This window comes from Pan troglodytes, chromosome 17 (genome assembly GCF_028858775.2).
Source record: "Pan troglodytes isolate AG18354 chromosome 17, NHGRI_mPanTro3-v2.0_pri, whole genome shotgun sequence".
In the NCBI taxonomy this organism is placed as follows: Eukaryota; Metazoa; Chordata; class Mammalia; order Primates; family Hominidae; genus Pan; species Pan troglodytes.
The window spans coordinates 45,189,534-45,333,712 of NC_072415.2; the positions used below are offsets into that span (position 1 = coordinate 45,189,534).

The 144,179-nt window shown below is 42.0% G+C and overlaps 1 protein-coding gene and 1 long non-coding RNA gene across 12 annotated transcripts; both read right to left on the reverse strand.

Moving 5' to 3' along the window:
- Nucleotides 1-41,942: 41,942 nt before the first annotated feature.
- Nucleotides 41,943-66,115, reverse strand: LOC129137833 (uncharacterized). Of its 2 annotated transcripts, none has more exons than XR_008540640.1 (4): nt 64,775-66,115; nt 44,925-45,005; nt 43,591-43,965; nt 41,943-42,057 (listed from the first exon to the last, which is right to left on the reverse strand). It is a non-coding gene; the product is annotated as an uncharacterized LOC129137833 (long non-coding RNA). The 2 variants fall into 2 exon arrangements; XR_010151891.1 differs by lacking the exon at nt 64,775-66,115 and adding an exon at nt 45,535-45,894.
- Nucleotides 66,116-66,484: 369 nt separating this feature from the next.
- INO80C (INO80 complex subunit C) lies at nt 66,485-96,836 on the reverse strand. Of its 10 annotated transcripts, XM_001135636.5 has the most exons (7): nt 95,868-96,124; nt 87,509-87,562; nt 85,561-85,614; nt 78,636-78,746; nt 77,485-77,596; nt 76,461-76,528; nt 66,485-66,895 (listed from the first exon to the last, which is right to left on the reverse strand). In XM_001135636.5, the coding sequence occupies exons 1-7, from the start codon at nt 96,021-96,023 to the stop codon at nt 66,764-66,766; spliced, it is 687 nt and encodes a 228-aa protein (XP_001135636.1). In that variant the 5' UTR covers nt 96,024-96,124; the 3' UTR covers nt 66,485-66,763. The 10 variants fall into 10 exon arrangements, with proteins under 10 accessions (XP_001135636.1, XP_054527770.1, XP_063651681.1 ...); XM_054671795.2 differs by lacking the exon at nt 87,509-87,562 and having other exon boundaries at nt 95,868-96,123; XM_063795611.1 differs by lacking the exons at nt 85,561-85,614; nt 87,509-87,562; nt 95,868-96,124 and adding exons at nt 94,932-95,039; nt 95,673-95,780.
- Between the last annotated feature and the right edge of the window lie 47,343 nt (nt 96,837-144,179).

The following is a 144,179-nucleotide window of genomic DNA, read 5'->3' on the forward strand; positions in this document are numbered from 1 at the left end:
CATTTTTATTGTAATACAATACATAATGTATATGTGTATGTAATACAATACATAATGTAATGTGTATGTAATACAATACATACAATAAAAATGATAACAAAGCTATAGTTCTTTCAAAGACATCCAATCAATAAACCACTGGTGAGACCCTTCAAGAAAAAAAGAGAAGACACAATTAATAAGAGTGACTGTAATTTATGTCTACACCAGGGCATGTTTACACTGAGAAAGGCCACTGAATGTAATTATATACTTTTTTGAAACCTTTACTAATTAACAAATTAATTTTATTATACCAGTGAACCTATAAAATACTTTTATTCAAAACCTATTCTCAAAAATTCTTTTTTAAAAAATAAAAAGAGTATGTATAGCAAAGCAGTCACTGAATTTTTTTGACAGGTGCATTTTTTTTCAACATGATCATATTATTTTTAGCACCTATATAAAATTGCCTGCAATCCTTTTTTAAAGCTGGAAGAAGCTTTGAAGGAGCTTCAAAGCTTCCTCAGCTATGATCAATTTATAGTTGGATTGGGTTGGGTTCTTTCGGAAACAGATTCTGAGATGAAGTTGACCGAGCAGTCTGTTTGAGGAATGTCTTTGGGATCAGTGTGTGCGGGAGGAAAAGGAAGGAAAGGTGAGAGAGCAAAGGGCCACATGGGCTGTGATACAACCCAATGGCAGCCTTAATCAACCCCACAGGGAACTCTGCTATTAAAATGACCTGTCAGAGTTGTCCTGTTTGTGCCACAATGTCCAGATCTTTACCCCCCCACCAGTTGTTGAATATGGACCACTGGAGGAAGGACAGGACCTTAGGCAAGGCAGCCCTCCAGCTGAGAGAGGCCCTGAAAGCATTGTATCTGTCACCAGCCCTGTGGCCAAAAGTTGTGATGGAAGCTGCTCAGTGCACATGTGTCTTATACGCTACTGGGCCACATCATGGCTGAAGCCTGAATGAATTCCAAAGTGAAGATTGACCAAAACCATTATGGCTTATTTAAATTCAACTATTGATGATAGTTAAATTTTGTTTCTCTAGGGAAAAATGCTAAACTGAATAGGATGCCAGGAAAATAGATATAAACTGGGACTGTCCCATACACATCAGGTCCATTTCAGGCAAATCAAGATGTATGATAGCCCTACAAATAACTGGCATTAGAAATGAGAATGGAGACATGGCTACAGATTGGCAGAGATTAAAAGAATAACAATTTGAAATTTAGAAATATTCATTTGAAATTCCTTGAAAATACAATTTTCCAATTTACTGATAGAAGTAGAAATAGGAAACATTAAATGCCCAATACTGCTAAGGAAATTGAATTTATAATTTTAAATCATCCCCCCACCCCACAAAAACTACAAGCCTAGATAGTTTCACTAATGAAATCTTCCCGAACATTTAAAGAGGAAATAGTGCCAACCTCAAAAATTCTTACAGATGTTAGAAAAATAGAAAATATTCTCATTCTTATTTTATAAGGCCAGGATAACCCTGAAATGCCAAAAGCTAATAAAAACATTACAAAAAAAAAGAAAAAAATGGCAAGGTAATTTCACTAATGAATACAGTTACAAAAATCTAAATAAAATATTAGCAAAATCCCTCAACAATACATACAACGTGATGAAATGGGTTCATTCCAGGAATGCAAGGTTTACTTAATACTATTGGAAAATTATTAAATGCAATCCACTATATTAACAAAACAAAGAAGAAAAATCATATGATTTAATAGATACAGAAAAGGCATTTAATAAAATCAAATCTCTATCTATGTTGAAAAGAAAAAAACAACCTCTTAGCAAACTAGAAATAGAAGGAAAAATCCTTAATACAATAAAGAGTATTCACAAAAGACCCACAGCAAACATTACCTTTAATAATGAGATGATCAAGCTTTCTTCTAGACATGGGAACCAAGACAAGGATCTGAGAAACAAGACAAGGATTCCACTGTTACTACCTATACTCAACATTGTCTTAGAGATCCTGGCAGAGACAAAGGCAAGGAAAAAATTTAAAAGCTAAGGATTAGAAAGGAGGATTTTTGGCTGGGTGTGGAGGCTCATGCCTATAATCCCTGCACTTTGGGAGGCAGGTGGATCACCTGAGGTCAGGAGTTCGAGACTAGCCTGGCCAACATGGTGAAACCCAGTCTCTACTAAAAATACAAAAAATTAGCCAGATGTGGTGGCGGGTGCCTGTAGTCCCAGCTACTCAAGAGGCTGAGGCATGAGAATTGCTTGAACCTAGGAGGCAAAGGTTGCAGTGAACTGAGATCATGCCACTGCACTCCAGCCTGGGCAACTAGAGCAAAACTCTCTCTCTCTCAAAAAAATGATTTTTTAATAAGACATGGTAATATTTGTAGATAACCTATAGATAAATTAAGAGCATTAACAAGTTCAATACACAACAAGCAACTGCATTTTTACATTTCAGCAACAGGTTGGGAAGTAAAAAAAATTTCCTTTAAATAGTCATTAGAAATTAAACACCTAAAGCATATAACAAAAGATAGGCATGACTTCTTTCTTTATTTATTTTATTATACTTTAAGTTCTAGGGTACATGTGCACAATGTGCAGGTTTGTTATATATACATGTGCCATGTTGTTGTGTTGCACCAATTAACTCGTCATTTACATTACGTATATCTCCTAATGCTATCCCTCCCCACTCCCTCCACCCCATGACAGGCCCTGGTGTGTGATGTTCCCCTTCCTGTGTCCATGTGTTCTCATTGTTCAATTCCCACCTATGAGTGAGAACATGCAGTGTTTGGTTTTTTGTCCTTGCGATAGTTTGCTCAGAATGATGGTTTCCAGCTTCATCCATGTCCCTACAAAGGACATGAACTCATCCTTTTTTATGGCTGCATAGTATTCCATGGTCCATATGTGCCATATTTTCTTAATCCAGTCTATCATTGATGGACATTTGGGTTGGTTCCAAGTCTTTGCTATTGTGAATAGTGCTGCAATAAACATACGTGTGCATGTGTCTTTATAGCAGCATGATTTATAATGCTTTGGGTATATACCCAGTAACGGGATGGCTGGGTCAAATGGTATTTCTATTTCTAGATCCTTGAGGAATTGCCACACTGTCTTCCACAATGGTTGAACTAGTTTACAGTCCCACCAACAGTGTAAAAGTGTTCCTATTTCTCCACATTCTCTCCAGCACCTGTTGTTTCCTGATTTTTGAATGATCGCCATTCTAACTGGTGTGAGATGGTATCTCATTGTGGTTTTGATTTGCATTTCTCTGATGGCCAGTGATGATGAGCATTTTTTCATGTGTCTGTTGGCTGCATAAATGTCTTCTTTTGAGTAGTGTCTGTTCATATCCTTCGCCCACTTGTTGATGGGGTTTTTTGTTTTTTTCTTGTAAATTTGTTTGAGTTCTTTGTAGATTCTGGATATTAGCCCTTTGTCAGATGAGTAGATTGCAAAAATTTTCTCCCATTCTGTAGGTTGAAATATAGGCATGACTTCTAAGCAAAAAGTTTTGAAATATAATTGAGGGAATCTGAAGCACTCCCAAATAATGAGAACAATCTTGAAACAGAACAAATTTGGAGGTCTCATATTTCCTAAATTCAAAACTTATTCCAAAAATACGGCAATCAAAACAGTATGATACTGGTGTAAAGACAGACCTACAGACCAAAGGAATAGAATAGAGAGCTCAGAAACAAACTACCCCACACATAGTCAAATGCTTTTTAACAAGGATGCTGAGACCATCCAGTGGGGAAACAGTCTTTTCAACAAATAGTGCTGGGAAGATTGGATATCCATATGCAAAAGAATAAAGTCGGACCCTTACACATCATACAAAAATTAACTCAAAATTAATTAAAGACCTAAATGCAATAGCTAAAGCTATAAAACTCTCAGAATAAAACATAGGGGAAAATATTCAAGACATTGGATTTGGCAATGATTTATTTAATATGAAACCAAAAGCACAGGCAACAAAGCCAAAATAGATAAACTGGACTACATCAAACTTTAAAACTCCTGTGCATCAAAGGATACAATCAACAGAGTGAGAAGGCAACCTATAGAACGTGAGAAAATATTTGCAAATCATTTCAGACAGGGTTTAATATCCAGAATATATAAAGAACTGCAATGCAGCAACAACAAACAACCAATTAAAATATGGGCAAAGGTCTTGAGTAGATATTTCTCCAAGGAAGATATACAAATGGTCTAACAAACACCTGAAAAAATGCTAAACACTATTAATTAGGGAAATGAAAATCAAAACCACAAGATACCACCTCACATGCATTAGGATGGCTACTAGCAAAAAACCAAAGCAAACAACTGGAAAATAACAAGCGTTGGCAAAAATGTGGAGAAACTGGAACTCTTGTGCATTATTGATAGAAAAGTAAAATGGTGCAACTGCTATGGAAAACAGTGGTTCCTCAAAAAACTAAAAATAAAATTACCGTATGATCCAGCAATTCCATTTCTGGGTATATACCCAAAAGAATTGAAAGCAGGATCTTGAAGAAATATCTGGACACCCATGTTAGTAGCAGCATTATTCACAATAGCCAGCATTATTCACAATAGCCAAAAGGAGGAAGCAACACACATGTCTATCAATGGATGAGTAGATAAACAACCTGTGGTATTTAGTATAATGGACTATTATTCAACCTTCAAAAGGAAGAAAATTCTGACACATGGTACACCATGGGTGATCCTGAGGACATGATGCCAAGTGAAAAAAAGCCAATCACAAAAAATACAAACACTGAATTATTCTTCTTATATGAGGTACCTAGAGTAGTCAAATTCATAGAGACAGAAAGTAGAATGGTGATTGCCAGGGACTGGGTGGAGGGGGAGGTGGCAATGGGTAGTTGTTTAATGGGTATAAGGTTTCAGTTTTGCAGAATTACAGGAGTACTGGAGATTGCGCAATGTGAATGTAGTTGACACTACTAAACTGTGCACTTAAAAATGGTTAAGATGGTAAATTTTATGTCATGTATATTTTAATACAATTTAAAAAAATGAACAGAGTCTATAAAACAATATTTATGGAGAAAATTATTGAGAAACCAGTAAAAAAAAATTTACTGAAACACATTAAAGAAGACCTAAATAAATGGAGTGAATTCCATATTCATGGACTGATTATAACTTAATTGTAACCTATCGTAACCTAATATTGTAAAAATGGCAATTTTTCCCAAATTAACTTGTAGACTTAATGTAATCCCAATAAAAATTGAGACACTTTTTATGGAAATTGAAAAATGAATACTAACATTTATATGGAAATACAGAGTTAAGAAGAGCAAAGACACTCTTGAAAGGAGAATGTAGGTGATAAGACTTGCTCTACTGGTTATCAAGATTCATTAAAAGGGCCAGGCGTGGTGACTCACGCTTGCAATCCTAGTACTTTGGAAGGCTGAGGCAGGAGGATTGCTTGAGCCCAGGAGTTTTAAACAGGTGTGGGCAACAAAGAGAGACCCTGTCTCTAAAAAAAGTTTTTAAAAATTAGCCAGACATGGTGGTGTGCACCTGTGGTCCCAGCTACGTGGGAGGTTGAGGCCGGAGGACTGCTTAAGCCCAGGAGGTTGAGCCATATTTGTGCCACTGCACTCCAGCTTGGGCAACAGAGTGAGACCCTGTTATCTCAAAAAAAAAAAAAAAAAGAAGATTCATTGATTCATTAAAAGGTTGTAATAACTAAAAAAGTATGGTGTTAATGTAAGACAAATAAACATACCAATGGAAGAAATTAAAGGTACCAGGAAAAGATTCATACATACATGGGTGGCTTGACATGTGACACAAAGATCTTTGCAGAAGAGTGGGAGAAAGTTTTCTTTTTCAATAAATGATGCTGAATCAATTATCTAAATGGAAAATGTAAAATAAAATTGACCCCTACTTCATACCACACACAAAATCATTTTCAAGTTAATTATAAACCTAATTGTAAAAAGCAAAATATTAAAGATGATGGAATATAATATAAAAAACATTTTCAAGACATTGGGATAGGGAGAGATTTTAGAAATATGACACTAAAACTCTAATCTCAAAGGGAAAGAAAAAATGATAAATTCAACTTATTAAAAATTGGGATTTTTATTTATCAAAAGACATGCAAATGTGGAATTCCAGGATGTTAGCTGTGCAACAAATGAAAAAGTAGTCTCAATTTGAGCAGTAGCACTGAGAATAACTCCAGTAATTTTTCAGAAGGAGAATTATTGGAGAATTCAGACTTGTTTAACAATATTGAGAGGACCATACAGCTTCAGTAGAGATTTTAAGCATTAATTTTGATAAGTACCTAGAAAACTAAGCAAAAAAATAAAGCAAGGTTATGATTTTTCAGGAGCAAAAACACAGAAGGATGTTTCCAGACAAGGAAAAATAATTATACAATACAATACTACCTGGTTCATTTGTGAAAAAATTTGCAAAATCATACTATGATGAAGACATATCATTACATTGTATTGCAACTGTATGTTAGAGGAAGAGGATGAACTAAATTCCCGTTTTCTGAGGTAGTATTATAGTATTCTTTGCCTTCTCCACAAGAGGGCGCAAGGTGAATGAACTTTTCCTTTTGTGGCCTTGTCTTCATACTCTGCCGTTGGCATTTCAATCTAATACCACAAGTATTTTCAAAGCAATGGCTCTTTTCAACTTGAAAAGTGGAAAAGTGGTCTGTAATGGTCTGTAACCACCTTTCGACCCTAAGCCTGGGTCTAGGATAGCATTTCCGATTGAGCTTGTCTGCTATGCAATGCACTGGCGTAATGGAAATCATGCCAGACCAGCGGTCATCTAGCATGGACCGTCCTGCTGAGGCTGTCCCCTCCTGGCCAGCGCATCTGAGGCAAGTGAGTTGGCCTCTTGGAGTCTCAGTTTCCTCATCTGTAACATAAAGGCAATTAGAGTAATCACCTCATAGGATTGTCCTGGGAAGTAAATGAGGTAGAGTTCCCTAAGTGTCTAAGAAATATTTTATATGTAAATTTTTACATATAAAATTACACATATTTTATATGTAAAAAAGTAACTATTATTATTTTTACTATTAATTCCTTATCTGTGAAACTCCAGAGGGATTGCCAAGGGGGGACTGAGTGACCTCCAAGAGTCTCCTCCAAGATCTTTTTTCTGAGTTTGTCAATGACTTACCAGGCATGCTGGTCATTTTCTATAATCTATCTGTAAAGCTTCAGAAAAGAAGAGGAGACCTCTGAAGAGGAGCGACACGCTGTTCCCAGGAATCTGCTCCAGCAGATTTTCTGTCCTGCTGGGCCCTGTACCCGCCCTCCATGCCTGCTGTGTGCTGTGGGGCTGGAAGTGTATGGCCAACACATCCCACACTTTTGGTCCTGGTCTCAGCTTGGTCCTGCCAGCAGTGGAGAACAGAGGCGGCTTTGGTTTAGTGCTGTCCATGCTGGCCACAGCAGCAGCCTCTGGCTCCCAGGGCAATGGGTAGCTGGTGTAGGCTTGGGGCCAGCCGGGTCGGTAATGACTTCTTCATCTCTAGTTAACCCTCCTCTATTTTCCTCCTCTGGCACCCCTCCAGCCACACCCACCAGCCATTGCAATACCTTGGTAAATAGTTCTTTGCCCTAAATCCTTCTCTGCTTGAAAGAACAAGTGGTTTCTGTTCTCAGACTGCACCTTGATTGATGGGTGCAGGGGCTTCACCATCTGGAAAGCTCTCCCCAGGCAAGTGGGGTGCACAGACCAGCCAAACCACAGTCATCATCACCACCTCTTCTCACATGCAGGTTTCTAGACATTAATATGAGCCAGGGGGCACCATACGGGTGTTATTTGTATACACCTGGTGTATACAAATATATTCATTTCTATTGTGGTGCAAAATCCCATACAGCCTGCAATGGGGCAGCCTTTCTGGGCCTGAGGAGTGGGTCGAACCTTTGCTAATGTTAAATTATCAGGTTGTGTATTCCCCTTTAGGATGAGTGTTTCCTTGCTTTCTGCTGCCTTCCTGCTTTAGAAGCACAGCAGCCATGAAGCACTAAACTTCATCGCGCACACAACCAGGCACTGCAGGATTTTGAAAGGGTGCTGAAGGATAGATACGGGCTGATTCCCAAGTCATGCTCGAGACTCCCTTATGAAGGAGGCTGCCAAAGACTGGTTTTGTGACCCTAGCTGGCCTCCTATCTTTGACCTAGAAAGAGGTTTCAAAGGCTGAGAAAAGGCTAGTGATGAGAAGGTTTTTGAGAGGGTTGCTGGGAGGGGCCTGCATGATACCTTGAGGGGCAAAGGGAATGTGGGAGTGTTTCCCAAGGACCTGATTTGGGCGGCTCCACTGAGAAAGCTGGCTGGGGTCATTTGATATCCCACCCAAGAGAGCTGCCTGAAGAGCAAAACTCCACAGCACAGTAAGTCTGAGGCTCCTTCATCACATAAAGGCTCAGGAAGATGTCTTGAGTGACCAGCTGGAAAGAGAGCCCCAGAGACTAAGGAGTCTCTGAAAAAAACCTACGAAGTTCCTTACAGGGAGGAAAGAACTTGCTTCAGAGAGGGCTGATTCCAGATCATCACAAAGTTCCAAGTTATATGAGAATCCTGCTGCCCCACCCTCCTTAGCTCCACCCTGGGTGCGGCCAAAACCCACAGCAAAGGGTGGAGCTGAAGAAACAAAAGAGCTTGGAGAAGAAAAGAGAGAAATGTATCAGGACGCGTCTCCCTGCAGGTGGCTGGTCTGCAGTGGGTGCCTGCCATGCAGAGGAGGGAAAAGGGAAGAACTAACCCCACTGTAGGGGAAATGAATGATGCTTTCTCATCACTTTCCATGAAGCCCCTTGGCTCCACATAAAGGCCAGGCTGGCAACACATGCTGAGGTTTAGAGTTCATGGGGTGGCTAGGAGGGGTGGCAATGGCTTTGGGCTTTATTGTGGTTCAAGATCCTGAGCCCAAGAGGGTTCCAGCACCACCCCTAGGAGTGAGGGACTTTGCTTCTACCTTTCTCCAGGAACAGTGGGTCTCTGCAGAGCTTGAGGTGGGTGGGAGAGAGGATTTGAGAAAGGGGAGGGTGGAAGTAGACCATTTAGGGGAGGAGTGTGAACTTGTCCAGGGATTGTGGTGAGCCTGCAGGGTAGGGCTGCTGCTCATCTGACATTTCGGAAGGGTCTTCCTGGCTGTGACGTTGCTGTCCCTCAGCACCTGCTCCTCAGGTCTGATGGGGTTGATGGTTCTGGTTAACCAGTGCTGACGTTTCGCCCCAGTGAAGACAAAGGATGCAAAGTAGGTAAGGGCATTGGAAAGCAAGTGGGGCTAGCCCAATGAGGAAGAAAGTGAGACGCTGGCCCTACAGACCACGCCCAGTGAATGGAGGAGTTGGAGCCAGGATTCTATAGTGAGCAAGAACCATGGGGGATTATGATGACCGAGCTTCAGGCTCCCAAGAAAGCTGTTGAAGGTGGTGCATTTACTTGTGAAGTTAGGCTGTGGGTGTCAGTAGCTGAGGTGTTGAGGAGGGAGAGGATGGTTGTCAACATGATAGAGGATTGGGAACCAGAGTGTGTGGTGCATCTACGGTGCTGAAGTGACAGAAGGTGGAGAGGAGCAGGTTGGTCAGGTGCGAGTCACCATACAATGAGGAGGAGGAGATGGAAGGGAGTAGAGTCACCAAGTGGAGGGTCATGCGCAGTGAGGTTTTCAGAAAGCTCAACTGGGAGGGAGGAGAAATGGATCAGAAAGGGATTTGGATGGTTGGAATGACCGGAATTATCTGATTACTAAGCGCGTGTGCTCTCATTCTCTCTCTCTCTCTCTCTCTCACACACACACACACACACACACACACACACACACACACAGCCTGAGCTGACCAGGGCCTGGACCATTACTCAGCCCAGACAGACTGACCCTCCTAATGCTCCAGGTCACAAATGCCCTCCAAGGGCTCTTGAGCTGGGAAGTGCTGCAGAAGTAGACAGGGAGGGCCTGAAGTATTCTCCCTTAGCCGTCCCTCCTTTATTTAAAGTACAGAATTATTTGCTTGGTGCAGGGGCTAGGAAGGTGCCATACCAGGAATCTCTAGTGGCATTTTGTGGCTCATGGGTGGCTTAGGCTGGGGTGAGCCTCGGCAATGGCACCCCTCTGCAGTAATCCTCACCCTCCTGCAGGAACTTCAGACAAACTTCAGTTCACAAATACTCATCGAGTGCTCGTGGTCGGGGAGGTGCTTTGCTGGATGCCTTGAGGGATCAGCCCTGCCTCCGAGAAGCTTCCAGACCTACAGAAGACAGAAGGCTTGTCTAAGAGTCACCTGAGTCACACAGTGTGAAGTGTGAATGTTCACACATAAGGGATGCACAGGGGATGGTGGAAGACTTCCTGGAAAAGGCAGCTTCAAGCTGAGCTGGGAAGGAGGGTAAAGTCTTGACAGAAAGGGAGAAGATTTCCAGGCTGAGACTGGCAATTGGACAAAATTGTAGTTAATAGGTTCTGGTGATTAAACCCGCTATAGGAGGGTAGTGTCTTCTGCTGCTTGTCTGTATCACACACGTGTATAAGCAAATTGGAACCAACACATCTGCATGGTTCTTTTCCCACAGTGGAGGAGAGTTTCAATATGTTAATGTCATATTCCTCTTAGCAATGTTGAGACAGTGAAATCTTATTCAGCATTCTGGTTTGACATATTGCTCTGTGCTTGCATGGAATATCAGATGTGATCATAATTTGTAGACAAGAATCTTGCCTATTTTACATTTTCTGTATTCTGTGCCACACCTAGAAGCAGTAGGCATGTCCTTAGTGTCCCCATTCTCTTCTAGCTGACTTCATTCTCTTCCCTCCTGTTTTGTTGAAGGTCCTGGGGGCTCTGTCCTCACTCCTTTTTCTTCTTTCAGGAGAACCTTTGACTCCCATGGCTTTGATGACTCCTCTCCTGATGGAGGATTGGGAGTGAAGAAGGAGAAGGCTCCGTAAATCAGGGGAGTGTGTCAGGCCTTGAGTTAGACACTAAAGGTTTGTTGAGGACGGAGAGAGTGAAAGAGTGGCAGAGAAGCAAAAAACAAAGGTGGGGTCTGCTGCAGCAGATGCAGCTGGTGCAAGCAGGAGGAGGCCTGAAGGTGATTGCAGGGGCCAATGAGAGACGCTGTGAAAGGCTGGGGGTAGGGAGTAAAAGCCAGATTGCAGCTGGGCCAGGTGTGAGAACAAGGAGGAAGCAAGTTTTTTTTTCAAGAAATCTGGACAAGAAAGGGCAGGAAGAGATGGGGCAATAACTGCAGAGGGAGTGTTCTTATGATGAGTGAGGCTTGAGCATGACAGGAAGCCTGCTTTTTCTTTAAATGCTCCTTGGTTGTAGTGTGTTAAAGCCAAGGTAATAATCTAGTCAGACTGCATGGAGGGACTTGCTCAGGTTTCTCCCTCTGACACAATGGTAGCAGGCACCTAAGCACATGCATACCACAGTGCTAGTGGTTCTTTGACAAACCTCTGCCCCAAGAGAGTCTAGGCTGGGCAGCAGAGAGTGCCTGGATTATTTAGAAGCACTACAGGCTGATGACAGAGAGAGAGGAGAGAGAGAGAGAGAGAGAGAAGAAAATAACTCAACTTAGAAATATCTTTATGTAAATGAAGATTGTTTTTAGAAATCTACAAACACCTAAAAGTTAATTATGCTGGATTTAAAAACAAATATCAAAAACTCCCTGAGCTCTAACAGGCTTGCATAGAGCCCAAGGGTTCTATGGACAACTGGAGTGGGGGGCAGTGGTTGTGATGATCTCAGTTTAGGAGAGAGTCCAGCTACAGAGTGCATCTGATCTGATGACTAGGGACATCTTCAGCAGTTCATAAACACGTGCTGTTCTCACCACTTGCTGGGGAAAAGAGGCTCTGGCAGCTGCCATTTGTTGGTTACAGGCAAAGGAGGTTAACTTGAAAGAAATGGGCATGTTTTATATAATACAAGCTACCAGGGAGGATTTCAGAATGGTCTTTGTCTTGGTTAAAACGTGATCAAACACCACCATACCTTAAAAAACAGCTACAATGAAAATTGAATTAATTAATTAAAATTAAATTTGAACAGAAAATTTAACTACTAAACTAAAGCACATAAATTATGTTTTTAAAGGTCAGATTTCTGCTCCTATTCAAGGTAAACTAACTGATACATATTTAACCTCCCACCTGAAACAACAATAACAAAAAAGGGAAAAACACACAAAATATATGAAATAATTGTTTGAAGACACTGGACATCAGGCAACAAAAGACAGTGATCCTTGAGAAAAGGAAAACAAATGATTGCCCCAGCTTATTGGTTTGAGATTTTTAGGCAACAGTACAGGGAAGGAGACCCAAGCAAAGCAAGACACAACTACATGTTGCCTATAAGAAACCCATTTTAAATATAAAGACAGAAACAAAGACAGAATGCAAATTGGTAATTGCCAAGGGCTATAAGGAGGAGGAAATGAATAGTGACTGATTAATGGATTTTCTTTTAGGGGGATGAAAATATTTTGGAACTAAATAGAGCTAGTGGTTGTACAACATTGTAAATATATTAAATGTCACTGAATTGTGCACTTTAAAATAATTACTTTTATGTTATGTGGATTTCACTTAAAAAAAAAAAAGAAAGAAAACTAGGCCAGGTACGATGACTCACATCTGTAATCCCAGCATTTTGTGAGGCCGAGGCAGATGGATCACTTGAGGTCAGGAGTTCAAGACCAGCCTGGCCAACATGGTGAAACCCAGTCTCTACGAAAAAAAAATACAAAAATTAACTGGGCATGGTCATGGGTACCTGTAATCCCAGCTACTCAGGAGGCTGAGGCAGGAGGATTGAACCTGGGAGGTTGCAGTGAGCCAAGATCATGCCACTGCAGCCTGGGTGAGAGAATGAGGCTCCATCTCAAAAAAACAAAACAAGACAAAACATTAAAACTCAACAAATTAAAAAAAGAAAGAAAGAAAACTAACAAGACATGCAAGCGTACAAAACCATATAAATAACCAGCTACCCACAGGAGAGCTAGAAAATAAAGTTAAAAGACTTAGTCTTTAAAATAATTATGCTTGTTGTGTTCATTGAGAGATGAAAGATTGAGGATTTTGACAGAGACATATAAAGTATATAAAAAAGAAAATTCTAGAACTGTAAATACAACTATCAAAATTAGTAACTCAGTGGATGGAGTTAGGTGGAGAATAGATAGCTGAAGAGAGAATTCATGAACTTTCAATGGATCAGAAGACAATATCCAGAGTACAATATTGGGAGATGAAAGATAGAAAAAGCAGAAGCTGGGGTAAGAGACATAGAAGTTAGACAAAGGAGTCCCAGAAGGAGAAGAGTAGGGAAGTGCAGTAGAAGCAGTATTTGAAGAGTTAATAATTGAGAATCTTAAAAAGTTGATTAAAGGTATTAAGCCATAAATTAAGCTGACTTCAAAGCAGAAACAGTGGAATCTGGACACAATGGAATGATGCCTTAAATGCTAAAAACAAAACAAAACAAAACAAAAAAAAACTATTAGCCAATGAATAGTTTAGGCAACAAGTGCTCCACAGTTCATAAGTGGGAACATTCACTTAGGACAGGAGAGATGTGAAAGGGTCACGGGAGATGGGTAAGGTTTGAGAAGGTCACTAAAGAGGCATTAGCAAGTGATGTTTTCCAGCCAAGTGGTCAGGAAATCTCAGGGTCTGTTGCTGGAACACTAATTCAGTCTGTTTGGGTAAAACTGAGCTCCTATTACTAGGGGTAGAATGGAAATTGAGGCTAGAAAGGGTCAGTAAGAGCAAGATGGTGAATGATCTCATTTTACAGGTGATAGGAAGTATTGGAGGTGTATCTGTGGCATCTCTACCTTGTTTCTTGGGAGGACACCACTAGTAAAACCTTTCTGACATTTTCCTGGTGTAGGTATAAATCACACTGTCTCTTGCCACTTTACTATGAGTAAAATGAAATTTAGATAAGTGCCAGGTTCAGCCTGCTCTGTACTTTCACTCCCTTGTGAGAACATATTATTGAATTGCCATTTTTAAAGAATCCAGTTGCAATGAATCTTATTTCCTCTTTCATTTGTTCCTCTGGAGCCAGAGTGAGACAGTAGATTAGGAAGGGAAGAGAAAATATAGAAGTTCCCTTTCAAAGTTGCTTTCACATGGCTGACCTTTCGGTTTATTTTCTCTCTAAGCACCACACTTATTTTAGTCATAACCTTTCCCTTTTTGTCTCCGTAAGGGCAGACGCTCCTTATAAACCCACATGGTCTTCATCAGCCCACATGAATTCCGTCTTGCTTAACTGTGTTTTTCTCATCTCTGAGTGTCACTCCTATTTGGCTCCCTCCTCCAGAGTCCTACTCTGACACCTCTGGTGCACATCCTTGCATAATTCATAAATCTTAAAAAAAAAATCTGTGGTGCTCTTTATTATGTGTTTTAAATCACATTAATGGCAGTGTGCTTTTAGAATCCTGTAATTTGACCTACTGAACCGAAAGTCTAACTTTCCAATCTTTTATCTTTTATTTGCATTTCTTGGGGTTTTTGGTTTTGGTATTATTCACTTCCTTTAAGATTTCTCAACTTTAACTTTTGCTGATTTAAAATTTATGCCATAAATTTGATATAGTACTCCACTTCTAATTGTTGTATGCAATGTGCAGCTTTTCAGACAGGGTATACATAAAGGGGTTTCGGTGCGCAGATGTATGTACGCATTTAATTGCACTAGTGTCAGGTTGCTGTCCAGAATGGCTGCATCAGTGTTCACTTCCACCATCGAAGCATGAAGTTTTTTATTTATTTTGTTTGTTTGTTTGCTTTTGAGATACAGTCTCCCTCTGTCACCCAGGCTGGACTGCAATGGCATAATCACAGCTCACTGTAGCCTTGACTGCCTAGGCGCAAGTGATTTTCCATTTGCCTGCTCCTGTGCCAATATCCACTGTTTTAATATTGTGTCTACAGTATGTCTTCACAATTAATTAGTAAGACAATTTGTCCTTCTTTGCTTTTTATTATCAAATTGACTTATCAGGCTGGGCACAGTGGCTCATGCCTGTAATCCCAGCACTTTGGGAGGCTGTGGTGGGAGGGTTCGCTTAAGCCCAGGAGTTTGAGACCAGCCTGGGCAACATAGTGAGACCTCATTTCTACAAAAGACAAAAATAAAAATTTAGCCTGGCATGGTGGCGTGTGCCTGTGGTTCCAGCTACTCAGGAGGCTGAGGTGGGAGTATCACTTCAGCCTGGGAGTTTGAGGCTGCAGTGAGCCATGATCATGCCACTGCATGCCAGCCTGGAGAGTAGAGTGAGACCATGTCTCAAAAAAAAATTGACTAATCTATTTGAGAATCTTTAGTATTCTACTACATTTTAGAATAAGTTTGCCAAATCTTAAAAAAAAATCTTGCTGCAACTTTAGTAAGGATTACATTTAATTTACAGATTAGTTTGGAAGAAACAACTTTGTAAAGTGTTCTCATTACATCCTTGTACATTTATGTAAATATTATTTTATTTCATAATTAAAAGCTTTATAGAAATAAAATTGTCATACAAACCATGCATATGTTTAAAACACACAAATTGGTAAGTTTTGACTTACGGATTAACCCATGAAACCATCACAAATATCAAGATAGTGAACAAATCCATAATCCCCTCAGACTTCCTTGTGTCCTTTTGTAATTCCTTTCTCCCATCTCTCTCCACATCCCTGTCTTTGTGTAACCTGTGATGCCCTCTCATCACTATAGATTAGTTTGCATTTTCTAAAGTTTTTAGTTAATGGAATCATACAGGAGGTACTTTTTTGTCTGGCTTCTTTCATTTGGCATGATAATTTTGAGATTCATCCATCTTGTAGCATGAATCAACAGTTCCTTCCTGTTTATTGCTGAGTAGTATTCCACTGTATGGATATACCACAATTTATTTACCCATTCACTGGTCAGTGGACAATTGAGTTGTTTTCAGTTGTTGGCTATTACAAATAAAGCTTCTATGAACATTTGCATAAAATTGTTTGCAGGAACATATGCTTTCTTTTCTTTTGGGTAAGTACATGGGAAGGAAATGATTGGGTTAGAGGGTAGGTTTATGTTTAACTTCTTAAGAAATTGCCAGACTGTTTTTCAAAGTGTTGGTATAATTTTACATTCCCACAAGCAGTGTAAGAGTTCTAGTTCCTTCAAATCCTTACCAGCAGGTTGTATGATTAGTCTTTTTAATTTTAGCCATTCTAGCAGGAGTGCAGAGGTATCTTATTGTGGTTTTAATTTTCATTTTCCTAATTACAAAGATGTTGGGCATATTTTGCTTATTTGCCATTCATGTATCCTAAGTGAAATGAGTGTTTAAGCCTTTTGCCTACTTTTAAAATTGGTTTGTCTGTTTTTCTTTTATTGTGCTTTGAGAAGTCTACATATATTCCAGATAGAAGTTCTTTATTATATATGTAATTTACAAATATTTTCTCCTAGTCTCTGGCTTGTATGTTCATTCTCATAACAGTCTCTTGAAGAGCAACTGTTTTATAGATGAGGTCTACTTTATCAAATTGTTCTTTTATGAAACGCATCTGTATGTAAAGGAATTGTGTATATAAGAAGTGTGGTGTGTAAGTGTTGTATATAAGTCTTTGCTTAACTCAAGTTTATGATGAACATTTCATGTTTTCTTCTAGAGGTTTTGTGGTTTTAGGTTTTAAATTAAGGCCTATTTACTACTTTTCTACTGCAGCATAACAAATTACCAGAAATGTAGCAGCTTAAAACAATGCAAATTGATTATCTTACTGTTTCTATAGGTTAGAAATCCAGCATGGCATGACTGTATTCTTTGGGCTAAAATCAAGTTATTGGCTAAAGCTGCAGTTCCGTGTCTTTGGGTCCTCTTCCAAGCAAACTAAGGTCTTTGGCCAATTTCAGTTACTTGTGTAATTACTTCAATAAGTAATTACATTCATTTGGCTTGATAATTTTGAAATTCATCCATCTTGTAGCATGAATCAACAGTTCCTTATTACTTCAAGAAGTAATTACACAAGTAATTGAAGTTGGCCAAAGTAATTACTTATTGAAGTAATTCAATTACTTATGGTCATACGACTGAGATCTCTGTTCCTTGCTGGCTATTAGCCAAGGGCCTTTCTCTCAGCAATTTAAGGCTGTCCGTATTTCTTCTCACATGGCCCAGCTCCATCTTCAAACAAGCAATGGTACACTGACTCTTCATGCTTTGACTCGCTCTAACTTCCATTTCTGTCTTTTTCTTCTGCTTTTAAGGACACATGTGGATTACATTGGAACCACATGGAAATCCAGGGTAGCCTCCCTGTTCTAAGTCAGCTGATTAGTAACCTTAATTACCTCTGCAAAGTCATTTTTGCTATGTAACATATTCAGTCTTGGGGATCAGGGTATAGAAACTTTTTGGTGGACATAATTCTTCTTACCACAGTCAATGACCCTGATATGGTTTGGCTGTGTGTCCTCACCCAAATCTCATCTCGAATTTTAATCCCCATGTGTTGAGAGAGGGAAGTGACTGGATTATGAGGGCCATTTCCCCCATGCTGTTCTCGTAATAGTGAGTGAATTCTCATGACATCTGATTGTTTTATAAATGGCTATAAATGGTAGTTTTTCCTGCACTCTCACACACTCTCTCTCTCTTGCCTGCAACCATGTAGGACATGCCTGCTTCCCTTTCCACCATGATTGTAAGTTTCCTGAGGCCCAAGCCATATGGAACTGTGAGTCAATTAAACCTCTTTTCTTTATAAATTACCCAGGCCAGGGCAGTTCTTTATAGCAGTGTAAGAATGGACTAATATAGATCCATTTTGTGTTAATATTTATATATAGTGTGAAGTATGAATAGTTCATTTGTTTTCATGTGGATATGCAATTGTTCCAGCATCATTTGTTAAAAAGGCTATCTGCAATGATCTGGATGTATCCTCCCAAAATTCAGATGTTGAAATTTAATCACAAATGTGACAGTATTGAGAGGTGGGACTTTTAGGAAGTGATTAAGTCATGAGGCAGAGACGCCATGAATGGGATTACTGCCCTTATAAAAAAGGTTGAAGGGAACAGCCTTGACCTGCCATGTGAGGATGCAGTAACAAGGTGCCACCTTGGAAAAAGAGATCATTCCCTCACCAGACACTAAATCTGATAGTGCATTGATCTTGGACTTCCCAGCCTCCAGAACTGTGAGCAATACATTTCTATTATGTATAAATTACTCAGTCTAAGGTATTTTTGTTATAGCAGCCTGAATGAACTAAGATACTTTTTCTCTACTGGATTTCCCTGTACCTTTGTCAAAAATCCTTTGTCAATGTATGTTTGGGTCTATATCTGGACTCTGTATTCTGTTCCATTTATCTGATTGTTTATTGCTATGCCAATACAACACTGTTTTGACTATCACAGCATTACAGTGTCTTGAAGTCTGGTAGAGTTAACCGCAATTTTTCTCTTATTTTTCAAAGTTGTTTGAATATTTCAGGTTTTTGCATTTCTATGTGAATTTTAGAATCAAAATATAAATTTCTATATGAATAATACTGGATTTTGAGATTGCATTGAATGTATAGATTAATTTAGGGAGAATTGACATCACAACTATATGTTGTGTTTTCTTACCACCGAACAAAATATAATCTCCTTTTATTTAGATTTTCTTTTATTTATCTCAGCATTGTTTTATATTTTTCAGTGTAGAGCTCTTTCACATCTTTTGTCAGATGTATCCCAAGCTTTTCATTTTTTGGAAACGTCATTGTATTTTAATATCAATATATGATTGTTCATTCCTAGTATATAAAAAAGGAATTTATTTTTGTTTCTGTTTCTTATTTTTCTTTCTTATTGCACTGGCCATAATCTCCTGTGCAATATTAAATGTTGTCCTTGTCCTGTTCCTAATATTAGGGGAAAGGCTTCAGTCTTTCACCATTAAGTATAATGTTAGCTCTAAGTCTTTCATAGATGGCCTTTATCAGGTTGAAGAATTTCCCTCATATTCCTAGTTTGCTAAGATTTGGATTTTTTTTCACAAAAAAACAAACAAAAAAGCCCACAAGAATTAGCTGGGCACAGTAGCTCACACCTGCAATCTCAGCACTGGGAGGCTCAGGTGGGCAGATAGCTTGAGTTCAGAAGTTTGAGACCAGCCTGAGCAACATGAAAAAACCCTGTTTTTACCAAAAATACAAAAATTAGCCAGGCAAGGTGGCATGTGCCTGTGGTCCCAGCTACCTAGAAGACTGAGGTGGGAGGCCCACCTGAGCCTAGGAGGTGGAGATTGTGCCAAGACCCAAGATCACACCACTGCACTCAAGCCTGGGCAACAAAGTGTAAACCCATCTCAAAAAAAAAAAAAAACCCACAAAAATTGATGTTGGATTTTTGTCTAATGCTTTTTCTGTGCTATTGAGATGATTATATGGTTTTTGTTCATTCTGCTGATATGATGTGTCACATTTATTGATTTGAACCATCTTTGTATCCCTGGGATAAATCCCCCTTGATCATGGTGAATAATCTTTTTAATGTGCTGCTGGATTCAGTTTGCTAGTATTTCATCTGAGATTTTTGCATACTAGTCCATCAGAGACATTGGCATATAGTTTTCTTTTTTTGTTGTATTTTTGGTTTTGGTATCAGCGGAATGTTGACCTCATAGAATGAGTTTGGAAGTAGTTCCTCCTCTTTACTTTTAATTTTCCTTTTTACCAGGAAGAATGAGCTTGAATCTTCTTTACTTTTTGGGAATAGCTTGAGAAATATTGTTATTGGCTCTTTAAATGTTTGGGCGAATAACTCAGTGAAGCCATTGGGGCCTCAGCTTTTCTTTGATGGGAGGCTTTTTATTACAGATTTAAGCTCATAACTCATAAGGGGTCTGTTCAGGTTTTCTGTTTCTTATTATTTCTATCTTGATAGGTTGTATATGTCCAGGAATTTATCTATTTCCATTCAGTTTGCTGATTTGTTGGCATATAGTTTTTGTAATGTAATAGACAAATAATTCTTTGTATTTCTGTGATATTAGTTGCAATACCTCGTTTTCATTTCTGTTTTATTTATTTAGATCTTCTTTTTTCTTGGTCAGTCTACGTAATGGTTTGCTGATTTTGTTTATCTTTTAAAAAAGCCAACTTCTTATTTCATTGATATTTTATATCTTTTTATGTCTCAATTTTATTTATTTATGCTCTGATCTTTATTATTTCTTACCTTCCACAAATTTTGAGTTTGGTTTGCTTTTGTTTTTCTAGTTCCTTGAGATGCATTGTGATATAGTTTCAATTTGTGTCCCTGCCCAAATCTCATGTTGAATTGTAATCCCCAGTATTGGAGGAGGAGCCTGGTGGGAGGTGATTGGATCATGAGAGTGGACTTCATCCTTGCTGTTCTCATGATAGTGAGTGAGTTCTCATGAGATCTGGGGGTCCTTATATTCTCATTTTCCACACAATGGGGGGATATAGCCAAGGAAATCTCTTGGTGTCAGGTCTGATACAGCCTACAAGCAGCTGCAATGACACTGGGTTCCAGGTGCAGGTGCTTGCAGTAGTTGTGAGGCTGGAGTCCTAGGCTTAGTGTCTTGTGAACCTATTTTGGCACCTGGGTGTTGGGGTACTGGTTTGCTCTCTGTGGTGGGGTTGGTTGTAGGTTGCTCACAGAGATAGAATCTGTCACCTTGAGGTAACTTCTAGCAGCTCAGGCCCAGAGGGCTGGGTTGCAGCTATGATTATATACCTGGGGTCAGAGCACAGCATTGGCCCAACTCCAGGGAGTAAGGGATGCTCTGGAGGTTTGGGCCTGGGGAGAAGGGTATGGCTGCAATTCAGGAACCTGAGCCAATAGGGCTCAGTAACAACTTGAGTGCCATGAGTGCCATGAGATAAGGCACCATGTAGTAGTGACTATAGACCTTGGGATGGTGGGGCTTGGCAGTGTCCCAGACTGTGAGCGCAGGTGCATTGACAGCAAGTACCCCAGAATGGTGAAGCACAGCTGTCGTTTTGCCCTGGGGAGGGCAGAGCACAGCACAGTGATCATTTGACTCTCCAGGGCTCAGAATCTAGAGGGCTAGTCCAGCTTCAGGGAAGCAGGATACTAGATTTGTTTGGCCTGTAAGGTAGGGTGTCTCACCTCAGCCACTGCTCTATTTCCCTGGGATGCAGGGTACAAAGTTAGCTCAGCCTTGGGATACACAGTTGCTCAGCATGGCCAGGCCACCAATTCACCAGGTGGCAATGTGCCACTTCAGTTCAGGACTGGGGTGAGGTGGTTTAGTGGTGGTTTTTAGGGATGAAAGGGAGCTATGGCTACTCACACCCAGAGTAAGACACTTCAGCTGTAGTTCCAATTCCAAGATGGCATAGTGTAGTAGCCACGTGAGCTACAGTGGGCAGGGCACAATGTCAGCTCCTTCTCTCGGAGAAGCACAGGTATTTGGACTGTGCTCCCTCACCTGAGCTCAGTGCCTGTGAGGACTGCAGGGGACCTGGTAATGAGGTCTACAGATGTCCAACGTATTGATGGGGGTTGCTGGGATCTTCTTTCTTACCTCCTTGCCTTAAGGAGAAGTTCTTGCTGGTTCCCAGCTGATCCCAGTTGAGGGGTGGGGTTGTAGAGGCCCAGTGTTTCCTTCTGTGGCTATCCCAAGTTTCTGTGCTCACTGGGGTTTCTGTTACTCCTCTGATGCACCCTGGTGCTCTTTCTCAGTTAATCTCATTAAAATGTAGTTGTTTATTCATTGTTCTGGCTGTCTTTGTGAGAGGAATGAGTGCTAGGGGCTTCTAGTTGGCCATCGTGCTTCAGTGTGGGAACTTGAGCAGTGTATTCTACATATGTCATGCTGCTTGAAGTTGTTCCACAGTTTAATGAAGCTCGCTATTTTTTTTCCTTTTCTTCTGTCGAGTCTAATCTGCCATTAATTCTTCCAGGGCATATTTTTATTGCAAACAGTGTAGCTTTTCATTTCTAGAAATTTGGTTTAGGTCTTTTTTAAAAAATCTCACATGTTTTTATATAACTTTTTGAAAAATACAGAATACAGGTTTAATGATTGCCTTAATGTCTTCGTCTGCTTACTCTAACACCTGTGTCAGTTCTAGGTCAGTTTTGTTTGATCCATTATTCTCATTGTGAATTATACTCTCCTACTTCTTTTCATTGCCTGATGACCATGTTTTGATGCCAGATATTGTGAATTTTACATTGTTGGGCGCTGGATACTTTTTTTTTTTTTTTTTTTGAGATGGAGTCTTGCTCCGTCACCCAGGCTGGAGTGCAGTGGCACGATCTTGGCTCACTGCAACCTCCTCCTCCTGGGTTCAAGCAATTCTCTGCCTCAGCCTCCCGAGTAGCTGGGATTACAGGCACCTGCCATCATACCTGGCTAATTTTTGTATTTTTAGTAGAGATGGGGTTTCACCATCTTGGCCAGGCTGGTCTTGAACTCCTGATCTCGTGATCCACCTGCCTCGGCCTCCCAAAGTGCTGCGATTACAGGCATGAGTGACTGTGCCTGGCCGATAGTTTTTATTCTGTGAATATTTTTGTGGTCTGTTCTGGGATGCAGTTAAGTTTCTTAGAAATAGTCTCATCCTTTCAGGTCTTACTTTTATGATTCTAATGGGGCCAGAGTAGTGCTCTGTGTACTGCTAATTATTTCCCACTACTAAAGCAAGACCTTCTTGGGTATCCTATCCAATAGTCTGTGAATTAAGTTTTTCCAGTCTGGCTGGTGAGAATAAGCACTATTCCCAGCTCAGTGTTAATGCCAGGCACTGTTCTCTAATCCTTTCAGCTAGCTTCCTCCCACCCCCCACCCCCAGTCTTGGGCAGGTTCCTCTCACTCCTGTGCTGGTCACTCCTCCACTGAATCTGCAGGGTGACCATCTACAAATATCTGTGTTTCTCTCTTTGTCTTAAGAACTTCAGCCACTTTTATCTACCTGGGACTCTCAGTTCTGACTGTGACTCACGGAGACTGCTAGGCTGTGCCTGGGTTTCCTCTTCCAATGCTGTAGCCTGGGAACTCTCTCAAGGCAGTAAGTTGGTACAACCATAGGACTCACCTCATCTGTTTCCTGTCTTTCAGGATTAATCTTTTTGTTGCCTGATGTCCAATATCTTAAAACCCATTGTTTCATATATTTGGTCTTGATTTGTTTGCTTGTTTGTTTGAGGCGGGAGTGTAAATGTGGTTCCTGTTACCCCATCCCGGGTAGAAGCAAATGTTTCTTCCTTTATTTTCTTAATTTGAGATTTTGTCTCCATAAATATCTTATATATTCTTGAATTATTTCCTTGATAGTTCTTTTCTCTCTGTTTTTTCTCTCTCTCTCTCTCATTCTACTTTATTGGAGACTTTCTCAACTTTATCTTTTAAATATTCTGTTGAATTTTTAGTTTCTACTATTATATTCCTAATTTCCAGGAGATCTCTCTTGTTTTTTGAATGCTTCTTTTTTTATAGCCTCCTCTTCTTATTTAATGGATGAACTATCACGTCTATCTAGAATATTAATTCAATTTTAACACATTTTCTTCTACTCATTGCATTTCTTAGTTTCCAAATTCCCTTTTTCTAGTTGTTTATTTGATTTATATATTTTATATTATATATTTTATGTTAAAGGCTTTCTTCCATTATAAGGTGATCTCTGGTTTCTCATTCACATATATATATGAATGAGAAAAATATATATATATATATATATATATTTTGGAAACAGAGTTTCACTCTTGTTGCCCAGGCGGGAGTGCAATGGCACGAACTTGGCTCTTTGCAACCTCCTCCTCCTCCCAGGTTCAAGTGATTCTCCTGCCTCAGCTTCTGGAATAGCTGGGGTTACAGGCATGCACCACCACGCCCGGCTAATTTTTTGTATTTTTAGTAGAGACGAGATTTCACCATTGTTAGTCAGGCTGGTTTTGAACTCCTCACCTCAGGTGATCCACCTACCTCAGCCTCCCAAAGTGCTGGGATTACAGGCATAAGCGACTGCTCCTGGCCCTCTTATTCATATTTAAGAGTAGTCACTTACAAGCAAATTGGAAGCTCTTGCTTACTTACACAACAGTAAATTTAATATTTATAAACAGTAAATGTTACCAAATTATACACTCATCCTTATGTCCCTTATTCCAAGGTGCCTTCCTATATTTACTACTTCCCTTCTTGCTAGAATTCTTCCTCTAAGAGTGTTATCAAAAAGGGTTTTGTTTGTTTGTTTGTGTGGTTTTTTTTTTGTATAGTAAAACTCTATGAGGCTCAGTGTATCTGGGGATATCTTTATTTTATCCTCACCCTAAATGGTAATATACCTGAATATAAAGTTCTAGTTCATATTGCGTATTCTCACCTATAAGTGAAAGCTAAACATTGAGTACATATATGGTCACAAAGAAGGGAACAACATATGCTGAGGCCTACTTGAGGGTGGAGGGAGGGAGGAGGATGAGCATCAAAAAACTACCTATCGGCTGGGTGTGGTGGCTCACACCTGTAATCCCAGCACTTTGGGAGGCCAAGGCAGGTGGATCACCTGAGGTCAGGAGTTTGAGACCAGCCTGATCAACATGGAGAAACCCTGTCTCTACTAAAAATACAAAAATTAGGCAGGAGAATCAGTGGAACCCTGGAAGCGGAGGTTGTAGTGAGCTGAGATTGCGGCATTGTATTCCAGCCTGGGCAACAAGACTGAAACTCCATCTCAAAAAACAAACAAACAAACAACCTATCAAGTACTATGCTTATTACCTGGATGGCAAAATATCCTGTATACCAACCCCCTGTGACACACAATTTACATATATAACAAACAAGCACATGTACCCCTGAACCTAAAATAGAAGTTAAAAATAAAAATAAAAATAAAATTTTAGCTCAATTCTTTTTCTGAAACACTTTCAAAATCATTACTCCATGATCCTCTTACACTAACAGTTGCTGTTGACAAGTCAGATGTCTGTCTTGTTCAGAGGTGTCTGCAGGTTCTCTGGAGTGGTATCTTTTTTTCTTTTTCAAATATCCATAATGAAGCCATGATACCAGATCTCTTTTTAGAGAAGAGTTTGATAATGCCATGTAATTAAACCCTGCCTAAAGCCAGGGTTGTAATTCCCACCACAAGGTTTGTGAGGCCAGTCACTGAGCACCCTGCATACTAGATTCTGCAGCTGAAGGAAACATCCAACCACAGAATCATCAAAATTTTTCATCAGTTTTCTCTTGGAGAGCTTATTATGAGGTATTAAATTTTAAGAGTCAAAGACAATGGGAGATTGGCATGCATCCCTGCCCACAAAGGGTTCCAGGTCACCTGGGTTCCATCTAGTTGGAACGGAGATGGCTGCCTTTGTGTCGTCCCACCCCAGGGCTTCCACTCAAGCCTGTTCACAGGAATGTTTGGCTTGGTAAAGGAGGAGCCCAGGCGCATCTGGGTCTCAGAAGTGACATAATGTGCTTGCAATGTCTATGAAACACAGTGATGCTGCAGGAGATGGGTCTTTGGGAAAGAAGTGATGGAAGAACACCATGCTGGACAGTGTACAAGTGTGAGTGTGTCAACACAAGCTTGCTGTTCAGATGAAAACATATGGGTTAATCCAAAGTTTCTCTCTTTCCCTGAAGTAAACGAGGATTTTTACTCACTCTCACCAATCTCAGAAAAGTACGGTGAGACCTACAGGACTTCCATTTTCCATGAGGTCTCTCAGGAAATTCATCATTCCCTGACCTGCCCCATACACCTAAGTGCTCATGTGTCCACCTAGACAAAGTCTGCTCAGAAGATGGAGCAGACATATGGCTTTAGTTCAGCTTTCCCCATCTATGGGGATGTATGTAGAGGACCCTTTGGGAGGCAGAATAGTGGCCACCTCAAAGATGCCTATTCCTGAATCCCTGGAACCTGTGGATATGTCATGTTACATGGCAAAAGGGACTTTGCAGTTGTGATTAATGTAAGGAGCTTGAGACACTGAAGTTATTCTGGATAATCTGGGTGGGCCAATTTAATTACATAATTCTTTTAAAGCAGAAATCCTTTTCTAGTTAGGTCAGAGAGATGAGATGAAAGAAAAAGGAGACAGAGGATGACAGCTTCAAGCCACAAAATTTGACAGCCTATAGAAACTGGCAACAGCCCTCAGTTTACAACCAGCAAGAAAAGGGGGACCTCAGGCCTACCACCCAAGGGACTGAATTCTGCCAACAATGCAAATGAGCAGTAAATGAATTCTCTCCTAGAACCTCCAAAAAGGAATGCAGCCTGCTGACACCTTGATTTTAGCTCAGTAAGACCCATACAGGACTTCTGACTTCCAGAGCTATAAGATAATATATTTGTGTGGTTTTAAGCCATGGGGTTTATAGTAACTTATTATATCAGCAATATAAACTATCATGGAGCCTTATATAAATGTAAAAAAAAAAGTCAACAAATGAGATGACTATAAATTGAGGTGCTCCTGATATATACAATCCTGGGCACTATCATGCGCCCAGATACAGATCACAAGAAGCAGGAACATATACCGTCTCTCACCCAGTCACAGACACCACAGATTATAAGATGCATCCCTACTTTATAGATATTAAAATATGAATTTTAAAATTGATGAACTTCTGGCTAGGCATGGTGGTTCACACTTGAAATCCCAGCATTTTGGGAGGCTGAGGCAGGAGGATCACTTGAGACCAGTTTAAGACCAGCCTGAGCAACATAGCAAGACCCCATCTCTATAAAATAATAATAATAATTTTTTAAAAATTATCCAGGCATGGCGGCATGCACCTGTAGTCCTAGCTACTCGGGACGCTGAAGTGGGAGGATTGCTTGAGCCCAGGAGTTTGAGGTTGCATTGAGCTATGATTGTGCCATCGTACTCCAGCATGGGTGACAGAGAGAAGCCCCATGCCTAAAAGTTTTTTTCAAAAGATGAATTTCTGTTTAAGCTTCGGGACCAAGTCAAGCCCTAAAGAAGGGAGGTGGGAGGGCACTAAGAAGACTGATTGGTGCTAGGCCCTGAGGATGTCCTGCTCACCTGCCTCCAGCATGACCTTGCTCCTGTTCTCCCTCCTCCAACTGTCAGAACCCCCAGCATGGTTTCAGCCAGCAGAGGAAGACAGTAGCGCTGCACCTATTATGTGCTTTAGGTTTAATATCTTTCTCCCAACATCTCAGGAAGATGGTAAAAATCAAGAGCCAGGGTCATGGCCAGCCTCTCTAGCACAGATGAGGTTAATAATAAAAGAGTCTCATGAACTAAGCTGTATGTAAAAACAATTGAAAAACCCCTTTGCTTAGATAAAATAAAATAGCTGTCTATAAAGGTGGTATATTAGTCCGTTTTCACACTGCTATAAAGACATACCCGAGACTGGGTAATTTATAAAGGAAAGAGGTTTAATTGAATCACAGTTCCACATGGCTGGGGAGGCCACAGGAAACTTATAATCATGGCAGAAGGGGAAGCAGGCACCTTCTTCACAAGGTGGCAGAAGAGAGAAGAGCAGGGGGAACTGCCATTTATAAAACCATCAGATCTCATGAGAACTCACTGTCATGAGAACAGCATGGGGGAAACCATCCCCATGATCCACTCACCTCCCACCAGATTCCTCCCTTGACACCCTGGGGGTTACAATTCAAGATGAGATTTGGGTAGGGACACAGAGCCAAACCATGTTAGGTGGACATTTTAGATTTTTTTCAACTTTGTTTTATGGAAATATTCAAACACACACAGGAAGTAGAGAGAATAACATAACAATCTCTCATGTGCCCATCATCTAGCTTCAACAATTATCAACAATAATCTGATTTCATTTCTCCCCACAAGTTGGTTTTACCATGGGTATATTTTAAAGCAAATTCCAGACACCATGTCATTTCACCTATAAACACTTGAGTGTGGATTTCTATCAGATAAGGATATTATTTTAAAAATATTTTTCCTATGACATTATCAAACCTAACAAAATTAGTGATTTGAGGTGGACCATTAGGCATGGTGGTATCAAAGAAGAGAGGCTAGCAGTGAAGTGTTCAATCTTGTATTCATATTCTATTGCTGCTGTAACAAATTACAGCTAATTTAGTGGTTTAAAATAATACACATTTATTTTCTTACAGTTCTGGAGGTTAGAAGTCCAAATCAGTCTTTTTTTTCTTTTTCTTTTTTTTGAGATGGAGTCTCGCTCTGCCACCCAGGCTGGAGTGCAGCGGTGCCATCTCAGCTCACTGCAACCTCCACCCCCCAGGTTCAAGCAATTCTCCTGCCTCAGCCTCCCAAGTAGCTGGGACTACAGGTGTGTGCCACACATCAGTTAATTTTTGTATTTTTAATAGAGACGGGGTTTTACTATGTTGGCTAGGATGTCTCAAACTCCTGACCTCAGGTGATCCACCTGCCTCGGCCTCCCAGAGTGCTGGGATTAGAGGCGTGAGCCACCACGCCTGGCCCAAATCAGTCTTAGTGAGCTAAAATTAAAGTGACAGCAGGCCTGCTTCCTTTCTGGAGGCTCTAGGGGAGAATGTGTTTCCTTGCTTTTTCCAGTTGCTAGAAGCCACCACATTCCTTAGCTCATGGCCCCTTCCTTCATCTTCAAAGCCAGCAATGGTACATGTCTCTGGCCATTTGTTTTGGGATTTACATTTTCCTTTCTGACTGTCTCTTCCACTTTTAAGGACCCTTAACATTATATTGGGCCCACTTGAATAATCTAGATTTTTCTCTCTGTTTTAACATCAGCTCACTAGCAACCATAATTTCATCCACAACTTTAATTCTGCTTTGCCATGTAATCTAACACAGTCACAGGTACCAGGGATTAGGACATGAACATTTTTGAGGGGGTGTCTGCCACAGTCCCCTCCTCAATTACTTATCCATAGGTTTTAGGCATATGGTTAGGGGTAGGAGCCAGGAGATGCCAATAATAACAGGACTGGAAAAACCATGAGAGAAGGGATTCAAGTTCTGCATAAGAAACTTCAAGGAAAGTTTTCCAGTGTCACTATCATAAAGAAAAGAGATATGAAATCTTCACAAAAAGGTGCAAGGCAAACTGAGAAATTCCTTTGCATGACTTACCAGTCTTGGCTGCATTCAGAGTTTGTTTGGAGAAGGAAAAGGCCCTTCCTTTTTCTCTCTAAACAGAGATTCAGTAGTGCCAAATGGGCCCTCGTTGATGGGAAAAATCACTATGTAACTTTAAAAAAATTATAGAAATGTAAATCAGTGATGACAACAAGTCCTTGGCCCATCTGATAAGGTGGCTGGTGCCCACTGCTGGTGGCCTTTGCTGGGGCTCAAATAGAGAAGAGCCACCAGGATGAGGGTAGGGTCCCCAGCATCCCCTCTCTGTGAGTCAGCTTACAAAAGGCCATGTTGACTTGGATGTGAATCATGCCTATCTATTCCAAACAAGATTAAAAACCCAAGAAAATTATTGTTGAGCAAGGTGTTTTATGACTTCAGCTTACTTCCTTTTTTGAAACATTAGGAAATGTCAAAGTTAGTTTGTTCAGATTTATTAGAGAATGTGTGGAAAAGGGAAAACCTAAAAAACAAAACAAGAACAAAACCGCTTGTGGTTGGTTGATGCACAACTGTCTCTTGGGCATCATTTCTAGGCAAAGATTGTCATTTTGTAAACAAGGGTTTATCTCCCAGACTTCCTTGTTTTTGGATAGCTGATTGCCAGACATTGCTGGCACATGCATACTCACACAGTTATCTATACTTGTTCCTTGCTGCTTATTGCTCATGCTAAAATCTCTTGAATGTAAGGTTTTCAAACAGTAACATTTCCAAATACTAACACTTTGGCATTCTCACGTATATACTTTGTGTATTCGGAAGTTGTATTATTAACGTGGTGCAAACCTTGTGTTTAGTTTAATTAAACAGCAATGCTTTGCTATGTTTATTTCTTGGAGGGTGTGTGTGTGTGTGTGTGCGTGTTCCATGCATGCCTCACATTTCTATTTGCATATGTGCATAAAGCCAGAAAGCAACCAAATAAACAAACGCTGTTCTACTTCCCTACTAAAGTGACTTTTAAAGATGTATTGTATTATATTTTAGTGAATTTGAGTAAAGCATTTAAGTGCAGGGCAAATTAGAGCAAGCAAAACATTCGAGCATACATAACCATTTTATCTTGGCTCATGGCCCCTTCTTCATCTTCAAAGCCAACAATGGTGCATGTCTCTGGCCATTTGTTTTTGGGATTTAAATTTACATTAAAACAAATTTAAATTAAAATTTGTTTTAAATTTTAATTTAAAACAAAATTGTGGCCACAGCATGGATTGTGCTTCTATATTTATTTGCTCAGCTTCAAAAGTAAGACTAGTCCAGCCTTTATCCTGGGCAGGCTGTGGTCAACAAGCCACCAATCTCATCAGTGGGGCCAATATCAGAGGACTGGCATGGGGACCTCAGATATCCATCAGGTTCCTCTCTCAGGAACATGGGAGCAGTGATCTTTTGGGGGGCCACATGGACACTGCATCACCTGCCTTGGGCACTGGATGGTATTATCTTGCTGGAATTCCCTTCCAACTCTGCCAAGAATGTCTTTGAGACAGAGAGACTGATGGGAAGAAAGTGAGGAGGACCAGCTCTAATGAGGATAAACTGCAGAGGTTTCAGTGTTGGTTGTGCTGTTTGACTTCACTGGGACCCCATCCTCCAGTTTCAAGCACTTCTCAGAACTCATGATTATTCCTCAGTCTGAAACTTTAGAGAGGTTGGGGGACCACTTCAGACACCTAAGGGCAACAGAAAGGAAGCGCCGTGTGCCAGCACTCTACTGTCATTCGTGGTGAAAAGCTTCCTTCTCTTTCCTATTTTTTGTGGTTGGCAAAATATAAAAGGTCTTTCTACTTATTTCAAAAGGAAAAATAGAATGAGGGAGGGAGGGGGAGGTAAAGGGAGAAAGAGAGAGATCAGTTCATTTTTGTTTGGGGAAAACTTTTAGTCTATAACAGCAGCAAACATGTATTGTGGCAGTGGCCTCAGCCCTGCTGAAGGAAATCCAGGCCACATTAAAATCTGGGGAATTTGAAACGGCAGTGTTTGTAGTGGCCTGCAGATTTCCATTGGCAATTTCTTTAAAGCCAAAGAGTTATAATTAAAATAGAAATGGATCCAATTATTTCTGCCTCCTGTCTGAAAGGATGTAGCTGGTAATGAGAATCACATGTCTAAATTTCAGCTCCTTCTATTTCCAAGCAAGTTGCCCCATGAGAGAAATTCTTTCTTTTCAGCAAATCTCAGTAAACCACATTTCTCCCTCCTCCTTAGCTACTGTGGTTTTGCACTGATTTTTACAAGTCCCAGCGATGGAACTCAGTCATAGTAAATGTTCTTATTTTTCTCTCCTGTCTACTCTTTATAAGACATGTCAGGGTGATAAGACTTATTTTTTTGTTTCAAAGAGACAGAGATTAGAAGAGTGGGAGGGTTTAGTCTTAACCAGAAAAGATTTACCTTATCAGGAACAACAGGCTAGGTGGCTTGGCCATTGCCACTTGGGGTATTCTTAGGCTAAGGGAGGGAGGTGAGGAGGTGACTAGGTGATGGGGGTAGAAGGGGTGTGTAAGGTGGTATAGGTGTACAGGGAGGCCAGTCTTGGGAAGAATTTTACCCACTGGGTGAGTGAGGCTCAGATAACATGGTGGTCAACAATGTGCCTTAGAAATGGCAAAGCCTATACTGGGACAGAATGCCATGGTCACCATGAATAAACATATAATACTGTTGTTCTTATCAGCATTACTGACTATTCATGATAGATTTGGTCTGTGCAGTGCAGATCTATTCAAGTTCCAAAGGACATTCCAAGCCTCCATTCCTTCCACTTGCAGAGCCAGCCCCCAGTGCCAAGATGCTATATACATTCACATACAAGCCTTTGTGTAGACACGTGTTTTCATGTGCTTATTAGTCATTAGAATATCTTTTTTTTGGTGAAATAGCTACTCAAATCTTTCACCCATTTTAAAATTAAGTTGCTTGACCTTCTATTATTGAATCATAAAAGTTTGTTATGTATTCTAGATACAAACCCTTTATCAGACATGGATCTGCAAATATTTTCTCATTGTCTGTGATTCATCTTTTTTTAAATGGTCTCTTTTGTAGGGCAAATGTTTTTAATTTTGATGAAGCCAATTAATTCCTTATTTTGGTAACATATTGTCTTTTTCATGCCATACTTAAGAACTCTTTACCTAATCCAAGGCCACAAAGATTGTCTACAATGTTTTCTCCTAGAAATTTTAGTTTTTACTCTTACTTTTAAGCCTGTGATTCATTTTGGGTTAATTTTTGTACATGTTGTGAGGTAAGGATCTAAATTGATTTTTCTGCATATGGATATCAAAATGTCCTAGCAATATTTGTTGAAGACTATTCTTTCTTAACTGAACTACCTTAGCACCTTTGTGAAAAATCTATTGGCCATAAATGTAAGGACGTATTTATGAACTCTTAATTCTGTCCCATTGCTTTATACGTCTACCTTTAGGCGAACAGCACATTGTCTTGATTACTGTGGCTTTGTAGTAAGTTTTGAGGTCAAGTAGTTTGAGTCCTCCAACATTGTTCATCTTTTCAAAAATTGTTTTGGCTAATCTAGGTCCTTTGCATTTCATATACATTTAGGATTGGATTGCAAATTTCTATAAGAAATCCCACTGAGATTTTGATAGGGATTCTGTTGAATCTATAGGTCAATTTGGGGAGAGCTGCCATATTAATAATAGTGTGTCTTTCAATTCATAAAAATGGAATATGTCACCATTTATATAGATTTTTAATTTCTCTTATAATCTTTGTACTTTTAATGTACAAGTCTTGTAGTTCTTAGTTAAGTTTATTCCTAGATATTTTATTATTTTGTATACTATTGTGGACAAAATTTTTTAAATTTCATTTTTGGATTGTTCATTGTGCATATGTAGGAAATATGTAGGAAAGATTGATATTTTATATATTGATCTTTTATCCTGAAACATTTCCAGACCTAGTACCACTATGTATATGTATATATGCTATATATATGTAAAAAGGTTTTCTACATACTGGATCATACTGTCTGTGAATAAAAACAAAGTTTTACCTCTTCTTTTCCAGTCTGTATACAATACACTGGATTGCTCTTTCTTGTTTTCTTTTATTGACCAGAACTTCCAGTACTACACTGAATAAGAGTGGTCAGAGCAGATCTCCTTCGGTTTTCAGCCTACACGTGTCTTTGAATTGAAAATGTATGTCGTATAGACAAAATATTTAAAGAAATAATAGAAGAAAAAATGTATACTCATTAAGTCTTTTATAATTACCCATATGTTAACCATTTTCAGTATTTTTCATTTCTTCTTGTGGATTCAAGTTATCAACTGGAGTAATTTTCATTCCCATCTTGAAGGATTTTGTTTAGTATTTTTTGTAAGGCAGGTCATTAGCGATATATTTTGTTTATCTGAAAATGTCTTTATTTCACTTTCCTTTTCGAAGGATAATCTTGCTGAATATAAAATTATTGGCTGACAAATGTTTCAGTGTTTTGAATATGTCTTTCTACTGCTTTCCGGCCTCCACTGTTACTAATGAGGATTTAACCATGATTTGTACTATTGTTCTCTTATAGATGATTAGTTTTCCTCTTGCTGCCTTCAGGATTTTCTCTTTGCTTTTTGATTTCAACAGTTTGATGTGACTAAGTGAAGATCTCTGTGATTTTCCTACTTGGGGTACAGTGGGGTTCCTAGATCTATAGTTAATGTTTTTCCTCAAATTTGGGAGGATTTGAGTACTATTTGTTCAATTTTATTTTCCTGCCCTTTTCCTCTTCTCTCATTTTGAAACTCCTCTTCCACAGTTGTTATGCTTGATGCTGTCTTGTAGGTCTCTGAGACTGCTCATTTTTCTTCAATCTTTTTTCTCTTTGTTCTTCAGATTGGATAACATTCTATCTTTAGTAGGGATTCCATATAATCTTTTTTTATTTTGTTATTGCATTTTTCAGCTCTAGAATTTCCATTTGGTTCTTTTTTAAAAATGTTATTTCTTTATTGATATTCCTACTTGTTGAGTCACTTTCATAATATTTTCCTTAAATTATTTAAGCATGATTTCCTTCAATTTTTTTTATCATATTTAAAATAGCAGCTTTGAAGTCTGTCTGTTAAATCAACATCTAAAGCACTCAAAGACCATTTCATTGACGTCTCTCCTGCCCTCCACTCCACCCCCTAGTATGGATAATACTTTCTTCATTTTTTTTCTATGACTCATAAACTTTTATTGAAAATTTCATATTTTAGATAATATATCATAAGAACTCTGGATTCATTTTTCCTTTCAACCTCAGAGAGTCTTGGTTGTTGCTACCTTATATTAGTTTATAACTTGCCTGGACTTGATCTGCAGAATCTGTTACCCTTCAGTGTGCATCTGCTGATATCCCTGATCAGTTTTTTTAAAAAAATTCTTATTTGTTGGCTGGGCGTGGTAGCTCACACCTGTTATCCTAGCACTTTGAGAGGCCGAGGAAGGTGGATCACCTGAGGTCAGGAGTTCAAGACCAGCCTGGCCAACATGGCGAAACCCCGTCTCTACTAAAAATAAAAATACAAAAATTAGCTGGGTGTGGTGGTGGGTGGTGGGCGCCTATAATCCCAGCTACTCAGGGGGCTGAGGCAGGAGAATAGCTTGAACCCGGGGAGTGGGGGCTGGGAGGGCGGGCGGAGGTTGCAGTGAGCCAAGATCCTGCCACTTCACTCTAGCCTGGGTGAAAGAGTGAAACTCCGTCTCCCAAAAAAAAAAAAAAAAAAAAAAATTCTTACTTGGTTTTTTGCACAGGTGGAAGGGTTGGCTTCTTATGGGTCACCTTTGTGTCTGCACAGCTTAATGAGCACTCAAAAACTGGTCAGAAATTGTGTTCAAATACCATACTTTGCCACTGGTGGATCTGTGATTGAAATGGGAAATGTATTCAAATTTGGGCCAGTTTTCATCTCTGCCCTAGGTGTTATGTTAACACTGGGCCCTCTTGGGTCTCCACTGTGCATGCATACAGGTTCCCAGACAGACAGGGATATGGAATGCTTGTCAGGCTCTCAATGCTAGTTCATTTCCACGACCTTCCTGTTAAATTTCTGGTTAGTTCAATACTGCTCATCCCAACCAGGATTGCAACTTCAGTCTAGGAAATCTGCAAGCTTTTCCCACTTGCTGCTGACTGTGGGTTTCTACTTTTCACTTCAAATCAAGTGAAGGCCTGTGCTGTCCAGGTCAAACAACCATGTTGACTGGTGGAGGCAGTTTCAGCAAGAATGCCATGTATTTCCACTGTGTTTACTTGAATCTCCATAGTTTCTTGAGAACATAAATTTCTCAATTTGTTTGCCCCTTGTCAATTTCCAGAGCCCTGAAATAATTGTTTTCGACAATTTTGTCCAGCTTTATAATTGCTTTGCAGGGAGAGGATTTGTTAACCACTTCACTCCTTCATAGCTGGTAGTCCCATCTATATACAGTATATTTCCAAAGAAATGGATTTTATTATTTTAAGCATGACATCTTATTAACTTAGATATGACTGCATACTAATAAGTAAAGCTAAATTTAGAGAAACTGTGGTTCATGATAGTGTGCCTTTGACATTTTATGATCCAAAACAGAAAAGGTTTTTCGAAAGGCATTTTGAGATAATTCTTAAGATTTCAAGCCTTTGATTTGAAAAGTCTATTTATCTGAATAGTAAGAGTCTCATATTTTCATAGCAGGAAATTATTTCAAGCATTTAATTTAGCAAATGAACTGGAGCCTAAATTAAAGAATTCCAAATTTATTCCTGACCCTGGTTGTTATTGAGGGATAATAAAATATTTCCCTGGTGTCCTGTGAGAGATTGAAGGAATTTTGAGGTCATGATTTATATATTTGCCATCCTCTTTTAAATGGATTCAGCTGTGATGTCTGCGGCACCAGGAGAATTTAAGTGTCTGCCTGAGAGCCAGGACTCTGTCCACGTCAAGCTTTCAGCCAGACCACTTCCCTCAGGTCCTTTCTAGTTTTCTCCTTCTTCAGTCCATTCCAATGACCCCTGGTTTTGATGAGGCATAGGACGAGGGGCTACAAGATCAGGAGCACATCTAGCTCTGGCTTCTGAGGCCACATGGTCACCTGGGGAGACTGAGACATCCAGGATCCTGGAAGCAGAGCAAAGAGCCATCTCTGAAGAGGAGGAAGAAGACATCTGAAGAAGAAGGTTTTTCTTCAAGAACCACCACACACTTGCCTTCGGATGAAGTTTGAAGCCATTAAGCTTCCCCTTCTACTTAAAGCTCTCCTTCCCTATTTTTCCTGCATGCCCTCATTTTTATCACTGACAACACATCGTTCCCTGAGTCTCACTGTCTCCCAAAGAGGAGCTTCAGGTTCATCTTTGTCTCCCCAAGTCTGAAAATATCAGATAATATGCTTGCAACTTCATCTTGATGGCTTAATTCCTGCTCCTGTCATTTACACTTCACTGCCCTGTTTTGTCTCCTTCATCCTGCCCTGCCCAGCCCTGGGAACTCTGTGTCTCCCATATCACTCCCCTGCTGGGGACCTGAATGGCTCCCTACTGCCTCCCTAAGCCAGTCCAAGTTCCCCTGGCTTCCTGGGCCTTCCAGAATCTGTCCTGGCCTTATCCACCCCCACTTACTTCCCAACTGGGAGGTGTTGTGGCCATGGCAGAGGAAGGGATAAAAGACCAGTCATTCAGCCTTGTGTACCTGTAAAGCAGTGTACCTCTAACAAAAATTTCCTGGCTTAGGAGCATAAAAATAAGTTTTACACAAAATCAGTAACAGAAGCACTCAGATTGAAGCATATTTTTAAAGGTATTAGTGGGAGTGATTCAGAGTCAGCAGACCCAGGGTGTGGACATGAGCTCAGAATGGCTTCTCTGGAGCAAAATCTGTGACTTGATCCTGCAAAGCAAAAGCTGCCAGTCCTTTCTCATCACTGTCTCTTTCCTGGTGTGACATGACTATGGTCAGAACTATGTTCTCCAAAAGGATCCACTGAAGTCCTACCCCCAGTACCTCAGAGTGTGACCTTATTTGGATATAGGGTCATTGCAGATGTAATTAGTGAAACTGAGGTCATTAGGGTGGGCCCTAATTTAATATGACTGGTGTCCTTATAAGAAGAGGGAAGAGGCCGGGCGGTGTGGCTCATGCCTGTAATCCCAGCACTTTGCGAGGCCGAGGTGGGTGGATCACCTGAGGTCAGGAGTTCGAGACCAGCCTGGCCAACATGGTGAAACCCCATCTCTACTAAAAATACAAAAAAATTAGCTGGGCGTGGTGGCAGGTGTCTGTAATCCCAGCTACCCGGGAGGCTGAGGCAGGAGAATTGCTTGAACCTGGGAGGCGGAGGTTGCAGTGAGCTGAGATTGCGCCATTACACTCTAGCCTGGGCAACAAGAGTGAAACCCCAGCTCAAAAATAAAATAAAATAAAAATAAATAAAAAAAAAGGAAGATGATGTGATGTGAAGACACAGAGAGAGGCCAGTGTGTGAAAATGGAGGCTGAGATTGGACTTATGTTACCATAAGCCAAGGAATACCTGGGGCTATCAGAATTTGGGAGAAGCAAGGAAGGATCCACCCCTAAGAACTTTAGGGAGGGTATGCCCTGATTGTACCTTGGTTTTAGACATTTAGTCTTCAGAACTGAGAGAATAAGTTTCTGTCATTTCAGCCCAGCCAGTTTGTGGTGCTTTGTTACAGCGGCCCCAGAAAACTGATAAACATGATATGCATATTTTGTTAAAGTCTGTTCACTCTGACTTTGACTTCTACATATCCAAGATAGCAGTCCTGTGTCTGCTGTCTGGGACAAAAGCCCACCTGCCCTGTCCTTCTCTCCTGGGCTACCAGGTCCTGCCATGTGCGGGTTTGAAGCTTTGGGAAGCAGACACATTTAATAGATTGAGTTTCATTTTTCCCACAACTTCTCACCCTCACAGAGGAAAGTATAACTCATGTTCACTGTGAAATCAGGGCTGTTCTTGGGCCCCTAGCAAAGTGCTATCCAGACCTGGCTCTGTGACTCTGAGGAAAATGGCAGGAGTGTGAGGCCAGTGCCCTGGATGCAAAGTGCTATCCTTGGGAGAGGCCAAGCAGGGATGGCTGACCAGTGATGATGGTGGCAAGCGACTCCGTCTGTGGACCCTGTCTTTCCTCCTCCCCACACTGTTCAGGGCTCTTGCACAGGCTGTTGCCTCCACTGGGAACTCTCTAACCCGGCTCTTTCTCCTACTTTGTGCCTCGCCTAAGTGTCACCTTCTTCCTTAAGGGAGCGACGTTGTCTCCCCTCCCCATACGCGTTCTCCCCAGCCCATTCTTTGCTTGTCTCATAACATTCATTATTATTCCTCACTATTTTACTCACTTGCCCACTTGTGGTGAACTGTCTAACAGTGATGCCAGCTTTGTCCCCCATGGGCCCCTATAGTCTAGTTACTCAGCAGCCAGAGGAATCTGTTGAAACTGAAGTCAGCCCACATCACTCTGCTGTTCAGAACCCTCTGAGGCTCCCCAGACCACTAATAGTAAAAGCCCAGGACCTTACCATGCCTACTGGGGCCCTTGGGTCCAGCCCCAGCTATGTCCCTGATGCATCACCTTGTTCATCACACCAATTCCTTAGTGCCACTGAGCAGGCCAGGTGCTCACCTGAAGTGGGGCCTCTGCCAGGGACACTGTCTCCCCAGATACCTGCACGGCCATCTCTTTCACCTCTTTCAAGTATTAGCTGAAATATCACCCTCTCAGTGAGCCCACCTTGGCCACCCTATTTTTTAAAAATTAAAGTTTTTATTGTGAGATAACTGAAGATTCACATGCAGTTGTAAGAATGCAGAAAGATACCTGGTACACTTTACCCAGTTTCCCCCAGTGGTAATCTTGTAAACCTATGTACAATGGCACAACCCGGATATTGACATTGATACAGTTAAGACACCAGGTATTTCCACCACCGCAAGGATTCCCATGTCTCCAATTTTTAGCCAAACACTTTGCTCCTGCACCACTCCCTCCATAAACCCTGGTAACCCATCACCTCTTCTCCATTCCTATGATTTTGTCATTTCAAAAATGTTACATAAACGGAATCATGTAGTATGCAAACTTAGGGGATTGACTTTTTTCACTCAGAATAAATCCTGGAGATTTATCATGTTGTTGTGTGTATCCATAGTCAGTTTCTTTTTATTGCTGAGTAGTATTTCATGGTATGGATGTACCACAGTTTGTTTAACCATGCTCCAACTGGAAGACAGCTAGATTGTTTCTAGTTTGGGGCCATTATAGATAAAGCTGCTATGAAAATTCATGTGTATGCTTTAATCTGAATACAAGTTTCCATTAATCTGGGATAAATGCCTAAGACAACAATTGCTGGATCACCTATTAGTTGCATAGTTACTTAAAAAAAATTTGTTTTTTAGAGACAGGGTCTCACTGTCACCCAGGCTGGAGTGCAGTGGTGCCATCATAGCTCACTGAAGACCCAAACTCCTGAGCTCAAGTGATCCTTCCAACTGAGCCTCCTAAGTAGCTGGGACTACAGGCACATGCCACTGTACCTGGCTAATTTTAAAATTTTTTATGGAGACTGAGTCTTGCTTTATTGCCCAGGTTGTTTGAACTCCTGGCTTCAAACAATCCTCCTGCCTCAGACTCTCAAAGCACTGGGATTACAGGTGTGAGCCACTGCACCCAGCCCTACGTATTTACTTTTTAAGGAAGCTGTGGCTATTTTATTTTGAACTGTACTCTCCTCGGCCCCTAGCCCCTTCCCCAAACATCTGATACCTTTCACCTGCTTGCTTTTTAGAAGCACTGATGCAGACACCAGATATGAAGTCAGACGTCTGACCAGTGTTCGTATATCGGGGAAAGCTTGCTGGAATCACCAGCACACACAAAAGCCAGCATGCCCACAAACTGCGTAATGTGGTGATGATGACAAGACAGAACCTGTGCAAGAATTCCCCAGATGAAGCACTTTGCTAGATTTACAAGAAAATCACATTGAGTTCAAAAGTCAAGTTAGTGCTATCTTTCGTGAAAACTTATCACCTCAGGAAAGTTCTAACTCCAGAAACACTCCTGAGTTGTGGGATGACCAAGCAGAGCTGTGGTCCAAGCAGACCCTCACCTCACCAGCAGTTCCAGGCACCCACCAGTCCCAGGGGAGCAAGACTTTTTGCAAATGAGCAGAAACATTCTAGTTAGAAACATTCAGAGACCCCTAGAGGCGGGAGAATCAAAACAGAACTGTATTTCATGCTGAAAAGTGAAGACCAAATCAACAAAGCTCCCTGTCACAGCAACTGGTCAGCTCAGCTGTATAAGTGAATGGCAAAAACATTCCTGGGCTCTGTGGAAGCCCCTGGAAGAAATCCAGAACCTTAGGTACTTAGCCTGACTGGGGGTGGTTGTTATTACCATAAATTTATTTATTTCTTAACATATCAGTTCCTTTCATTTCAAACATTTGCTTGACATTTGTAGTAATTAGGTGAATGCTGGAAGAAATGATTAAATGATATTGTAAAATAATGTTTTGGCCTGACTCAAAATAGAAATATTTATAGTGTTCCCACTAATGCCAGATGATGTTAGCCCAATTATTGTGCTGCTTTTTAAAAAACATGCTAAGCTGAAAAAAAATTCACAAACAATCTAAAGTGAGCCGAGGCGCTAAGAGGCTTTGTGTCTATAAGCCCTCTTCCTGTCTGCTATTTGGCCCCAGCAGTAAAGCCCATGTGCTTCGATCAGTGTGGTGGATGTCTGGAGCACGGTGGCTCTGGGTGTTGGGAACTCACATGTCTCATTATCTGAAGACGAAACCAAAGACTGGAGAGATGGCTTGAGTATCACTGAGTGCAGAGGTCTGTGTCCCCTCCTAGCCTTGTGCTGTGGGATTTGGAGGTCACTGTGCTTTCACTCCTGCAACTCCTGTTCCCCACTTTTCTCTCCTGCCTTTTTCTCTCCCCCGTGTTATCCCTCCTTTTCTTTTCCCTTCTCCTCCCACGCTAAGCTGAATCCATTAAACTAACTGAACCAATGAGGTCTCGGCCCAGAAGCATCAGCCTCCTTTATAGTGGAGACAGAGGTACAGACTCAGTGCAGTATATCGCCATGCTCTGCAGAGAGCCGCGACTCATTCCTGGGCAACTGGAGGAAGGGGGGTGTGTCTGGGACCAGGGATTGGCCTATGCCAGGGTGCAGACCTCAGTGTTACTCTCCAACCCGAGCCCAAGCCTGCCCCTGCCCCAACCCACACGATACCAAGTGCCACCCGGACCTGTCCTGGCAGCCCTGGGCTTCCTTCCAGAGCATCATGGGAACTACAGGGAGCAATCACTGTGGTCTCTTTACAGTGTCTTAGGGCAGAAGGTGAGGGTCTGAGGAAGTTTCATTGCAGGCTTCAGTACAATCTCTGGGGAAGATTATCAATTTGTGGAAGAAAAGCAGAAGTCATTTCCAGGAAGTCTTCAAAGACTAAACTATAAATGCTTAGTGAGCAGTGCAGGACGTGGATGGGAGGAAACGCAGGTGCCTGCCCAGGCCTGCAGCCCTGGGTCAAGAACCACAGGGAAGACCATTGTCTTCAGAGTCCATCAGAGGCCCCAGAGCCTGGATTTATGGGCCAGGCCATACTGGGCCAGGCTCATAGCGGCTCCTATGTTAGTCTACTTGGGCTGCCTTACCAAAATACCATAGACTGGTAGGTTAATCAATAGAAATTTATTTTTTTCACATCTGTGAAGGCTGGAAAGTCCAAGATGAAGGTTCTGGCTGATTTGGTTTCTAGTGAAGGCTCTTTCTGGCTTACAGACAGCTGCCCTTCTCCTTATGCCCTTGCATGGCCTTTCTTCGGTGCCTGCACACATAAGCAAAGACAGAGAGTGACAGAGAGAGAGGGGATAGAGAGGGGAGAGAGAGGGGAGAGAGAGAGGGGAGAGAGAGGGGAGAGAGAGAGACAGAGAGAACAAGCTCTCTTATAATGACGCAAATCCTATCAGCACCCCGTCTTCACTTAACCTTAATCACCTCCTTATAGGCCCTATCTCCAAATACAGTCACATTTGGGGTTAGGGCTTCAACATATGAATTTTGGGGTAACACAAGTCAGTCCACAGCAGCTCCCCAGGAAACGGTGTTCGACTTTCCTAAGTAAAGGCCAAGGATTCCTTGGCATCAATTTGGTTAAGGTCTGCTCATGCACCACGTCAGTCACTGCTCTGGGTGGGGACTGGGCCATAAAGAAGTCAGGGTACTTTGAGTACCCCTGCCCTGGCAAAGACTCAGCTAAGAATGTGGGATGTTATGCTATGCAGATTCCTTCCAAATCAAGCTACAGCTCCCACCAAGGTTGATGTGCAGACACAGGAGCTGTGTGCTGGCCCTTAGGCTTGAGAGCTGGACAGAAGGAGAGGTGGGCCATCGGTGTATCGTGGATGGTATATGAAAAGACCAGGCATCCTCTGTTTCCTTCCCTCCCTGGTGCAATGGGGATGATACAGCAAATGCTATGCAGGGCTGCTGTGGCACCTGCATGAGATGCCGTACGTGGAGTCTGAGAAGAAGTGGAGGGAGAAGGGAAGGGAGGCAGAGGCATAAGGAGATTTGTCTCCTCGCTTTTTCATGGCACCATGGGAAGCCCGCCCCTGGGTTGGCAATCCCAGCTGCCATCTCTGTCTCTGGCACTGTGCCTCCCTGGTGTCTGTCTCTAAACCCAGACTCTGAAAGATCCACAACGTGTCTAGCAACCAAAATTAGAGGCCTGCTGCTCTTGCTGCTGCTGAATGGAGAGCAAGCCAGCATGTGGGTTGGAAGTGCAGGGCAGCTCGGCAAACTTAGAAGCTGTTGCAGACCAGAGGGAGAGCCACCTGCTTCAGGAAAGAGGCCATGGTGTGTGTGTGTGTGTGTGTGTGTGTGTGTGTATGAGAGAGAGAGAGAGAGAGTTGTAGCCATGAGTTCTTCCAGCAATTGGGCATGACCTTGGGAGGCTGCAAACAGATCCTAAATTGACAGCGAGATTCAGCATCTTGGGTCTCACTGTGTCCAAAGTCCTCTGGTCCTGGCCTCTGGCAATGCCCCTAAGTATGGATGGGACAGGAGTTGCAGTGCCTGTCCTTTTACACTGGGGGAGCCCAGTGAGGGGGTGACACATATTGTGGCAGATGTCTGAGCAGTATGTCCCCAGAGGCTCTCTGTAGGGGTGTGTGTATTGTGGGGAGGAAGGGAGGTGGGGGGCAGTTGGGGGGAGTGGATGCTGTAACACTGAGCTCCTTGCTCTCCTGTCCCTCTGGGAGGGATAACCCAAGAAGAAGCTTAAACAGAAATGTGTGACCCCTGCCCTGACTCCTGTGGGGGTAGGGATGACAACCTAGATCCTCTGCAGCCCACTCACCCAGCCATGGAGGGGATGTCTGCTTCCACACCTAGCAGGAGGGAGCAAAGAAGACTCAAGCCTTTGGTCAAGTCACGATATTCTTAAAAAAATAAAAAATGATTTAGGTCAGGTGCGGTGGCTCACGCCTATAATCCCAGCACTCTGGGAGGCCGAGGCAGGTGGATCACTTGAGGTCAGGAGTTTGAAACCATCCTGGTCAACATGGCGAAATTCTGTTAGACACAAAAATTAGCTGGGTGTGGTGGTGCTTGCCTGTAGTCAGTCCCAGCTTCTTGGGAGGCTGATGCATGAGAATTGCTTGAACCTGGGGGGCAGAGGTTGCAGTGAGCTGAGATCATGCCACTGTACTCCAGCCTGGGCAACAGAGCAAGACTGTCTCAAAGAAAAAAAAAAAAAAAGGAAAAGAATGATTTAGTTGGAGGCCACAAATAGGTATCAGGATTCTCCCACATAGCATTGGCAGCCCTAATTTAAGTCACGATAGTATATAAAGTATACTACCTCCTTAGTTACCTGAACTGGATATGGAATAAGCTGTTTTCAACAGGTTAATATTTGAAAATGTCCCTTTTGTCCATTCAGCAGGTTCTTAGGGAGCCCCAAACAGTGCCAGGCAGGTACAGCACTAGAGACCATCAGTGAGCAAACCAGAGGGTCCCCACCCTGTGAGTTTGCACTTTATTGGGAAGAGATAGACAATGAGCCACCAGCAGAGTAAAGAAAATTGCACTGCATGCTGGAAGAAGGGAGAGATGCCCTGGAAAAAGAAAAGGCAGAAAAGGAAAAAGAAGAGAAGAATGGGCAGTGGTGCCAGGCGCAGTGGCTCATGCCTGTAATCTCAGCACTTTAGGAGACTGAGTTGGGGGGATCACTTGAGGTCAGGAGTTCGAGACCAGCCTGGCCAACATGGTGAAATCCTGTCTCTACTAATAACACAAAAATTAGCTGGGTGTGGCGGTGCTCGCCTGTAATCCCAGCTACTGGGTCGGCTGAGGCAAGAGAATCACTTGAACCTGGGAGGCAGAGCTTTCAGTGAGTCAAGTTTGCACCACTGCACTCCAGCATGGACAAAAGAGTCCCCCAGTCCCCTCCTCAAAAAAAAAAGAATGGGCAGTGGCAAGGTAGATGGGTCAGGTACAGCTGTGGTCAGGGAATCCTCGTGTGGGAGGTGACAATCCAGAAAAGAAGGAGGAGCTATTGTGAGCCAAGGGCGTGTGCAGTAAGAGGTTTACAACCAGAAAGAAGAGCTAGTGCAAAGGCCCCCAAGGCTTGTAAATGGGGGTCCATGGATAGTCTTCACTGGGCCAAGAAGGAAGAGGATGGATGCCCACCTGGGCCTGGATCAGACTCCTCCTCCATGTGATCTTCAAGTAGTCAGTCCCCTCACTTCCTGGTTCTCCAAGTCCAGGCACCTGGAGACAGAACAGGCTTTGTGACAATGGACCCAACCCACGGTCATGCTAAGGACCCCTCTTCTTCTCCCTAGGGCATTCCTCCCTTGTCTCTGCTTAATCTATCTCTTGCCTTGAGGGCCCTGGTTCACACTCTTTCTCACTCGGCTGGCTGTCTTCATCCCCAACCCGGTGCCATGCAGCCCCTGGAATTATTCATCTCAGAACCTAGAAGACAACTCCCACCCCCGGGGTTTTTCTGGACCCTCTGGTCCTCAAAGGGCATTAGATTCCATGATCCATTAGATCTTTTTGAGGATTTGTATCCTATGATTATGAGAGAAATCTCTAAAAAATGTAATGCATTCCTCGCTACCTTAGGATCCAGTGCAATGAATGTTTTATCCTTCTGCAAACTGCCAAGTCCTTATTACAATACTATAGAATCATAAGGTGGTCTTTGAGAACATTTACCACTCTGTTCTACAGATAAGCAAAGGAAATACAGGGTTATATGTACACTGGCCCCAGGACAAACCCTGAAGCATACCTGCTTGTAGAAGCCTATGATTTCAGCCTGGTGTTTTGTTTTTGTCATTTGACTTGTTCTGAAATAAAGTAAAATGGAGACTGTAGCTCTCTGACCCGCTGAACAGCAACATTTGATAAAACTTATTACTGATTAAGAGAGGCTATCTTCTTTCACCAAGTTTTTTTTCCCCATAGTAACTCTTCTTCACTGTTATCAGGGCCCTCTGAAGTGACTTAAATCCATACCACCTATTGCTCCCTGGGCTTCATGCATCCACAGATTCTCCCTCCAGTTAAACTACCCACTCCCTGAGAGAAGAAGCAGAACATCATAAATCTCTGTATTTATCCCCTATGGAACTGAGGAGCCACAACACACAAAGTCCCCAACCAACTTGCTGAGTTAATTTATGAAAGGAAAATAAACCTCAGGATCCCAAACTCACTAAGCCAAAGGGAAAAGTCAAGCTGGAAACTGTGTCATGCAAACCTATCTCCCTCATAATTTGCCCACTAGGAAATTTCTCATGGGCCCCAAGATCTTTACCCTAGAACAGTTCTGTTGAATTTCACCCTGACAAAGTGAATTGATAGCTTATCTTCATGGGTATGGGACGAAGGACAGAACTCAAAGTCATCTCTGCTCACCTGAGACAAATGCATACCTGATTCTTCCTCTGCCCTATGCTTATTTCATCTTATATAAAAATGCAGATTCACTGAGCTGGATGAATGCATAAGTGACTATTCCTCTACCCTTCTCACATGTGGACAGCTGATCAAAGACTCAAAAGAACAATCGTTTGACTCTTATCTACCTACAGCTTTTTAAAATTTCTTCCTCTTTCCCCAATATCTGCCCTTTCTCCTTTAAATATTGAAACTCTCAAAATCACCTTTGAAGAAAGGCACAGACCTGTCTCCTGGGCGTGCATCCTCAATCTTGCAAAATAAACTTCTAAACTGATTGAGACTTGTCTCGAGTACTTTTTGGTTTATAAATTCTCAACCATTTGTAAGATTCCTGCCAGAATAATCCAATACTTCATCACTTCTAGGGCCTGAAAAAAGGTTCAGGGCCCATTGAAAAAAAATTTTCAAGTCCCACAGCAAAGTTAGATAGATTTAAATTCTTTACATGGTATTTGATGGTATTTGTATTGACATGTAGCTATGCTATAAAAGCAAACATCTGCAAAATCTCGGTTGCTTAAAAAAAACAAAGCCTTATTTCCTTTTGTCTTTTCTTTTCTTTTCTTTTTTTGAGACAGAGTCTCGCACTGTTACCTAGGCTGGTGTGCAGTGGTGTGATCTTGGCTCATTGCAACCTCCCCCTCCCAGGTTCAAGCGATTCTCCTGCTTCAGCCTCCCAAGTAGCTGGGATCACAAGCAAGCACAACCTTGCCCAGCTAATTTTTGTATTTTTAGTAGAGACGTGTTTCACTATGTTGGCCAGGCTGGTCTTGAACTTCTGGCCTCAAGTGATCTGCCTGCCTTAGCCTTCCAAAGTGCTGGGATTACAGGCTTGAGTCACTGGGCCCAGACCTTCAAAGCCTCATTTTTTGCTCATACTCCATCCACCATGGTCAGGTGGGGGCTCTGCTTTGCTGAGTGTCACCTGCCTTCAGGAGTGCAGGTGACAGAGCCTTTCCCACCAGGAGCATTGCTGTTCTCATGACAGCATATATTTGTTTCCTATTGCTGCTGTAACAAATTAATATCAAATTTAAGTGGCTTAAAGCAACAGAAATGTATTATATATAGTTGTAGAGGTCAATGTCTGAATTGGGCCTCACTGAACTAAAATCGAGATGCTGGGGCTGTGCATGGTGGCTCATGTATATAATACCAGGACTCTGGGAAGCGGAGGCAGGTGGATCACTTGAGGTCAGGAGTTCGAGACCAGCCTAGCCAACATGGCAAAACCCCATCTCTACCAAAAATACCAAAATTAGCCAGGCATGGTGGCACATGCCTGTAATCCAGCTACTAGGGAGGCTGAGGCAGGAGAATCGCTTAAACCTGGGAGGCAGAGGTTGCAGTGAACAGAGATCATGCCACTGCACTCCAGCCTGGGAGACAGAGCAAGACTCTCTCTCAAACAAAAATAAAATAAAATAAAATAAAATAAAGAGATGTTGGCAGGGCTGTCTGGAGGCCCTAGGAGAGAATCCTTTTTATCGTCTTTTCTATCTTCTAGAGACCACCTGCATTCCTTGTTTCAGTACTCCACCCTCCATATTCAGAACTAGCAATGTAGCGTCTTCTCTTTCTCCAAATTCTCCTTCTCCAACTTCTGCTTCCAAGGTCATATCTTCTCTTATTCTGTTACTCTTATTCTCTTACTCTTCTACTTTCTCTTATAAGGACTCTTGTAATGATGTTGAACCCACTTGGATAATCAAGGATAATCTGCCTATCTCAAGATTCTTAATCACATTTGCAGCATACTTATCGCCATGTAAAGTAACATATTCACAGGTTCTAGGGACTAACACGTGGATTTCTCTGGGGGGCTGTTATTAGCTGATCACACAGAGAGAAGTGATGGTGCCCAATCACACACAAGGCTTAAATATTCTGCCCAGAAAGAGGATACTTCATGCCCTTCACATTTCATTGGTTAATTAAGTCACATGGCCACACCTCACTTTTATAAGGTAGAAAGTACAATCCCTCCATGTATACAGAATAAGGAGGATAAGAAAATGCCAGGAATTCTCCTTCAGAGTTAGGAGGAATAACGCAAAAGGTTTTCACCATCATGGTCACAAGATAAAACTAGAGGAAACAAAAATCATAATTTTCCATTTGGTGAGTAAGTGGCAGATGCAAAGAAGCCCTGATTAACTGACTTTCAGGTGGTGATGAGCCCGTCATGGTTGAGTCAAAAGGCCCAGTGGAGGTCAGCACCTAGTCTGCTGAAGAGCAGCCTGGCCACAGAGGAAGACTATGTGAATGAGAGGCAGCCAAGCTTTTCATGATAGTTCACAAAGACAAACATAAGCCCACAGACCCAAGAAGCTGAGCAAGTCACGGCAGAATAAATACAAGGAAAATCACATCCAGGCACTTTATAATCAAAATGCTGAAAAGCCTAAGTTAAATACAAAAATCTTTCAAGTAGCCAAAGGAAAAAAAGACACTTTACATACACAAAAAAAATTAGGGCTGACATCTCATCAGAAACAACGAATGCCAGAGGGCAATGGAACAAAATCTTTAAAGTGCTGAAAGAAAAACACTTGCAACCCAGAATCTATAAACTACCAAAATATCTTTTAAAGATCAAGGCAAAAATAAAGGCATTTTGGATAAACAAAAGGAGTCATCCATAACAGATTTGCACTCCAAGAAATGATAAAGAAAATCCTTAATTAAGGCTGATAGAAAATGACATCAGACTGAGCAAGTTAACAAGATAGAAAATAAATTCCAAACATCAGGAACAAAAGGAGGTTTTTACTGGCAATGCTGCAGACGTGGAAACATTAAATAAAGGATTTTGAACAACTTTATCCTCAAGAATACTGACGACTTAGACAAGATAGGCAAATTCCTTGTGCTGTTTTTTGTTTTTTGTTTTGTTTTTTTTTTTTTTTTGGTAGAGACAGGGTCTTGCTCTATTGCCCAGAATGGTCTTGAACTTCTGACCACAAATGGTCTGCCTGCCTTGGCCTCTCAAAGTGCTGGGATTACAGGTGTAAGCCGCTGCACCTGATCTAATTTGGTTTTGAGGGCTGTCTCTGGAAAGTTGGCCATAAGCCAAGATATCCACTGTCTAGGAGAGCCTTGACTAGGGTAAAGTTAGGTTCAAGTGTGTGTGTCAGGTGAGGCACGATGAAGAAGTGTAACCAAAAACGCATGAGATAGAAGGAATTTATTACTTATAGTTCCCAGGGAAGTTAGGGGTGCTGATGGGAGGCTGATGGGAAGTGGAGAGGTCGTAGGGAGCTCAACCAGCAAGTGATGGGGAAGAGGGAGAGGGAAATGGGGAAGGATAAGAAGAGGGAAAAGGGTAGGAGGGAGGACCTATGAGGCTATGCCTATATTAAGGTCCATAGGTGTTACCCTTTAGGCTTTCTCACAGGGATTGTGGATTACCTAATTTAAAGAAAATATGTGCAAAGAGGGGAACTTACTTTCATGACTCTGGTGTTGATCATTAGGTTTTATCATGGTTAGCAGCTATGAGGTGTGTTGGATTTGGGGTCAGTGGGATGAAGAACAAGTGGGCTATATCAGAAATAACCATCACAGGAAGGGGAAGTTTTAACTAGGCTAAAGGAGGTGGGGAATGGCTGGGTTTCAAACAACTTATGTAAGGCCTAAAGATGGATGCCAAGCAAGTATATTAAACATATTTATAATACCTTTAAAAAACGACATAACAAAACTGACACAGGAAGAAATAGAAAATCTGAAAATCTCCAAGTTGATTTAAAAAATTGAATGTGCAATTACTTGCAAGGAAACTTCAGTCACAGATGGCTCTACTAAATTCTATCAAACTTGCAATGCAGAAATTATACCAATTGCACATAAACTGTTTCAGAAAATAGGGGAGGAGGAAATCATTTCCCAATTTTTAAATGTTTTGGCCAGCACAATCCTAATACCATAACCAGACAAAAAACATTACAAGAAAAGAAAACCACAGACCAATATTCCTCATGAATATAGACACAAAAATCCTTTAACAAAATATTAGCAAATTGAACCCAGCATTTTTTAAAAAGAATAAGACAACATGACCAAGTCAAGTTTTTCCGAAGAATGCAGTGTCATTTTATTACTTCAATATTAATAAATCCATATAATTCATCACATTATCAGAAAAAAGAGAAAACCCATACAGCCACCTCAATAGATACAGGAACAACATTTGACAAAATTCAATACCTTTTCATGATACAAACTCTCAGTACACTAGGAATAGAAGGGACCTTCCTCAACCTGAAAAAGACATTTCGAAAAAAGCCTGCAGTTGGGCCAGGTGCAGTGGCTCATGCCTGTAATCCCAGCACTTTGGGAGGCTGAGGCAGGAGGATGATTTGAGCCCAGGAGTTTCAGACCAGCCTGGTCAAGATAGTAAGACCCCATGTCTACAAAAAATAAAAAATTAGCAGGGTATGGTGGCATGTGCCTGTGGTCTCAGCTATTTGGGAGGCTGAGGTGGGAGGACTGCTTGAGACTGGGAGGTCAAGGCTACAGTGGATCATGCCACTGTACTCCAGCCTGGGAGACAGAGCAAGACCCTGTCTCTAAATAAATAAATAAATAAAAACCTACAGCTTACATCATATGTAATAATGAAATCTTCAAAATTTCACCTTAACGTGGAGAACAAGGCAAGGATGTACAATTTTACCACTTTGATTCAATGCTGTACTGGACATCACTATCCACTGGGACAATAGGGTAAAAAAAAGGAATAATAGGCTGGGTGCGGTGGCTTACGCCTGTAATCCCAGCATGTTGGGAGGCTGAGGCAGGTGGATCATGAGGTCAAGAGATCGAGACCATCCTGGCCAACATGGTGAAACCCCATCTCTACTAAAAATCTAAAAATTAGCTTGGTGTGGTGGCATGCATCTGTAGTCCCAGCTACTTGGGAGGCTGAGGCAGGAGAATCGCTTGAACCCATGAGGCAGAGGTTGCAGTGAGCCGAGATCATGCCACTGCACTCCAGCCTGGCAACAGAGCAAGACTGTCTCAAAAAAAGAAGTAATAGTCAGGCAAGGTGACTCATGCTTGTAATCCTAGCACTTTGGGAGGCCAAGGTGTATGAATTACTTGAGCTCAGGAGTTTGAGACCAGCCTGGGCAACAGAGCAAGACTCTGCTCCCTGCACCCTCCAAAAAAAAAAAAAAAGAAAAAAGAAAAAAGAAAAAAAAATTAGCTGGGTGTGGTGGCTCATGCTTGTAGTCCCAGCTACTTGGAAGGCTGAGGTGGGAGGATGACTTGAGCCCAGTAGGTGGAGGGTGCAGTGAGTTGGGATCAAGCCACTGCACTCCAGCCTGGGTGACAGAGCCAAACCCTGTTTAAAAAACAAAACAAAACAGAAATAATAGGCATAAAGATTGGAAAGAAAGAATTAAAACTGTCTAGAACTAATAAGTGAATTTACAGGGTCTCAGGATACAAGGCCAATATAAAAGTATCAGTCGTATTTCTATACACTAGCAACAAGCAATTGGAAAATTAAATTTTAAAAAGCGCCACTTTACAAAAGGTCAGACTGAGGGAATACTCTGGGATGTTGGAATCATGTTTATGGTGGTGGTTATGCATGATCTGAAAATGAAATTAGGAAAACTATTATACTAGCATCAGAAAGAATAGCATCCTTAGGGATAAATTTAACAAAGGAGGCAAAAGACTTGTACACTGAATACTGCAAAACATTGCTGAAAGAAATTAAAGAAAATCTAAATAAATGGAAAGACAGTCCATGTTTATGGCTCGCAAGACTTAATATTGTTAATATGATAGTACTACCCAAAGCGATCTACAGATTCAGTGCAATTCCTATCAAAATCCCAATGATATTTTTTACAAAAATAGAAAAACCCATCCGAAAATTCAAATGGAATCTTAAGGTAACCCATATAACCAAAATGATCTTGAAAAGAACAAAGTTGGAGGAGTCACACTTCCTGATTTCAAAACTTACTAAAAATCGACATTAATCAAACAGTGTGGTACTGGCATGGGAACAGACGTATAGACCAATGGAATAGAATTGGGAGCCCAGAAATAAACCCTCACATGTATGGACAATTGATTTCTGACAAGGATGCCAAATCATTTAATGGGGAAATGACAGTTCCTACAACAAATGGTGCCAGAAAAATGGAATATTTACATGCAAAGGAATGAAGTTAGACCCTTATCTTACACTACATACAAAAATTAACTCAAAATGGATCAAAGACCTAAACATATGAGCTAAAACTGTATAACTCTTACAAGAAAGCAGCAAAAATATATTTGTGACATTGGATTTGGCAATGACTTATTGGATATGACACCAAAAGCACAGGCAACACAATAAAAAATTGATAAACTGGACTTCGAAAAAATTTTTGAAGTTTGGTGCACCAAAAGACACTATCCAAAAAATGAAAAGACAACATTCAAAATGGGAAAAATATTTTCAAATCATATATTTAATAAGGATCTAGTATTCAGAATATCTAAAGAATTTTACAATTCAACAACAAAAAGACAACCCAATTTTAAAATGGCCAAAGAACTTGAACAGATATTTCTCCAACAAAGATATACAAATAGCCAATAAGCACATGAAAAATGCTCAACATCATTACTCATTAGAGAAATTAAGTCAAGCCACAATGAGATGCTACTTCACACCCACCAGAATGGCTATAATGAAAACAAAACCAAAATAAACAAGTGTTGGTGAGCGTCTGGAAAAATTGGAACCCTCATCCATTGCTAGTGGGAATGTCAATTGATGCAGCCTCTGTGGAAAACAGTTTGGTGGTTCCTGTAAAAGTTAAACACAGAATTATAATATGACTCAGCAATTTCACTCCTAGATATATACTCAAAAGAACTGAAAACAAATATTCAAACAAAAACTTGTACATGAGTGTTTATAGCAGCACTATTTATAATAGCCAAAAGGAGGGAGAAACTCAAGGGTCATTGATGGACAATGGATGAACAAAATATGGTTTACCCACACAATGGAATATTATTCAACCATAAAAAGGAATGAAATTCTGATATATGCTATAATGAAGATAAACTTTGAAAACATTATTCTAAGTGAAAGAAGCCAGACACAAAAGGTGACATATTATATCATTCTATTTATATGATTCTCCTTATACAAAATAAACAGAATAGCTAAGTCCATAGAGACAGAAAACAGATTAGTGGTTGGCAGGTGCTAGAGGGAGGGGGAAATGACTACTAATGGATTGGGGGCTTCTTTGAGGGGATTATAGAAATGTTCTAAAAATCAGATAGTCGTGACAGTTGCACAACCTTGTGAATATATTAAAAACCACTGGGTTGGACACTTTAAAAGGCTTTTTAATATATGTAATTTATATCCCAGTTTTTCAAAAAAAAAGAGAATCTATCATAGAAATATATATCACAAAAGTGAATACTACCGCTTGTAAATAAATTTTTTAAAGACCATTTATAATAGCAACCAAAAACCATAAAATATTTAGGAATAAATTTGATAAAATATGCGCAAGGCTTCTATACTGTAAACTATAAAACATTACTGAGAGAAATTTAAAAAGATCTAAATAAATGGAAGGATGAGTCAAGTTTATGTTTCAGAAAACTCAATATTAAGATACTCATTCTTTTCCAATTGATCTATAGGCTCAATGCAATTCCAATCAAAATTCTAGTAGGCCTTTTTAATATATATATTAACTTTTTTATAGAAACTAAATAGTCTGATTTTACCATATGTTGTGCTGTTTAAGTAGCCAACAGGAAGCCACTTCAGGCTCTGCAAAATCTTTGTTTTATGGAAATGAGCAGCATTAGAACCTTCAGCTAGGAGTGGATGAGTTGGATTTTGCTTAACTTGGGGATCCTTTGATTCACTAGTTACTACTCAAGGGAAAATGAGGAAACAGCCCAGAGAAATGAATCCTATCAGATCATTCTCTAAGTGTGGGCCATACTCAGAAATGAGTTTGGAGATGTTGAAGTCACTCGGTAGCTCTATGGCTTCTTTGATTGGCTGATTGTTTTGTGAGCCTTCTAATCCTTGTTTCCTCTTGAAATGCCAAATCCATTGCTAACTAAATGAGACAACCCGTAAGGAGGACTTGACAAAGTACTGGGCATACAGGACACTCAGTAAAAGCTGAGCTGCACCCTTCCTGGACCTGGCCTTTTCGGGTCAGGTTTTCTGTGTTGACTCATACACAGATGAAGGTCGTGCTCTGGACAAGGAAGAACATAAAACCAGAAAAAAAGCTGGCAAAGAGTAGAACACAGGGGATGGGGACCAGGACCGAGATAGGAAGAAGCCCAAGAGACAGATGAGCTGCAGACATGACAGGGAAAACAAAACAATGAGATGCTAAGATTGCAGAGTTGGGCAGGTCTGCATGACAGGGTTCATGGAGTATATTTCAGTTTTTCAAAGACCGTTGCCAGGACTTTTTTTCCATTTATTTCTTTATGGCTGGGTGCAGCGGTGACTCATGCCTGTAGTCCCAGCACTTTGGGAGGCAGAGGCAGGCCGATCACTTGAGCCCAGGAGTTCGAGGCATGCCTGGGCAACATGGCAAAACCCTGTCTCTATGAAAAAATACAAACATTATCCAGGTGTGGTGGTGCGTGCCTGTAGTCCAGCTACAGGGAGGCTGAGGTGAGAGGATTGCTTGAGCCTGGAAGCGGGAGGTTGCAGTGAGCCAAGATGGCACCACTGCACTCCAGCCTGGGTGATGGAGTGAGACCCTGTCTCAAAAAAAAAAAAAAAGTATTTTATAACTTGAATGGTATTATAATGTGTTATGTACCACAAATATGCAAATCAAGACACTAATGTTATATTTTGAGATATCTGTACTGAGAATAAGAGAAGCTTCTTCCCAAATTTCCCTTTGAGAGCATCTCTCCCCTTCTCAAGTCGTCCCTCTCCCCATAAAACAACGGCAGCCCAAGAAACATTTGATGGATGAAAATCAGACACATATTGATAACCTCACCAACTACTGCAGGAAAGAATGGGCTAGGCTTTGCATATGCACGATGAGGTATGGAATCTACTTGTTTAGTTTTATTGCACCTAGCTATCACCGGAAAGTACTGCTTCTTTATCACAATTCCTACAGGGTAGAATGTGGTGGAGTAACTGGGCATTCTGAGTCATTTCCAAAAACTCTTTAAAGGGGTGTTCTGCAAATAATACTATTTCTTAAGGTAGGAGCAACTTTCACAATCTGTTCAAGTCCTAACAAGTAATATATTACATTTTGAATCAGAATAAGTCAAACCAGAATTTTTAAAGTACATATTAATAATAGTTCTTGTGGATTGTGTAATAGTTAAAATAGCAGTTAAAAAAAAAAAGAAAGAAAGAAAGTGGATTTCCCACTTAGTAACTAGTTGATACTTTATCGTAACTAAAGTTTGAAAGGCAGCATTTGGGATTCATGAGTAAGATTTTCTTCCATGACATCTGACCAAGCAATTGCTGCTCCATTCTTTCCTGCAGTAACCTTTATTATGATTTTAAAATAAACTTTCAAATTTAAAACAGTTTCAGATTTACAGAAAAGTTACAAAGATACTACACAGAGTTCTACAGCTCCAACGCCAAGTTTCCCCTATTATTCACATCATAACACTAGTGTGACACATTTGTTAGAATTAACGAACCAATAGTGATATGTTGTTATTAACTGAAGTCTACAGTTTATTCAGATTTCCTTATGTTTTGCTTCGTGTCCTTTTTCTGTTCCGTGGTCCCTTCTAGGACACCAGATTTCACTTAGTTGTCATGTCTGCTTAAGCTTCTCTTGGTCGTGACGGCTTTTCAGACTTCATTTTTGATGGCCTTGTCAGTTTTGAAGACTACTGGTCAGGTACTTTTTAGAATGTCCTTCATTTGGGATTTGTCTGATGTTTTTCTCATAATTAGGCTACTGGGTGTTGGGAAGAAGACCACAGAGGTGAAATGCCATTCTCATCACATCCTATCAAGGGTACATGGTGTCAACATGACATCACTGTGGGCATTAATAGGATGATTTTTTTTTTTTTTTTACCTTACCAGGGAAGCATGGAGCTCCCTGAAGGATGAGCCAGACCTCAGTTTCCAGGCATATGTGGGAGAGGCTGTGGGGAAAGGGGCTTGAACTTCAGATTCAGTCATGGAAAAGGGAGAGAAACCCGACCAGGCAAAGATCATATGCCTGCTGGGAAGCCACAGTGATTTACACTGCTGAGTGGAGAATTGCTGAGTAAATATTGCTTCCAAGGAGGGAGGATGTGCCCTGCTGCCTGCTCCCACCCAGTGCCTGGTAAGTGGATGCCCAAAAAAGCTTTTATCTATGCTGCAAGGAAGCCCAGGAATCCTGTGGGTGGTGGCAGTGGTGGTGGTTCAGGTGGGAGTAATTTATGAATGTAAGTATTTGCTTAGGAGGCAGAGGTTATGTTTAAAATGTGAGCCTGTTTAAGGGAGCAACCTAAGTAAATGAAGGCAAAAGCATTACATAGATATGGCCCAAACCAGGCTGGTAGGAGAAATGTGCCTGAGGCTTGACTCCATGGGTTAGGAGCCAAAGGGGATGGATGTACCCCAGGCTAGCCTGGAAAGGGATTAATTCATGGGCTGCAGGGCCCCAGAAGGCAGGAGCCAGGTGGGGTGGTAATAAAACTGTCTGTGCAGCCCAGTGGATGTTGGCCATGCCTCCTCCCCAAACCCACTGTGGATTGGTGACAGAGGGATGGCATTTCCAGTCTTTTCTCCTTGCTCACCCTCAAGGAGTCTGTGCAGTATGCAGGCCAGGATTCTCTCAGGCTGTGGGTTTCGACATGTGCTTCTGCATGGAAAGTCCCCTGGCTGCTGCAGGATGTCCTCTGCAGAGCCCCATCCTGTCCTCCTTATCGCAGCTGCAGGCAGCCTGAGCCACATTCCTCCTGCCTGAGTCACTGTTCCAGGCCACAGGCCGCCTTGCCTCCAGCTTGGCCTATGGACCAGGCCACTGTCCATTCCGTCATTTGCCAGACACTGTGGAGTGTCCCTGCCCTTAAGGTCTTACCCTGGTGACCATGCAAGGCAACAACTGTGGAGCTGGGGGACTGCCAGGGTTCCATGGAGGAAGGCAGAGGGCAGAGGAGGGGACGGGGGAGCCTCCTGGAGGAGGCGACTGCTGAGCTAAGTGCTGGGGAAAAGGGAGTGCTCCAGGTAAAAGGGGATAGGGGATGAGATTGCCACATTGTGGGAAATGAAATGTGTCGAATGAAACTCATTTAAGGAGACGCTAAGCCAGAAATGTTAATGGGAATTAAAAAGGACTCTTCTATACCTAGGATGGAGTTCTGAGGATGGTGAAGCTAGGATACAAAGTCTTGATCCCTTTGTTAGGCTCTTCTCTTCAAAAAGTGGTGGGGGGCCGGATATAGTGGCTCACGCCTGTAATCCCAACACTTTGGGAGGCCAAGGCGGGAGGATCACCTGAAGTCTGGAGTTTGAGACTAGCCTGGCCAACATGGTGAAACCTTGTCTCTAATAAAAAATACAAAAATTAGCCAGACATGGTGGCACACACCTGTAATCTCAGCTACTTGGGAGGCTGAAACAGGAGAATCACTTGAACCAAGGAGGCGGAGGTTGTAGTGAGCTGAGATCGCACCACTGTACTCCAGCCTAGGCAACAGAATGAGACTTGATCTCAAAAAAAAAAGAAAAAGAAAAAAAGAAAAAGCAGTGGGGTTAGGTGGATGGGGATCCCAGGGAAGGAAAGCGAGGGCACATCCTCCTAGACACCTCTCCTCTTCCCAGCAGCTTCAAGACAAGCTTGGACTATGATCCTGTGCTGCTTGGGCTGATGGCCCAAAATTGCTGAGCCTCAGCTTCCCCCAGGGTTAAACTGGAAGCAATAGTGCCTGCCACAGAGGATACTGAGGAAGTCCTGAGGGAACAGTGCAGGGCCCAGCTTATGCAAATGACCAGTAAGTGGTGTTTGTGACTAATGACAAAATGGGATCAGGCCTCTCCCTAAGGAGGGACCTGCACAGCAAGAGGCTCAGGGCAGCTAGGGTAGGGGAAGAGGCCAACATTGCCTGTCCTAGAGCTCTCCCTCTGGTCTTCCCTGTCCCTGCTTACTCTGAGTAAAAAGACAGTCCAGGCATGGTGGCTCATGGCTGTAAGCCTAGCATTTTGAGAGGTCAAGGCAGGAGGATTGCTTGAGGCCAGGGTTCCAGGTTGCAGTGAGCTATGTTTGCGTCACTGCATTCCAGCCTGGACAACAAAGCAAGACCCTGTCCCTACAAAACAATAATAATAACTTTAAAATTAGCCAAGTGTATCTATCTATACCTCCTTGGGAGGCTGAGACAGGAGGATCCCTTGAGTCTAGGAGTTCCAGGTTGCAGTGAGTTACGATTGCACCACTGCAGTCCAGCCTGGGTGAGAGAGCAAGACTCTGTCTACAAAAAAAAAAAAAAAAGAAAAAACAAAAAAGAAGAAAGAAAACAAAGAAAAAGACAAAACACAAACTAGAATTTCTGGAATAATGTGGGTCACAGAATCTTTAGAAATGGGGGACACCTCACCACCCATTGCTCCCAGCCCTCTCTACCCCCCTCACAATTTCAAGACAATTTCAGTTCCTTCCCATTCAATGACTCATAAGAGAACAAAACAATAGTTTAAATAAATACTACATCTGGCAAAGCCATTCAGCATTTTAGCCTTATTGTTGGTTTCCACTCAAATATTTATGAAGCATATAAGATGTGCAATGCTCACTGCTAGGTGTGGTAATGCCAGTGAAAGGTAGTTTAAATTAAATGTGTACACTAACCCTTCTGCTTTAAACAAAGTGTCTTGGCCAGGCTTCTTCAGGAAAACAGAGCCAATAGGCTGTGTGTATATATATAGAGAGAGGTTTACTTTAAAGAATTGGCTCATAAGATTGTCGGGGCTGGCAAGTCTGAAAACTGCAGGGCAGATGGGCAGGCTGGAGACCCAGGGAAGATGTGAGTCTGAGGAGGGCCTAGAGGCTTCTTTCCTCTCTTTGGGGACCTCAGTTTTTTTTCCTCGAAGGCCTTCAGCTAGCTGGATAAAGCTCACACATATTATAAAGGGTAATCTGCTTTACTCCAAGTCTATTGGTTTCAATGTTAATCTTATCTAAAAAATACCCTCACAGAAAAATCCAGACAACATATGACCACGTATCAGAGTACTGTGGCCTAGCCCAGTTCACACATGAAATTAACCATCACAGAACGTGACACGGGGTGATGTGCTTCTCATGCGTGTCCCAGGCAGTGTTCCTCTGCTTCTCCTTGCCCTCCGCAGGTAGCTCCAAGCCAACCTTCTCCTGCCAGAGGACAAAGGGGCTGGGAAGGAGTGCTGGGCGTGGATGCAGGGGCCTGGCTCACAGCCTTCCCTACCTCTAGTTTCTCTCTTGAACCTCAGGTTCCTTAGGTGTAGAGCGAGCCCGCCACTACACTTGCCTCAATATTGTTGTGGGCATTAGATGGAAACAACGTGTGTGGGGTGCATGGTGTGCCGTCAAGTGCAGTGGCTGTGCTATCAGGAGGGCTAGAGGCTCTGACACAGAGCAGGGCAGAGTGACCCTGGATCCTGATGGGTGGCGGTGGGCTTGCCTTATGGACGGAGGCAGCAGAGGACAGATGGTCCAAACTCAAGGAATTTTCCTGAGTTCACAGGAAAGTGTTAGCAATCCTCCCAGCCCAGAGCTCCTAAATTGAGTCTCTCTCACTCTTTGTAAATTATATTGTACTCTTTCCAAAAATTCTAAGACATTCAAGTTCTCCTTCTTCATCCTCCCACCCCAAATCCACTCCTTTTTCCAAAGGAGACAATCATTAACTCCTTAACATAAATCATTTCACATCCTCTCTTACTGATTTTTTTAAACTACAAAAAGGTGGTTGTCTATATTTGTGATTTTATTGTTGTTCACTTACCAACGTATTGTATGTATTTTTCAATGTCTAAATCTGACTTCTTGTATAGTAGTAGGCTTTTTTAATTTTCTACTCACTTAAAATAGAGAAGAAAGATAAAGAAGAAAAATAAACAAGACTTCTACAAATAAAATATAAACCTCATTGTAGGCCAATGAAATCAGTTTTCTGGGAAAGCATCCACATTGCTCAGTCCCCTTTTCTCTGAGAAGGGCCCTGGCCCAGGTGATGCTACCAGGAGGCCTTGCCTGTGCTCTCCAAGACCTTACGTGCACCCAGAAGTCCCCACTTATAGGTTCCATTCCTAGAGTGTCCTCCTTTGTGTTTCTCTTTGGCTCCTGTAGCCACGTTTGCCTCTGAGGCAGAGCCAAATGCTGTTGGCTCTGTGCCACTCCATAAGCAAACAAATGGCAGCACTGAATTTCAAAGAAAATTCCTTAGGTTACTGTTTTCCTTCCTTCCTTCCTTCCTCCCTTCCTTCCTTCTTTCCCTTTCTTTCTTTTCTCTTTTTCTTTCTTTCCTTTCTCTCTCTTTCTCCCTCCTCTTTCTCTTTTTCTTTCCTTTCTCTCTCTCTCTCTTTCTCTCTCTCTCTCCTCTTTCTCTCTCTCTTTCTCTCTCTCTCTTTCTTTCTTTCTTTCTTTTTCTTTCTTCCTTTTCTTTCTTTCTTTCTTCTTTCTTTCGCTCTTGTTGCCCAGGCTGTAGCGCAATGGTGCAGTCTCGGCTCACTGCAACCTCCACCTCCCAGGTTCAAGTGATTCTTCTGCCTCAGCCTCCCGAGTAGCTGGGATTACAGGCATGCACCACCACGCCCAGCTGACTTTTTGTATTTTTAGCAGAGATGGGGTTTCTCCATATTGGCCAGGTTGGTCTTGAGCTCCTGACCTCAGGTGATCCATCCGCCTCGGCTTCCCAAAGTGCTGGGATTACAGGCATGAGCCACTACGCCTGGCCAGGTTACTGTTTTTCTACAAAACCTTCCAAACAGCCAAGCAAGGAGTTCGGGGGGAATTGTACAAATGCGTACTTTGAGGAAGCTCATTTTTGAGGTCTGATGTTGTGTGTAATAATTTTCCGTTGCAAAGAGCAGAAATTCTCTTCTTTATCTCTAGTGAGCAATTTCCTTTCCAGATGTTATTAGGGGAGATATCAGTCACCAAGGCCTTGGCTGGCTCCCTGATAAAAGCCCTTGCAGTATTCCACACTGCAGAACCGCAGGCTATGCCCTCCTGGATTCATACTGGAAATATCCAAGGCTCCAAGCCACCAGGGCTGATGGATGTGACTCATCTTCCTGACCCCAGGGGAGGCGAGTGGTGTGTTTGGTGCACACTGTGCACCTGTCAGTAGTCAGCATCCTGTAGGCCAGGAAAACACTGACTTTTCTCAGGAAAGGCTTTGACGGCAGTTGGAACAGAAGTACAAGTAGACAGAGGCCACTGAGTTACGGAAGAAAACCAGGCTGGATCCAGTTCTGTGGATCCAGGAAGAAGGATCCCTCATTTTCCTGCTCAAGCTGGTCATCAAAACAAGTAAACAACTAGCCCCCCTTTTTTGTTTTTTTAGGGTTTTAAGGTTTGCTATTACATAGGAAACATGGTAGTATACATGGTGAATACCAAAGAAGGCGTAAAACATTAGTGATTTTTAAGAAGTCCAGTGCGTGGTTTCTACTGGCTCTTTCTGTCCCTCATTATTCTAGAGGAATTCCTCCATTAAAGTCCTCTGCTATTCACCCCACAAATCCCTCAACCCCTCTCTCTCCCCCAGCCTCAATCACAGATTGTTGCTTCTTTAGCTATTTATTTACTCCTTCCCTTGTCTCATAAAAAAGTTGAGCAAGCTTATTAGAATAAGAGAATAAAGGACGAAAAGAAATGGTCAAAATAAGCACTGAAGAAGGCAAGGAAAATAGTTGATAGAGCCAGCAATAAGATGAGCACATGGAAACATCTATCATATGATGTTATTCAGTTACTACAAGCGGGCATGAGCCAAGAGTCCTAGGAGCCAAGGAAATGAGAAATATAACCAAGCAGAACGTACAAGTCAGGAAAACTCTGCCTTTCTAATGCACAGACCAGAGGGGAGGTGGGTGATCCCAGTCCTGAGTTAAGTGTTTCTCTGACATTTTCTTATTTGATCCTGACAATCTCGTGGGGTGGACATTATTATAACACTCATTTTACAGATAAGGAAACTAAGAATTCAAGAGTAAGTTAGTAATGTGCCCAAGACTACAGTTAGTGAGATGCAGAAATGAGATTCAAACCCAGGCTATCAGGCTCCATGTCTGGGTCCTGAATGAAAAAGCTCACCCTACAGGACTGGGGTGGGGGAGTGGGGTTCTGTGGGACATTTCTGAGACAAATGTAATAGGCATTTTTGTAGGACCATATCTCCTGACCTCTTTCAATCCAATTCCTTAATATGGGCACAAAAGCATAAACCCTGTTGAAATTCAGCAAAAGCAATTCCTTGAAGCCAAACAATTTGTGCAGGTGCATAGTTCTTTGATAACCTAATTTCCTTCTCTATGTACATAAATGAATACTGCAGATTCTATCAGGAATTATAACAACAGGTATTTATTCAAGCCATAGTCAGTCATTCAATGCATCCGCAGCCCTCTCTATTAAGATTTATACCCCACTAGAACCTCAAAGCTGAAGTCTTTGGTCTCCTCACTCTCTGGCTTCCTAACCTCTACAGAGAAAATACTCTTAAATACACAGCCCTCCGGGACAACCGAACACACAATGAAGACCTCTATTAAGAACATTTACAGGACAACTTTACCTGTCCATGGTTCTTCTCTTCTATATTCTTTGTTAGATGTTTTAGGAATTGGGTACTTCCTCTATTCAAGACCTCATACCATTTAGGCAGCATTTCTCAAACTTTCAGCATCTGTAAGCCAGTGCAAGCTAATGCAAAGCACTAACTTTGGGTAAGATTTCATCACAATTTTTAGTAATAAAAATATCACATTCTTCTTGAAAGCTTTTTTATTATGAAGAAATGCAAACATATACCAAAGGCAGAATAGTATAAAGAACCCCCATGGACTTATCACTCAGCTTCAACTATAATTGACTCATGGCCAATCTTATTTCAACACGATTCTCATCCACTTCCTCTCTCTCATATCATTCTGAAGCAAATCCCAGATATCATATCATTCCATCCATAAATATTTCAGTAGGTGTCTCTAAAAATATGAATTATTTTAACACTACAATAGCATAATCACAACTATTTGTGAGAATTCCAAAATATTATCAAATATCAAAATATATCAGACTCCCAATTGTCTCAAAATTTTAAAGTTTTTTTTTGTTGTTGTTTGAATGAGGATCCAAATAAGGCCCACACATTCCCATCAGATAGAATATTATTTAAAATGACACTATTGTTTCATGCATTTGTAAGAGGGCATAATTTGTAATCTCTCCCCAGGATATCTGTCCTATTTGATAATGGGGTCAAGTTCCATAGTCCATTGATTTCTTTCGTTACCCTTTATTTTTACTAAGTTAAACTCTCCCAATTTACAGTCACTGGAAAGAGTAACAAATATCTGGTATCTTTTTCCAATGACTATGGATTCAGAAATTAAGAGATTTCTTACTGCAAACATGTTTAGCCCTCCACCAGGTGCCAAATCAATCATGAAACACATTTAAAATTTGGACAGATCCATGCTTTAACTTGGGAGATGGGGGAAAATGGGTCCCCCTCACCTACAGGGACTTCCTTCTGGCTCTGAAGAGCATATTTTCAACGTTACAGGTCGTTTTAAACCATGCCTAATACCAGATTAAGAAAGAGTCAAACTCCAGTCAGAGCAGACTGGACCTGAGTTTGGTCTTAAGAGGATTTCTCAAGTCCAGCTAATTGTTTTTCTCTTAAAGTGTCTGAGTTTTTCTTTTGGATCCTGCAGACCAATACCAGAACTGACCTCTTATCAGAGGCAAATGACCAGTAGATATGCCATGATGAACAAAGTCATTCAAAGTCGTTAGGAGGACACTGAAAGTGTCAGGCAGGGTATGAGGTGATCCTGAAGCAGGATTGGAGCCAAGTAGAAGAGGAAGAGGGTGATGTAGGAATGAAGAGGGAGGAATCTGCAATGGCATTCATAGTTGACTCCAGTGTGGGATGCCATGTAAAAAGGAACTCTAAATTCACACATACATGCACACACACCCCAAAGAAACCCCTTGCAATTTGCTCATGGCCCTGGGATGGAAAAAGCCAGCTGATCTGAGAATAAGAAAATGTACCTTACATGAAATATTCTCTTCATAGTTACAGCAAATGTTCTCAACACTGGCTGCACATGAGAAGCATCTTGGGAGTTCAAAATACTATGTCCAGGCCCCTGAACAGGCCAGTGGAATCAGAATCTCTGGGTATTTTTAAACCTCCCTCACCATCCCCCTCCTGGACACCCCCCACCCACACAGGTGATTCTAACGTGCAGCCCGGCCTGAGAACCACCGGGGTACAGCATGGACAGCAAGGGCTATTTCAGTACAGGATCAATTAATGAGCAAGGGCTCATTATTCAAAATACTCACAACTTGAAGCTTGGTTTGGCTCAGCCTGGACTTCTGGAGCTTGGGGTGAGAAGCAACCTAATCTTCAGTATTCACAGCTCTCCCGCGAAACAATGTCAGCAGGGAGAGCCTGGCAGGGGAATAGGAAAGGAGGTGTGAGGTGTCCTGCACACGAGCTTCCCTTCTGCCCGGGGAGAACACTGGTTCTGTCACTCCTGTGTGCATGATGATCACACGGGGATATCTGTCAAATGCAGCTTCCTGGGCCCCACTCCCTGGGTCGGTCAGAAGGTCTAGGATGTGGCCCAAGAACCTGCATTTTAGCAGGTCTCCAGGTGACCCTCTGAGGGTTTATGGAACAAACACACATCCATAAACCCTGAGAGGCCTCCAGGAGCAGCAGTCTGTGGGTCCTTCCTGATGAACACGTGTGGAGCAGGGCTTCCCTCTTCAATCCTGGACCCTACCCCTGGAGGGTCTGAGCAGTAGGTCTGAGGTCGTGCCTAGCATCAGCGTTAGAAGTGATTTCAGGGCACTGCCCAATTGGGGACCTTCATGGAAAAGAAGTGGACCTGCCCCAAGTTTTCTCTGTACAATAGAAGGTGGAAGCGAAGCAGGAAGGACCCTTGGCTCATTCCCTCCTTGCTTCTACCAAAACGGAAGCTGGCGTTTTTCCTAGGCTGACAGCTGGCAGGAAGTGCAAGCGGAAACCAAGCAGCAGCCTCTGCTGTTTCAGAGACCATTGATTTCATCAGCAAAATGGGTCTCAAAGCTTCATCAAAGTGGGTCTCAAAGCATCATCAAAGCAAACATGCAAATTCTTGGGCCCCACCCCAGACCACCTACTGATCAGGTACTTCAGGGAGACAGGCTCCCTAATCTGTGTCACAGGAGGCTCCCAGGTGACTCTGATGCTTGCTTGGTGATTATGGGCTTAGGAAAGGACCCCACCTCTTCTGGCCATCCTTTCAGGTCCCTTGTAATGGAGGCAGGGGGAGGCCCCACAGCACCTCTCCCGCTCTCGGTTTGTTATTGGGAAGGTGCTGAAGGATGCTGGGGCTGCCAACCTGGAGGAAAAGGAGCCTGGTTCCAGGCAGCTGCCACTTGCACAGGCTGCTCTCCCAGCTGACTTGCTTTGTTTTATTTTCTCTAAGCCTGAAGAAGGGCTTTCCCCAGAGAGAAAGGACACCTGGTGCCTAATTCCCCAAAGCAGAGGCAGCTGTGGTCCAGAAGCCCCAGGGCCTGTTTCCACTGTCCTCCCTGGGGAAATGCCAGTATAGGGCCCAGAGAGGCCCAGGACTTGTCTCGACGCTCTCCTTTCCCCGGCCAAGAAAATGCTTCCTCTTCTTGGAGGATGGAGATGCAAACACTCCCTTTCTGGAGCAGGCTGCAGCCAGAGGGGTGGCATCCTGTACCAAGACTAAAGCCCTTTTGGGACAGAGTGTCAATGCTGGTACTCCACACCTCCAAAGATGAGGGGAGGCCGATCTGAGGCAGAGGCACACGTGAGAACCAGCCCAGTGGGACAGAACAAGCTACTTGCCTCTTTCTTCTCTGGACCCAATTTTGGAATTCTTCTAAGCATTCTGATCAGAGACAAAGACTAACATGCTCTAAAAGGGGGGTCACCAGGATTAGAAGTAATCCAGACCTGTTGTGGATTCACTGCAGAGTCTTTAAATGTGTTATACGGGGTTCACCACTTTAAAACAAAAATTCAGGGACTTGGGATAAATGAAAAGTATGGTTTTATTGTATCTTCTTGTCAAACACCTTTACTTGAGGCAACAACTGAAGTATAATTTAATTCAGCAGGAAATATCACACTTGGAGGGAAAACACACACTAAAAAAAAAAAAAAACCCTTAAATTAAAGCCAAACATTCTTTCCAAGGCACAGCACTGGCAATTTCAGATTGACAGCAGAACGAGTTTGTTTCCGTGAAACAAAATCATGAGTCCAGAGTCTGTTTTTGAAACAGCTTTCCACTTCATCTCCCTTTCTGGGGCTCAGGGAACGATGCTCGTGGCCTTCCTCAGGGCCAGGTAGCCGGTGACGACGTCAGAGGGCAGCCTCCGAATGTAGGAAAACTCTTCAATGGTGCTGAACCGCAGTTTGCTCTGGGGGTCTGTGTAGTTGGCCTGGGTGGAAAGAGGCACAGGGAAGGGCAGAAAGTTTTCGCTGGTAGGGATATTTTAAGTTTAAGTTTAAAAATTTTTTCTATTTCACTGAAAGTGATATATATTTTCATTATGTCTTATTCTGCCACCAAGAACACTAAATCACTCACTGTGGCACAGGCTCATTAACCTTCCCAGACTCTAGAAACACTTCAGGGTATGGACGAGAGGAAGGGGAATGACCACATCAGACTCTGGGACCCTTCTTGTTGGTGCCTCAAGGGCTGCAACAGGTCCAAGACTGAATTCATGATGGTCACCCCTCCCTGCCTTCAGACTCCTGCCTCTTTCCAACAAATGTCCCAGGTCTGTGCTCCTCAAGGCAGGAGCCGATGCCCAGCATGCTGGGCATATGCCCCTCCCTGCTGTGCTCCACTTACCTCCAGCATGCTCCTTTCCAGCTCTTCCAACACCCCCTGCGCCACTTCCATGCCTCCCTGAGCAACTCTGTAGTGCATCACCGGCCATTCACACCCACCCTTCCCCTAGAACTGCAGCCAGGATCTTCTTTGCAACGTGCAATTCTGATCATGTCATTCCTCGGCATAAAATCTCTCAAAATGGCTCCTCTGCTCTTGGGACAAAGGCCCAAGTCCTCAGTGCAGCTCCTCAGCTATGGGCCTTCCTTTGTCCTCAGCCTCCTCCTCAGCCACATGTCCCCACTCTCTGATTCCAACTGTCCCCGGCCTCTAAGTTCCTCCCTCTTACCATGCCCCATCTGTCCTTTCCTTGGCAGGGGACCCCAACTGCAGCCCATTTTGCTCAGTAATCACCAGTTCATTCTTCAGGACTCGGCCCCAAAGCTACACCTCTGGGGAAGCCTATTTGTACCCCCACAGGAGGTCAGAACCTCACCCTCCACTTTCACAGCAGCAAAAATATTCCAGTGGAATGCACATCTCTGTTGCTTTAAAGTTTATTATCTACATGACTCTTTGATGATGGTCTAGGCTATGAGGGTCCGTGAGACAGGAACCACAGTTTGCTTATCATTGTAGACTGGCTCCTAGTGCAACGCAGAGTACACAGAGGGCCTCCAGTCAGGGTTTGTATAACAAAATGAATGACTAATGAATGAATAAACAAACAGACAATTGGGACCATCACAGAAAAGAGAACTTGTTTCCCAGACATATCAAAATTCTCTCTTGGTCTCTGTTCCCCATGTGCCAAGCGGAGAAAATAATTCACTAACTATATACCTCAAAGCACATGGGCTTCTACGGATTTTGAAACAAAAGACATGAGGGTGAGTCATTTTGAGCTCCTTTAAAAAAATTATAAAAGATGCCATTAAAGTCTAGACAGATAACATCCAATTATTCAAGTGTAGATGTCTACTTTAATGTGGATCATCTTTGTGTGGACCTAGACTCACAGTAATCCTGTGATTTAGGAAGGGAGGGAACACTCAATAAAAAAGCAACAAGCTGTCGGGAACTTATTTATAGGCTTCTCATGCCCTAAAAAGTCTTCCATTTTGCCACTGGGAACCCCCCACCTAAGTATTTAACTGCTGTGTGTTAGGAAATGGGATTATTCCTAAAAGGCTAAGATTAACTAATGGCTCTATATAAAATAAAACTTCGATCCCTTGGCTTGATCTAGATGTTACCTTTCTGTACTACATTTCCTTTAATGACAGTAATATAAGGAAAGGCTTAATTAGAAAAACACTGACAAGTCTTTTCTGAGGGATCCTGGCAGTGAGGGAAGTTAGGTTAACTAGCAGGAGAGGCTGCCCTGCAGTTCCGAGCAGAGTGTAGGCATGTGTGTCTGGCGTGGACCATCTGGCCTCCATAGACGAACCAGCCTCGGCTGAGCTCCATGTCTGTGGCTGCCTCACTCCTACCAGCAAACTGTGCTGAGCCGGCCCGCCCAAGTTCAGACCTCACTGCCAAGAGGGCTGCTGAATAAACAGTACAGAATACAGAGATCCTGTGGCACCAACAAAAAGGTTACCAACAAAAACCTGAACAGACTGCCCTGGACCCAGGGGCCAACATCTAGGATTCTGAATAGAAGGAAGGATGCCAAGTGACACCCAGGAGTTGAACAAGTAAAGAGCTTCACACCTACAGTCCACCCTCCTCTGGATGCCATCCTTTGAGCCTGAGTGAAATAAGCAAACGCCAACTTCCCACAGGGAAGCCAGCAAACAGCTTCAGGCCCCCCTTGCTGTAGGGTGACAGGCAGTATTCACAGCTTGCCCGTCTCACCCAGAATACACTTTTCATAGCTCTGTAACGAGTGCTGAACACAGGTATGACCCTGCATGTCTTGCTGCCATGCCTAGGCACAGGGGAAATAGTCACATGGCTGGCTAGGAACAGGTGTGTGTCAATGTAAATGTGAACTAGGCTTTACTTTTTAATTATGTAACTTTAAATTATATAAGCAACAGACGAACACGTTCTCCTCTAAAAAAAATTAAAAGAAAACATTACAGATAAGACTAAAGTCCTCATTTATCACCATCTACCATCCAAAAGTCCTCTGTCTTCCCCAGGAGAAACCACTGCTAAGTGGGCACCTTTCCAGACTTTTTATGTCTACCCCTATACACATATGTAAACACACAGGAGAAATAACCCAATTTGTGTGTGTGTGTTGATTTTTATATATGTGGCACCATGCTGTTTATATTGCTTTGCATCTTTCAATCAACATTACATCCTGGAAATTTAGCCATGTTGTTACTATGCATTGAGCTCAAGAACAGTATGAAAATATCCACTGTGATAGACCTTGATGTTGCTTCCAGCATTTTGCGAATGCGGTCTCTCATAAGCATTTCTGCATGAAGTTCCTTGTGCACACTATTTCTTTTTTTTTTAATTTTATTATTATTAAAGTTTTAGGGTACATGTGCACAATGTGCAGGTTTGTTACATATGTATACATGTGCCATGTTGGTGTGCTGCACCCATTAACTCGTCACTTAGCATTAGGCATATCTCCTAATGCTATCCCTCCCCCCTCCCCCCCACCCCACAACAGTCCCCGGAGTGTGATGTTCCCCTTCCTGTGTCCATGTGTTCTCATTGTTCAATTCCCACCTATGAGTGACAACATGTGGTGTTTGGTTTTTTGTCCTTGTGATAGTTTGCTGAGAATGATGGTTTCCAGTTTCATCCATGTCCCTACAAAGGACATGAACTCATCATTTTTTATGGCTGCATAGTATTCCATGGTGTATATGTGCTACATTTTCTTAATCCAGTCTATCATTGTTGGACATTTGGGTTGGTTCCAAGTCTTTGCTATTGTGAATAGTGCTACAATAAACATATGTGTGCATGTGTCTTTATAGCAGCATGATTTATAATCCTTTGGGTATATACCCAGTAATGGGATGGCTGGGTCAAATGGTATTTCTAGTTCTACATCCCTGAGGAATTGCCACACTGACTTCCACAATGGTTGAACTAGTTTACAGTCCCACCAACAGTGTAAAAGTGTTCCTATTTCTCCACATCCTCTCCAGCACCTGTTGTTTCCTGACTTTTGAATGATCGCCATTCTAACTGGTGTGAGATGGTATCTCATTGTGGTTTTGATTTGCATTTCTCTGATGGCCAGTGATGATGAGCATTTTTTCATGTGTTTTTTGGCTGCATAAATGTCTTCTTTTGAGAAGTGTCTGTTCATATCCTTTGCCCGCTTTTTGATGGGGTTGTTTTTTTCTTGTAAATTTGTTTGAGTTCATTGTAGATTCTGGATATTAGCCCTTTGTCAGATGAGTAGGTTGCGAAAATTTTCTCCCATTTTGTAGGTTGCCTGTTCACTCTGATGGTAGTTTCTTTTGCTGTGTGCACACTATTTCTCTAGGGAGCTGCCTATAAGGCATATTGCAAGGTCAGAGGCTTTTTTTTTTTTTAATCTCAATGGACTGCTCCAATTGTCCTCCAAAGAAGCAGTACCAGTGTATGTTCCCACCTCAAAACAGCAATGTATGAAGATACCCATTTCTGTTTGTTGGTGCCAAAATGTATGATCAAATGTCTTAATTTCTTCCCTGTTTGATGAGTCTTTCTCCTAATTACTAGTGAAGCTGAATATCTACTTATTGGTCATCTATATTTCTTCTCTGGCAATTGCCTATTTATATCCTTTTTGCTGATTCTTCTGTGGGATTGTCCTTTAATGAACTGGTAGAGTTATCTGTCTATTCAGAACTTCTTATTTCCTACATACAGTGGGGCAAGAGGTTTTAGGTAATGTGTAATGTGACAAGTCCATTGCCAATGTCATAAAGGGGCCTGGAATAATGATTCTCCTTCCTCCTAATGTGTGAAAACCATTGTACTAGCAGATGAGCTGCCTGAAACAATAAGGATAAAGCTGACATTCTGAGGAACCACCCTCCAAGTCTGGCCACAAACTGTGGCCTCCAGAAACTCAAAATGACACAGGGAGAGATTTCCACTTTGGGTCATAACAGAATAACTGGTGCCAGATGAGCTCTCTTGCCATAAATGACTATTACCACAGGCCAAATACATGAAGTAGCCATTTTCAGGCAACAGACAAGAGGTAGCACAAGACTGCAATGCCTGAGAAAAGAGAAGCTCACAAGGTAAGTTCCAGGATCATCCAAACTCTCTCTGCCTGTGATAATTTCCTGACCATGGGGCAGAGGTGGAGCTCACGCAGAGCTCAGATTCAGGGGCTACTGAAACACCTGTTATTGGCAAAGCTGAGTAACAGAAGAGGGAGCTGCCTTGGAAGGGAGGCAAAAGTCAGTTTGGGATTCCACGTGAGTCCATAACCATGGGCTGGGCTATGCATGTTCAAGGCAAGACTATATATGTCTTACTGGAGAGTGGTTAAGAGGGAAAGAGAAAATCCAGAGGTTGAGCAGTGCTAGGAGTTGCTGAAGTGCCAGCCTAGCCAGAATAGAGAGATCTCTATAACACTCCTGGCACCTAGCTCAGGCAACAGAAAGGCCATAGCTTGGGGAAAAAAATCATGCCCTTGAGTACCATCTATTCTAGTCTCACCACAACAAAGCCTAACACCAAACTTCAATACGACTGGCAGAGGATAAAGAACTTAGAAGTTAAGTGCAACTAAGTTAAAGGAGCTTGGGAAACATCATGGGCTTTCTGCAGACCTGTCCTAACAAAGGTGATCAGTCAGTAACTGAGCTACCACAGGAAAAAAATACTCTTCAAGGAAAGATAACAGAATCTAGAGTTTTTACAATATATCATCCATAATGTCCAGTACACAATCAAAAACTTGTAGATGCAAAGAAACAGGTAAATGTGACGCACAGTTAAGAAAAAAGGCAGTCAATAGAAACTGGCCAAGATGAACCAAATGTTGGAGACAGCAGATAAATACTTTAAAGCAGCTATTATGTGTTCAAGGACTTAAAATATACATATATACATATATATGTATATATGTATATATATATGTATGTGTGTGTGTGTATATATATATATATATATATATATATATATATATATACTTAATAACTAAGTAGTCTTAAAAGACAAGGAAATCACCAGAAGCAGACCCGAATATGATGTAGGTTTTGAAACTATCAGACAGGAAATTCAAAATAACTATAATTAATATGTTGAAGGAGTCAAAGGAGAGACAACACGCAAGATAGAAAGTTATTTCAGGTCAGGCACGGTGGCTCACGTTGGTAATCCCAACACTTTGGGAGGCCAAGGCAGGAGGATGACTTGAGGCCGGGAGTTCAGGACCAGCCTGGGCAACACAGTAAGACCCCTTCTCTATAAAAAAAAATTTAAAAGTTAGCCAGGTGTGGTGGCACACACCTGTAGACCTAGCTTCCGGGGAGGCTGAAGCAGGTGGATCGCTTGAGCCCAGGAGTTTGAGGCTGTAGTGAGCTGTGATCACATCACTGCACTCTAGCCTGGATTAGAGAGCAAGACTCTATCTCTAAATAAATAAATAATTTAAAAGAAAGTTATTTCATCAGAGACATGAAAACTATAGTAATCAAATAGAAAAGCCAGAAATTAAAAACACAATTAGAGAGATAAACAATGCTTCCAATAGGCTCATTGGTATACTCTATACAGTGAGTAAAGAACTTGAAGACACATCAGTAGATACCATCCAAACTGAACCGCAACGAAATAAGAGTTTTTAAAAGCAAACAAACCAGAACAGAGCATCCAAGAGTTTTGGGACACGATCAAATAGTTTAACATGTGTGTAACTGGAATCCCAGAAGAAGGGAAAAAGACAAGGCAAAATAAATATTTGAAGAAATAATAGCCAAGAATTTTCCAAAATTCTTGACAGATACCAAACCACAAATCCAAAACCTCAGAGAACATCAAGAATACATACCAGAAAAATAATACCCTGAGTCATATTCAATAATACCCAGTCATATTCAAACTGCTGAAAACAAAAGACGAAGAGAAGATCTTGAAGGCAGTCAAACAAGAAACATTACATAGAGATGAACAAAGGTAAGAATTATATCAAACTTCTCATCAGAAACCATGGAAGCAAAAAGACAACATTTAACCACTGACATCTTAAAAGTGATGAAAGAAAAAACTGTCAGCCCAGACTTGAAAATGTCATTCAAAAATACTCATTGAAAATATCATTCAAAAAGGAAGAACAAGGCTGGGTGCAGTGGCTCACGCCTGTTAATCCCAGCACTTACTTTGGGAGACCAAGACAGGATGATCACTTGAGCCCAGGAATTTGAGACCAGGCCCGGGCAACAGGGTGAAATCCCATCTCTACAAAAAATACAAAAAATTAGCCAGGCATGGTGGCACACACCTGTAGCCCCAGTTACTTGGGAGGCTGAGGTAGATGCATCACCTGAGCCTGGGAGGTCGAGACGGCTGCAGTGAGCCAAGATGGCATCACTGCACTCCAGCCTGGGCAACAGAGTAAGACCCTGTCTTAAAAAAAAAAAAATGAAGAAGAAATAAAGGCTCTTTGACAAAACAAAAAAAGAAAGGACTTCGTTAGTAGCAAATCTACTTTATAAGAAAAGCACAGTAAATTGTTCCAGTAGAAAGAATATGACATCAGATTGCAACTTGGAAATAGACAACAAAATGAAAAAAGGTGGAAACAGAATGAAATGAAGATAAAAGACAGTTCTTTTTTTTCTTATTTTTATTTCTCTAAAAGGTAACTGTCTAAAGCACAAATTAACAGCCATACATTTTGTTTGTAGCATATGTAAAAGTAATCTATATGACAACAAAGAATGAGAGAGTGGAATTAGAAATTCACTACTAGAAGTCCCTCACATTACGCACAAAGTGGCAAAATATTTGAAAATAGATTCAGGTTATTTAAAATGTATATTGTAAACATGAAAGTAACCATTCATAATTTGTAAAAGAGGTGTAAATAATAAGAAAACAAACAGAATTTTAAAATGTTCAATTAACCCCAGTTTTATCATGAGAAAACATCAGAGGAATTCCAGTAGTGGAGGATTCTACTAAATACCTGACTAGTGCTCCTTAAAACTGTTAAGGTCATTAAATACAAGGACAACCTGAGAAACTGGCAGAGCCAAGAGGAGTCTAACGAGACAGGATGACTAAATTTGATATAGTTTTAGGTAAAAACTAAGGAAATGTGAATAAATTATAGACTTTAGTTAATAATAATATATAACTATTGGTTCATTAATTGTAACAAATATACCATAGATGTTAATAACAGCAGAAACTGAGTTTGGGTTATATGGGCACTTTCTATACTATTGTCTCCGTTTTTCATAAATCTAGAACTGTTCTGAAAAATATAGTCTATTAAAAAATGCTCAATAAATCCAGAGAAGGCAGAAAAAGGGGAATAAGCAACACGAATGGAACAAATAACAACTAGTGAGAAGGTAGATTTAAATACAACCATATCAACAATCACTTTAAAGATGAATAGCCTAAGGACAACAGTTCTTAGATTGATAGACTGGATAAAAAGCAAGATCCACTGGGTGCAGAGGCTCACGTCTTTAATCCCAGCACTTTGAGAGGCTGATGTTGGGAGATCACTTGAGCCAAGGAGTTCAAGGCTTCAGTGAGTTATGATCACACCACTCCATTCTAGCCTGGGTAAAAGAGCAAGACTCTACCTCCAAAAGAAAAAGAAAAAGAAAGACCCAACAACTCAACAATATGCTTTCAACAAGAATCCACTTTAAATATATAGATAGTTTAAAAGTGAAAAGATAGGCCAGGTGTGGTGGCTCATACCTGTAATCCCAGCACTTTGGGAGGCCAAGGCAGGAGGATCATTTGAGGTCAGGAGTTCAAGACCAGCCTGGCCAACATGGCAAAACCTCATCTCTACTAAAAATACAAAAATTAGCCAGGCATGGTGGCATGTGCCTGTAGTCCCAGCTACTCAGGAGGCTGAGGCAGGATAATCGCTTGAACCCAGGAGGTAGAGGCTGGAGTGAGCCAAGAGCGTGCCACTGCACTCCAGCCTGGGCAACACAGCGAGACTCTGTCTCAAAAAAAAAAGTGAAAAGATCAAGAAAGATATACCATCCACACATGAACGAAAGAAAGCTGGGGTAATGATATTAATTTCAGACAAAGTAGACTTCAGAACAATGAATATTATCAGGGACAAACAGGGATATTACATAATAATAACAAAGGAGGCAATTCTCCTCCGTACATAATTAATTTGGTCAATTTGTTAGATAAGTTGGAGTCATATTTTCATTAAAATGTAAAGTATTTAAATTATTTTTCCAAATTTATGAGATGAAAAAGGATTAAGACCCTGACATGCAAGAGCTAATTAAAAGAATCTCTAAGTTCATCCATTTGTTTAAGAAAACAACAAAACAAAACAAAACAAAACAAAAAAAGATGAATCTTAGGTTCCACCTTCTGCAAATAAGGAAATGGGGGTGTTCTGAGGTTCCTGAGCTTTAGCAACTTGCCCACTTTCCACTATTTCAGCTCTGCTGGCAGTTTCTGAATTGTGTTCCCCAGAAGCACTTGAGCAGTCACTGTGGTGGGGAGTGGGGAGGAAGACAGGCGGCCAGATCCACATGGGACCACAGCAGAAAGGTGGGCTCCAGGCTGTTATATATTGGATTCTGTAAAAGATTTCATTTGGAAAAGGGGTTCTGATGCTTAAAAATAAGTTTGAATGTCACAACCTTTGCCAAAGCACCTGTTTAGAGAAGTTTAAACATGGTTTTGTAAATACAATCATCATCTAAAATGCAGGTTTTTAAAACTTCAGCAGTAAAAAAAGAAATACATAGTTGTTTCTTTCATGTTATCTCATATAGTTAACTAGCAGAGGTAAAGAAGAGAAGCTGGAGTCTCCTGCTTTCTGGTTCAATCCTCCCTGCAGGCTGCCCCCACAGATGCCTGTTTGCAGCAATGAACACACTGCACAAACCTATCACCTATCACTGTAGACAGGCTCCAGGCAGAACCAGCCATGGTCAATATTCAACACTTGTCTAATTAGACATTACTGTGAAATCTTTTCCATTTAATGTTTTAAGAGATATAATCATACTCACAAGCAGACCTGAAACATCAGAATACTTCTTAGCTGGCTTAAAGGATGGAGGAGCATCAATACTGAAGTCTGGGGGAAAAAAAAAAAAAAAAAAAAGTTAACTAAACTGAACTGAAAACATTCAAATCCCTTCTCTTTTTTTTTCTAAAATAGTATTTGATAATATTCCTGAAAATTTCCTTTGTGATTAAGTAGTCACAGAAGTCTCTGGAGATTAACTAGAGAAGTAGGGGAGGATTCTCAGAAACAAGACAGTATGTCACAGGCCAAGTGCAGGCTCCAGATCTAGCCCTGCCCTGTCACCAGGGACCCTCTATTCCCGCAGAACCACCGGAAAGCTCATCTGCCCACCAGCTATTTTCACGATCTCACACTACATGGGCTGATGGTGATGAAATGCCAAACGAGCCAATAACTGGATCTGAGCACACTGACACCCTCATGTCCACACCCAGACGAATGAATGACTAGCTCACTTGTCACCCATGTGAGTCACCCCCATGAAAGAAGTACAGTGGAGTAGGAGATGGTGAGAACTTTGAACTTGTACTTTCCAGTGAAGCTGAACAGAACATATAACAGTGTTTTACATAAATCTGGACACACTGCAGCATGAAGTATTTACTAAACACTGGCTCACAAAGTATAAAAGAGCTGGCCTTTAAGCTGGCTGTCAGGAACCCTCCTAAATCTGGTATTATACTTGGGCTACCTTGTTTTTGGAAACACATTTTAAGAGTAGACTTTTGAATAAGAAGTTTGTCTAGTAGAAACACCAATATTATCATATTGGGACCTATGACCCTAAAAACCACACATCCATGACAACACAAACAAATAGGCTCAATACAGATACAGTTATGAGAAAATACACACATAATCTGCCCAGACTGATGCCACTATAAAATTCTCAAGCTAAAAATTATTTCCTACAATGATGCAAACACAATACAATAATGTAGGTTGTTATAAGACAGTTCCTACTCTGAACATTACAAACACATGGAAGGCTCTAGACAGCTCACAGTTAGGATCGTTCAGTTGCCACGGCAATGCCCTTTCAGAAGCGAGGATTTGTTTCAGGTTCTTCCAGGTTCTGTTCTTCTTGCCAGCTACTGCGCCACCGTGGCCAGAGTGCTCGAATTGAAGGCATGGATTAGAAGAAACAAAAACCAATGGAGACTACCATTTCGACATCTGACATTTATGCCTAATCATAACTGTAATATACCTCTCATCTGTCAACAATCATTAAGACCCCTGAGACTTTTTTTAAAAGGTATTTCACTGTACACATTAACATGTTAATCTTAGTTTAAAAAAGAAGTTTTCAGATTGTCAAAACCCTTGAGTTAGTTTGTGTTGGAGTAGAAATAAAAGGCTACTTCTTTATATGCACGTTAAAAAAAAGCCTTTATTGGGTCTAACTTTGTAGAATTCATTCATGAATTTCTTCATACTTTAAGATAAATTTACTACAAAGTCAGATTTAAATCCAGGACTGCATTTCTCAACTCCCTTCTCGGGGCAAGTCTCTGCCATGTAAACTGGGGGTCCTGGAAAAGCTGAGAAAGCCCCAGTTGCAGTATGGGTACTCTTCTAGGTACCTCTTTTTTTTTTTTTTATCCTACAAAGATGACACAATAAAATGGAAAAGAATACCAAAATCTGTTGCAAACACTGGTAATATTGTATTTCCAAAACTAATTCATTAAAAAAAAAATTAACAGTATAATCTGAACTGCTGCAGTTTATTACCAGTCTCAAGAATGAAAGGAAGAATACCCTGTGTTCTACTCCACAGCACAACAGCTTGGATTTACCTTATGAAACTAATGAGGAAGTACTTCTCATTTAGCTAAATATTTCAAGCTTTGTCTAAGATTGTAAGACCAATGAAAAGGTTAGGGGAACAATCATCATGGAAATGTCCCACCCTCCAAACAGTATCCTTTAATGAATCCACAAAGGACACCCAAATCCTTGGGATATGGCACATTAAGAGATCAACAGAAAGAACCCTTCTCTTGTCCCCATCTTGCCCATCGGGGAGAAGGAGGTAACTGAGACTGAGGGAGGAGAGAATGCCAGTGCCACCTTGGCTACAGGCCCAGCAAGATCAGAGGCTGAGGTGTGGCATTTGGATGTTTATTCAGCTAATACCTTCGATGCTTACCACAAAGTTGGGATCCTTAAATGGCAAAGGTTTGGCAGCTTTTTCCACAGGTCCTGTGCTAAACTCAGAGGGCACCATTTTATTCTCACTCATGGCTTCCATGCTGATACCCTTAAAACATAATAAAAATAGTTTGAAGAAGTCAGTTTCTTTCAGCTGAGTTCCCCACCTCTGCTCTCAACAGGGCATACGATGATGCCACAGGGCATGCAAGGGAAGACAGTATGCCCAGAGCTCCAGCAGGCAGCCTGCCCTAGGGGAGGGCACACCACACGGGGAGTAGCACCTGCTGTGCAGAAGCCACAGGAGAAACAGGCCAGGACCTCCAGCTGCTATGTTTCCCGGGTACCCTAAGTACACAGGGATGGCTGTCCTACACAAGTTAGCTCATTTAATTCTGACAACCACTCCATAGTAGGTGTTATTATCCCCAGCATACAGAAAAGAAAACTGAGGCCCAGGGGAACAGGTTCAAGGTCACATAGTGATTGAGTTTTGGATTCAAACCTAGGCTGGGCCAGTTCTAAAGCCCTCATAATCTCCATGACACCACACAGTTCTGACTTCCACTGATCTTATGAACTCTGTCTTAAAATATTAAGACAACAAAGGTCCAGCCCCTTTAAGGGTCTAGTTGGCCAGAGAACCCAGACTGGAGCTGGTATGCTTAAGTGGCACAACAGGACATGGGCATTCCAAGGAAGGAAAACGGAAAAAAAGCTGGAGGGCCACAGGTCAGCTGGCAGCAGCCAGAGAGTGCCCTGACAAGAAGGCTAATATGGTTTAAAGCAAAAAACCTTTAAGCTAACAATCACAAAGAAAAAACAAGCCAAAGTAAGAAACCACTTCTGATCTGTAATACAATTTCCCATCTTGCCAGGCTTCAATTAACTTTTAAAAAATTGAGATGTGATTTACATACAGTGAAATACACAGATCTTAAATGTAGTTGTCATGAGTTTTGCCAAAAGTTTACACTAGTACAATTCCTATCCTTGTCAATACCTTCCAGTCCCAACGGCAACCGCTGTTCTAATTTCTACCACATTACTTTTGCCTGTTGGAGAACTTCGTATAAATAGCATTTAACAGCATGTACTCTAGTGTCTGGATTCTTTTGCTCAGCATAAAGTTTCTGAGATGTGGCCAGGCATGGTGGCTCACACCTGTAATCCTAGCACTTTGGGAGGCTGAGGTGGTTGGATCACTTGAGGTCAGGAGTTCAAGACCAGCCTGGCCAACATGGTGAAACTCCACCTCTACTAAAAATACAAAAATTAGCCACGCATGGTGATGCGTGCCTGTAGACCCAGCTACTCGGGAGGCTGAGGCAGGAAAATCACTTGAACCTGGGAGGCGGAGGCTGCAGTGAGCCGAGATCATGCCACTGCACTCCAGCCTGGGCAACAGCGAGACTCTACTCCATCTCAAAAACAAAGAAAAGTTTCTGAGATGTATCCATGTTGTTGCGTGGATCAGTCTGTTTCAGTGTATTTGCACACTACTCAACACAATAGTATTCCACTGTAAGGAGGCACCCCAATTTGTTTATTCATTTTCGTGTTCGTGGACGTTTGGTTCATTATCAGTCTTCAGCTATTACAAATAAAGCCTCTGTGATGTTTTCATTTCTCTTGGGCAAATACCTAGGAGTGGAATGGTTGGGTTACAGGGTAAGTGTATGTTTAACTTTACAAGTCATGCCAAATCATGTTCCAAAGGTTGCATGCACCCTTCAAAAAAAGAGTTAAGGCTAAAAGTCATCATGTTGTCATGTGGAATGTGGAAGACACTACATGATTAAGTAAATCACAGCTTATCTACTCTCAGCTGGAATTTTAGCAACTTATTCTGGTTCCCTCATGCTGATAAGGAGCTCAACTTACTTAGTAAGTGAAAATCTTACTTATCTTAGTAAGAGAGTATGGTGCAATATGAATATATCTACATTCATTCATGTTGGGGGAAGAGGAGTGGAGAAGACAAGAACCACTCACATTGCTGCAATAGTTCTTTGGGTGCTCTCTCCTCAAACACCTTCTCTGACCCCTCTCCAGGTCTCTCCACCTGAGCCGGGGTTCCAGCCAAGGCCCTGTGCTCCCTCTCCTCTGTGGCCACCACCTTCTGTCTGGATTCCCCTTCACGTCATCCTCTCCACTTCTAAGGTCTTTCTTAGCTTTTCTTCCCTCCAAGCTCAGTGCAAATGTCAACTCTAAGAACTGAGAGGCTGCCCATTCCTCATCCTTTTCCTACCATCTGTACCCACAGTGATCTATCTCTTCCTTCCTCCCACCCTCCCTTCCGCACCCCCCTCTCCCTTCCTCCCACAGTCCTTTGCGTTTATCTGGTAACTTTCTGAGCTATATAATTCAGAGGTGGGACTGTGCAGTACACATCTTGCCTACTCCAGCCGATTCTCTACAGCTCAGCCAGTGACATACTTTTCAATGCAAGCATGATGATGCTCCGCTACTTAAATCTGGCCAGTGGTTTCTACTTCCCTTGGGATTAGGAACAAATTCAGGCCTCCTCTCCAGCCTCGCCTCTTGCTCCCCATCCTTCCTACATTTTGTCTTTTCTGGTGTGATATCCATTTAGCCATTTTCTATACAGCAAAAATAGTCTCCAATTTTTCCATTTTCATTTATGCTGTACTAAGATTATTTTCATTGGGATTCGTCCATGTCAGTTTTAATTTTACAACAAAGGTTAGATTTAGTATTTTTTTACATAACTAACTTTTATTGCTTGTATGATTTTTTTTCCTTTATAGTAATCACATTTCTACCAGGTACCTGTACTCTGGGAGACCCAGTCTGATAAGGAAGATTTGATTCTCCCATCACATTTCATCAGTAACGAACATTACCTTGTGCAGTTTTAGCCAGCTGTCAATGTTATTTTGCATTGACTATTTGTAAGAGTAACATCTAGTATATATTGTATATATGATTGATAGTTTAGACAAAACAACAGCAGCTTTATGATACAGGCAGGGAACAACAGATCAGAAGAAAGGGGGACAAGGAGAGAGGGGTAGATTCAGAGAGTGAGGATACACAGAGGGCTCAAAACATGCTGCTTTACTTCATAGTTCAGCCTCTGTCCCTGCTTCTAACCCAGTGCCTAGCACAGAGTAGGTACCAAATAATGAGTGATTCATTGATTAACTGATCAATGTTAAGGAACAAGACAGGGTGGTATGACTGAATGCCAGCATCAGCACTGGAGATGTATATGCTCAGAAGCTCCTTACAAGGAAGCATCTCTGGCTGGGATGCAGTGGCCAAACACACAGGAAGGGTAACTTGGAAAGAAACAACTGAGTGTGGTTACCTGCAGGGGCAGAGGGGAACACAGTGGAATGGAGAGGGAGATGGGAAGGAAATAGAAGAGAGTAAATCTTCTCTGAGTATAGCTTTTTGTAGAGTTTTGACTTTTTGAACCATGTTAAGGTTTCATATACTTGAAAAAATAAATAATAAAATCAACAAGGATGCGGCAGGGGATAAAAAATAGAATTTTAAAAACCCTATAAACACAAATTCACTTGTGTTTCAAATAACATAACCACACTGAAGGGGAGGCAAGGGAGAAATAACCTGAGTAACTATGAATATGGTATTTTGACTATGTAATCCAAGGTTAAAGGCCAAAAAGAACCATACATAGTTGGTAAGTTTGTTTCTCACAGGGGCACATGTTAATAATTCTGAAACTACTTTACGTGTATTCTAAGATACATAGCAAATGTAGAAAAGCAAATAAGAAAAGGGGGAAGGCCAGAATGAGTGCTGTGGAATTGGATTGAAACTAGAGGTTATCAATACGAGCTCACAGTTTTCAGTATACAGGCAGATAATTACAGAAATACATATAGAGGTGTGGGTAGTGCAGGTATACACACACATATATTTCCTAGCTCTGTGCACTGAGAAGACTGGAAACAATGAACAATAGGCAAAGCAACATTCAGATCATCCTTTCTAAATACAATCAGCCCTCCATATAGAGGAGTTCTGCATCCATGGATTGAAGCAACCACAGACAGAAGACATTTGGTGGGGGAAAAATGCATCTTGACTAAACATGTACAAACTTTTTTCCTTGTCATTATTCCCTAAACTGTACAATATAACAACTATTTACATGGCATTTACATTGCATTACCTATTATAAGTAATCTAGACATGGTTGAAGTATACAGGAGGATGTGCACAAATTATATGCAACACTATGCTACTTTATTTATATCAGGGACTTGAGGTTCCATGGATTTTGGTACCCATAGGAGGTCCTGGAACCAATCCAGCACATATACTGAGAGACAAGTGTATTATTCTCTAAGAACCAGTGATCCATGAAGAAATGGCTGACTCTAGGGCTGGAGCAGGAAAGTATAAGACTAGAACATCTTGTGGTGTCAGAAAGAAAGCACTTGTGTCAGTTTATTCAGAGTGCTGTAACAGAATACCATAGATTGGGTGGCTTATATGATAGAAATTTATTTTCTCCAGTTCTGGAGGCTAGAAGTCCAAGAACAACGTGTTGACAAGTTTGGTTTCTCCTGAGGCTGTGTGCACCCCTGGAGTCTCTCCCTCTTCTTATAACGGCACCAGTCATCCGGGATTAGGGCCCACCCAGACGACCTCATTTAATCTTAATTACCTCCCTGAAGTCCCTATCTCCAGAATGTAACTGAGGTATACTAGGGGTCAGGACAAAATAATAAATATTGGGGGCATAGGGGTACCAAAACTTAGTCCATAACAGCACCCAAAAAATGATAGGGGCAAACTAAAGGACACGGGAGCCAGTTTGAAGAGGCTCCTACTGGACCAATTTCAAAAACTTAAGCAACAAACCAGTATATATATAAATCCAGAATATATGAAGAACTCCACAACTCAACAACAAAAAGACAATTCAATTTTTAAAAGGGCAAAGAATTTCTTCAAAGAAGATATACAAACAGCCAGTAAGCACGTGAAAAGATGCTCAACATCACTAGTCATTAGGGAAATGCAAATCAAAATCACAATGAAATTCCAGTGCACACTCACTAGGATGGTTACAATCAAAGACAATAACACATATTGGCAAAGATGTGAAGAAACTGGAACCCTCATACATTGCTGGTAAGAACGTAAAATGGTGCAAAAACACCATTAAAAAAAAAACACAATTGGGAAGTTCCTCAAAATGTTAACCACAGAATTATCATATGACCCAATAATTTAACTTCTAGGTATACACTCAAAGAGAATGAAAAACATATGTCCATGCAAAAGCTTGCACACAAATATTCATAGCAGCATTATTCATAATTGCCAAAAGGCATGAACAACCTAAATGTCCATCAGCTGATGAAGAGATAAAATGTGGCAGGGCCAAGCACAGGAACTCATGCCTGTAATCCCAACACTTTGGGAGGCTGAGGCAGGAGGACTGCTTGAGGCCAAGAGTTCAAAAGTGGCCTAGGCAACATGGCAAGACCCTTTCTCTACAAAAAATAAAATAAAAAATTAACCAGTTGTGGTGGCACATGCCTGTAGTCCCAGCTACTCCAGAGGCTGAGGCAAGTTCAGGAGTTCAAGGTTACAGTATGCTATGATTGTGCCACTGCCTTCCAACATGGGCAGCAGAGTGAGCCCCTGTCTCTAAAAGAAATAAAAAATAAAACACAAAATGTAGTATGTCCATAAAATGTAATATTATTCAATCACAAAAAGAAATGGCATTCTGATTCATGCTCTGTCACAGATAAATCTTGAAAAAAATTACACTAACAAAAAGAAGCCAGACACAAAAGGCCACATATTGTATAATTCCATTTATATGAGATACGTAGTCACATTCAGAGACAGAAAGTAGATCAGTGGTTGCCAGGGGCTGGCAGAACAGGGGAATGGAAAGTGACTGCTTATGGGTAATGAGTTTCTCTTTGGGGTAACAGGAATATTCTAAAATTAGATAGGATATTGTGAGGGTTGCACAACTCAGTGAATATACTATAAACCACTAAATTATACACTTTAAAAGGGTGAATTTTATAGTATGTGAATTATATGTCAGTAAAGCTACTACAGATAAACTTATAAAAGAAGGAATGAATAAAGCTAGTAGTGGATTATAACCCATATAATAAAATAAAAATCCATGACATAAATACTGATTTTAAAAAATGAATAAATGGCCTGTTGTAGTTCTGGTTACTCAGGAGGCTGAGAAGGGAGGATCACTTGAACCCAGGAGGCTGCACTGCGCTATGATTGTGTCTGGCAATAGCCACTGCATTCCAGCCCAGGCAACACAGCAATACCCAATTTCTTAAAAAAAAAAAAAAAAAAATTTTAATAGGAAAAAAAGAATGAATGGAAGAGAAGAGAAAGCTGTTGCTCACAATAGGATTCTAATTAATAAATCTAAAAGGAATGAAGATTCAAATTAGGAAATCACTACTTGTCAACCACCACAATAATAACTATTTCAAGCAAAAGCTATCAATGGATATTAAAAGTCACTGGCAAAGTATGAAATAAAATAGGCTATTTATAGTCTCAAAGTATCTTCCCACAAGATACTTCAATACAAACATGAAAAGAATAACTTTACATTGGAGAAACCTGGCAGATATCACCTTACTAAGTGCTCAAATCTAACATCATTAGTAATTTGACATCAAGTGCCACAACAGGATGCACTGAGAAGATAGCATTACTTCTCTATTTTTGCCAAAAATATATAACTCAAATCTAACCATGAGGAAATATCAGACAGGCCCAAATTGAGGAATATTCTAGAAAATAAGTGGCCAGTACTCTTCAAGTGTCAAGGTCATTGTGTTAGTCCATTTTCATGCTGCTGATACAGACATACCTAAGACTGGGTAAATTATAAAGAAAAAGAGGTTTAATGGACTCACATTTCCACGCGGCTGGGGAGGCCTCACAATCATGGCGGAAGGCAAAAGGCACGTCTTACGTGGCAGCAGGCAAGAGAGAGAATGAAAGCCAAGTGAAAGGGGTTTCCCCTTATAAAACCATCAGATTTCCTGAGAGTTATTCACTACCATGAGAACAGCATGGGGGAAACCGCCCCCATGATTCAATTATATCCCACCGGGTTCCTCCCACAACATGTGGGAATTTTGGGAGCTACAATTCAAGATGAGATTTGGGTGAGGGCACAGCCAAACTATCATTCCGCCCCCGGCCCCTCCCAAATCTCATGTCCTCACATGTTAAAACCAATCATGCCTTCCCAGCAGTCCCTCAAAGTCTTAACTCATTTCAGCATTAACTCAAAAGTCCACAGTCCAAAGTCTCATCCGAGACAAGGCAAGTCCCTTCCACCAACGAGCCTGTAAAATCAAAAGCAAGTTAGTTACTTCCTAGATACAATGAGGGTACAGGCATTGGATAAATACACCCATTCCAAATAGGAGAAATAGGCCAAAACAAAGGGGCTACAGGACCCACACCAAGTCTGAAATCCAGCAGGGCAGTCAAATCTTAAAGCTCCAAAATGATCTCCTTTGACTCCATGTCTCACATCCAAGTCACACTGATGCAAGAAATGGGTTCCCATGGTCTTGGGCAGCTCTGCCCCTGTGGCTTTGCAGGGTATAGCCTCCCTCCTGGCTACTTTCACAGGCTGGCGTTGAGTGTCTGCGTCTTTTCCAGTCACACAGTGCAAGCTGTCGGTGGATCTACCATTCCGGGCTCTGAAGGACAGTGGCTCTCTTCTCACAGCTCCGCTAGGCAGTTTCCCAGTGGGGACTCTGTTTGGGGTATTCAACTCCACATTTCCCTTCCTCAATGTCCTAGCAGAGGTTCTCTGTAAGGGCCCTGCCCCTGCAGCAAACTTTGGCCTGGACATCCAGGCATTTCCATACATCCTCTGAAATGTAGGTGGAGGTTCCCAAACCTCAATTCTTGACTTCTGTGCACCCACAGGCTCAACACTATGTGGAAACTGGCCAGGCTTGGAGCTTGCACTCTCTGCAGCCGTGGCCCAAGCTCTACCTTGGCCCCTTTTAGCCATGGCTGGAGTGGCTGGAACACAGGGCACCAAGTCCCTAGGCTGCACACAGCAGAGGGGTCCCTGGGTCAGGCACCTGAAACCTTTTTTTCCCACTAGGCACCGGGGCCTGTGATGGGAGGGGCTGCCACAAAGGTCTCTGACTTGCCCTAGAGACATTTTCCCCATTGTCTTGGTGATTAACATTTGGCTCCTCATTGCTTATGCAAATTTCTGCAGCCAGCTTGAATTTCTCCTCAGAAAATGGGTTTTTATTCTCTATCACATTGTCAGGCTGCAAATTTTCTGGACTTTTATGCTCTGTTTCCCTTTTAAAACGGAATGCTTTTAACAGCACCCAAGTCACCTCTTGAATGCTTTGCTGCTTAGAAATTTCTTCTGCCAGATACCCTAAATCATCTCCCTCAAGTTCAAAGTTCCACGTACCTCTAGGGCAGGGGCAAAATGCTGTCAGTCTCTTTGCTAAAACATAGCAACAGCCACCTTTACTCCAGTTCCCAACAAATTCCTCATCTCTATCTGAGATCACCCCAACCTGGATTTCATTGTCCATATCATTATCAGCATTTTGGTCAAAGCCATTCAACAAGTCTCTAGGAGGTTCCAAACTTTCTCACATTTTCCTGTCTTCTTCTGAGCCCTCCAAACCGTTCCAACCTCTGCCTGTTACCCAGTTCCAAAGTTGCTTCCACATTTTCGGGTATCTTTACATACAGCAGCAACCCACTCTACCGGTACCAATTTATTGTATTAGTCCATTTTCATGCTGCTGATAAAGACATACCTAAGACTGGGTAAATTATAAAGAAAAAGAGATTTAATGGACTCACAGTTCCACGTGGCTGGGGAGGCCTCACAATCATGGTGGAAGGCGAAAGGCACGTCTTACATGGCAGCAGGCAAGAGAGAGAATGAGAACCAAGTGAAAGGGGTTTCCCATTACAAAACCATCAGATGTTGTGAGGATTATTCACTACCATGAGAACAGTATGGGAGAAACTGCCCCCATGATTTAGTTATATCACACTGGGTTCCTCCCACAACACATGGGAATTACGGGAGCTACAATTCAAGATGAGATTTGGGCAGGGGCACAGCCAAACCATATCAGTCATAAAAGATAAAAAGACTAAGGAAGTGTTCCGATTACAGGAGACTAAAAAGATATGACAACTAAATACAACGTGTGATCCTGGATTGGATTCTGAACCAGATAAGGGACAAGAATAAAGTCTGTGTATTAAATATCAGTGTTGCATCAGAGTTAACTTCCTGAATTTGATAAAATTTGGAATGATCTCTCCTCACTACCTTCCCACACTCCTCTCCAGGGCCTCTGCATGTGGGCATCTGGGCCCTCCTCTGTTAACACCCCTCTTCTGTCTGGACTGCCCCTCACTTCATCTTTCCCCCATGCACGGTCTTTCCTAACTGTCCTTATGTAAGAGAATGACTTTGGTTTTAAGAAATTCACACTGAAATATTTAGAGAATTAAAAAAAAAAAATACAGTGACCAAGTGAAGCCTCCCCAAGAGGCACACCCAGCTGCAAATGAGCCAGAGGTCATGACTCCTGGTTCCTGAGAAGGAAGGTGGAGCTGGCATGCAGGGCAGGAAGGGTGACAAGTGATCGCTCTTTCAGGAGGTGGTGGTACAAAGGCAAAGGAGAAAGCCCAGGCCCACTGGAAGGAACATGGGGTGAGCCGGTCCAAGGAGACCCGCCAGCATTAGCAGAAGGAAAGCAACCATTCTCCCAATCATCTAACCATTCATAGAGTGTGCCACAGGACTACTCAATGCCCTGGACTGTCAGGAGACTGGGCCTACGAGTGGCCTAAATTAAATTAGCAAGAGAGATAACCCTGAGAGCTATCCAGTAAGCACCACGTCAAAAGAAAAAAAAAACACCCCCACTAGGGACAACTTCAGGTCTAATTCAGGGTAAACAGGCTATGAAAGAGATTTCCTGGGGCCAGATATGCTTTAAGTTTCAACTTTATCGTTTGAGTTTCTCATAAAGAATATAACTACTGATATAATACTGTTGCCATCAGGGAGGAAAAAACCAATCTGAACTGTTAAAGAGCAAAAAGGACACACTAAAGGGAAAGGGAAAATGCAGTCCCCAAAGCTTCCAACAGCGATTACAGAACCATCCACATACCTGCCAGCTCCCAGGGTCCTATCCTCAGGCAGTGGAGTTAGCTTTTTCTTCCACTCCAGAGATGTTCAAAAACTGCATTTCTTTTTTTATTATTTAGTTGTTGTTGTTGAGATAGGGTCTCGCTCTGTCACCCAGGCTGCAGTGCAGTGGCACAATCACAGATCACTGCAGCCTCAACCTCCTGGGCTCAAGCCATCTTCTCACCTCAGCCCCCTTTATGAGTAGCTAGGACTACGGGTGCACACTACTATGCCCAGCTAACTTTTGTATTTTTGTAGAGACAGGGTTTCACCATGTTGCCCACAGTGGTCTCGAACTCCTGGACTCAAGTGGTCTGCCCACCTGGGCCTCCCAAAGTGCTGGGATTCCAGGTATGAGCCACTGTGCCTGGCCAAATACTGTATTTCTCCTTTTCAGTTTATTCCACTTCCCCAATCCCAGTGAGGAAGCTCAAAGGTGCTGTGTGCCCAATGAAAGGAAAGCAATACAGGGGGATTCTTCTGACATAGGCGTTTAGTTCCAAGGCCCCAGGGAGACAGGGGAGAAAAATGCCAGACAGGGGCCCTCGTTAGATTCAGGCAGACAAGCACATCTGCTGAGAGTAAGGAGAGGGTGGTAATGAAGAGAGGACCAGAGGTCTAAGTCAGCCATTCCAGGCAGCAAGCTAGAGAAGAGTCAAGAGGATGAAAATGACACACGGAAGCACTGGTTTTTGAAAGGGACCCCTCCTGCCGGCTTGCTCACTCCATCCTCTGCCAGACCCCCACTGGGAAGTCAGGCTGAAGAGAGGGCAGAGAAAGGAAGCCACCCTGGAGTGAACTGAGCCACATCATACCAGTGCTGCCTCCTGCTTCTGAGATTGTGGCAGGCTCCCTTCCTTCTCTAACCAGAGACACCCCTGCCCCAGGCCAGAGCTGGTTTTATGCTTCACTGTCCTCTCCCCCGACCACATTACTACACCCTTAGCCAAGCTGAGACTCCTGTGTCTACTAACAACAGGATGAGAGGGAGACAGACCTTTAGTCAAAGGGAAGATCAAGTCTGTGAGGCTTGGATGCAATAAGATAAAATTAAAATGATGCATCATTTCCATATTACTAAAGCACTATTATCACTAAGGACTTTACAAGATGAACTGTCCCGCCCCAAGATATGAACACCCTAAGAGGAGAGGAAGGAACGCCTAGCACTAAGGGGTGCCCCCTCTTTGCAGCACTAACAGAGCTGATGTAAGTCTCAGGGAAGAGAAATCCAGCCTGCTACTCAGGAAACACACGCCTATGCTAATAGACTGGAGTTCACAAGGCCTGGGTCTCGCCCTGCTCTGCTCTGCGCAACTGAAGAACCCAAATCAATGGCTTCATCTCTCCAGACAGTAGTGTGCTTGACTCTGAATCAGACTAAAGGATAATTTGGACATTCTGTCTGTGGTTATAATGAAAGGAGAAAAATATCCTTTGTCTTATTACTGAAAAGTCAAATGTCAAGTTATATCTATGTCATAGAATTATAGATGCAAATAGCTGACCCTGGTCTAAAACTGCAAGGTTACTATAGGGTTACTTAAAACAGCAAAAATTCAAAATGCAACCTCAATATCCAATAATAAAGTCAATTAAATATGGGTAGTTAATTCCTTGGAATATAATGCAGTCAATAGTCATAAAAGACTATTTGACTTTTAAAAGTCTAATTGAGAAGACTATCAACATATAGAAATGTTCACAAAATAATGCTAAGTGAAAAACGGGGCACGTAATGCTATATATATATAATGATGAAAAACTGTATCTACATGTAGAAAACACAAATTATAATAGTTGTTGGGGAAGGAGATTGGGTGACTTTTTATGTCAATTTTAAAAATGAAAAAAAGGTAATTTTAAAAATAGAAAAGAATAACTTTTAAGACTTAAAATTATCAGGATTTGTTGAATTTTTGCTTTTGTGTTTTACAAAAGTTGAATAGTAGGATGACTATTTTTTCAATGAATAAACCAAATCAGTCCAGCATTATCTGGCTGCCCCTCCAATTACAGAAGATTCTCTCATCATCTGCCCTATCCTCCTAAAGATGCAACTACTGCCTCTCCACTTTAGATGTTTTATTAGCTGCTTCACAAATGAAGAGGCTATTAAGTAACTCTCAGTCTATAGGTTAATTAGATTTCTCAGTACATTTTATCAACTTTAATACACATTTGAAAAGCCTAAATTACCCTATATTGATTCAGTAAAACTGTTGCCAAAAGCATTTCTCTGTACCATGAATTTGGTTATACCAGAGATCTAATTAATAATCTTCTAATATACAAAGTAACAGAGTGATATCAAGAGAGGCAGTTAAGAAAAAAGAATGTAGACTCTGGACGGCACGCCTGGGTTCGAATCCCAACACTAACACTGTGTGACCTTGGGCAAGTTACACAGTCTCTCTATGCTCTTGGCGTTTTTATCTGTAAAATGAAGTGATCAATTCACAGAGGGTCGTTTGGAGGATTAAATGACATAGTACTTAGAAAGTACATAGAACTGCCTGGCATGTAGTAAATGCTTGATAAATATTAATTACTATTATTTATCCTTATTCCTTTCACTTTAACAGTTATCTGTTCCCCAACCCACCAAAATTAATCCCTTCAAAGTAACAACCAGAGTGAATGGAAGACTGCACTTTCATAACATTATTAATCAACAACTGTTATAGTGAAAATATAAATCCACAGAATTGTGATTCTAAGATGATTTGTACCACCCCTTAGCAAGCATGAACATTAGTAGTAATTTCTGCTGAACTAGAGAGAGCCATCTTGATGAAATGATAAAACAAAGTTGTTTTTGTACTACTAAATTATTTAATAGTATTTCCTAACACTGATGTAAAGAAGCCTTCTATAAATGCTTTTCTCAGAATACTTTTAGCTGAAAAATATTCCCTTCAATTCCTCAGGACTTCTAAGCATCTAAATTTCTAAACTTCTTTAAATTTCAACTAAGCACTCAATTTTACTTTAGAAACAGCAAGCATATTTCAGGAAAGTTAAACCCACCTTAAGAATCCATGATAATTCAAGTTATCTTTAACAATCTCAAAAGGTACTCTAATGTCCTACACGTAAATGTGCTTTGTAAATTTTAAAATTCCATGAAAGTTTTACATACTTTGCCTTTACTTAAGAATCAAAATAGCTAAAATTACGGACGTAGGGAAATTTAGGTGATGAAAGACCTATAAAATCTCTTCTAACTCAAGAAATACAATCATTTATAGAAAAACACTCACTTCCCCACTAAGGAAACCTTGGGCAACCTGGGTTAATCTCACAATGAGCACAGCTCTGAACCTGGAATGCCTTCTCCAGCAAACCTCTCCAAGCCAACTTCAAGTCCCTCTGCCTCCCTACCTCTCCTTTGAGTACCATCACCAGCACTGAGGAATCATCCTCCTGTGTCTCACCACAATAGGGCACCAACGCCTATAATTACCTATAATTAGCTTTGGCTCAAGGTTAGACATTACTATATCTTCCTAATGGTTTCATTTGTGTGATAGGTAGAATTCCAGTACACCCCTGCCACCTTGCAAGTACTCTGCCCCTGGTGTGCACACAATTTCTCCAAATTATTCAAGCAAACACTAATCTAGGTGCAGCTACAAAGGGGTTTTGCAGCTGTAATTAAGGTCTCAAATCAGCTGACTTTTTAAAAAGGTGATTATCCAAGTAGGCCTGCCTAATCACATAAATCTTTTAAATCTGAGTCCAGGGGTCAGCAATAAAAGAAGTCTGAAATATCTGAAGCATGAGAAGAATTGGACACAAGGGAGATTCTCCATAGCTGGCTCTGAAAATGGAAAAGGCCATGTGGCAAGGAACACGGGCAGCAGCTGACAGCCAGCAAGAAGACAGGGGCCCCGCAGTCCTGCCGCCCCAAAAGAACAGAATTCTGCCAACAACCTGAATTCACCTGCATGCAAATTTCTCCCCAGAGCCTTCAGACAAGAACTCGGCTAACACTTTGATTTCAGCTTTGTGATACCTAGAGCAGAGAGTCAACCCAGTTGCATTGTGTCAGGACTTCTGACCTACAGAACCATGAGCTACTAAATGAGTGTTATTTAAGCCACTAAATTTGTGATAATTTGTAATGGCAGCAGTAGAAAACTAAACACAATGTATATACGTCATTCTCTCCTGGGATGTTTTTGGTAGTGTGGGGACAAGCTATAATCCTTTGAAATGTCTTAAGCATACTGCTGGGGATGGAACAGAAACAGTACAATAAATTACTGCTACATGAACTGAACTGAAACAGAACAGAAAGGTTGAGCAAGTGACACAGATGAGGGTGACCTCAAGAAGATTCCTGGCAGCCCTCAGGGGTACTGTGCTTATGCCTGCTTATTTCCTATACGCTGTGAAAAGGGAACTAGAATGAAAGGATCACAGCAAGGCAAAAATCTAAGACAACCGGGCACGGTGGCTCATGCCTGTAATCCCTAAACTTTGGGAGGCCAATGTGGGCAGATTGCTTGACCCCAGGAGTTTGAGACCAGCTTGGGTTATGTGGTGAAATTCCACCTCTACCAAAAATACAATGGTGGCATGCACCTGTCGTCCCAGCTACTTGGGAGGCTGAGGTGGGAGGATCCACTGAGCCAGGAGGTCGAGGCTGCAGTGAGCCATGATTGTGCCACTGTCCTCCAGCCTGGGTGACAGAAGAAGACCCTGTCTTCTTTAGTAAATATCAGTTGGGAAAAGGAGAGTCAGGACAAAAGAAGGCACTATTTGATGAAATGCTCTGCCCTTTCCAGCTTCTCCTGAGGCTGCTGCTTGGATACAAAAAAGGCCCAGAGGGAATAGAGAGTTAAGATTTCCACCATATTGGATTACTGGGAATTTCCAGTCTCCTGAAGGCATTTGACCACTTTCAGAAGCTTGTGGTAGTGGAAGTTGATCAACAATCCCTTTGGGGTCAAAACAATTATTCCTACCCATATGTCCTAGTGACACTCCTTGGTCCTGGCACAACTGGTTATCAAAACGCACCAGTCGCAGGCTGGGAGCAATTACTCACAATGCATACATCTGGCAAAGGAGTCTAATCAAGAAAGATAATGTAATGAACTTCTACACATCAATATAATTTTTTTAAAAAAGCCAATTAGAAAAAATAATTAGGCACTCCACAAAAGATCTGGAATGTCCAACAAGCTCATGAAAAGTGATTGATATCATTAGCCATCAGAGAAACAAATTAAAACAAGGAGATACTACTACACACTCAACAAAATGGCTAAAAGTTAAAGACTGACAATGAAAGACTGACAATACTCTGTATTGTTGAGGATTTCGAGCAACTGGCACTCTCACACTTTGCCGGTAAGAATGCAAAAACAGTGCAACTACTTTGAGAAATATTGTTTAACAGTTTCTGAGTTAAATGTATGCCTACCTTCTGACTCAGCAATTCCACTACTTCTCAAGAGAAATGAAAGCATCTATCTACACAAAGACTTGTACAAGAATGTTCAGAGCAGCTTCTGCACAAAGCCAAAAACTGTAAACGTTCAAATATTCATCGGGTGTATGTTTATACAATGCAACAGATGTACTAAACGACTCTCAAAAACATTGTCTCAAAAAGGAACCTAGACAGATGCAAAAGAATATGTTCCCTATTGTCCTGTATTATTCCATTTATATTATGCTCCAACCCAAAGTCAGTCTATTGTGAAGGGTGGCTGAACAGTGGGTAACTGTTAGGAAGGAAAGACAGTACTGACAGGAAAATGTCACCTGCTCTTAGAAATGCTATCTTGATCCAGGCAGTGGCCATAGGTGTATACAAATGTAAAAGGGCACTGGATCTGTAGTTTTGTTTTGTTTTGTTTGCGATAGGGTCACTCTGTTGCCCAAGCTGGACTGCAATGGCACGATCATAGCTCGCTGTAACCTTGAAATCTTGGGCTTAAGTGATGCTCTTGTAGTTGGGACTAAAGGCGTGCACCATCACGCCCAGCTATTTGTAAATTTGGATGGGGGTTGGGGAGCAGGTCTCGAACTCCTGTCCTCAAGCAGTCCTCTCACCTTGGCCTCTCAAAGTGCTGGGATACAGGCGTGAGACAGGATTCTTGAAGATCTGTGGTTCAGCCAGTATTCTTGAAAATTTGTGCATTGTACTGTGTGTAAATCTTACTATAGGAAAGTATTTAATATTAAAAGGTTAAAATAAAAAGCACTACCAATCACCTACAGAAGAAGGAACAAGATTTCTAGAACAGCCACTGACTGGGTGAACGGTGTCACACCATATGCTGAGGAGCACAAAGTAACACACTCTATCTCTGCTTTTTTGCTTTGAATAAAATGCAGGAGCCAGAGAAAACACTAATCAAGCCACTCCCTGCTGAAAATTCATTGCTGGAATTACGGAGCCTAGATTGTTCAGAGGCCCTGACGTCTGAGCCAGGCGCTGAGCTCAGTGCTTTACACTCATTACTTCATAACCTTAACAAGCCCATGAGTTAAGACCAAACCTGCCTTTGGATTGGGAAACCCAGGGTCAAAAAAGCACTTTTCTCAGGATGAGAGAAAGCATACTTATCAATACATCTTGTATTCATCCATGCAGGACATTACAGCGCTATGCGCCTCAAAGACACTGGGTAGATGTCTGCAGAATGGACGAGGGGAAGACACGCAAATTTCTGAATGACTGACACTCATCAGTCCTGAACCTCATGCTAAAGGCGACCTCGAGGGGAAGAGGCAGTCCTTCTATTAATACTAAGTCAGTAATAACCTCCCTACTTCTTCTTCTCTCCTTACAACACAAGGCGTTCTAAGCCCATGTGTCCAAACGAAGGGAAAGAGTAGTCATTCACTCCGCGGGGCAGCGTCTTTCAACCCCAACGGAGACCGCACGCGCAGCGCCCCACATTGCGCACGCGCCCTGGCTCGGCTCCGCCCCGCCAAGTCCCGTTTCGCGACGCGCACGCGCAGGCTGGGAGCGCGACTGCGTACCTGCGCAAAGCTGGAAGCGGACGCTTTTTTCTTCTTACTGGCGCCATAGCCCCCGCCGCTGCTGCCATTGTGGGAAGGGCTGGCCGGCCTCTTCTTGCTGTTCCGGACTATTCCGGGAGTGGAAGTGGTGGCCACAATTGGAATTTGCGCCGCCATCGCACTCCGAGTCTTCCCCTGGTCCCCCCCACCTTTTTCCCAGCGCGGGCCTTGGAACTTCCTTTCCGCTGTTACTTCCGTCTTGATGCTTGAAAACCCGGCCTGGACTCAAAGCTGTAGCTGGCTTCTCTCGGTGCAATCTAAAAGGCGGAGCTCGGAGTATCCTGTGCCGTCGGGACGGGAAGATGTCAGCGGGCGTTGTCCTGCCACTCGGGCGCTCTGGGCGTGGGCCTTGGGTGGGGCACGTGCCTGGAAATCCCCATTGATAGAGGAATAGAAAATCTCCCAATCTTTTTAAGTAACTACGTTTTAAAAAATTAATGAGCGTGTTGTCTTTTCTCATATAGAAGAGTGATTACTTTTGATGTCTGTAAGCCTAAAGCTGGGGTCGTTCTCAGTAGACCGCCAAGCTACTGGCTTCTCCCTCTATCCCTCCCTGCCTTCCCACGCGGAAAAGGTTTGTATATAAATAGCGCCCAAATGGACATGAAGGGTAGAGTGGTTCTTAATCTCTCCCCCCCTTTTTTTTCTTTTATTTGAGACGGAGTTTCGCTCTTGTTGTCCAGGCTGGAGTGCAATGGCGCGATCTCGGCTCACTGCAACCTCCGCCTCCCGGGTTCAAGCGATTCTCCTGCCTCAGCCTCCCGAGTAGCTGGGATCACAGGCATGTGCCACCATGCCCGGCTAATTTTGTATTTTTTAGTAGAGACGGGGTTTCTCCATGTTGGTCAGGCTGGTCTCGAGCTCCCGACCTCAGGTGATCTGCCCGCCTCGGCCTCCCTAAGTGCTGGGATTACAGGCGTAAGCCACCACGCCCGGCCGGTTCTTAATCTCTTAGGATTCACAGACTCTTGAGCATGGAATCTGTGCTTCCTATCCCTGCCGCACATCCCCACCTCCCCACCACCCCATTAAATGTATACAGACACAGACAAAATTTTACAGATTTCAGGGAGGTCACAGATCTACTAAAACCTATTTAGGAACCTCAGTCCTCCTACCCGCCTTGTTCTTTGCCTCATTCTACCCTATATTTTTACAGAACCTTTGCGACATCATATAACTAAATGATTTATAATCGGATGGTTAATGTCTTTTTTGGCTCCTGCTAGAATGTAATCTGTATGAGGGAAGGGTCAGTTATGTCTTGTTCACTTATCAGTCCCCCCAATCACAGTACCTTGCAAGTCATTGGTGCATTATAAGTATTTTTAATGATGTATTTAACAAATGAACTAACTCCCTGCAGTGATTGGTGGAAGCTACTATGTTTGAATATAGGAAGCTGATGTATATGAGTCTTGATATTTGAAATAAACAGGCTGCACAATGACTTAGAGGTGAGAGAGAAGGAGCAGTTAGGGAAACTAGCAATACTGTTACTGACATATTTTCTCCTTTGGAGAAAGGAATAAGCCTACCAGTGTAGAAATGTTCTTTCCCACACCCCATCTCCATCCCTATCCTCATCTAAAGCTAGTCTTTTCCTCATTCCTTAACTCAAGGACTCACCTCCAACAAGCCAGTCACCTAAGCAAACTCTACTGTCCCCACCTCCTCCCATTCCTCACCTCCTCAGCTCGCTTCTCTCCTTCAGGGCTCCTGCCCTGGTGAATCTGTATCCCATGTCTACATCTCAGCAACAGCCTCCAGATGGACGTTTCGGCCGCCATCTTTCCCTAATCCATTCCTGACCCCAGACCATCCTTCACACTGGCTGCCAGAATGGGATTTCTAAATTACAAATATAATCATACCACTTACTTTCTTACATTCTTCAGGGCCCTTTTGCCTTCAGGGTAAAATTTTTTTTTTTACCTTCAGGGTAAGAACGTTTTGGCTTGTCATACAAGGTCCTTAATAACTGGGCTCTGGGCCGGGCGCGGTGGCTCACGCCTGTAATCCCAACACTTTGAGAGGCTGAAGCGGGCAGATCACAAGGTCAGGAGATAAAGGCCATCCTGTCCAACATGGTGAAACCTCGTCTCTACTAAAAATACAAAAATTAGCTGAGTATGGTGGCACGCGCCTGTAATCCCAGCTACTCAGGAGGCTGAGGCAGGAGAATCGCTTGAACCCGGGAGATTGCAGTGAGCAGAGATCGTGCCACTGCACTCCAGCCTGGCAACAGAGCAAGACTCCGCCTCAAAACGACAACAACAACAACAACAACAACAAAAACTGGGCTGTGCCCCATTCTGTTGCTTGGTTCCCAACACTTAATTCCTTGTGTTCCAGCCAAGGACTAACTCTATTTCCTAGAATGTACATGTTTTCTTAGCTTGTCATATTTTTGTTTCTATTATTTCCTCTCCTAGGAATGCTTAGCTCCTTGCTTGATTACCATCCATTTTGCCTCAGTTCGGATGCTACTTCCAATGAAAAGCTTTCTGCCATCTGACACACCTTCCTTCCCCTTCCCTTTCCCTGTCCTCACGCTGTGCACGTGAGCACAGGGGGACCTGCTGGGCTGCTTCCTGTCATCCCTTATTGAGTTCAAACACCAACTCCCTACTTTTAAGGAGTCAGACAAGTGGATGCACCGCCATCTGGTTTCCTGTTACTAAATTCAGGCCTGATCTTGTCTGATTCCTTTCTTTCTGAAATTCTTCCCTTGGTATCTGAAACATCACCATCTTTTTGTTTTCCTCTTTCCTGGCCAGTCTTCTGTTACCAAATGGTCTCTAATGCTACTACAGGTTTTTCAAAATATATAGTCACATGCTCCTGTAGATTCACATTTTAAAAGTTTCCCAAGTGATTCTAATGATCAGCCAGGTTTGAAACCAGGCTCTTGCACAGAATCCTTACATATTGAGAGTTCCTTGGTGCTTGGTCCAAGGCCCTCTGCTCTTCTCATTTGATACTCTCCCCAGCCATTGCACCATTTCTTGGGGATTCAGTTACCACCTAAATGCAGACCACTTTCAGATTTGCATCCTTTATCTGGCTCTTTCTCCAAAGATGCATACCCAAGGCCAGGTATGGTGGCTCATGTCTGTAATCCCAACACTTTGGGAAGCCGAGGCGAGTGGATCACTTGAGGTCAGGAGTTCGAGTCCAGCCTGGCCAACATGGGTGAAACCTCGTCTCTACTAAAAAAATACAAAAATTAGCCAAGTATGGTGGGGCCTGCCTGTAGCCCCAGCTACTTGGGAGACTGAGGCACAAGAATCACTTGAACTCGGAGGGTGGAGGTTTCAGTGAGCCTGGGCGACAGAGGAAGACTCCGTCTCAAAAAAAAAAAAAAAAAAAAAAAAAAGCATACCTGGACGTAAAATTCCTTTCCCTAGTATAAACTCAGATGCTTACACGCATCTTTCACTCCGCATGGCAAAAACAGAATTCATCATCCTCTCTGCTCCTCTAAAACAGATTCCTCCTTCAGTGTTTCCTGTCTCAGCAAATGCCACGATTAGCCACCAGTTCTTCAGACCAAAACTTGGGAGTCATCCTTGACTCCTCCCCTTCCTCCACTCCACACCATAACCGTATTCCAGCCACCATCTCTCTCTGGACTTGCAAAGTGGCCTTATGCGTTCTCTTTCTGCCTCCACCTTTGGTCCGTGCAACCCAGTTCCAACATGCGATTCCAGATGATTTCTTTAAAGATACAAATGTGCATTTTTCAGATCACACCGCCTGCTTGAAACCATTCAGTGGCTTCCCGTGGTCCCTAGAATGAAGCCCATTGTCCACGAGGTGGTTCCAAAGGTCCTTAGAGACCTGCCATCTCTCCAGCTTGCCTCTGTCCCAGGTCCCTGCACTCCTGCTCAGTTTTCACTTTTGTTAGTTCCAACAACCAGCTGTGCCCCTCCTCCCTCAGTCCTTGACACACTGCTCCTCCTGCCTGGAAGCTGCTTTTCTCCTGACCCCACCCTCCTCTGATCTCACTAAATTCCACGCACCCTTCCTATCTTGGCTGACATGCTATATTTTCAGTGTTCCCTCTCCTCTGGTCTGGTTCCACATTCCCATCAGTCTCTGTCAGTTATTTAATCCCTGTTGATTACCTTTTTTCTTTTCTTTTTTTTTTTTTTTTTGGAGGATCTTTCTATGTAGCCCAGTACATACATTTCTAGTAGGGAAGGAAAGATATCATATTTGTCTTCTCAGCTGGACTTAAGCTTCCTATAGGCAGTTGCCAGAGTCATCAGGGATTGAGTGGCAGAGCATCAACAGATGACAGCAACAAGGAGAGTGGGAGAAATGCTGGAGGACATTGGCTTGAGAAACCTGCCCCATGATCACCGTGGTAGTGCCAGTTACTACCAGTGTTGGCACATACCAGGATCCCATATACTTGCTGCATATGTAACTCATGGGTTTCCTTGTCCATTGGTAAAGATAAATTAATACTGATGACTCAACATTCTGCTAGCTTATGTGTTGAGACAGGGCCTAAGGCTGCCCTAAGTTCCCTCCTCAGTTGTTCCTGAAAACTTGCAGGGTGTGTCTCACCCCTGCCGTAGTGTGAGCCCTCTCTTGCACTTCCTCTTCAGCTTCCTTCCTGGTACTTGCAGCTCCTGTTTCCCTCACCAATGCCACACTTCCTTTGGCAAAGGCTGCCGGGGCTTTCTCTGGGATATTGATGCCCTGACTGCGGTGTACCAGTTAAGCAGCCTCAGCCAGAGTCTTGATCCCAGTTAAGACAATGATTAAGAATGAATAATGTGCCTGCTAAGCTACTATGTATGACTTGAGACACAGAGTGCCGAATTTACTGTCTCTCAAAGATCTCAGCAAACACAGTAGATATTTGGGATCATGCTGCTACTGCATGGAAGACACACTGCTCTTCTCTTGACACCTTGTGTGAAGTGTGCTAGTCATGCTCACTGTATGAAAAATGGCTGTTCCAGTTGATATGGGACTCCTTGATGAAGGGAAGAAACCTTGAAGCTGTTGCAGTCAAGATGCTCAAAATCCCCCAACTCCCAGATACTGAAAGAGGCAGCTTAGTGTGCACTGTCTACTCTGAGCTCTGGGGACATGCAGTTGAAAACAAACCCATTGCAGTGAGAAGCTGATGGAATCCTCAGAGACCAGTGGCAGTCCTCTCAGGAGTGTGAGAGCAGCACTCATTCCTGGAACACCATCTCTGAGGAACCTTCCTAAAGTAGCCTGTGTTTTCTCCATCACAGACCAAAGTATATCATTTGGTAAGTGTTTGTGGGTCACAGGCTCACTTGAGCAGACACAGTTTCTTCTTTGTCGCTGTTTTCAGAGTATTGCAGTCCCTCGGTGGCAATCTGCTATGTGCCTCATTATAAACAATCAGTATTAATAGAGAGAGCAGAAGAGAGCTCGGGCCCAGTGGATGCTGGGGACAGGCCTTTGCTCACTTCATTGCCTGCTATTTCTTGCCTGACAGCCACATGGAAATATTTAAAAGCTGGAAAGAGTAATTGAAAATAGGCCTGACTGTGACATTTCCAGGGTTCAGGGCAAGAGTACAAATGGAGGCCTACCTACCATATGCCTTGATATTTAAGTGTACAAAGCAAGCTAATAACATGTAAAATAAAATATGTTCTACCCTTCTATCTTGGCAAATGTATCTTTATAACCCAGAAGGCCAGAGTTGAATTTAGAATGCTCAGATTTCTTGGAGTTCTGCTCAGAATGTGGTAGGGTGGGAAGAGCTGTTCCAGCCCTGAGCCCCCCTTTTCCCCCCTACTCCTCAGGGCATCTGGAGGAAACATGTGTGTACACCTGTGGAAACCTCTTGACCACCCCCTCAAGCCTTTGGGGATATACATCAAGTGCAAGGACAAGGTCCACAGGGGCCCTCCCAGGGGGCACAGGGCCGTTTGAGCATGAGGTTCTGGGGTCCCAAGCACCAGAGCGTGTTCTAAAAGGAGGGAGCCATAGACTTGGGTTGACACATTTCCCTGTGTCCCTATTCACTCTGCTCAGTGTGGAAAGGCAGAGCCAGAAAGAGGGGCTTCTTGCCCAGGCTGTGCGTCACAGGCCTGTGCTCAGAGTGTTAAGTAGGAAGACACCAGATGAGGAGCAGAAGCCAGGTGCATGGAGCTCCAGCCTCCTTTAAACTGGAGTGGGAGAGGGGAAGGCAGGTCCAGGAGGAGATCCAGTTGAGATGGCAGAAAGTTGATGTGATTTCCATCTCTAAGCCTGGGTTTTCTCAGTAACAGGAGAGGTAACAGGTAGCAACCCCTGCAAGGTGGAGGGAGAGTGGTAGAGGCTTAGGAAGGGTCGTAGGAAGATTTGGAAAAGCCACACTTTAAAGGTACCATTAGAGAGAGAGCTGAGAAGGGACCTGTGAGAAACCTCCTGGCAGTGTCGAGTGGCACATCTGCTTGGGCAGGTTGGGCACAGCTGAAGTCCAGAAGCACCCTTTATTGTGGTTACTGTGTGTATGTATGGCAACCCTCGAGTTGGGCACTGCACATCTTACACAGTAGGAAGACATACTTGGTGCATCCAAACTCATGCAATCTACTCTCTGAATTTTGACCTCAACAGATAATACTGCTTTGCAAAGTCTGAAGGAGAGAAAATAGTTTTAAGGGCCATTTTGCTTACTGGAATTACTTCTTAAATCCATGCCTGTTAAGTAAACACCAATTTAACATTACAAATATGGCCCAGAAAGGCTGACACAGGACTTTCCAAATAGTGGGGTGCTTGCCTTCCATTGTGAAAGGCAGGATTCTGCTCCCAGGATGGTATTTTTATGTCTTTTGTTGCCCACCTCTGTGAATCCCCTTCTGGGCACTGGTCGTCCCCTTCTCTCTTACCAGAGGTCCCACCCATTATTTAAAATGAATTATTGTTTTAACACTTACTGTTTGTGCATACCATAGAGAAAGAAAACAATTATAATTACTATAATTCTCCCATCTCTGATATTTTTTTCCCTGTTTTCTCTCTCCTAACCTCAAATTTGCTAATCCCCAGGCTGTGACAACACCTGCCTTCTTAAATTGTCAGCCTGCTTTGATTATTTTCCCCAGCATCATGGTTCCTAACCCCCACTGCTGTGTTGCTTGTTTTGGTTGTTTTTATTCACATGTGACACCTTGTTTCTGTCAGCTGTACATTAAGATAGTATCAGAGAAGATCAATCCACAAGCTTTGGGCACATTCACTAATGGAATAAAACAGAGACAATATGGAAGCTTAGAGATGTTCATTGTCTAAGTTCACCAAGAAATCCCCAAAGACTGAGAAATTGAGGCCTCCTCCAGGTATCCCATATGCACCCCTCTCTAGACATTGCTGCTGCTGCTGCCCCAAAGTAGGTGAGCTAACCAGTCCAGCTCCCAGGTGTGACCCAGCCCTGGGAACAGGGGCAGGGCGAGAAGAGGGTATGGCCACGGGAGGGAGACCCATTCTGGGCAAAGGACCTGTGACAGGCAGGGCTGTCAGCGGTCTTCTTCCTTGGCATGGCACTGGACAGAACCCAAAGGATAGTGGGACAGTCCCCATCCCTCACTTTGTCGAAAGACGATGGCCATTGTTTGGAAGAACAAGAGATGAAATGTGCTCACAGTTTTTTAGAGAATCTTCATTCTATAGAGAAAGACTCAAACTACTTAGGATGCCCTATGATCTATCTGTTTATCTCTCCTTTCATCTCTCACATTTGGGCTCCCAAATGTTGACTGGGTTCTGACCCAGTCCAGCCACCCTGCCCTCCATCCCAGTTCTCTCAGGGATCTTGGGGTCCCAGCCTGGCTCAGCGTCTGCCCTGCCTCTTTCGATCTCAATCCCTGGACTTGTGTGTAAAGTGGCTTCTAGCCCCTTGCCTTATCCCATGTTCACTTTTGCAATTCCCTGATGCTGTTGTGAAGCACTTTCTAAAGAGTTCTAGTTCATTCTCCATCTACTTGCACTGAGGATTTGAACTTTTTGTAAGGATTGGGGATTGTCAGTGTGAACTGAACATCAGTTTTTGTGCTCTGCTATAATGCAAGGAACCTCTCATGAGCAGGTCGATAAGGCATTTCTCCCTATGCTAAATGGCCCTGCACTAGTATGCAGTTTGAGTTTTTGCCTTCTGATTTCATTTCTGCCATTAAAGGGCTGGCTTCAGACATCTCCCGTAGCACACCCATACACGTAATAGATTTTCTGTTTTTAATATGTTGTGGACTGAAGTGATCAACCACCACAGGTGTTAGAAATATGTCAATATGTCTAAAATAATCACAGAAACCCACGAGTGAGGCCTTGGTGGGGACAGGGTGGGTGTCCCAAGACCAGAGGCATGTGCTTCAGTGTGTGGACTTTTGAGAATTTAGTTTAGCTGATCTGATTAATGGCCTTTTTGGGTAATTTTTAACCTCTTTTTGGCTTCAGTTTCCTTATCTCTAAAATGAGCTAACCAATTTTGTTTATCTGAGTTGTCAGACATTTTTAAGTAAACATTTTTTTAAGGCATAACACATAAAAAATGTGCACAAATCATATGTGGACAGCCACGTGAATTTTTACAAAGTAAACATACTTGGTAATCCAGCTTACGAAACAGAACGTTATCAGCACCTAAAAGCCCCTGCTTCATGCCCATTGCCAATCCCCAAGGTTACCACTTTCCTGGCTTCAACCACCAGAGATTAGTTCTGAGCTTTATAGAAATGTAATCAGTCATGTACTGTATGTATTCTTGTGTGTCTGCCTTGGATGAGATTCCTTTTGCAGCATGTAGCAGTACTTCATTGTCATGGCTGTATGGTTTTCCATTGTGAGAACAAGCCACAGTGTAACTATTCATCTGCTGGACATGTAGGTTGTTTCCAGGGTCTTCTGGCTCTTTTGAATGAAGCTGCTTTGAACATTGTGCATACATATCTTTCAGCCTACATAAGTAAACTTCTGTTGGATTATATCAAGAATGAAATTGTTGGGTCACAGAGTATACTTTAATAGATACTTCCATTTGACAAGTGGTTGTACAAATTTACCTTCCCACCAGCAGCAAACGAGAGTTCCACTCATCTACACCAAGGATTTTTTCATTGCACTTGATACTACATAACTATATTTGCCAAACAAATGCCCCGAGCAAGCGGAGAGGCAGTGAGATATAGCAGAAATCACACTCAGGTAAAACCTCAAGTGAAGGATGCAATAGTTCTGGACGAGGAAGTTATTACTTGTAAAGCAGTGATGATCTATAAGACCACTTTCATCTATGAAAGTCTTGGCTTTTTTTGTGATTTTCATGAGAAGTGCTACCTTTGTCACATACTTTCTGGTGTCTCCCTGTGACAGGCCCAGGACAGCTCTGGGTGGACACTAAACAACAGACATATACACATTTGCCATAGATGTACTGCTTCAAGTGCAGAGATTTAATTGGTGCAGGGACACTGACGACCTGAAGGGCTTTGGAAACAAGTGTGGGAAAGAACAAGAGAAATTTGCAAGAAGAGTTCTTGGTCCCAGAGTGGAGTCATTTTGTTCTGGAGAGTAAGGCTGAGCTGGCAGGATGGTCAGAGTGTGAAAGAGCTAGTGGCAGAGGCAGTGCTACAACCACCGTGGATGACACGCACCTACTCTTTCATGCCTGGGCAAGGCAGGTGGGATGCTGCTGCCTGTGCCTGCCTCCTCTCACAAAGCTCTCCTGCATGAAATTTGAGGTGGGCCACTGGGTGGGTGGGTGGAGCCTATAGCCTGTGCTCAGGCCCTCACAGCAAGAGAGACTTGGAAAATTTCTGTCTTACATTTTTGGCTTTTTAGAACGATGAAGTCTTCAAACCTAAAAATGGGTGCAGATATTGGACCGCTAGGGCTATGGCTACTGATGATACTAAGAGCTAAAGTGATTGCCAGTTGTTTACCCTTCCTGGAGTTTTAAAAAAATCACAACTAAAGAGCATCAGAACACTATTTTGTTCCTTATTGTTTTCTATAGTTAAAGCTCCCAGGATCCAAACCTTCAACCCACCCCGCCCCCAAAGTACACAATTGTCACATGTCCAGAAGTGACACAACTTCTCAAAACCATGCAAAATATGCGGGAGGACTTGTCAAACCAAGAGGTGGCCAGAGCAAGCCACTATAGTTTCCCATTATCTGAAGTAGCCATCTGCAAGGCAAGGGCTTGTTCCTAGTCCCAGAACATAATGGTTCATGATTCCTCAATTAAAGATTCGAATGCTTTCACTCTATCCTTCAAGCAAAGATCTCACCAGGTACTTATTCTGAGAGCAAAGGAAATCTGCTTCCTCCCACCCGTCCAGATGCCCAGCCACACACTAACAAATGCACACACATCACAAACACCGGTGTTGTCCTCCTTAGCCCTTGGCCCTCCTGGCCATTCCCTGTGGGGCTGGCCCGATGAGCTGGCTTTTGTGTCACTGGGTGCTCTTCCTGAGGCCAGCTATGGGCAGATTATGAAACTGCCGCATCTGCCCTTTCTCTCCCCAGCCTCACCTCATGCCTATACGGTCCTTCCTCCTGTACCTCCTTCTGTCATGAGGGCTTTTCTTCCACTTCCCCTACCCCCTGCTATAGGGCAGGCAATGAATTAACTCAGTATGGGAGGAGGGGACTCCTTACAGAAGAATAAGACCAAAAATATCTTATATATAGGAGCCCCAGCACCTCTCCAAACTCCTGGAGAGCCACCGTAGGCACGGCTTTGACCCTGAGGCCTCTTAAAAGGCAGATGCTCCCCCAGAAAGGTTGAGTGTTTAATCACCAATCCCTGGTGTCTCACTTTGAGTTATTTTGTCAGATCACTTTCCTCTGAGCCAGGTGAAGTCTTTAGGATGGAAAGAGCTTGTAAAAGTCAACAGAGAGAGAACAGAATAATAAGGAGGGTACACCTGCTAAGAGAGCTGATCCAGGATTCTCTTGTCCCGTGCCCCTTCTTCTTGCTAACCAGCATGCCTTTGCCCCACCCGAGAGAAGAAGAGATGCAACCCAAGCTGGCTGCCTGCACAGCATGCTCCAGGGTCCTGCTACAATTTAGCAGGTATCAGTCCCCATCTTCAGCCTGACCCCCAGCCCCTCTTCGAGTACCTAGTCTAGACCTTGGTCTTCAAATCCCAAATCCTCAAACCTCCCTGTTACATTCCTAATGGATCCCATTGCTTCCCTGGTCACTCAATATGAATGTAGCAAATCCAAACGCTGGAATAGCCCTTTCCAGTTTGAAAGCACTTTGACACAATCTTACTCCATTTAAGCGTCACAAAAAATCTGCCAGTGGGCTACTATTATGCTCACTCCATCACTTAGGAAACAGATTCCAAGAGATTAAAGGATGTTTTAAGGTCACACAGCTACATAGTGGTCCTGCTGGTTTGCATCAGCAATGTATCTGATGTCCCGTTGTGTGCTGGAGAACATCAGAGGCATTCCTGGCAGACCTCTCTCCCCTCTTCTCAGTGCCAGGCCTGAGCCAATCAAAGCCCTGCTGCTTCTTTCTTGCTCACTGCACTGGCCAGACTGTTCAGTACAATGCTGAATAGAAGCCATGAGCACAGACATCCCTATCTCCCTCCCAGTCTTAGAGGGAAAGCATTCATCTTTGACCCTTAAGTATGATGTTAGCTGCAGGTGTTCTGTAGATGTTCTTTATCAAGTGAGGAAGTTCCCTTTTATTTCTGAAAGTCTTAAATATGGAATGGAGGTTGGATTTCTTCAAATGCTTATTCTGCATCTAGTAAGGATATCATATACTTTTTCCTTTCATTCTGTTAATATGGCAAATTAGATTGGTTTTTGAATGTTAAACCAACCCTGAATTCCTGGGTTAAATCTCACTTTATTATAATGTATTACCCTTGTAGTAACATTGGATTTAATTTGCTACAAATTTGTCATGAGTTTTTGCTTTTGGTGTTAGGGTAATGCTGTCCTCATAGACTGAGTTGAAAAGTATTCCCTCCTCTTTGATTTTCTGGAAGACTTATAATATTATGTATTATTTCTTCCATAAGTGTTTGGTCGAATTTTCCAGTGCAGATATCTATGGCTGTTTTGAGGCTCTCTGGTTGTTATTTAAAAATAACCATAATAATCCAGGAACTGTCAACAACTGACAATTCCAGTTGCTGTTGTCAGCATCAACATCCTTACCAACAGTATTTAGTGTCATTATTTTTAATCATCCCTGCTAGCTCACAAGAAGAATGAAGCTGGCATCTGAATAATGTTCTAGTGGTGGGCTGAGTTCATAAAGAGCCTCTGTCACATTTAACCCGAATCTTTCAGAAACCAGCAGATTCTGAGAATGAGTACTACTCCAGATGCCTTAGTGATGTTTTCAGCTCCCTCACTCGGGACCCTTGGCCAGGCAGGAGTCCTCAGCACAGCTGGTTCTCACCCCTTCCTCTGCCACTCATGGTCTCCACCCCTCAAACAACATATTCTCTCTTTTGCACTCTTCAGTTTTGCTCCATCCTTCCAGGCCCAGCTGGCATCCATCTAACTTCCCTGAGACTCTGTCAACACCTCACAGATCTTTCTCCAAATTCCTGTCACCCTGTCAGCCAGAACTACGCCACTGAGCCTCTTGTTAAGCACTACCTTATGCTATTTTCTCATTGGTTCTTGAATGTTTTTCTAATTAGATTATAAACTGCTTTTCTCATATTGCCTCAGAGCACCTGATATGTGGTTGACTGCTTTAAGAGCAGCATTATAGCACATTGCATAGGAATTCCCGATGCAATTTCCTGATGCCTGCTTATTCTGCAGCAGCTCCACTGGAAAGCAAATACCAGGGAGGATGTCTTTTTATATACGACTTTCTCTTCTAAGTGATTGCCCATGTTATATGTCAGGTCTGTGTATCTCTTAAACATTACTTGGCTTTCTTAATGGCAAAATGACTGACCTGATTTTTCAATGAAAAATCTAAAAGCATATATGACAAAAGTCAGTGTCTCCTAATATCCAAAGCATTTTTACTTACATTTCATTATACTCTGCCATGAGGCAGAGAAAGCAAATATCATGTTCACATTTTATGAGGCTCATCTTTCCAGCCTTGTCACTGCCCATGCTTCCTCTGGGCCCAGGTTTGGACTCACTGCTGTCTTGACTGAGCCCTGACTACCTTCCATGCTCCAGGCCTCATGCTGTTCCCTTGGCCTGGAAATTCCGCAGGGTCCAATTCGGATATACCTCCAAGTGAATGTTATCTGCCTCCAAGCAGAATTACTCCTACTTGAATATAAATTTCAAAAAAAAAAAAACAAACCCACACTTTGATTTGCTTTATCACATACTATTAAAAACATCTTTAGAACTCATTAATAAAATATGCCTTGATTTCAAGAATAAATATAGAGTTTGAAAGTCATTTTTTTTCTTTCTAAAATTTTACTGTAGACATGGGGTGTTGCTATGTTGCCCAGACTAGTCTCAAACTCCTGGCCTCAAGCAATCCTCCCACCTCAACCTCCCAAAGAAAAGTTATTTTTATTGTTGGTGAGTTGGTCAGTATTGCAAAAGGCAGTGAGCATCTATTCTGATGGCCTAAACCCAAGCTATCAGCAGCTATTAAAATATACGTTTATCATCAAAATCCATGAAGTCTCTTCATCTCATCTGTTTTCCAGTTCCTTATGTTTCTGATTCTTATTATTTCATGTACATATCCTTGAACGTCTATTTGTGTGTGCTTGTGGGCCTGCCTTGGCTGAGGTCTCTGAGGTATTTGGTTTCTCTTCTCTTTCTCTCCTTTTCCTATTGCCTTCTTGATCTTTTTTTAGTGTTGTTGTGACCTGGACTGGCTCAGCATTGGGTCACACCACGTCTTGGCAATCAGGAGTCAAAAAGGACGGTGAGTATTTTGGGCACAGAGAATGGGCAAGATGGAAACTCTCTCAGCCACAGAGCCCAGCCCTAATGAGGGTGTTGGGGAAGACATCACAGTTTCACTTCTTGCCCCAGAGAAAGCCAGCTCAACCATGTGCCTGCATGGTTATCCCCTTCTTACTGAGTCCCTGGAGGCCAACTGTTAGCCTAAGTCTGATTAGGCTCGTTGTGCTTAGATCTGCCTAGCATGAAACACAGGTTATTTTTTTGGTTTTCCTTTAGGAGTTATCCCTTATATTTTTCATATCCTAGAGAGCTCATTCAATTCTCTATCCCAGATGTGCATATCTGAAATTGGTAAACACTCCTTCCCCCATCAAATGACGTTCTCCCCTGTTTTCTGCCCAAGAACTGTCCAGATGAAGAGACCAAGGGCTCTGTTGCCCTCTGGTGCCCAGGTAGGTTCAGCCAATGGGGAAACTCAGCAGGAAATAGGTGAGGGAGAGTGGGTTCAAGATATTTAGTCCCCTAGCTCCCTTATGATCTCCTGACACCCAGCCCAAACCTTGCTAAACTGTTACTTCATTGAACTCTCCACAGATTTTCATAATTTGAGTGTGCCATTGATTTCCTGCTGATGGACTTTGAGGTGTTTAAATCATCCAGAAGCAATGCAGGTTGAAATGTTATACCACCTTAGGGTATAGACACTTGAAGTAATCTCACAACAAAGGAGAACAACCAACTCAAATGGGAGCCTTGGGGAGAAATCCTGTGATTTCACTCAAGGCAGCTGTATCTTATTAATAAATGTATCACTTATTTAATGTAAAACTCCCATAACGACCAAGCTCAATGTCCTATAACTACAACTCCCATATTGGAATTGCTTAAAGTCTTAAGATTGTAAGATTATTAGGAAAGGAGTAAATAATGTCAAAATTATTCTAAAACACACCTGAAATTTAGGATCATGAGCATTCTTAAATTCATTTCCTCCTCCTTCACAAAGAGTAGGGGAAGTCATGTTTTTGTGCCACTGGTATAAGCAACTCTACTATTATGATGGCTCAGCAGGCTGATTAAGTTTAGGTGAGGCCAAGGTTCAGCTGGAGAAACAAGTCTGCAAAATTGCCCAGGCATTCTATGTCCCGAGTATGTCCTATGTGCCAAGCCGTTTGCCCAAGATGTCACATGCACTGCCACATTCATCCTCAGGTCAGTTTTGTAGAGGGGCCCATAGTCCCCATGTTATGGAGGGGTCTTTTCTTCTCACTAGCTCCCACACTCCAGCTGTGCTATGGGCTCCCCAGTTCCATAACAGGCTACAAAGGCAAATAGACAGGCCTTTACTTCGAAGGAGATGCACAGGGGACACCACAAATAACTCACATAGGCCTTCCCACCATCACCTTGCCTGACCTGGGTCACCAAGTGTGAACCCAGGACTGCCCCATGACACTGGGGTGCTCATATCATGAGGTACCCCCCAGAGACCAGAATGTCCCATCTGGACAGTCTCACAGAGGGAAACTGGTCTCTGTCAAAATATGTATTCCTTTTACTCACCTCTCACAGGGTGACATCTGAGCAAATAGGAAGTTGGTTGTTATTGTCTGTCATTCACAAAGGCTTTGGGGTGGCTCTGGGACTCCTATGTCATAGATAATCATGGTAGTCTTATGGCAGCCTCTTGACAAGCTAAGCTTCCTGCCCCTCCCAGACCAGACATCCCACGCACCTTCCAGGATGTGGAAATGTTAACCTCTCCTCACAGCAGGAATGCACCCTGCATAAACTTGAGCCAAGTTCAACCTGTCTGTTGGCTGCACGAGCCACCCCTGACTACTCAGTTATTTCCTCATAACTTGACCCTATATTTTATAGCCCTGAATTTTAGGTGCTCCCCTTCACTTTACCCAGCGTTATGGCAGTTGTTCTTGTGTTCCCTTTATTGACTAGGAGCCAGACAGTTTCAGACAGTATCCCAAGGAAGGAGGAGCAAAGTTTGAGGTCCCAGCAGCCCCAGGGTTCCTTTGCCCCACTGGGTGAAAGCCTTTTGAGGCCTGTAATGCTTTCGGAACCCTCCCTTCTTGCCCTGGGTTCATGGCCCCACGCATGGGAGTGACTTCGTCATGCTTCTGGAATGGGCAGCCTGTCTCAGCCAGGGTTTCCAGCCCAGGTTCCCTGCTGTGCCTTACAGAATGCAGACAGCTCAGGCTCAGCCAGGCCCAGGCCCTCCAGGAGAGCCAAGAGCTGATCTCAGCTATCAGGGACACTTACTGCATAGTGAGAAGGAATCCATTTTCACAGCCCCCCTGGGAAATGTTGCTCCTGTCAGTGTGGCTCCAGTCTTGACCATTGGCCACAATGCCCACAGCCCCACCTCTGACTGCAATTTTGTGCTGTGGGACTAAGAAGCATTTAGCTCTCGGCTCCCCCTGCTTGTCCCAAGACTTGGCATCATATCTTACACAGGTGTACACGCACACACAATACACATACACACATATACACACACGCACAAAATACACGCACACCTCTATATACATAGCACACATGCATGTATACACATGTACACAGTCACACATAAAAAAATCACACTCACTCTCCTACATCTACACATACATAACACAAATATATACATATACGTTTTTACACACATACATATTCATATACACACACAGCCACCTTTTCAAGTGGCTCTCTCTGTTGTCCAGGCAGAGACGCACCAGTTCTGATTCAAACCTCCCCATCCTCCATCTCCCTTTGATGGGGAGTTGGGGGTGCAGAGGACAGTGGCCACTGGACCAGTGTATCCACACCACATTGAGGTGCTATTAAATAAATAAGTTCCAGTTTAAGAAGCAGAAGGCCATGATTTAGGGTGTGTCTGTTTGTGGTGGCAGCAAGTGTGTTTCTGAAGATCATACCTTCTCTTTCCTCCAGCTATAGACTTGTCCAGGGCAGAGACACTGTCTGACTTTTTATTTTTGTATTTTGTTGGTTTGTCTGTTTTTGTCCTAAGTTCCCATCACACACAGGCGGTGGCCACCTGGTTTTAGTGAATGGCTGAAAGAATGAATGGACAAACACATCCAGTTATTTAAAGGCAGTGACTGTGCATAATGATGAAGACGACAGCAAAAATAGATGTTTGAAAGGACAGTTGAGAGATAATGTGAGAAATAAGATAACTTGACAAATTGTTAATTTTACCTTCTAAATTTTTTTTTTTTTTGTCTCACTAACTGAAGAAAAGTTTACTGCAAAGAAAAGTTGCTTGATTTTTTCAAATGAATAGCTAGCTCCTAGCCCCAGATCTTCTGAGTTGCTGAATGACATGAGCTGTCCTTGCTGGAATGTTCTTCCCCTCCCCAGGTTACACAGTGCCAGGGTATGTGTATGTACTGAGGGAGAACCAGCTCTTGTCCTTGCTCTCAAATGGCCTCTTCAGGTCCCAGGTTCCTTGGCAGCCTCTGTGCCCCAGGTACCCCTAGGAGTGGGAATCTGGGCCAAGGCAGCCTGTGGTCTAAGTTCCCATGCAGGGTCACAGGATCCAGGCTGTGAATGGACATCAGTGGAGCCCATGGAGGCCCAGGATCTAAGAAGAACTGCTCAATGACAAACTGGGGTGACATTCGAATTGTTTATAACAACGTGCTAAACAAGACATTGGTCTCGACAACCAAATTCGGCTTATGGTCTTCGGTTGGCAGCCTCTCCTCTCTGGGGTCCATCCATCTCTCTGGAGGCGGCAGCTCAGCGCAGATCTCGCAGGTGTCAGGACTCCACAGAGCACTGTGGGGTGTGTGTCTGTGTGTGTGTGTGTGTGTGTGTGTGTGTGTGTGTGTGTGTGTATCTCTATTTATTCCTTCTTCCCTTCCACACCCTGACATCCTAAAAAGCATCCCCACATAACTGAGGAGACTAAACTGGTCCACTACCTTCAGCTCTATGCTCAGGTTAAAGAGAAGGAAAGAAATTCAAAAGGGGGAGCCCTTTGAAGAGTTGTCAGTGACTGGAGAGGGATGTGGCCTCTCACTGCTGGGGCACACTGAGAGGTGGAGGAGGGAAAGCGAAGACGACTGCCCACACTCCTGCCTCCACGCTGTGATGAGTGCCCTGTGCAGGGAAGATGGAAAGAGTTAGGATTAAATTGGGGGTGACATTTTAAGTTAAATGCTACTGGAAGTTTATAAACTAAAAGTAAAAGTTAGCCTGACATGTTAAGGAGTCAGGAATGGAAATTCAACTAAAAATGTTTCAAGACAGACAAAGAAAGTAAAATGAAGCCATTTCCTGTTCGCACCCCCGCTGGTTCAGCCTACTCAACAGACCATCTTTCTCCAGCCCCGGGAGATTCTGTCTAGCCTGGGGAAAATTCTTCTCCCTTCGTGCTTCTTCCAGAACTACTGGGACTGACCTAAGAGCATAGATTTTGGAAAGATAAAAGTCAGTCACATTTAGAAGTTACTCCACTCACTTGCCTGCCACATTCCTGCTGAGGGAAAATGAAGACAGGGTGAACTCCAGCTCAGATGAAAAGGCAGGAAAAAATATTTAGAGAGTCTTCTCATAAAACATGAGCCCAGACACACCAGTCAAAAACAAAACATCAGAGACCAGAGCGGTAAAGAGGAGGGCAGCTCAAAGCAGGAGGCTCCCTGGCCTTGCTTCCTAAAATCCTCCCGTGCAATGGCTCCTTCAGCTCACACGCACCCTCTGCCTTTAGATCAGCCAGGCAGTCTCTATCTGAGGCCCCGGGTTTCCTGGCTGTCAAAATAGATACCAAGAGCTGGTTCCAGACACCTCACAGAGTGGCATTGAGTCAAATACGGTTTCATGGACTTAAACAAAAAAGAAACTCTGCAAACTCTGCAAATGTCCCCAGACATCATCACTGCATATGACTGAGGCCCTTGTGGAGACCAGTTCCCTCTGTAATTCTCCTAAGGATCTATATAGTGCATTCATGCTGTGTCACTCTCATTGGGACTTTGCAATCCAGCATTCTCCTAATTTTAAACATGCATGGCCCCAGCTTACAAACAAGTTGTGTTCCAAAAGTGCATTTACAGTTTGGTTAGTTGGCACCCAAAATTCGGTTTCACATGAAAACCTCGCTAAAACTAATCCATAATGCATGTGCAATCACACTGGTAGAAAACAATGCTGTTATACTGTGGTAATGAAGTCAAACGGAAAAATACGTGTACCATATATTTAAACTAACCAAGTAATAGTACATCCACTAGCTTAAATCCAGGTACTTGACATTCTCTCCTAATGCTTGAATGTTGCTGTTTCCTGCGTCTTGAGGCCTAATGTGGGGCACGAAGCCAGTCTATTATAATATGAAGGGATATGGAAAATTGTGATGGAATTCCTGACAAATCAGAACCACCCACACATTTCTCCTCTAGGACTTCCCTAAGCCACCTCTGGCCTCCTCCACCGTCACTGTCTGCCCACTGCCCACTTCCTGGCTCCACCCCACTCTTAACACATTTCCCATCTTCCTCCTGCAACTCCAGCATGGATGAGAGCCACACACAAGGTGCTAAGGTTTAGAGGAAGAAAGAGTTGACATTTCTACTTTTAAATTTACTAAAAACAATTCAATTGCAAAGAAAAACAATTTCAGGGGCTCAATTGCTGTGGTCTAACCCAGCCTGACCTGAGGTAGCCAGGGGTGCCCTGGTGGCACCACACCTGGACTCGGGGGACTCATGGGTCCACTCTAGAATCAGTCTCTTTCTCTACATCTAGAATGGGTGTCGCCATTTAGGGCTGCAGACCACATGTCCAGGACTGGCTACACAATTTGTGGGTTCCAGTACAAGATACAAATGCAGAGTCCCTTGTTCGAAGATATTAAAAATTTCAGGACAGTGACAACAAAGCCTGGGCCCCTGTACATAGACTCTGTGTGACTACCCAGGTGGCATAACCCTGAAACTGGCCCTGAAAATGACACCAACTTGATGGACAACCTTGACACATCTGGGTCATGTCCAAGTTCTTGGAAAAGAATGGTCATTTCCTGTTCAGATTTCCCAAATGACTCCCCCTTTAGCCTCCTTTCATTCTGTGGACTGTGCCCAGGGCCCTCAAGAAACTGGACTCTGATTCCTGGCCACAGAGACTCCCTTTGCCTCCAAGGCCCCAGGTCTATGTGGTAGAGCAGATAACGCTCCAAACCAGCACTTACATGCCACCTCTCGCTGTGGTCCTGTACAAAATTCCTTCTATTTACAAACTTTCAAAAATAAGAACACAGTGTTCCAGGGCCAAGGCAACAGACATAGGCTGCAGAGGTCACCTGGGTCCTTTTCATCTCAGCATCTGTTTGTTCACTGTCCACACCTTCAGCATGCTGGCTGCATCCAGGTCTTTCTTTAGGTCTTTGGCCAACATCAAACCACAGTGTGATGGCTAATTTTATGTGTCAATTTGATTGGGCCCCAGGGTGCCCAGACATTTGGTCCAACATTATTCCGGATGTGTCCATGAGGGTGTTTTTGGATCAGATTAACATCCACATTGGTAGACTGAGTAAAGCAGATTGTCCTTCCTAATGTGAGCCTTATCCAATCAGCTGAAGCCTGAATAGAACAAAAGATTGACCCTCCTGTGAGTAAGGGGGTAAAAACTCCTCCTGCTGCCTGCCTTGAGCTGAGATATGACTCTTCTCCCACCTTTGAACTCATTGGGAAACACTGGCTCTTCATGGGTCTCAAGTCTGCCGGCTTTTGGACGAGAACTTACATCATTAGCTCTCCTGGTTCTCCGGCCTTTGAACCCAGACTGAAACCACACCATCAGCTCTCCTGGGTCTCCAGCTTGCTAACTGCAGATCTTGGGACTTCTCTGCTTCAACAATGGTACGAGCTGATTCCTTATTTTATTTATATCATGTATATAAACATTACAATATATTAGTTCATATAATAAATGTGAATTTCATATATATATATATATATGTATATATATATCCTATTGGTTCTGTTTTTCTGGAGAATCCCAATGAATACACTCAGTCTCAGGATTCAGAGTGCTCATAGCCAGGTAAGTACTAGTATATTTTAACCAAGGTACACATAGACTTAAAAAACAAAAAAACAAAACATAGCAATTATAACAAAGACCCACCCTCCACCCATCACTGAAAGGCCCTTCTTGTGCTTGATCTCGTATACTTTAGGCAAGTGTGATGTTGTGTCTGTATACTGTGGCAAAATCAGCCACATGGTTGGTGGCTTATGCCTGTAATCTCAGCACTTTGGCAGGCCAAGGCAGGAGGATTGCTTAAAGCCAAGAGTTCAAGACTAGCCTGGGCAACAAAGCAAGACCCAGTCTTTACAAAAATTAGCCTGGTGCAGTGGTGCATATCTGTAGTCCCAGCTACTCAGGAGGCTTAGGCAGGAGGATCCCTTGAGCCCAGGAGTTCAAGGCTGCAGCAAGCTGTGAGGGTGCCACTGTACACCAGCCTGGGTGACAGAGTGAGACCGTATCTCCAAAAGAAATTCAAAAAGAAAAAGGAAAAGAAAGTGCCCATGGTCAACAGTGTATAAATGCCCTCCAACCAAAGTCCACCAAGAACACACCTGTAGCTGACGAGGTGTTGGGTGTACTTCTCATAGTGAGATAGAAATACACCAGGGGAACCATGGGGCATCTCAATAACAGTGTGTTAGAAAAATTCTATTATGGGGTTGGGGCTTTGGGGGTTATTAAAGAGGAACCAGGAAGGCAGAGGCTTTCCCTGGATTGCACAATATCAGAAAGTGAGGACAATTCTGTGATTGGTTATGTCAAGAAAACTTATCTATGAGAGGGCTCGCTAGAGCAGGAATAAAGCTATAATTGGTAAAGAAACAGCAGTCACTCATATTAGCCAAGGGAGGAATGCTTATAATTTTGTGGGTGACACAATAACTACTTTTGTCTGTGCCTAAGCAAAATTATGAAGTGGCCTTGTTTTGTCTAAGTGACCTTGTCTGATGTTGGTGTTCTGAAAGATCGTTTGTCTCTCTGCTTCATGTTCTCAGTCATTTCTACTCCCCTGGTTCCCTTTGTTCTACCCCCACACCCTGACCAGCCCTGCTATCCTGGAAGAGAGCTAAAAGCTCAACTTGTGAGGTCAGATGGGCTGGGTCTCCCTTGTGCTAGCTGGAAGGGCTCTGGGACCTTCTGAGGGGAGACACTGCAGTACACATGGCTTTTCTCTTGCTTACCATGACTCCCTTTCTTTTTTTTTTTTTTCTTTTACGTTTTCTTTTTTCTTTTTTTTTTGAGACGGAGTCTTTCCTTGTCACCCAGGCTGGAGTGCAATGGCCTGATCTCAGCTCACTGCAACCTCAGCCTGCCGGGTTCAAGCGATTCTCCTGCCTCAGCCTCCTGAGTAGCTAGGATTACAGGCGCACAACACCATACCCAGCTAATTTTTGTATTTTTAGTAGAGACAGGGTTTCACCATGTTGGCCAGGCTGGTCTCAAACTTCTGACCTCATGGTCCACCCGCCTTGGCCTCCCAAAGTGCTGGGATTACAGGTGTGAGCCACCGCGCCCAGCCCAACTGTGACTCCCTTTCTAAAATCCCTCTACTCTGAATTACCAAAAACCAAGTGCTGTGCTGAAGCCTTTAATATATATTCACCAATTCAATCCTTACTACAACCCTAGAAGGTAAGTACTAGTATATTTGTAACCAAGGTACACATAGACTTAAAAAACAAAAAAACAAAACATAGCCATTATAACAAAGACCCACCCTCCACCCATCACTGAAAGGCCCTTCTTGTGCTTGATCTCGTATACTTTAGGCAAGTGTGATGTTGTGTCTGTATACTGTGGCAAAATCAGAGAACTTCCCTTTCCAGTCTGGATGCTATTTGCAGAGTAATCTTCTTATTGCTTGACCCTGGATCAAAAACCCACACTGTAGCCAGGCACAGTGGCTCACATCTGTAATCCTAGCACTTTGGGAGGCTGAGGCAGCATTTCTCTTGAGCTCAGGCATTTGAGACCAGCCTGGGCAACATGGCAAAATCCTGTCTCTATTAAAAATACAAATATTAGCCGGGCATGGTGGCGCATGACTGTAGTCCCAGCTACTCGGGAGGCTGAGGTGGGAGGATCACCTGAGCCAGGGAAGTCAAGGCTGCAGTGAGCTGACATCCCCCCACTGTGCTCCAGCCTGGGCAACAGGAGTGAGACCCTGTTCTCCAAAAAGAAACAAAAACAAAAAACGAACCGAAAAAACCCTACACTGCTCCCTACTGCCTAGAGAATTAAGCTCAAATTCCTTCCATCAAGACTTCGCCTAATTTGGCTTTCAACTGCTTTATTGTCCTCAGTTCCCCTTTTCCCCCTAAGTGAGCTCTCTACCATGGTCAAAGCCATACATTCGTAGGCCCCCTGAACACATCAAATGCATTTCCACATCTGCAGTATTCTTTCAAATTGAAACATTCCCCTGCCTCCATCCAATCTCAGGCTATCTCTCCTGTTCAACTCAAGTCTGACTTCAGCTGTGAAGCTTTTCTGGCATGTATCTGGTGCTATTTCATATAGTTATTTATGTTTTTATGCATTACCCGTGTTGTCCCAAAGAGACCTGGGGTAGATAGTTTGCAAAACGGCCACAGTAATTTCTCCCATGCCTGTATGTATGTATGCCCCTTTGCCATTTCTATCCTCAAGAGGTCTTCACTCGTTGAATCTGAGCTTGAATCGGAATATGACCTGTTTTGGCCATTGGTGTGTTAGAAACCCCTGAGACCACCAAACAGCTGGCCAACTACCAAATGTGTGAGCAAAGCCAACCTAAATCATCCAGCCCCTGCTAAGCTGGCCTGATCGGAAAAGCCATTCCAACCAATCCAGGGAATTGTAAGCAAAATAAGAAATGTTTGTTTTTATATGTCAGTACTTTAGGGGATGGCTTGTTATGCAGCCAAAGCTAACAGATATAAGATTCTAAGCCCCTTCAGGAGCTGAGTTACTTTACCTGAATCCTCAGAATCCAGCCTTGCACATGGGATCAAGTTCTCAATAAATGTTTGCTTTTGATGATAACAACTGAAATACAGAAAGCTGGAAACTGAGGTTTGAAGGATGAGAGGCCTAGCCTTCCCATGCTTAAAGCCTAGAGGTCAAGAGTTCAAGACTAGCCTGACCAACATGGTGAAACCCCGTCTCTACTAAAAATGCAAACAAACAAAAAAAAAATTAGCCAGGTGTGGTGGCACGTGCCTGTAATCCCAGCTACTCAGGAGGCTGAGGCAGGAGAATCGCTTGAACCTGGGAGGCAGAGATTGCAGTTAGCTGAGATCGCATCACTGCACTCCAGCCTGGGTGACAGAGCAAGACTCCATCTCAAAAAAAAAAAAAAAAAAAAAAATCCCTTATCTTACACAACAACTTACCTGTGCACTAACAGGTAAGTTGTGGATTCAGCTGCTGGAGTGGCAGGAAGGTGTTGACTTTGGGAAGAGATAGGCAGCCTATGGCAGTGAGCTGTTACTCGTTTTATCATTCTTTCATCCATTGATCAAATGTTTATTGAACACCTACCATGTGCCTGGTGTTGTGCTGGGGACTAAGAACAAGGAAATGAACAAGCCGTGACCCTGGTTCTCAGGGGCTCTAGGTCTAGAAGGAGACAAGCATCAGAACACATCTGACCATCCCTGGATTAAATTCAACAAGAAAAGAGGTTAGCCGGAGGACTTCTTTGTGCCAAGTCCCATGTTCCAGGGTTCATTTCCTGAACAAATTGATCATGTTGTTCTTTGATCTCTTCCACTGGTGAAAATTCATACATATTTTCCCAAAGCTATAAGTTCCTATTTTCTTAACCAGATTACACTGCTCATTAGGAAAACAAGTGAAAAAAATGAGTCCTTAATGATATAATCATCTAATTCCTTCAGAGGTAACAACACTGTCTGTGCAGCTGGGTCCTGAGAACCGCATGCTCTGACAATGTCAATACTTCAAACCTTGAGGCTGAAGAACAAAAGACAGTGATACCTGTTGCCCTCCACAGCTATGGTGACAATCTGCCTGATGGCCTAGGGCCTGAGTGTGGCTCCCCAGATGGATTAGAGTAATAACAGTTATTGGGTATTGAGTGCTTACTGTGTGCTAATCATTGTAAACACTTTATCTTTTTTAATCCTCCCAGCAACCTCATGGGACAGGAACAATTATTATTTCTTCTTTACAGTTGAGGAAACTGGAGCACCAAGAAGTTAAGTAACTTTCCCAGGGTCACATAGCTAGTAATAGCAGATATGAGGCTTGAAGCCAAGTGTTTGGGTTTTGTTTTTCCTGAAGCTTGCACAGCTTTAGACCTCGTCTGCTAACAGCACTTGTCTGTTAGGAGACGATTCTGCCTCCTTTCTTTTCCTCCTACTCAGTCCAGAGCTTCAGGGTCCCCGCAGCCAGGCAGTTATTTGGGTGTTAAGTGGCCTTATGCTATTTTTAGCTCTTAGAGGATTGCAAGTGCTTTATACACATCTCTTTACTTCTTGTTTACTTTATCTTTTCTTTTTTTGTTGTTGTTGGTTTTCTTTCTTTCTTTCTTTCTTTCTTTTTTTTTTTTTTTGAGACAGAGTCTTGCTCTGTTGCCCAGGCTGGAATGCAGTGGCACGATCTCGGCTCACTGAAACCTCCACCTCCCAGGTTCAAGCAATTCTTGTGCCTCAGCCTCCCAGGGAGCTGGGATTACAGGTGCACACCACCATGCCTGGCTAATTTTTTTTTTATTTTTGTATTTTTAATAGAGACAAGGTTTCACCATTCACCGTGTTAGCCAAGCTGGTCTTAAACTCTTGGCCTCAAGTGATTGCCCCCCCGCCCTCCCGCCCCTTGGCCTCCCAAAGTGCTGGGATTACAGGTGTGAGCCACTGCGCCTGGCCTGTTTGTTTTATCTTTTCTAAAGCTCAAAACAAATAGGAAGGAGCTTCACCTGCTCCCCCCAGGCAGCTACCAAATGAGAGTCTCTGCAGAGCTGTCAGCCAGCACTTAGTTGACACCAGCCCAGCTCCAGGCTGCAAGTGACTTGGGGGAGGATTGGAGACATGCCTGGCACACTACATGCCTGGCACACTACATGCTTGGCACACTAAAGCAGTCCTCATTTATGAGATGGGGAACAACCTCACCTGCCAGTCCTGTTTCTGCCTTTTTTACTTTTAGTTATAGAAATTTCTAAAAAAGAAGAGAAAACCCTAGAGAGATCACTCCTTGCCTCAATATGTTCCCCATCCTTGCTCTTGCTGTTCTGGAGACAACTTCCTCTTTCTCCTCTCCTTCCCAGCCCAGTACTTCCCTCCCTTCTCCTCCCTGCCATCCCCTTCACACACAAGCTCTTTTTTCCCTCTGGTGTAGTTCGACCCTATAGTAATTTCCTTCTAATTCAGAGCAGTGTGCCTGTGTTACCATGGCAACCTGCTGCTACCAAGGCTTCAACAAAGTCACTTCTCCCCTATATTTTTAATAGAAAATCTGCACTCTACATCTTGTCCTATCCGACCTGCTACTGCCAGTTTGAACAAAACTCCAGCCCCAGTTTCCCAAATGTCTTTAAGTATTTTTATACATCATCAATTGAGTTAATTCCAAATACATCCATGCAATTTTCTCCATGGGGGTGTACCTGGCTTTCTCAGTGAGGGGTGGACAAGTTGAATTTGTACTTATGCAGTGGGATTGACAGGAGCTGAACAGTGAATACTGAAGAGGGAAGCAGCTCGGGCGGAACTGCTGCTGCCTCACAGGGAAGGCAGGAGCAAACCAGAAACCCAACCCAAGGAAATTCTCCAGGCCACATGGGTCAGGCATGAGCTTGTGAAATCTCCAGCCATGGAAATACCCAGAACTCAGCATACTCTCCAGGCCCTTCTGAGCAGAAGGTCGCAAGTCTGGTGCAGAGGAAATGAAACAGCACACACTTTGGAGTCAAGCAGATTTGAGTATTATTTTCAAGTCTGTCGTTGAACTAGCTGTGCTATGTGAGCTTGGGCTAGTTCCTTAACCTTTCTGACCCTCGGCAGTTTATCTTTCAGAGTTACTGGGAGAAACACATAGGCTAATGCATGTAAAATGGTCTAAAATAGTTCTCAGTCATCACATACTTGGTAAAGAGTAACTGCCATTATTACAGTTATTATAAGGAAAACCCTCTGAGGAAGCATTGAGATACAAAGCCAGAGCTTGGGCTCAAGAGGCATATACCAAGATTATCAAATAATCAGGCTAACTGCAGCGCTGATAACCCAACCCGAAAACACAGTCCAGACACACCAAGATTCAGGATGTAAGCAGTAATTGGGAGCAACAGCACCAGGTCTTGTTACAATTACATGCTGTCACAAGAGCAATAAGCTAGAGTTGACCCACAAATAAACCACATGTTAACTGCTTCCAGGTCCTCTCCTCTTCTCCTTGGCCTGTTTGCAGCTGATATATGAGTTAGGCAGGCCAAGAACTGGAATGGAGCAGTGTAAGGGAGAGAACTTGCATTTATTCCATATGGGAGAGCCAGGTGTGACCCAAAGCCAGGTCCCTGCTTGGGCCCAGAAAGGAAGGCTGGGTACACACAGAAGGAGCCATTTGACCTGAGCTGGTTCCAAAGGACTCATGAATGTAGGACTGGTTCCAAGGCTTTGAAACTCCACCTCAAAAAATATGGCATGCAGATGACTATTAAATAGTCATCTATTTGTATCATCTATACATCTTACACCTGTAATCCCAGTGCTTTGGGGAGCCAAGACAGGAGGATCACTTTAGACCAGGAGTTCGAGACCAGCGTGGGCAACATAGCAAGACCCCATCTCTATAGAAAGTAATAATAAAATAAAAAATTAGCTGAGCATGGTGGTGCACACCTGTAGTACCAGCTACTTGGGAGGCTGAGGTGGGAGGACCTATTGAGCCCAGGAGTTGGAGGCTGCAGTGAGCTATGAGCATGTCCCTGCACTCCAGGCTGGGTGACAGAGCAAAACTCTGTCTCAAAAAATAAAAAGTCTTAACGGAGTGCATAATAGAATGTTAAGACATTTTCAAATGTAAAGAGTAACAGAGACCAGATCAGCAGTGCTGTACATATGAAGAGTGTAAGAAAACAGCCACTAGCTCAGGAACCCCTTCTGAGATGTGTAAGAGGAGCTTGGAGAAGAGCAAGTCAAACTCGTGGTGGTTCCTTCTTTGGAGAGTTGTTTCCTAGGCAGCAATGGCAGGAAGCAGGACAGGAAACTTGGCATGTATCTGTTGGAAGGTCGTGGGCTGAAGGTGACACATTGTGGCTAACGCTGCCTCCCATGACGGAGGAAGAAGAGGCATGTCTCGGATCCTCCTCCAAGTCACTTGCAGCCTGGAGCTGGGCTGGTGTCAGCTGGCTCTGCAGAGACTCTCATTCAGTAGCTGCCTGGAGGGAGCAAGTGAAGCTCTTTCCTACTTGTTTTGAGCTTTAGAAAAGATAAAGCAAACAGGCTGGGTGCAGTGGCTCATGCCAGTAATCCTAGCACTTTGGGAGGCTGAGGCGGGCATATCACTTGAGGCCAGGAGTTCAGGACCAGCCTGGCTAGCATGGCGAAACCCCGTCTCTACTAAAAATACAAAAAATAAAAAAATAAAAAATTAGCCAGGCATGGCGGTATGCGCCTGTAATCACAGCTATCCAGGAGCACAAGAACTGCTTGAACCTGGGAGGAGGAGCTTGCAGTGAGTTGAGATAACACCACTGCACTCCAGCCTGGGCAACAGAACGAGACTCTGTCTCAAAACAAAAACAAAAACAAAAAACAGCAACAACAAAAATGAAAAGATAAAGCAAACAAGAAGTAAAGAGATGTGTATAAAGCACTTGCAATCCTCTAAGAGCTAAAAATAGTATAAGGCTACTTAACACCCAAATAACTGCCTGGCTGCTGGGGACCCTGCAAGCTCTGCACTGAGTAGGAGGAAAAGAAAGGAGGCAGAATCATCTCCTAACAGACAAGTGCTGTTAGCAGACGAGGTCTAAAGCTGTGCAAGCTTCAGGAAAAACAAAAACCAAACACTTGGCTTCAAGCCCCACGAACCTGGGAGGCGGAGGTTGCAGTGAGCAGAGATTGCGCCACTGCACTCCAGCCTGGGAGACAGAGTGAGACTCTGCCTCAAAAAAAAAAAGAAGAAGGTGAAGGGGAGCTACCATGTGCAGAGAGTACATGGTAAGAGATCAGGGAAGTGGGGTGGGGAGATGTCATGTTCTTTTTAACAACCAGCTCATGCAGGAACTAATAAATGCCCAAGGGAAGGCATTAATATATTCATGAGGGAACCACTCCCATGACTCAAACACCTCCCATTAGGCCCACCTCCAGCATTGGGGATCAGATTTCAACATAAGATTTGGAGGTGACAAACACCCAAACCGAAGCAAGCTCCAAGAGAAGCTGTCTCCTTCTGACCTGAGGATGGGAAAGGGAGCCCATAAGACTCAGAGAGAGTGGGAGAAATTCCCCTTTATTTTTAGTCATTTATTTTATCTCCCACCCAACCCTCCAGGAAACGCCATGGTGGTGACAGTGATAGTAACAGCAGCAGCAACTGAATAGGCACCTAAAATTCTGAGGGAGTAGAACCGTTCTCTCTGACCAGAGGGACTATAGTCAGAAGAGCATAGAGAAAATTTGAATTGTTTTTTATCTGTGTCTATTCTCCCACTGCTTGGCTTTGGAGGAAAGATGCAGTCAGAAATATGCTACAGAGTTGGGAAGCTAAATTTTCAGTTTCTAGACAGAATACAAGGAGAAGCAATCCCTGGAGGCCAGAACATGTCACAGAGATCATGGTAAAGAGAAAATTCGAGAAAGCAATCCCCTAAAGTTATGTATGAGCATGTTGGCTTATTCCAGGAATATAAATGCATTGATCTGACTCTAGACAGCATACCAAAAGTTTCAAGAACCGAACTGTGAACTAGGCAACCACCTGGTTCCCAGATTGGTCACTGGGAGGTAGACAGTTGGGACATGTCTGAATATCACTGTAAAAACTTGGAAAACTGAACTGATATTAAAACCACAGCCCACTAAAGGCAGGTCAGACATGGGTCCTAACCAAGTTCATTGCCTGCTGAAACAAACAAACAAATCAACTTTCTCCATAAGAATCAATTAGGATCAGAGTCTCAATACAATATTCAAAATGTCCCAAATGAAGAACCAGAAGAATCTCAACAATTCATAAGGATAAACATAACCAAAAGACATCAATCACAAGAAGACACATATATTAAAATTACCAAAGATTTTAGAGCAGCTATTACAACAATGCGCCAATAAATAGGAAAGAACAGTCTTGAAATGATTGGAAAGATACAAAGTCTAAGCAGAGAGAGCCATGATATAAAAGAAGAACCAAATGCAAACTTTAGAACTGAAATATACAACAACCAAAACAAAAAACGTATGGGTAGTCCTCAATAGTAGAACAAAAATGGGAGGAAAGAGTCAGTCAACTTGAAGGTAGATCAATAGAAATTATTCAATCTGAACAACAAAGAAAAAAATTATTTTAAAAAATGGCTGGGCACAGTGGCTCACACCTGTAATCCCAGCACTCTGGGAGGCCAAGGCAGGTGGATCACTTGAGGTCAGGAGTTTGAGACCAGCCTGGCCAACATGGTGGAACCCCACCTCTACAGAAAATATAAAAATTAGCTAGGCGTGGTGGTGCACACCTGTAGTCCCAGCTACTCAGTAGGCTGAGGCAGGAGAATAGCTTGAACCTGGGAGGCAGAGGTTGCAGTGAGCTGAGATCCCACCACTGCACTCCAGCCTGGGTGACAGAGTGAGACTCAGACTCAAAAAAAAAAAAAAAAAAAAAAAAGAACAGTGTCGTAGGGATCTGAAGGACAACAACAAGAACAACAAACTCTAAATTTGAGTCATCAGAGTCCTAAAAGGAAAGGAAAAAGAGTGTGGTTTATAAAAGTATTGAAAGAAATAATGGCTGAAAGCTTTCAAAACTTAGTGAAATACTTAAACTTACAGATTCAAGAAACTCAGTTGTATTAGTTCATTCTCACACTGCTATAAAGACATACCTGAGACTGGGTAATTTATAAAGAAAAAAGGCTTAATCTGCTCATGGTTCTGCAGGCTATATTGGCTTCTGCTTCTGAGGAGGCCTCTGGAAACTTACAATTGTGGTGGAAGGCAAAGGCGAAGTGGGTACATGGTCACATGGCTGGCAGGGGAGAGCGAGAACAAAGTGGGAGGTGCTACACACTTTAAATCAACCAGATCTTGTGAGAACTCTATCATGAGACAGCACTAAGCGGACGGTGCTAAGACATTAGAAAACACCCTCATGATCCAATCACCTCCCACCAAGCTCCTCCTCCAACACTGGGAATTGCAATTTGACATGAGATTGGGGTGGGGACACAGAGCCAAACCATAGCACTGAGCATACCATAAGGAAGATGAACCCAAAGCAATTCATACCCAGACACAAACAGATGAAAACTAAGAACAAAGGGGAAAAAACAGCCAGAGGAAAATAACACATTACATGTAGGAAAAAAATGGCTACAATGACTGGATTTCTCCTCAGAAATCCAGGTCAGAAGGCAGTGGAACATTTGAAACTACTGAAAGAAAATCATTGTCAGTTCAGAATTCTGTAACCAGCAAAAATATATTTCAGGAATACAGGTGAAATAAAGACATTCTCAGATGAAAAAAAAACAAAGAAAATTCATTGTCATTAGACCTGCCATAAAAGAAATTCTTCAAACAGAAGGCAAATGACACCAGAGGAAAACTTGGAACTTCAAGAATGAAGAGTAGCAGATGTGGTAAATACCTAATTCAGTACAATAAATTAGGCTTTTTCCTTGTGAATTCTTTAAAATATGTGTGATAATTAAAAAAAAAATTAAAACATTGTTTAATGGGGTTTTCTATAGCAATTGGTGCAAAACATGGAGAAAATACAATATAAGGGGCAGGTAAAGGAAACCATACAAGCTTTCTATAATCCACTTTAAGTGGTTGGATAGTAATTCAAAACAGACTGTAAAAAGTTAAGTATGTATATTATAATCTGTAAAGAAACCACTGAAAAGAAAATATATACAAAGAGATAAGTAAAAAACTCAAAAAATTAAAATATGAAAAAATGTTCAAAGAAATCAAAATAAGGCAAGAAAGGGGAATAGATGAAAAAATATGGAGGGAAAAAAGAGAAAACAAGTAATAATGTGGTTGATCTAAATAAAAACATACCAATAATTATTTAAATATAAGTTATCTCAACACATCAATTAAAAGACAGTGATTCTGAAAATGGATAAAAAATGAAAGAACAACACACAGCTATGTGCTGTCAACATAATTCTCAAATGTCAGTGAAAATATAATGATACAAGTAGATCAAGAGTAAAAGAATAAAAGAAATATGCCATGTAATCACTAATCAAAACAAAGCTGGAATTACTATACTAATTAATATCAGACAAAGTAGACTTAAGAGCAAGGAAAAGGGATAAAAAGGGACATTATAATAATAAAATGATTGATTATTCAAAAACAAATATTAATCCTAAATGTGTATGCACAAAGCAACAGAGCTTCAAAATATATGAAACAACTTACAGATTCAAGAAACTCAGTTGTATTAACTGACAGAACTGAAAGAATAGTGAAATATAGAAATAAACTTGGAGACTTTAACACTCCTTTCTCAGTTATTGATAAAGCAAAAAAGACAGAAAATCAGCAAAAATATAGAATAACTTAACATCATGAAACTACTAGATCTAATTAACACTGTAATATCATTCCACCCAACAGATTCTGCAGTTTTTCCAGGTGTGCATTAAAGGTTCATAAAGATATACCACATCCAGAGTCATAAAACAAACATTAACAAATATAAAAATTAAAATCATGCAACAATTTGTCCCTATTCATAATGGAATTAAACTGGAAGTAAACAACAGGGATATATTAACAAGTGGGGAATTTCCAAATACTAAGAAGTTAAAGCACTTCTAAATTATCCACGCATCAAATAGGAAGTCTCAGGGGAAACTGGAAAATATTTTAAAATGGAGGAAAATGAAAATATTATATATTAAAAATGTGTGAGATGCAGTTACAGCAGTGCTTAGAGGGAAAATTATAGCATAAAATGCTATAGCTGCTTTTCTATTAGAAAAGAAGAAATTTTTAAATCAACAATCTAGGGTTTCACCTTAACAAACTAAAACAAACAAGGTAATTGTAAACCCAAAGCAAGGAGAAGTAAGGAAATACTAAGGATGAGAAGAAATTGATTAAATTAAGAACTGAAAGACAATAGAGAAAATGAATGAAAACAAAAGCCAGTCCTTTGAAAACATAAATAAAATTGATTAGTCTTTAGCCAGACTGACCAGGTAAAACAGAGAGAAAATATAATGTACCAATATCAGGAATGAGAAAGGAGACATTAATACAGACCTTATGGACATGAAGAGGAAAATAAAGGAATACGCCCAACAACTCTACACATATAAATCCAATAACTTAGATGAAATGAACAAATTACTTGAAAGCTACAATCTACAAAACTTACCCAAGGAAAAAAAATACATAACAGGCATAGTTCTTTATTAACAAAATTGAATTATAGTTTTTTTAAGAACATTTGAAAAAAAATTCCAAGATTAAATGGTTTCACTGGTGAATTCTACCAAGTATTTAAAGAAAAATAGCATAGATTTTATACAATCACTTCCAGAAAATAGAAAATAGGAAATATTTTATGGGGTCAGTCTTATTTTGATACCAAAAGCATAGGTATTACAAGAGAAGAAAACTAGAGACCAAATCCATCATTAACATAGATGTAGGAAATCTCAGCAAAATATTTGCAAATTGATTCCAGCAATACATAAAAAGAATAATACTCCACGATCGAGACCATCCCGGCTAACACGGGGAAACCCTGTCTCTACTAAAAATACAAAAACATTAGTCGGGTGTGGCAGCCTGCGCCTGTAGTCCCAGCTACTTCGGAGGCTGAGGCAGAAGAGGCGGAGCTTGCAGTAAGCCGAGATCACGCCACTGAACTCCATCCTGGGCAACAGAGCGAGACTCCCTCTCAAAAAAAAAAAAAAAAAAAAAAAAGAATAATGCTCCACAAGCATGTAGGGTTTATTTCAAGGATGCAAGGATGGTTTTAACGCTCGAAAATCAATGTAGCCTACCATATGAAAGACTAAAGAAGAAAAGCCACATAACTATATCCGTTAATGCAGAAAATAATTTGACATTCTTTTATGATAAAAACTCTTAGTAAAGTCGGGATAGAAGGAAAATTAACCTGACAAAGGGCATTTACCAAAAATTTTTTTAAAAGCCAATATCACGGCCAGGCATGATGGCTTACGCCTGCAGTCCCAGCACTTTGAGAGGCTGAGGCAGACGGATCATGAGGTCAGGAGATGGAGACCATTCTGGCCAACATGGTGAAACCCCGTCTCTACTGAAATACAAAAAATTAGCCGGGCGTGATGGCTCGCACCTGTAGTCCCAGCTACTCGGGAGGCTGAGGCAGAGGAATCACTTGAACCTGGGAGGCGGAGGTTACAGTGAGCCGAAATTGTGCCACTACACCCCAGCCTGGTGATGGAGCAAGACACCATCTCAAAAAAAAAAACAAAAACAAAATTAGCCGGGTGTGGTGGCGGGCGCCTGTAATCCCAGCTACTCGGGAGGCTGAGGCAGGAGAATTGCTTGAACCCAGAAGGTGGAGATTGCAGTGAGCCTAAGGGAGGAGTCCACCGTTCATATTGTCTTATGCCCAATTTCTGCCTCCAAAGAAAGAGAAAGTAAAAACTAAAAGGCAGAAATGAAATCCACAAGCAGACAGCCCGGGGCCACACCCTGGTCCTCCTAGTTAAAGATAGACCCCTGACCTAATCAGTTATGTTATCTACAGATTACAGACATTGTATAGAAATGCACCGTGAAAATCCCTATCCTGTTTTGTTCTGGTCTAATTACTGGTGCATGCAGCCCCCAGTGACATACCCCCTGCTTGCTCAATCAATCACGACCCTCTCACACGCACCGCCTTAGAGTTGTGAGCCCTCAAAAGGGACAGGAATTGCTCACTTGGGAAGCTCAGCTCTTGAGACAGGAGTCTTGCGATGCCCCCGGCCAAATAAACCCCTTCCTTCTTTAACTCAGTGTCTGAGGAGTTTTGTCTGTGGCTCGTCCTGCTACAAGCCGAGATCATGGCAAAAGCCAATATCACACTTAATGACAAAAGACTGACTGCTTTCCTGCTAAGATCTAGAACAAAACAAAAAGACACTCTCACAGCTCCTACTCAACAATAAAAGGTATTTGGATTGGAAAGGAAGAAATAATACTAACCGTATCACAGACAAAATGATTATCTGTCTAGATAATTCCAAAGAATTATCTAGAAATTCCAAAGAATCTACCCAAGGAATCTAGAGCTAATGAGTTTAGCAAGGTTGTGATTATAATTCAACGTTTTAAAAATCAGTGATATTTTTAGATACTCATAATGAATAATTGGAAACTGCAATTTAATAAAGCAATACCATTAACAAGAACTCAAAAATGAAATTCTTACATATAAATCTAACAAAACATATGCAGGATCTATATGCTGAGGACCACAAACTACTGATGAAAAAATAAAGAAAACTTAAAGAAACAGAAAGGCATACTTTGCAGTTTGAAAGATTCAAGAGTTAAGATGTCAACAAGATTTTCAAATTGGTCTATAGATTTAATGCAAATTCAATCAAAAGCTCAGAAATCCTTTTTCAGTATTAACAAACAAGTTTTTAAAATTTTATGGAAATACCAAAGAACTGGAATGGCCAAAGCAATATTGAAAAAGAACAAAGTTGAAAGACTCACAGTACCCAGTTTTAACAACTATTATAAAGCTCCAGTAATCAAGACAGTGTAGTACAGGCAAATGGGAAAAACACATAAACTAATGGAATGGGATAGAGAGGCCAAGAATAGTCCCAGACAAATAGGGCCAGTTGACTTTTTACAAAACTGCAAAAGTAATTCAATTAAGAGAGGAGAGTCTATTGAACAAATTAGTCTTAATTGGATTAAATTGTTTAATTTGTCAATCATTGGATTGAATTAATTTTGTCAACCATATGAAAAAATGGAACCTTCACCTAAACTCTGTATCTTATACCAGAACTAACTCAAAATGTATCATAAATCTAAAAGTAGTCTCGATGGTCTTTACATTTTGGCATGATTTTGCAGCGGCTGGTACCGGTTGTTCCTTTCCATATTTAGCGCTTCCTTCAGGAGCTCTTTTAGGGCAGGCCTGGTGGTGACAAAATCGGTCAGCATTTGTTTGTCTGTAAAGGATTTTATTTCTCCTTCACTTATGAAGCTTAGTTTGGCTGGATATGAAATTCTGGGTTGAAAATTCTTTTCTTTAAGAATGTTGAATATTGGCCCCCACTCTCTTCTGGCTTGTAGGGTTTCTGCCGAGAGATCCGCTGTTAGTCTGATGGGCTTCCCTTTGAGGGTAACCCGACCTTTCTGTCTGGCTGCCCTTAACATTTTTTCCTTCATTTCAACTTTGGTGAATCTGACAATTATGTGTCTTGGAGTTGCTCTTCTCGAGGAGTATCTTTGTGGCGTTCTCTGTATTTCCTGAATCTGAACGTTGGCCTGCCTTGCTAGATTGGGGAAGTTCTCCTGGATAATATCCTGCAGAGTGTTTTCCAACTTGGTTTCATTCTCCGCATCACTTTCAGGTACACCAATCAGACGTAGATTTGGTCTTTTCACATAGTCCCATATTTCTTGGAGGCTTTGCTCATTTCTTTTTATTCTTTTTTCTCTAGACTTCCCTTCTCGCTTCGTTTCATTCATTTCATCTTCCATTGCTGATACCCTTTCTTCCAGTTGATCGCATCGGCTCCTGAGGCTTCTGCATTCTTCACGTAGTTCTTGAGCCTTGGTTTTCAGCTCCATCAGCTCCTTTAAGCACTTCTCTGTATTGGTTATTCTAGTTATACATTCTTCTAAATTTTTTTCAAAGTTTTCAACTTCTTTGCCTTTGGTTTGAATGTCCTCCCGTAGCTCAGAGTAATTTGATCGTCTGAAGCCTTCTTCTCTCAGCTCGTCAAAATCATTCTCCATCCAGCTTTGTTCCGTTGCTGGTGAGGAACTGCGTTCCTTTGGAGGAGGAGAGGCGCTCTGCATTTTAGAGTTTCCTGTTTTTCTGTTCTGTTTTCTCCCCATCTTTGTGGTTTTATCTACTTTTGGTCTTTGATGATGGTGATGTACAGATGGGTTTTCGGTGTGGATGTCCTTTCTGTTTGTTAGTTTTCCTTCTAACAGACAGGACCCTCAGCTGCAGGTCTGTTGGAATACCCTGCCATGTGAGGTGTCAGTGTGCCCCTGCTGGGGGGTGCCTCCCAGTTAGGCTGCTCGGGGGTCAGGGGTTAGGGACCCACTTGAGGAGGCAGTCTGCCCGTTCTCAGATCTCCAGCTGCGTGCTGGGAGAACCACTGCTCTCTTCAAAGCTGTCAGACAGGGACATTTAAGTCTGCAGAGGTTACTGCTGTCTTTTTGTTTGTCTGTGCCCTGCCCCCAGAGGTGGAGCCTACAGAGGCAGGCAGGCCTCCTTGAGCTGTGGTGGGCTCCACCCAGTTCGAGCTTCCTGGCTGCTTTGTTTACCTAAGCAAGCCTGGGCAATGGCGAGCGCCCCTCCCCCAGCCTCGCTGCCGCCTTGCAGTTTGATCTGAGACTGCTGTGCTAGCAATCAGCGAGATTCCGAGGGCGTAGGACCCTCCGAGCCAGGTGTGGGATATAGTCTCGTGGTGCGCCGTTTTTTAAGCCGGTCTGAAACGTGCAATATTCGGTGGGAGTTTTCCAGGTGTGTCCCTCACCCCTTTCTTTGACTCGGAAAGGGAACTCCCTGACCCGTTGCGCTTCCCAGGTGAGGCAATGCCTCGCCCTGCTTCGGCTGGCGCACGGTACGCGCACCCACTGGCCTGCGCCCACTGTCTGGCACTCCCTAGTGAGATGAACCCGGTACCTCAGATGGAAATGCAGAAATCACCCGTCTTCTGCGTCGCTCACGCTGGGAGCTGTAGACCGGAGCTGTTCCTATTCGGCCATCTTGGCTCCTCCCCCGGTACCAGCCGCTGCAAAATCATGCCAAAATGTAAAGACCATCGAGACTAGGAAGAAACTGCATCAACTAACGAGCAAAATCACCAGCTAACATCATAATGACAGGATCAAATTCACACATAACAATATTAACTTTAAATGTAAATGGACTAAATGCTCCAATTAAAAGACACAGACTGGCAAGTTGGAAAAAGAGTCAAGACCCATCAGTGTGCTGTATTCAGGAAACCCATCTCACGTGCAGAGACACACATAGGCTCAAAATAAAAGGATGGAGGAAGATCTACCAAGCAAATGGAAAACAAAAAAAGGCAGGGGTGGCAATCCTAGTCTCTGATAAAACAGACTTTAAACCAACAAAGATCAAAAGAGACAAAGAAGGCCATTACATAATGGTAAAGGGATCAATTCAACAAGAGGAGCTAACTATCCTAAATATTTATGCACCCAATACAGGAGCACCCAGATTCATAAAGCAAGTCCTGAGTGACCTACAAAGAGACTTAGACTCCCACACATTAATAATGGGAGACTTTAACACCCCACTGTCAACATTAGACAGATCAACGAGACAGAAAGTCAACAAGGATACCCAGGAATTGAACTCAGCTCTGCACCAAGCGGATCTAATAGACATCTACAGAACTCTCCACCCCAAATCAACAGAATATACATTTTTTTCAGCACCACACCACACCTATTCCAAAATTGACCACATAGTTGGAAGTAAAGCTCTCCTCAGCAAATGTAAAAGAACAGAAATTATAACAAACTATCTCTCAGACCACAGTGCAATCAAACTAGAACTCAGGATTAAGAACCTCACTCAAAGCCGCTCAACTACATGGAAACTGAACAACCTGCTCCTGAATGACTACTGGGTACATAACGAAATGAAGGCAGAAATAAAGATGTTCTTTGAAACCAACGAGAACAAAGACACAACATACCAGAATCTCTGGGACGCATTCAAAGCAGTGTGCAGAGGGAAATTTATAGCACTAAATGCCCACAAGAGAAAGCAGGAAAGATCCAAAATTGACACCCTAACATCACAATTAAAAGAACTAGAAAAGCAAGAGCAAACACATTCAAAAGCTAGCAGAAGGCAAGAAATAACTAAAATCAGAGCAGAACTGAAGGAAATAGAGACACAAAAAACCCTTCAAAAAATTAATGAATCCAGGAGCTGGTTTTTTGAAAGGATCAACAAAATTGATAGACCGCTAGCAAGACTAATAAAGAAAAAAAGAGAGAAGAATCAAATAGACGCAATAAAAAATGATAAAGGGGATATCACCACCGATCCCACAGAAATACAAACAACCATCAGAGAATACTACAAACACCTCTACGCAAATAAACTAGAAAATCTAGAAGAAATGGATACATTCCTCGACACCTACACTCTCCCAAGACTAAACCAGGAAGAAGTTGAATCTCTGAATAGACCAATAACAGGAGCTGAAATTGTGGCAATAATCAATAGTTTACCAACCAAAAAGAGTCCAGGACCAGATGGATTCACAGCCGAATTCTACCAGAGGTACAAGGAGGAACTGGTACCATTCCTTCTGAAACTATTCCAATCAATAGAAAAAGAGGGAATCCTCCCTAACTCATTTTATGAGGCCAGCATCATTCTGATACCAAAGCCTGGCAGAGACACAACCAAAAAAGAGAATTTTAGACCAATATCCTTGATGAACATTGATGCAAAAATCCTCAATAAAATACTGGCAAACCGAATCCAGCAGCACATCAAAAAGCTTATCCACCATGATCAAGTGGGCTTCATCCCTGGGATGCAAGGCTGGTTCAACATACGCAAATCAATAAATGTAATCCAGCATATAAACAGAGCCAAAGACAAAAACCACATGATTATCTCAATAGATGCAGAAAAAGCCTTTGACAAAATTCAACAACCCTTCATGCTAAAAACTCTCAATAAATTAGGTATTGATGGGACATATTTCAAAATAATAAGAGCTATCTATGACAAACCCACAGCCAATATCATACTGAATGGGCAAAAACTGGAAGCATTCCCTTTGAAAACTGGCACAAGACAGGGATGCCCTCTCTCACCGCTCCTATTCAACATAGTGTTGGAAGTTCTGGCCAGGGCAATCAGGCAGGAGAAGGAAATAAAGGGTATTCAATTAGGAAAAGAGGAAGTCAAATTGTCCCTGTTTGCAGATGACATGATTGTTTATCTAGAAAACCCCATCGTCTCAGCCCAAAATCTCCTTAAGCTGATAAGCAACTTCAGCAAAGTCTCAGGATACAAAATCAATGTACAAAAATCACAAGCATTCTTATACACCAACAACAGACAAACAGAGAGCCAAATCATGAGTGAACTCCCATTCACAATTGCTTCAAAGAGAATAAAATACCTAGGAATCCAACTTACAAGGGATGTGAAGCACCTCTTCAAGGAGAACTACAAACCACTGCTCAAGGAAATAAAAGAGGATACAAACAAATGGAAGAACATTCCTTGCTCATGGGTAGGAAGAATCAATATCGTGAAAATGGCCATACTGCCCAAGGTAATTTACAGATTCAATGCCATCCCCATCAAGCTACCAATGACTTTCTTCACAGAATTGGAAAAAACTACTTCAAAGTTCATATGGAACCAAAAGAGAGCCCGCATCGCCAAGTCAATCCTAAGCCAAAAGAACAAAGCTGGAGGCATCACACTACCTGACTTCAAACTATACTACAAGGCTACAGTAACCAAAACAGCATGGTACTGGTACCAAAACAGAAATATAGATCAATGGAACAGAACAGAGCCCTCAGAAATAACGCCGCTTACCTACAACTATCTGATCTTTGACAAACCTGAGAAAAACAAGCAATGGGGAAAGGATTCCCTATTTAATAAATGGTGCTGGGAAAACTGGCTAGCCATATGTAGAAAGCTGAAACTGGATCCCTTCCTTACACCTTATACAAAAATCAATTCAAGATGGATTAAAGATTTAAACATTAGACCTAAAACCATAAAAACCCTAGAAGAAAACCTAGGCATTACCATTCAGGACATAGGCGTGGGCAAGGACTTCATGTCTAAAACACCAAAAGCAATGGCAACAAAAGACAAAATTGACAAATGGGATCTAATTAAACTAAAGAGCTTCTGCACAGCAAAAGAAACTACCATCAGAGTGAATAGGCAACCTACAACATGGGAGAAAATTTTCGCAACCTACTCATCTGACAAAGGGCTAATATCCAGAATCTACAATGAACTCAAACAAATTTACAAGAAAAAAACAAACAACCCCATCAAAAAGTGGGCGAAGGACATGAACAGGCACTTCTCAAAAGAAGACATTTATGCAGCCAAAAAACACATGAAAAAATGCTCATCATCACTGGCCATCAGAGAAATGCAAATCAAAACCACTATGAGATATCATCTCACACCAGTTAGAATGGCAATCATTAAAAAGTCAGGAAACAACAGGTGCTGGAGAGGATGTGGAGAAATAGGAACACTTTTACACTGTTGGTGGGACTGTAAGCTAGTTCAACCATTGTGGAAGTCAGTGTGGCGATTCCTCAGGGATCTAGAACTAGAAATACCATTTGACCCAGCCATCCCATTACTGGGTATATACCCAAATGACTATAAATCATGCTGCTATAAAGACACATGCACACGTATGTTTATTGCGGCATTATTCACAATAGCAAAGACTTGGAACCAACCCAAATGTCCAACAATGATAGACTGGATTAAGAAAATGTGGCACATATACACCATGGAGTACTATGCAGCCATAAAAAATGATGAGTTCATATCCTTTGTAGGGACATGGATGAAATTGGAAACCATCATTCTCAGTAAACTATCGCAAGAACAAAAAACCAAACACCGCATATTCTCACTCATAGGTGGGAATTGAACAATGAGATCACATGGACACAGGAAGGGGAATATCATACTCTGGGGACTGTGGTGGGGAGGGGGGAGGGATAGCATTGGGAGATATACCTAATGCTAGATGACGAGTTAGTGGGTGCAGCGCACCAGCATGGCACATGTATACATATGTAACTAACCTGCACAATGTGCACATGTACCCTAAAACTTAAAGTATAATAAAAAAAAAAAAGAAACTTTGTATTGATAATAAAATACTAAAATTGTTGAAATCTTAGAAATCAAATAAAAATTTTGTTTATTTAAAAAAAAAAAATCTAAAAGTAAAGTGTACAACTGTAAAACATTTAGAAAAGAGAAAATTTTTATCTTGGGTTAGGCAAATAAGTTTTAGATACAACACCAGAAACATGATACATAAAAGAAAAAATTAATATATTATACTTCATCAAGATTAAAACATTTTAGGATTGGGGAGTTTCTTTTGAGGGTGCTGAAAATGTCCTGAAATTGATTATGTGATGATTGCACAACTCTGTGAATACAGTAAAATACATTACGTTGTACACTTTAAATGGGTGAAATGTATGCTATGTGAATTATGTCACAATAATTCTCTCTTAAGAGTATAAAAAGGCAAGTTAGAGGCTTGAAGAAAATATTTTCAAATCATGCATCTGACAAAAGAATTATTTTCAGAATGTTTTTTTAAACTCTCAAAACTCAACAATAAGAAGAAACAACCCAATTAAAAAATAGACATAAAGACTTGAACAGACACTTTACTGAAGAGGATGTAAGGATGGCAAATAAGCACAGGAAAAGATGTTCAACATCATTGGCCATTAAAGAAATGGGAATTAAAACCACAACAAGATATCACTACACACCTGTTGAATGGCTAACCAACAACAACAAAAAGATAATGCTAAGTGCTGGTGATAAAAAGGATTAGCTGCTAATAATAAGGATTAGCAAAAAACTTTTATTCTTTGCTGGTAGGAATGCAAAATGGTACAGCTACTTTGGAAAACAGTGTGACAGTTTCTTGTAAAGTTAAACTTACACTTATTTTATGGACCAGCAATCATATTCCTAGGTATTTGTTCCAAAGAAATAAAACTCTATGTTTATACAAACATCTGTATACAAATGTATATAGTAGTTCTAGACATAACTGCTGAAAACTAGAAATAACTCAAATGTCCTTTAACAAGTAAATGGATAAACAAACTGTGGTCCCTGTATATAATAAAATTCCACATGGCAACAAAAAGATGTACTATTGATACACGAAACACTATGGGAAAATCACAAAAGTATCACAAGGAGTGAAAAAAGCTAGCCTGGCAGGATGTGGTGGCTCATGTCTGTAATCCCAGCCCTTTGGGAGGCCAAGCTGGGAGGATCACTTGAGCCCAGGAGTTCAAGACCAACCTGGGAAACAGCAAAACCCCATCTCTAAAAAAAAAAGAAAAAGAAAAGAAAAGGAAAAGAGAGAAAAGAAAATAAAAGAGAGAAAAAAGAAAAAAGCTAGTCTTGTATGTTTATATGCATGTGATTCCATTTATATGACATCTGGAAAAGGCAGAGCTCTAGGGAGGTATATTCATTTTCTCTTGATGCACAGCAAATTTCCACAAACTTAGTGGCCTAAAATAATACACATTTGTTATCTCAAAGTTTCTGTGGGTTAGGAGTCAGGATTTGGCTTAACTGGGTCTTGCTCAGGGTCTCACAAGGCTGCAATCAACATGTCAAGCAGGCTGCGTTCTCATCTGAAGGCTCAACCAGGGAAGAATTGACTTCTGAGCTAATTCAGGCTATTGGCAGAATTTATTTTCTTGCAGCTATATGACTGAGGGCACCAGCTTCTCATGGGCTGTTGGCTGGAGAGTGCTTTCAGGTGCTAGAAGCTGCCCACAGTTTCCTGCCACATAGCCCTCCTCACTGGTAATCACACATGGCAGTTTGCTTCTTCACAGCAAACAGGGGAGAGTCTCTTGCTCCAGTCTTCTAAGAGAGAGTCTTATATAAGACAGTGTAATTGTGAGAGTAGCAACTCATAAACTTTACCATATAACAACCTAATCAGGAAAGTGACATCCTGTAATCTTTACCATATTCTATTGGCTAGAATTAAGTCATAGGTTGTGCCCACACTCAAGATGTGAGGAATTAAATAGGGGATAACAGAACAGGACAAAGGTCATGGGGTCCATTTTATAATTATGCTTACCTCAGTAGGAGAAGAGATGTTGCAAGAAGTTAGGGGCAGGGGAAGGGTTTCACTACAAAGAAGCAGCAGAGCAAGTCTTCAGAGGTCATGGAGCTGTTTGCATCCTGATTGTTTTTGTGGTTAAGTGTGTCTATACATGTGTTAAAACTCATAGAACTGTAAACATGCACACATGTGTACATACACACACGCACACCAATTTGACGGAATAAAAATGTTAAAAAAAGGAGAATACATTTTTAAAAGACATTTTCCCATTGATTCCCATTTTAACATGCTATTGGTATTAGTTTCACTCTTTTCTCATCATCAATGTACAGTTTGAATACATTTCTCCTCTCCTTGCCTATGGAGGATCCCCAAACAAGTGCCTCAAAACCAGGGTTTAATGGCATTCATCTACAGTCAGGGAATTTCACAGCATAGGGAAGGCTGCAGATATGATAGTAGAGAAATCCATTTTCATAAAACATTTAAGAACCCCTTCTTATTATTTCACTCAGGTGTCATGGTGAGTAGGATGGGGGGCCAGGCACCAAAAACAACCTTTTCCAAACTGCAGGTTTAAGTAAAATTGGTGGTGTACTTTTTCGGTTCTATATTCTTAACAACATGCCATTCTGTTGTTTAAAATCTAGCAATAATCTTTCACCTTATTGCAATAAAATCCAAACTCATCCTGACTTCTAAAGCTCTGCATCTCCTGCTTTCTTCCCAATTCTCCCATCATCCCTGCATTCAGTAGGCTTCAGTAACACTGGCTCCCCTCCTCTGTCTCCTTCACATTTTTCTTTGGCAAATTTTTTACTGAATTAGAGCACATGTATAGAGCACAGATATATCATATGTGCGTATGTTGATGAATTTTCACAAAGTGAACACAGACATAATCAGCACCCAAATAAAAAGACAAAAACCAGAACATGATTAAAGCTTCATAATTCTTCTTCTTCCACTTACTGTCCCCAAAAATGACCGTATCCTGAAGCTAGCCAATTTGTTTTTTTTTTTTATTTATTCCTTGAACATCTCAAACTATTTAATTCAGGACTTTTGCATATGAGGTTTTCCCTGCCTGGATTATTAAGTCTACCTCCAGACACATTCATTCTTTACATGCCTGCTTCTCTTAATATCTCATCTTAAAAAGTCACTTCCTCCAATAGACTTTCCTTGTTCCTCTCCAGCTAAAGAAGCTCTCCCCACACCCTCACTCTGTCACCTATTCATTCTCATTCCCCTCCTGGAAATTATGAGCTGAATTCATTCATTTATCTATTATGTTTACTTGTTTATTTTCTCTCTCAAAAGTTAGCTTACTGTACTCTAAACATTAAGAGAAAAAAGACCAATAACCTCATAGAAAAAATGCTCTGGAAGATGTGAAGGCAGTTAACAAAAAGAAAAATGCAAATGGTTCTTAAACATTTGAAAAACTATTTGAATTTACAGTAGGAGAATCACCAGTTAAAACCATGATAACTTTTCTCCCTGTCAGAATGACAAAAAAAAAAAAATCCAAAAGTTGGACAAAATATTCTGTTGCTAAGGCTGTGGAAGAATTGACACATTCACACATTGCTAGTGGGAATGCAAAATAAAGGCATAACCTCCATAGAAGGGATTGGGAATTTGAAATATACAGCAAAACTACATATACATTTACCCCATGACATAGCAATTCCTCTTATAAGAATTTATTATACAGATATGCTAATAAAAATATCAAATATATGCATACATTTGTTAATTATAGCACTGTTTATAATAAATAGCAAGAGCCTGGAAACAGCCCAATTTTCTATCAAGAGAAGATTGGAATGAACTCAATATTGTACATTCATGCAATGGAGTATTATGCAGCTATAAAAAGGAATGGAGAAGATCTTTTAAACTTCTCATAATCACCAGGGTATATTGTTAGGTAAATCAAGGTGCAGAACAATGTGTGTTTATACGTATGTTTACATGGTTCCAAAGTTAAAACCATAAGACACATTCAGTCAAGTCTGTTTTCACCTCCACATTTCTTCACCTTGCTTCCTTCCTCCCCTATGAGGAATCAATTTCTATAGATTTTAATTAATTCTTTATTTTGGAAATTATGAGCATGTATATTTTTGCTACACACACACACACACACACACACACACACACACACACACACACATTTAGTTTCCTAATGCTGCTGTAAAAATTTGCCACAAACTTAGTGGCTTAAAACAACAAATTTATTTCCTTTCAATTCTAGTGTCTAGAAGGCTGAAATGAGTTTTATGAGACTAAAATTAAGGTATTGGCAAGGCTGGTTCCTTTTAGAGGCTTTGAGGAGAACATCTATTTCTTTGTCTTTTTGAACTTCTTGGTGGCCACCTGTATTCCTTGGCTTGTAACCTTTTTCTTCATCTTCAAAGTGCATCACACCAATCTCTGCTTCCATCACCACATCACCTTCTCTTCTTCGACAGTCAAATCTCCCACTGCCTCCCTCTCGTAAAGATACTTATGATTACATTTAGGGCTCACCTGGATGATCATCCAGGATAATCTCCCCATCTCAAAATCCTTGACTTAATCACACCTGCAAAATTACTTTTGCTATAAAGGTAACTTCCACGGTTTCCAGAGATTAGGACCTCTGGATAGCTTTGGGGTCATCATTCAGCCTACCAATATACATATTCTTTTTTGCTTATAATGTTTAAATAAAAGATAAATTAAAATCTATTGGAAAATTTTTACTTATAGAAGAGAAAGAAAACAGGATGAAGAGAGACAGGGATAGAAACTAGATTTGACTGAATGCATCTTGTTTTATGGCTTTGGCATCAGAACCATGTAAATGTTCTGTACAAGTATAAAACAAAATGCAAAAAAAAAAAGAAAATTAAAAATAAAATTTAGAAAATAAATCTAACCACACATCCTATTGGTACTTCAACCACATACCTCTCTCAGGTAATAATATGACTTTAAAACATAGTAGTTTGACTGTATATATCCCTGGTGAAGTAGATCCTAATGTCAAAGAATTGCAAAAACAAAACAAAACAAAACCCATAGAATTCAATAAGCATACTTAAGCATACTTTTAATAAAAATATTGTGTTATTTGTAAACTATTATGTACATATATAGTAAAATAATCAAATAATTGGATATGTTAATATTGTTAAAAATTGAGATTTTTAGCATACAAAAAAGAGACATATAAAATTAAAGAAGTTGAGTAAAAGTTGTACATCTTAGATTTGGATATACCAATATGAAATCTCAATGTATTTTACTCTTAAAAAAATAGTTCCCAGTTCTGTCCACCAAAAGGTATAGAAGCAATGAGCAACCCCATCTCAGTAAGCACCTCTAACACCCAGACTGGAGTCTCTAAAGACCATTTCTCACTACAGGGAACTAGGTCTCCATGGAGAAATGTTTGATTTCAGGTCTGAGACATGAAATGTACAAGATGAACCTGAAACATCTTTCATAACAGAAAACAAGGCTAATAGGGTCATATCAGAGGATTTAAGAGATAACTTAGTTTCATTGGTCAAGGACTGGGTAATAATGCCTATAGTACATTGAAATACATAAAAATATTAAAATCCATGTGCTTATACCAATACTTTTTAAAAATCTCATTGATTGCCTTTGAAGGATGCTAGGACACTAACACATTCTAAAATTGGTAAATGAATTAAATGAATAATTCCTGCATTCCCTATATGAAATATATTTCAGAGCAGCCACATAGTAAATGAGATAAATTTCTTTTTTATAAGAAATTCAAGCTATTAAATGCAAAATAAAAGATACAATTCAAATATTACTATTTTGCAGCTCCTAATGAAATAATGATTGTAGGCAATGATCACAAATAGCTGTTAGAAATCACAAGGTACAAGGCCAATAGAGGATTGTTAGGCTCTTTGTTTTCAGCTTTATTGGGGTATAATTGACAAAAATTGTGTATAATTAAAATGTACTACTTGTTGTTTTGATATATGCACACATTGTGAAATGGTTACCACAGTCAAACTAGTTCACATATC

Bases quoted from the DNA above. Each gene is read 5' to 3' on its own strand.
- INO80C (XM_001135636.5), bottom strand. From the start codon at position 96,023: ATGGCGGCGCAAATTCCAATTGTGGCCACCACTTCCACTCCCGGAATA. The intron at 87,563-95,867 runs GTACGCAGTCGC...CTGCCATGTAAG, and splicing joins CCGCTTCCAGCTTTGCGCAG to ACGTGCCTTTCGCCTTCCAC. The intron at 77,597-78,635 runs GTAAGCATCGAA...CTTCAATTCGAG, and splicing joins TTAAGGATCCCAACTTTGTG to CACTCTGGCCACGGTGGCGC.